Source organism: Balaenoptera musculus, chromosome 3, assembly GCF_009873245.2.
Source record: "Balaenoptera musculus isolate JJ_BM4_2016_0621 chromosome 3, mBalMus1.pri.v3, whole genome shotgun sequence".
Taxonomy (NCBI): domain Eukaryota; kingdom Metazoa; phylum Chordata; class Mammalia; order Artiodactyla; family Balaenopteridae; genus Balaenoptera; species Balaenoptera musculus.
Window position 1 is genome coordinate 143,419,173 of NC_045787.1, and position 144,179 is coordinate 143,563,351.

Consider the following 144,179-nt stretch of genomic DNA (forward strand, 5'->3'; position numbering starts at 1 on the left):
TGGGGGCAGATATGGAACCTAGCACTCTCCAGGGATGTGAAGCCACTGCTTGGCCAATCTCCCTTCTGGAAAGAGATAGGAGGCTGCCACTGCTTCTTTGTGCTGCCTGGGTGGCCTCCAAGAACCAGTAATGTGTGAGGTCATTGTAACTGAGCAGCTCAGGAAATACCTTTGGTGACTGTGGCTTCAGATATCTGAAGTCCAAATTATAACTTGCATTTGCCCAGTGATTCACAGTTCAGTATTTATACCACAGTGATCTCATCGAATCCTTTGTGCTTTCTGCTAGGCTGTGAAGATCATGTCCATTTGATAGATGGAGAAACAGATGAGAAGAGGCAGGTAAATTGCCCAAGGTCACCCAGAGCCAAGACTTGAACCCAGGTCCTACTGACTCCAAGTCCCATTCACCAGTGATTTTCAAACTTCATGCTGTGGAGTCCTCAGGTGCTTGGGGCAGGCAAGGGGAAGTGGCTGAAGACGTGGAGGAGGAGGCCAAGGGGGCGAGGCTCTGTCCTCCTTTCCTCACTTCACTGCAGACCTCACTTGTATCAGGATTCTGTGTCAGACTTGTTTGAAAGACTTGTGTTGCTAAGCAAATGTTTCCAGAGGACCACCCCAAACTGTTCCTTCTTCTCTGGGAATTGAGTGCAGGCTCTTCCTTCCCTAGGACTCCCTTTTCTCTATAGCAGCAAGAAGAAACCTACTCTCTGGTGGAGGATATACTCAACTCCAAGATGGCAGCACAAGGGAGGAGAAAATGTACTGCACAGGGATATAGCAGATCCAGGTCTTAGTCCTAGGTTAGTGTGATTTGGCAAGTTATTTACCTCAGTCTCTCCATCTGTAAAGATGAGGGGATTGGCCTAGATAATTCTGAACATCCATTTTTTTCAAATAACTAGTGAATCTGGGGTATCATGCTTAGTTCATAGGATCTTAAACAGAGGTGAGTCACTTGAAATTGTATGAAAATGTAACTTTTTTGTATGTGCATTTTTTTTCCTGGAAGGTATATCTATAGCTTTCATTACAGTCTCAAAGGGGTCTGTGATACAGAACATCTAGCTTCTCTGGATTTTTTCTTTATTTTTCTTTTTTTGGCAGATATGCTGGGAAATCTTATTTCTCCTTGGGGAGGGGGCTCAAGTTGTAAGAATGGTGTGAGAAAGCTATTTGCCGAAAGGAAACAAGTGTAACATATAAAGATAAGCAGAGCTAAAAGATGGGAGCTAGATGAATGATAAGAGCTGGTGAGCAAGCTAACAATACTGTTTAAGCCCCTGGATCCAGCCATGCCTGATACCCCTACAGTTTTCAGCTAAATGAATGACTGCCCCTCCTCCATTAAGGGATTTTCTATTTCAATCGCCTATAGAATAAATGATTGATGTGCCAATATTACTGGAAGAAGCTCTTACCATTTGAAAAATTAATGAATCTCAACTTAGAAAACGCAAAGCAGGAAGAGAAAGGGACTGGGGTGGCGGTTTTCCTCTTAAGCTTTTTTTTTTAATTTCAGGGAAGAAAAATGCTCCCTGTTTTGTTCCCTATCCTTTATTCTTTTAGCAAACCAGTGGCTTTTAGAGGCAGAAAAGACCTTAGAATCAATCTTGTCATTACATAGATGGGAAACCAAGATCCAGAGGAGATGTGACTTTCTCAAGGTCATAGAGTAAATCGGTAGCAGCGCTGAGACTAGAACGGAAGTTACCTTCTTCAAGGTATGCTCCTCCTCTCTGCGTGACTTTCCTCGGTGCTTCTTTCCCAGGCAGGCTCGCCAGTTAGCCGAGCTTAGGAGGGTTCTTGTGCCCATATGTGTTGCATTGACACATGGATCCTTATCGTGTCCAGAAAATTCTGCAGTCTGGCTCTCTTTTTCAGGTTCCATGGGCACCGGCAAATAATGCAGTGTTTGGTCAAAAGATACTGGAGGAGGTAAGGGACCAGTCCCCTCACAGGTGACAGGCCCACCTAGGGTGCTGGCCTGGTAGCTCCAGCTAGGATCGGGGTCCTGGGGATCAGGGCCAGGCCAGACATTGCCCAGTGTTGCCCACAGCAGGAGGATTTAGATACTGGTAACGGTCAAAAGCGGGCAAGCAGGATTTATGGGACAAGTCCAAGGCGTCACTTTCGGCCACAGGGTCAGATTTGTTTAGCCCTGAAGGGCAGGAATGGCAAAGGCAGAAAGAAACGGGGTCAAGGAGGCACGGCACAACCATTGCCCACAGGGCCGGCGGGAGAGACAGGGGCACACCTGAATGTGAACGAAAAGGCAACTCAAGATCTGCCTGCCACCCCGTTCACAAACTACTCAAAGCCGCACAGGAGAAATGACCTTTAATGTCCGACTTTGCTTCCAACCCCGCCAAAGTGCCACCGTTCAGTGAAGTACAGGAGGGGCTTGCGAGGTACGAAGTCACGAGACAAACAACGCCCTGGCTGCCTCCTGGGCACCCACTCGCTCTGCCCCCGCGCGGGCGGCCCCACACACGCACACACGCAGACCACACGTACACCGCACAGACACACGCACGTGCACCCACGGTTAAATACATGTACAGAGGGACTCGTTTAGATATATACACAGAGAGAGAGAGACGGAAATCCCGGCTGGCGTCGGGTCCCCCAGGCTCTCAGCATGCTCGGCCCAGCTCTCCGCGCTGTACCTGGCACCCATGCCCCTGCCAGAAAAGCAGCTGCCCCTCTCCCCGCCCCCCTCCCCCCGCTTCCCCGTGGGGCCCGTGTCTACTGGGCGCCGACACTCCCCTCCCCCCCTCCGCCCGCCCGCCCCCCACGATGATTGGCTCCCCAGGGAAAGGAAGCGGTGCGCGGGGCCCTAAAACTGCCCAGGCGCCAGGGGCATGTTGCTTTTGAAGCCGGGCTGCCCGTTGGCCACGTCGGCTGCGGCCTCGTGGCCCCCGTGGCTGGCGTCTCCGTCGGTCCCGGGGCTCTCGGGCTCGGCCAGCAGCTTGAAGGTGAAGAGCGGGCCCGAGTCGTGGCGGCCGCGGCGGCCCGGGGGCTCGGGCGCGGGCAGGCTCAGCAGGGCGCCGGGCGCCTTCCACTCCGGGAAGGCGCACAGCTCGACGGGCGGCGGCGCGCCGCGGCCCAGGTAGCCGGGGCTCGGCGAGGCCGAGGGCAGGGTCCGCTGGCTGCCGCTCAGGCAGCTGCCGCTGTCATCCAGCGAGTCCTTGCGCGACTGCGACCGCTCCAGCGAGCCGCCGCGCGTCCACGGCCGGTAGGTGTAGGCGCAGCCGCCCAAGCGGCGGCGACGGCGGCGGCGGCGGCGGCCGCGGCACTGGCACCCGAGGATGCGCACGAAGGCGCGCTTGAACTCCTTGCTGGAGCACGGGTAGATGATGGGGTTGAGGCAGCTGTTGAAGTAGCCCAGCCAGAACACCACCTTGAACACGGCGTCGGGGGGCTTCAGGGTGGAGAACAGGGAGCCTGCATGGGGAAGGGGTGGGGTGGGCACGGGCAGAAAGACAGACAGCAGTTGGTGAGTAGTCAGACCCCTCTCTTCGATGTGATCGGCCCAAACATTGTCAACCTGTGGCATTCCTGCCTCCCGGCCTTTGCCCAGGCCAGTTCCTCTACCTGGAATACTGCCCTTTACATCTCAAAATAAATGACTCCTACATTCTTTTTTTAGGCCAATCTCCATCACTTAACCTTCGCCCATAAAATCTTTTCTGATCTAGCTAAACGGCATTCAAACTCCCGTATCTCTAGATTTCCTAGGGCAGTGCTTACCACTTTCTACTCAAATGATAATAATAATCACCCACAATTGTACAGCTCTTGGGTCTGAGGCACTGTATTGGCGCTTTACCTGTATTATTTTATCCTTCACAAAATGCCATGAAGTATTTCCATGGCAAATATGAGATGTATTAAAGACCTAAAGGTGAAAGGTAAACCTTTATAAGGTAAAAGAAGACAAGGTAAAGGATGATCTTATTGATGGAGAGGTGAAGAAAAACGACTTAACACTTCAAAAAGATAAACTATGGGGCAAGAATGGGAGAAGATTATTTACAATGTCTAAGACAGTCAAGGGATTGATATTTGGAATATATAAGGACTCCTGAAAGTCAACAAGAAAAGGACAGCATTCCTAGTAGATAGTGGGCAAAGAAAAGGAACAGGCAATTTACAAAATAGGAAACCCGAGGGCTAATGAGCATATACTAAGATGCTCAAAATATTAGGCAGTCAAATAAAGTGAAAACCACAGAGTAATAGAATATCTGTTAGGTTGGCAAAAATTAGAAAACTCGATAGTGCCAAGTGCAGACAAGGGTGTGGAGACATGGGAAGTCTCCTGCTGGTGGGGGCACAGGCTGTGAAGACCTTCTGATCCCATTAAGTATACAGATACCTCCTGACCCAGCAATTCTGCTCCAGGGCAGAGCTCTCAAAGAATTTTCACACAGGTCCATCGGGGGCCATGTACGACTATGCTCAGGGTGGTGTTTATGGTGACAGAGAGTTGGAAAACACCTGGGTGCCCCTCACTGGGAGTTATGGAAAGGTGGAGTACATGCATAGCACAGCAATTATGCAGCACTTAGAAGTACTGGATGACATGTCCAAAAAGCAATATGGAAAGATCTTAAATACATTGTTCTTTGTGAAAAAAGTAGGAAACAATGAGATTTATAACATAGTATCTTTTGTTATAAGGTACAAACAACCACACACATTTTCAAAAACATTTTCAAGTTAAAAAATATTATACATATCAAATACAAAATGGGTGCCTAAGGGTGAGGCAGAGGGAAAGGGGAATAAGGGATGGGAATAAAAGGAAATAAATCAATAAAGTAAGAGAGAGGCCTGGCTTAGATCGATGACAATGAGGTGCTATGAATTGGGAAACATGATTAACTCATCCCTGTGAATTTGAGGTCCCAAAGCATTTAATGGCAATATTAAGTTAAAAACAATTCCATTTTAAATGCAAGGCAGTTGAGACTTGGAGAGGTTGAATGACTTGCCCCAGGCCACGCAGCATGTTTGTAATATAGCTGGGATTTAAACTCAATTCTGTTTGAATATGAAACGTGTTTTTTTTTGTTTTTAATGCTATTAATCATACCCTTTGTGGAAAAATGAGAAACTATTAAAAAGCAAAAAGAAAAGAAAAAATATTTTAAAAGCACACATACCCATAATGCAGAGACATCACATTTTGGTACATAAACTTTCAGATTTTTTTCCTGTTGTATATACGTATGTAAATGCTTTAAAAAATGCAAATATACTTTACAGAATGTTTCGTAACTTCAAACCACGTCCCTAAGCCAGCCACTCCACCTGCAGTACAGTGACTTTTGTATTCCTGTCTTATCTCCTCTGTTACACTGTGAGCTTCCTGAGGGCCTGGTCTTTGGGATCACCTTTGAATCCATTTGTTGAAGGAAGAGCATCTGAATGGGAGAAATCTTAGCAAATCACGAAGTCCAACCTCCTCGCTTGGCAGATGGAGACACCGAGACCCAGAAAGTGGCTGAAGATCCCACAGTTGTGGCATAGATGCCACAAGAATCCCTATTTTGGATTGCACTTGAGTTTCCCCCCTGTAGCACTTGCCCTTCTTGATTATTTGAGCTTCGGCTTGTTGTTACAGGGAGCCTCCGACTTCTCTGCTTGGCAATGCAGGGGTGGTGGCTGGGGGGAGATGGCCAGAGTTCCTGGTGCGGAGTTAAACCAGAGAGGGGTTAACTTGGAAAGCAGGTTATCCATACTCCGGGTAAGTGGTAACTATATATATAAGTACGCTGACTCTTCTCAACTGTGGGTTAGCTCTAGGTGGGGGCCAATGAGGGCGCCACCTTGTGGTCTGATTTGCGACAAGGCTTGCACCATTAGGTTTTTGTCCCACTGTCCCAGATTCTCCTTTGGAATAAGACACTGGACAGAAGGCCCCAGTGGAAATGCAAATATGATGTGTGAATACCTAGTACCCATGATGGGGTGAGTTGTTTCTGCCCAGGGGGATGGTCTTGTTTCTGTCACTGAGTCTAAAGGGCATAGTTAAACTGGTCTTGACAAAAATGGGAAACTGGAGAATAAATTTGGGGAAGTGGAGAGAGGGAGGTAACACCTGGAAACCTTGTGAATTACCCTGGACGGTAAATGCTGGTGAGCGTGTACACAGGTAGGCACACCACCCATGAGGACATGTTAAGGCCTGGGATAGAGGCTGGGGAGGCACAGACAGCTGTGGCAAAGGTGGGGAGGATCCAGAGCAGGAAAGCATACTTGCTGAAGACAAACTTGTAACTCTGCTTGCCAATCCTGTTGAAGATGTTAGTAAAATGGTCAATAAATGGCGTAAAGGGGGTGTATCCTGAGGGACCAGCTTTTAAAGGATACACAAATAACAGTAGTGCTAATAGCTAATATCAGAACCGTCAATCACATTGTGTGTGCTCTTGTAGACATCTTACACTAAATCCTTTACACCATTTGCCCATTTAATGATCACAGTAATCCCTAGATGAAGGGACTATAGTTGGTCCTATTTTATGGATCAGGACACCAGCATGTAAGAGTGGTAGCTTTTTACATTTTTATACATTCATTCATTCATTTGTTCATTCATTCATTCCACAAATACGGAGCTCTGCTAAGTGCCAGGCATGAGGACAACCTGTGGGGATACAGACAAACAGGGGTGTGGTCTCTGCCCTGTGGCAGTCCACAGGCTTGTGGGAAGGCTGATGCATTCACAGTTCATTGCCACAGAACACACATGGCTTTATGATAGGGGCATATCATTCTGTACCCCTGTGCCACGTGGCATTTCTTTCTAGGTTCTTCTTCACCTCCATCACAACGGAAGCACCTTGTCAGGGATAAAGACAGGCTGGATCTTTGTCTTTATTTTCTTACAAAGCGCTCTCCAAGGACCATGGGGCTAAGATGTGCTCAGCCAAAGGGAAGGGGGTGATGCTGACTTTTCTCATGGCATTTATTTACAGCCACAATTTGAGTTTGGGCTCCCTGAGTTACTTGTTCCTCTGAGAAGAAGGTCATTCTTTGCCTTCAGCCACTTTAGGCAATGTGGCCTGGTGACTTGAGCTCAGAGTTTGGGGTCACAGAGGCCTGGTTTTGCATCCCTTTTTTGGTGTATTGGCTGTTTGACTTTTGAAAAGTTAATTGGCTCTCTCAGGCTAAATTTTCTTATCCATAAATTGGGGATAACATCTGCTTCATAGGGTTATTCTGAATACATGAAAATATCCATGTAAACATACTTGACACAGGGTCTGGCACCTTGAAAATTCATAAACGGTGGCCATTTTCCAAATATACTTTATATCCTGGCCCATTCATTGCCCTCTTCCAGGAACTCTGCTCTGATTAACCCTACCCGACTCAGACTGAATTCTTCATTCTGTACCCCACAGAACATATACAATCAGATCTTATTCTGTTATTTTATTGTTTGTCTGTTAATTAAGCCATTCCAGGGCTGGCTGAGTCCTTGTTTACCACTGGGCAGTAAATTCCTTCTGGGCAGAAACCATATCTTTATTTCTTTTCTTTTCCTTTCCAGATTTGTATATTTTTATTACGAAAGTGACACAATGGAGAATGAAAAGGGGGAGCACAGAGAATTTTTAGGGGAGTGAAACTACTCGGTATGATGCTGTATTGGTGGATATATGTCATTATACCTTTGTCAAAACCCATAAAATGTACAATACCAAGAGTGATCCCTTATGTAAACTGTGGACTTTGGGTGATTATATGTCAATATGGGTTCATCACAGTACCTTCTGTCAATTTGAATGTGAACCTAAAACTGCTCTAAAAAATAAAGTCTATTAAAAAAAAAACCTCACTGACCCTTAAAAAACTAAAAATAGAGTTACCTTATGATCCAGCCATCCCACTCCTGGGCATATATCCAGAAAATATGAAAACTATAATTCAAAAAGATACATGTACTCCAATGTTCACAGTGGCACTATTTATAATAGCCAAGACATGGAAGCAACTAAGTGTCCATCAACAGATGAATGGATAAAGAAAATGTGATGTGTGTGTGTGTACACACACACACACACACAATGGAATATTACTCAGCCATAAAAAAGAATGAAATAACGCCATTTGCAGCAACATGGATGGACCTAGAGATTATCATACTAAGTGAAGTAAGTTAGAAAGAGAAAGACAAATACCATGTGGTATCACTTATATGTGGAATCTAAAATGTGACGCAAATGAACTTATTTACAAAACAAAAACAGACTCACAGACATAGAAAACAAACTTATGGTTACCAAAGGGGAAGTGGGGGAGGGATAAATTGGGACTAGGGGATTAACAGATGCTTACCACCATATATAAAATATATAAACAATAAGGATTTACTACATAGCACAGGGAAGTATATTCAATATCTTGTAATAAACTATAATGGAATAGAATTGAAAAAAAGAATATATATATATATATATATATATATATATATATCTCCGAATCACTTTGTTGTACACCTGAAACTAACACAATATTGTAAATCAACTATACTTCAACTAAAAAACCCCTCACTTACAAAAGTGACACCTGCTAAATTAAAAAATTACACATTACAAAAAAATCTATATAATATAGAGTGAAAATTCTTTCTTCATTCAAGTAGACAGGACCAGAGCTAACAGTTTTGTTTTTATCCTTTCAGATGGATTTTTTTTAATGGGGTCATACACATACCTTTCCCCAAATTTCTATCTTCACTTAGAATATATAAAAGATATTTCCCCATGTCAGAGCATTACATCCTGCCCTCTGGATATACAGTAGTTCACTAAACTCTTTCTTGATGATAGTCAAGTAGGTGATTTCCAATTTTTGGCTATTACAAACTGCAGTAATGACAAGCCTCATGCATTTCGCTTTTTGCACCTTTGAGTGTTTCTGCAGGCTAACTTTCCTTCACGAGCAATCACTGGGTCAATTCCACATTTAAGTCCTGACAGCTAGCCAAATTGCCTTCTGAAACGGTCGTACCAATTTACCCTCCTCCCATCGACTGTGTATGAATGTGATATTTTCTCTACACCTCCACAACTCTGGGTGTGGTCAGTTTTTAATCCTCATGTGTTTGGAAGCTGAATAATGACCTCACCTACCCTCTTGTTTCATTTGCATTCTACTTTGCTTTGTCCTCCTGCAGACCGCAGCATGACTCTCGCACCCTGAGCAAGCCCTCAGTGACTTCTGACAAGGACTGCCCTTTTCTCATTAGATTCCGATTCCTGGGATAGAATCCTGGTTCTCTCACCAGACACATGACCTTGGGCAAGTTTCATACTAAACCTAAGCTTCAGTTTCCTCAGCAGTAAAATGGAGCTAATAAGAATACCACCTTCCCTGGGTTGTTGTGAGGATTAAACATGGTAAAACATGTAAAGTTCTTACAAGCTTGTTGGGTACCAGGTTCCTGCCACCTAAATCAACTCTGCATTAATGCTTATTAACCAAATAATAATTATTCCTGTAAACCACTCATTGGGCTGGAAATCTAATTATAGGAAACCTCTGTCTGATAACTTGATGTATCATTTTGGGTAAGTTGCTTTCCCTTTCCGGGCCTCAGTTTCCCTCCTTTAAAAAAATGTATTTATTTATTTTACTGAACTAGAGTTGACGGACAACATTATGTTAGTTTCAGGTGCACTACATAATAATTTGACATGGTTTCCCTCCTTTAGTTGAGTGGTTTGATCTGAGTCCTGTCCAGCCTTAACATTCAGAGTCTCCACAAGGCCAGAGCTAGAAGCCCTGCCCATCTCCAGACCCACCACAGAGGGGCAGTGCGGGTCAGGGACGGGACTGCCAGCTGCCTTGGATTCCACACATATGTCGGACCCTTCCCTCCTCCCTCACCTGCCAATAGCACAGGAGCCACCTGGATTAGTGGCCCTGTTTATTACGCCAGCCTGCCCTGGGGGGAGCCAAGAAGCCCTCGTTAATTAGGGAAGGTGCTGAGGCCCTTGGGGCATGAAAGCGGATTGGTGACAGGGATCTTTTTCTCTGGGCACCCAAACAGACCTTTGGGGGCCAATGAAGCTGCCAGGAGAGGGAGCAAATATCAATGGGAAATGTGGGCTCCTGGAAGCCTGCTCTCTCTGCTGGAAGTCAGGGCTATGCCTGCTCTTTGCCAGGGCCACTAACTCGCAGTGCATGTCCCTGAGCTTGGCTCCACTTCTCCTGCTCATGAAACGGTCCCACGCTCCTTGCCCTGCGTCTTAGCATCATGGCTTGGCAGGACTCCGAAACCTTCTTCCTTAACAGAAGGTCAGTCAGGGTGAGTAACTTGCTCAAGGTCACTCAGCTGGTGAATGGCAGAATGACGGCCAGAACCTGTTCAAATGTCCTTCAATTGATCCAACAGAGATTTATCGAGACAATGGAGTTCAGTGGTTAAGGACCTGTTCAGACATCACAGGCAGGTACAGCTGGGTTCAAGTGCTGACCCTGACTTCCCAGATGAGTGAACTTGGGGAAACTACTTGAGCTCTGTTTCCCAGAAAGTGGGGATGGTGATAATTCTTTTCTGCATGGATGAGTTGAGCTTAGGCTTGGTAAGTGCCTGGCATGTTGAAAGCACTCAAAGCTGTACTCAAAGTACAGTTTGACTGCTTCAAACACAACTACTGTTACTATTGCCAACACTGCTATTACTGCCAGTACTACTGCCAAGAAGATGAAGGTGGCGAAGAGGATTAGATCTCCCGTGCAGACCAGGCCTCGGGACTCTTACCCTGCTGCTCTTTCCAATACAGGCCCAGGAATGGGACTCCAGGTAGTTCTGGAACTTGATGAAATTGTATGTGATGTTCATGCATTTTTCTGGGGGAGAATCCACAGCTGTCATCATGGGCTTGGGTCAGCAAACCTGAAAGGGTTAAGCCTCACCCATCTCAAGTCTAGGGCTTCCTAAGCATCAGTCATTCTACCACCCGGACCACCCGTTACTTAATGCTTTTCTTTAAATCGACTCACTTTTGGTATCTAAGCTAAATTTTTTTTTAAAAAAGGAAGCTTTCTATCACCATTTAAAAACCTGCATCGTTTGCTATAAACAGAATGCAGTGGCAGAGAAAAATAAGATGAAAACTAAACAATATTACTACCTCTGGATGTGGGTCTGAGCCTGTTCCCTTTTTCAGAAAGGGAGATTAGCTGGGGTTGAGGGGTGTTGAAGATTTGCTGGCCCTAAACTGAGAGGAATTCATTCTTCTTTGAGGACCTGAAGAATTGGAAAGAGAAGTGAACAGGGAATATTTTCTCACTGGAGAACCCAGCCCCTGGCACATAGTAGTGCTAAATAAATATTTGTTCACCGACTGACTGATTGAATACGTGACTCAGAGTTTTTTGTGCCATCTCTAGCTGTCACTTCAAGCTATCTTGCACATCACGCAGATCTGTAGTCATTTTGAGTAGCATTATGGGTGCAGCCCTGGGAAACCACTTGCGGGAGGCCACATGGCTCCACTCGGTTGCCTCTTGCTAGCCTCTTACTGAGGTTTTTTAAACAGGTCAAATGAGACAACACCTCTGAAAGGGCTTGGAGGGGTTGAAAGCTGCACACCTGGATAGGGCGAGCAGGAGGCAGAACTTGAGAGCAAAGGGATGAAGCAGCAAGCAGATGGTGCAGTGAGCCCACTCACATCACTTGGGCTTTGCATGCCTGAGGGCGACTTAGAGGCATGGTGAAGTGCAAGGATCAAAAGCTAAAGCGGGGACTTCCCTGGTGGGACAGTGGTGAAGAATCTGCCTGCCAATGCAGGGGACACGGGTTCCAGCCCTGGTCCCGGAAGATCCCACATGCCGCGGAGCAACTGAGCCCGTGTGCCACAACTACTGAGCCTGAGCCCTAGAGCCCACGAGCCACAACTACTGAAGCCCGTGCTCTGCAACGAGAAGCCACCGCAATGAGAAGCCCGCGCATCGCAATGAAGAGTAGCCCCCGCTCACCGCAACTAGAGAAAGCCCGCGCACAGCAATGAAGACCCAATGCAGCCAAAAACAAATAAATAAAATAAATAAATTTTTGAAAAAAAGCTAAAGCAGAGCAGGATCAGCACAAGGAGAGGGACTTCTTGGCTGGACCATGGTCCCAATGGGTCATCCTTAAGGTGCTATTTAACAAATCTGAACAGTGAACCTCCCTCCACTCTTCAAAACCACAGGGTTTGTTTGTGGAGTAGTAGCTACTATTTAACAAGCTCATGTCCTGTGTCAGCCACTGGCCAAATGCCTAAACATCTTTACGCCCATTACTCCTTCAACCTCAACCTCTCTGTTCCCAAGGCAGCCCAGCATGACTGTGCCTGGCACGGCTCTAGGGGGCGCCATTCCGCACTGCAGTCTATAGCGTTCCTGATGACTGGGTCCAACCTGCCGCGCCCGCGGCAGGTCACAACTATTACACATGGGGGAATGGAAGGCAAGTTGCTCCAGGTCACAGAGCTAGTGGGGGATAGAGTTTGAATATGAATCCAGGAACAGAATCCTAACAGAAGCTGTCAATCACTTCCAATACAGTTCATGGGGAAACAAAATACACATGTTGGTGTGTATAAAGGACTGGAAAAATATACATGAAAGGAGACGTCAACCATGTTTATCTTTGGGTGGTGAAATTATGCATGAATTTTCCCTCTCTGGGCTTTCTGGTGTTTTCCAACATTTTCTCCATAAACACGAATTACTTTTGTAATTGGGAAAAATCCAATGAATATTATTTTAAAAAATGAAAAATGAATCAAAAGATACTGTGTTTATGGGGTCCTAGTTATATGTCAGTCAACTATCTTATGTTCTATTTCATTTAATCCCCCTGACAGTTCTATGAGCAAAGTGGGATTATCCCTACTTTACAGATGAAGAAATGGAGCCGCAGCTAGAAGGCAGCACTTGCGCAAGGTCCTCCACAGGTAAGAGAGAGAGAGAGAGAGAGAGAAAGGTTGGAAATGAGATTTTTTGTTGTTAAGCCCAGCAGCCTCCTCTGTTAGTTCCTGATGTGCTTGTAGGTTCCCTGATGTGCCTTATCCTCTTACTATAGGGCCCTTTAATATTCCTTCATTAAATACTGGTTGAAGGAATGACCAGTGGGTGGGCTTGGAGACTGCAGCAAGGCATAGAGGGATGTAAAGCATCATTTATCTGGTCCCCCCGGGGCTGGGTGCTTTTTAACATCCCTCTGAGCTCTGACATTCTGTGTCTGTAGGATTATAAATTTGATTTGACTTATTTCACAGTCAGCATCACACAAGCAGACATCTCAAGGGAGTCAGTGGGTGGTGAAACCATTTTGATCAGCTTGTAAATAGAGTGGAGCTCCCTTTCACTGTGCCTGTTATTAGGAGCACTTGGCTACACCTTTAGCCAAGCCAAGTCTCCCCAGTGGAAACAGTCTGGCGCAATAAATATTCAAAAATTGAAAATACTAGTTGCTAATTCTTTCAGCACTGGCTTTGTGAAGGAAGTTTCCTTGGATTTGGAAATTCCCTTCGAGGTTTTTCCATTTTCATTTGCTGCTTAACCCTGGAATGTGATCACAAAATTGTCCAACAAATACAATATCCTTGGGGCCAAAGAGACACCTGTTAAGATTTACAGCAAATACTGAAAACAATAATAATCACCAGAGCTACCATTTATAATGAACCAGGAACCAGTTATTAGGTACTATGTTTATAAACATTCTCTCATACAATCCTTCCAGAAGCCTTGCTATTAATATATCTCATTTTATGGATGAGGAAACTGAGGTTTAAGAGATTAATGAAGTCACATGTCTAGTAAGTGGTAGAGTTAGGATTAAAATCTAACTCTGAAGTCTACTCACTGGTTCTTACTCATTGTTTAATAATAAGAAAAAGAAGCTACTATTCATTTCCTTAAACACCAGGCAATTTCTCCCTCAACTGGGAACAATCTTTCTCTTCACCAAATTGTCACAGTATTTTATCTGAGGCTAAAATACGGCATTTATTACTTTCTATATTGAATTACAGTTGCTTAGGGCTATGCCACATCTCCTCAGATTAGACTGTGAGCTTCTAGAAAAGAGAGTTCATGTCTGATTCTTCTCTTTCTACTCAGGGCCTAGCACAGTGCCTGATATAGGACAGGCACTCTGCCAACGTGTGTTACAAGAATAATATTAGTAATAAAAATGACAAAACCAAAAATATGTTAGCCTCTGGCTACTCAAAGTGAGGTTCATGGGTAAACAGCATCAAAATCACCGCAGTGCTTGTTAGAAATGCAGAATCTCAGTGATCCAGGGAATCAGAATCTGTCTGCTTTTTAACAAGATCCTGAGGTGAGAAGCATTGCCCTCCACATTATAATTTTATTTAAAAAATTGTTTTCCTGGGTATCTTGGGATTCATGATGGGCAAAGGCTGGGTTGAGAACCACCTCACTATGGGATTGACTTCCTTGTCCCAAACCCTCCAGCGGCTCCTATAGTTTATAGGATAAAGTTCAAACTGCTTAGGCTGGAATTTAAGACCCGCTCAACTTGGCTGCAACGTACTGATTCTTCACAACACGAGTTGACTTTTCTGGCTCGTTTCCCTGTATCTACTCTGTCCACTGGTCTGAGATGCCCACTCCTTTCTCCTCCTCCTCTCGCCTGGCTCAAATTCCTCCTTGTCATAACCATAGCCCATGATGCAGAGCTTCCTGTGAAGCGTGAAAGCAGAAGGAAGGAATGAGCAGGCTGTGAAGACCTGCTCAGATCCAGGTAACCGACATACCTTAGCTAATTTCACTCCCACAGTAAGGCGTGAGGGAGGACTGGGTTCTGTAATTCTCAATTTTCAATTTACAGATGAGGAAATAAAGTCTTCAAGTGTATGGAACTCACCCAATGTTACACAGCTATTAAACGGTAGAGCTGGTATTCAAACCCAAATCTGCCTGGTCTCAAAGCTGGGCAGTTTCCACAACAGATGATACAGCCTCTAAACTCTTAGAATAGTTCTGGTTGGGGGAAGGCTAGAATTATTTACTTCTTATTTGTAATGGTGTCTTTCTATATATTTTATATGGTCATTAAAACACAGAAGCCAAGAATTTTGTGGCACTCTACCTCGACGGTTCTTAACCTGAAAATGCTGGTTACGCAAATAATTTAGCATCATATAATTTCAGGGGCTCACAGACTCACTGAATCCCATCCATGGGTACCCAGGAGGTGCACAGTCACCAGATTAAGAGTCTTCTGCTATTCCCTCCACAGAATTCTATCACAACAGCTGTTGAACTTATTTATTTAAGAGTCTGTCTCCCTTGTTTACAAGCTCCTCAAGGCCAGGGTCAATCTTACTTGTCCTGTTTCTCTAGCACCAAACACAGAGCTTGGGTTATAGTGAATGTGTAAAACTATTTGTTGAGCACATAACCTGCTCTTCATGTGCATAGCCCAGTATCTGGTTCATGGTAGGCGCTAGGTAAATTGTTGTGGAGTGATTCTCTTGCTTATAATGTGCTTCCTTCCTCTTCTTTATTTAAATAGTAACCACAGGCCAATGCCCAGTTCAGTTTTCATCTTCTTCCTGAAATCTTTCCTGACTGCTCCAGGCTTCTTCTCCTATATTTCCCATCAAAACAAAGGCCATACCACATGGATTCATATGGAATGTCATTCTTGAGAGATGTGCCACTTGTCTCTTTAGGCAGCATCAAAGCTCTGTGAAGATGGAGTCTGTGCTCTATACTTCTAGCACAGGACTGGGCATGGGGTCCGTGCCATCAATTGCCTGCTGGTTACTTGATGGACCCATTCCAACTTCAAAGAGGGAAGCGACCTCTTGGCTTAGGCCCAGAGTTGGGAGCAGATGGGATGGAGGAGTTTCTGCAGCACTTAAGGGTTTATCTTTGATGCCAAACTGAGTGTGTTCCATGCTTTGACCTCAATAGCAATTTCCGCATAGAACCCTTTTAAAACTGAGTGTTGGGGGGAACCTATGTGAAGGAAGTGATACCACTTTATGAAGGGGCATACAAAGAAGGCATGTACAAATGGAGAGACATAGCTTGCTTTAGTATAGAAAGTCTCTATCCAAGAAAACTTCAGTTCTCCCCAAATGCATCTGTAAATTCAAGATAATCTCATTAAAATACCACCAGGTTTTTTTGGGGGGTGGGTGGTAGAGAGGGGAACCTAAATGATCCCAAACTAAATATATGGAAGAATATAGATTATAGAAGAAAAACCATGAAAAAATAGCCAGGTCAATTAAAATAAATAAAGAGGAATGGTGGGAGTGGTGTGGGGAAGACGGGGAAACTTACCCATACAGAGAGTAAAACCTACCATAAAATCATATCATACCATAAGAGTAATTAAAAAATACCAGGGCAGGAGGTGCAAGAAAATGCAGATAGATCAACGAAATTATACAGTTTATAAACAGAACCAAATATCCATGAGAATTTTATATGCCATCGCAATGTTTGTGGGGAAAAAACAGATTATTCTATAAGTGGTGTTAGGACAACAGTCTCTAGCTATTTAGAAACAAATAAAGCTGGATCTCTACTTTCTTACATTAAAATAAACCCAGATGGATCTAAGATTTTAAATATTAAAAGATTATTAAGATATAAGAAGATGGAAGTGAATATTTTTTATGATTTTGAAATAGGAAAGACCTTTCTAAAGCATGACAGAAGTTCAGGATCTGTAAAGAAAAGTATTGCTGAGTTTGCCTAGGCACTTCTATAAGGTCATAAACTTTGAAAACAAAGTTATCAGAATTGAGAGAAACATTTGTAATTTAAAGGACAGTAAAAGGAATATTTCTAATACACAAAACTCTCTTTCAAATCAAGAAGACAAAGCAACTCAATAGAAAACAAAGCAAATCATATGGATAAGGAAATAACAAGAATAATTACAATGGACAGCCAGTGAACTAATGAAAACCTCATGGAATCCTTTACAAAGCAAATAATGCAAATTAAAAAGCAGCAAAATATTTCAGGTCTATTAGTTCGGCAAAGGTATGAGAAAACAGACATTTGCACGCATTCTGTGTGTGGGTACAGATTTTGGGTGGAAAACTGGTGTTATCTGATACAATTTGAATGAGCATAACTTTAGCTTTTGATGTAAGTACTCAACATCCAGGAATTTATCCTACAGAAGTACTCTTAAAAGGGAGCAAAGATAAAAGTACAGGAAACTGCAGTAATGTTCCCCCCAAATGGGAAATAACCTAAATTCCAGCAATAGGGGATTATGAAATAAACCACGTGGCATTCACGCATTGAAAAACCATACATCTATTAAAATGGTAAGCTAGGTCTACATGGAATGAGGCCCATGCCAGAGTCAAGTAGAAAAAATCAAATTTCAGGAGAGAATGTCTAATATCTGATTTTTATAAAAAACATTTTTCGTGTGTGTGCGCGTGTGTGTGTGTTCATAGAAAAAAATCTGGGTGAATGTGAAAACAAACTGTTCATAATGGTTATCTCTGGAGGATGGCTTTATGGGAAGATTTTCACTTTTTATTTAAAATTCTTTTTGCAATGAACAATCATTGCTTTTGTAATTAGAGGGAAACAGGGAGAGAGGCGGGGGGAAAATGAGAGACAGAGAGAAAGAGATAGAGAGAGTGGTTGAGAACATAGGGGCAAAGACCCAGCCTAGGGCTAGAAGCTGGCCGACCTTTATTCAGGGTCATCACAGTTCTGGGCCTCGTTTCCTCATGTATGAAACGGGGGGGCTGCATTAGCTACCGGGGCTCCCTGCTTCTTGGATTGTCAGCTGTGTTCACTCCATTGCAGAGGTGGAACAGAGACTAGGGGAAAAGTTACAGATACACCTGTGGCCAGAGTGTCTTTGAGCCTATAACAAGAAGGCTGTGCAATACTGGATGCTGCCCTCAGAGCGAGCAGATGAACCTGCTGCTTGGCTGAGAGGCTCGGCACCTTCGGATGAAAGGCTCCAGAGAGAACAGGGACAATTACTGGCTTTGGGGAATCAGGTGGTAAAACGCTGAGACTGGACCACTTAAGCCGTTAGGCACCGTGCAATGCCTTTCATCCCTTGTCTCAGCAGCTGTCCACTGACTCCCCTGCCTTCCTCTTTCTGACTCATCCCTCTGATCTGTCCTTTGGCTGGTGGTAATCCAAACTTTTTCCTATATCCACTGGCTTGCCAGGTTCAGGTTGGGACCCCCGGACAGCTCTGCATCTCCTCTCCACTTGTCAGGCCTGGTCTGGGATGCACTCCTCCTCTGGGGGCCACACCTGGGCGTCATGGCTGCCCTGTCACCTGCAGCCCTTAGAGTGAATGATGCCAACCCGCTGTCCCTAGGGCGTCTTGTCTTCTCACCAGAGCCCTCGCCTGCCTTTCTGTATCCCGAGGGCCAGGCACATCGCTGGTGTCATGAATATTGTATGATGAAATGATTAGTCTTTGCTACTGCATACGTGCCACTGTCCAGATTTTAGCAAAGCAGGGCCTTCTCCTGCTTCTCAGTCCAGGTCCACAGACATTCCATAAAATGACCCTGAAATTGCTGCCCTTTCTCATAGCTCGAAGGCTCCTCATTGCTAGGAAATTTGCAGATGCAAGTGCCCGAGGGACAATTTATTGCTCAACTCAGAGATGGCCTGTAGGACAGAGAGCTGGCTGGGCTTGCTGCAGCCATGGGAGAATGTTTTCTGAGAGCTTCCATGAAGGGACAAGATGTAATTCAGTATTTACTGCCTATGCTGTTTATATGTGTAGCCCAGACATCAGCTGGGGGCCTTTCCACCCCTTGAAAGCTAGGCGAGATGATCGTGAGTGTCCCTTTTCCATAACCCTGGGATGTCCAAAGCCCTCCCTCAAAGTCTCTGGATTCCTGGAGTGGGGCAGGGGGAATAACTTCATTCCCGCCACTCTGCTTCTTGGGCTCCATTTCCCTTGACGCCTGCTCTGCTTATACCACCTGGAAGCAGTGATTCCACAAGATGAAAATTACCCGCACCAAGCGTTTAACGTACTACTCAGTGCTGGGCTCCCTGGCCCCCTCCTTGCCCTCTCTCACCTCAGCTCCTCCCCTCGCAGATTGCTCCAAGAGTTCCAAATTCTTATTGCTTTTTTAGGCAATAATTTCTGTTTTCTCTTCTGGTAGCTTTGGCATCAGCCTTGTTGAGGGCAGCAAGGAAGAGGGGGATGTACGTTGTGATGGGGGGAAAAGGGTTTCACTTTCTACCTTCAGTTCTATTTAAGATTTTTCCTAAAGACAGTTCCTTTCCTCAAATTACTAGATTTTCAGAAAATACAATTTCTTCACCTCTTTCTTGTAAATATACATGAAATATATTCTCAGTTTGATGCAGGTTTTTAGATTATTGCTTGCAGCGGGAGGTCCCAAGCTTTGTTCCACTTTACAGACAGTCTTTATCGAACATCCCTTAGGTACCTGGAACTGGTTGAGAATTTAATCCAGGAGATTAACGTTGACTGGGGAAGCAAGGAGATTTCAACAATTATTTTATTCAGTACCTATAAGCCGGTGAGGTGAATACAATTATTATGCCCATTTTATGGATGAAAAAAACTGTAGCTTAGTGCAATTAAACAAATTGCTCAAGATTACATAGTGGTGGAGATAGGATTCAGTTCCAGGTCTGACCCTGGAGCAACTGATCTTTCTGCACCTCAGTGCTGATTCCCACAGACTGGAGACTTGTTATATCCCTGGAACGTTCTGTGTGAAGGCACCTAGAAGAAAACCAGGAGGTGCTGGTTACATGTTGGGATGGAGAGATAAGTGTGGGTGATAGTTTGGGAAGGAGGAGTTACTTGACTTTGCTACTTTCAGAGAACTTTCCTGCAAAAACGATTTCATCTTTGCACATTTTGAGGAGACAGGAGCTGGAAAGGCAGGGAATTGCATGCCCTTTGTGCAAGAGGGTGCAACGGCAGTGGGGCAATGTGTCTCAGAGAGCTGGTGACCTCAGGCTGTTTAGAGCCTGAGAGAGGAGGCCTGACTTCCTGTGCAGTGTCCTGATCACAAGGAAGGTGGAGAAGTCGTGCTGACTCTCGTGATAGTTAGAAATGGACTCAACCTTATGATGGTGCCCAAGAAAATACAGAAGATGGTGGTGATCTGAATTTAATAACAACAACAATAAGAATAGCAGTTACCGTCTATTGGGAGCTTACAGGAGGCAAGTGCTGTATCAAACTCCTAACATACATTATCTAACTCTGTACTCAAAACATTTCAACGTGGGAGGCACAGTTACTGTCCCCATTTTACAGATGTTGAAATTGAGGCTTAGAAGAGAAGTAATTTGCTCAGAGTCACAGAGATATTAAGTAGTAGAGTTTCTGCTCTCCCATCCTCTGCTATTTGGACCTGGTGAGGAAGGCCATCAAAACACCAAAGACTAAAAGGACATGTAAAAAAATTGAGCAGATTCCACAAGGGAGTACAGGGTGCAGGGGGAAACAGAAGAGCCATGTTTGGGTGTGAATATACTAGTTTTCAGATGACTCATGTTCCCAGCCAAATCCAGGAGGAACTGTAATTATTTAGAATTGAAAAGTCATTGTCTGCCATCTCCTGGCCTTGTGAATGTAAGTCCCAGGCACCCAAGAAGGTGGGAGGAGAATGGATGTTTAACTCACAAATCCTTCCATCATCTGTAGATGGGCAATGCCAAGAACATAAGCGAGAGGACAGGGCATAGGATGGAGAAAAATTAATAAATAGAGATCAAAAGATAGAGTTAAGCCAGACAGTAAAAGGGCAGAACAGCCCCCTTTCCCATCACCACTCCTCCTCATATTTCTGACAAGGATATGGTGGTCTTGTGCAAAATGAGACCCCAAGGTGGCCACGGACGGGCAGCAAGGACAGGGCAGCTCAGGTTCCAGCCTGAGAAGCTGCCTGCATCCTCTGTGTGTGTCTCATGGTGCTCTGGCAGCCCAAGCCTGTCTATCCAGATGGAGCTGAATTCTCCACTGGGTCACCCAAAAGGGCAATTCACTCCAGAGTGCTAATTCCTCTGTCCACCTCCTTCCTTGCAGGCTGGGACCAGATGTTCCACCCCCAATTCTGAAAACGCCACTGAGCCTCAATGGATCATTATTAAACATGGCCCCAAAAGCACATGCTCAGGCCAAGGAAAGTTCCCAGAAAAATCTTCCTGGCAAAGCAGCATCACAGCAGATGGATGGGCAAGGTCCTGGCCCTCATGCTCCCCCCACGTCTTGTCTTCATCCGATGCTTGTGATAGGAGAGGGGTGGGTAGGGTTGGCGGAGGCTTGACTGATCTGGGATGAGGCTTTCCAGACCATAACGGAGCAGGATGCGAGGGGAGATTGTGAAAGACACTAGTGTGTGAAGAAGAGCATTTGGCAGAAGGAGCCTTGTTCTTTGGAGGCTACTGAAGCGCACCAATGGGGGCAGGCCAGTGACGGCCTGTCCATCTGCTCGGAGGTCTTACTGGTTTGGTGGAGGACAGCACGACCTCAGGAGAGAGTTTTGACTGGGGTACCTCCACTCCACAGGGCAAATGGACCATTATAGTGCCTGGGCATTTTATTCCAGCCTCTTCTGATCTGGTTCCTTACACTGCAGGATTGTTAAAAAGAACAGTCTGGTCAAACCAGCATTTGACCTGGTTCATTAGCCCTGTTTTTAGTTTTAGTTTCAGTATTGTTGATATATCGATCCTCTAGCAAGCATAGGAGTTCTTAATGGTGTCTGTGAACTCCTGAGAAATATGGGGTTATTTGATGTGCACGTGTGCATTTTCTGTGTAGCTGCTTCATAGCTTCCATCAGATTCTCAAAGGGGCCCATGTACCAAAAAAAGGATAACAACAATTGGTTTAAAGAAAATCAACGTTTCAGTTGGGAATTGGGTTGCACGCATGCTCTAAAGAGCATGAATAAGCTATCAGAAGTCTGAGCTTCATTTCTCTAACGACAATACAAATTAATAGTGTCCTGTGTTGGCAATGATGCAAGTGAGTGGGCATTCATATCCTGACGGTGGGAATATTGATTGGGACATGCTTTCTGGAGGGCAACTGGGTGATATGACTCAGAGACCTTACAATTTTATGTATTTAGTTATCCTGAAATTACAATTCTAAGAATTTATCTTAGTGATTAAGGGTGCTGCCTCTGCAGTCATTATCTATGTCACTGTGGGCAAATTACTCAACCTCTCTAGGCCTCAGTTTCCTCACCTGTAAAATGGAGGTAATATTACTTATTCATAGGACTCCTGGGAGGGTTAAATTAGATAATACAAATGAGGTACCACCTCACACCGGTCAGAATGGCCATCATTAAAAAGTCTACAAGTAACAAATGCTGGAGAGGGTGTGGAGAAAAGGGAACCCTCCTACACTGTTGGTGGGAATGTAAGTTGGTCCAGCCACTATGAAAAACAGTATGGAGGTTCCTCAGAAAACCAAAAATAAAATTACCATAGGCATATACCCACTCCTGGGTATATACCCGGACAAAACTCTAATTCAAAAAGATACATGCACCCCTATGTTCATACAGCACTATTCACAATAGCCAAAACATGGAAACAACCAAAATGTCCATTGACCGATAAATGGATAAAGAAGATGTGGCATATATATATACAATGGAATACTACTCAGCCATAAAAAAGAATGAAATAATGCCATTTGCAGCAACATGGATGCAACTAGAGATTATCACACTAAGTGAAGTAAGTCAGAAAGAGAAAGACAAATACCATATGATATCACTTACATATGGAATCTAAAACATGGCACAAATGAGCCTATCTACAAAACAGAAACAGACTCACAGACATATAGATCAGACTTGTGGTTGCCAAGGGGGGAGGGGAAGGGAGAGAGGGATGGACTGGGAGTTTGGGGTTGGTAAATGCAAACTATTACGTATAGAATGGATAAACAACAAGGTCCTACTGTATAGCACAGGGAACTATATCCAGTCTCCTGGGATACACCATAATGGAAAAGATTATAAGTAAAGAATGTATATATATATATAACTGAGTCGCTTTGCTGTACAGCAGAGAGTGGTGCAACACTGTAAATCCACTATATTTCAATTAAAAAAAATAAATAAAAAAGATAATACATGTAAAACAGTACAGTGCCTGAGTAATAAATTACTCAATAAATGTTAGTTATTATGATTTAGATACAAGGATTTTATTGCCAATTATTTATCATAACTAAAATTTGAAACAATCCCAATATACCAACATAACTGATGGTTTAATGATCCATATATCTCAACCATTAAAGATTAAATTAGTGAATATGATTCGAAAAGTGTTCATAATATATCAAAAGACAAAGAGTAGGTTACAAAATAGTATGTATGATATCATCCCATAGAAAAATGGCTGAATAAATATGCATCAAATATTTCAGTAGTTATGTGTGAAGGACGGCTTTTTAATACCTTCTTTTTGTTTTTCTGTATCTTCTAAACTTTTCTATAATGAGCATATATAACTTCTTGCAATAAGACAAAACAAACCCAGTAAAAGTTACTTGAATAAAAAAAAGGATGACTGGAGAATGGTTCAAGATGGCGGAGTAGAAGGATGTGCTCTCACTCCCTCTTGCGAGAACACTGGAATCACAAGTAACTGCTGAACAGTCATCGACAGGAACACACTGGAACTCACCAAAAAAGATATCCCACATCCAAAGACAAAGGAGAAAGCCACAATGAGATGGTAGGAGGGGTTCAATCACAAAAAGTCAAATTCCGTAACTAGCTGGTGGGTGACCCCACAAACTGGAGAACACTTACAACCACAGAAGTCCACCCACTGGAGTGAAGGTCTGAGCCACATGTCAGGCTTCCGAACCTGGGGGGTCTGGCAACGGGAGGAGGAATTCCTAGAGAATCAGACTTTGAAGCCTAGCAGGATTCGATTGCAGGACTTCGACAGGACTGGGGGAAACAAAGACTCCACTCTTGGAGGGCACACACAAAGTAGTGTGTGCATCGGGACCCAGGGGAAGGAGCAGTGACCCCATAGAGACTGAACCAGACCTACCTGCTAGTGTTGGGGGGTCTCCTAAGAGGCGGGGATGGCTCTGTCTCATCGTGAGGACAAGGACAACTGGCAGCAGAAGTTTCTGGGAAGTATTCCCTTGGCGTGAGCCCTCCCAGAGTCCGCCGTTAGCCCCACCAAAGAGCCCGGGTAGGCTGCAGTGCTGGGTCGCCTCAGGCCAAACAACCAACAGGGAGGGGACCCAGCCCCAACCACCAGCAGGCAAGCAGATTAAAGTTTTACTGAGCTCTGTCCACCAGAGCAACAGCCAGCTCTACCCACCACCAGTCCCTCCCATTGGGAAACTTCCACAAGCCTCTTAGATAGCCTCATCCACCAGAGGGCAGACAGCAGAAGCAAGAAGAACTACAATCCTGCAGCCCATGGAACAAAAACCACATTCATAGAAAGATATACAAGATGAAAAGGTATGAAGGGCTATGTACCCGATGAAGAAACAAGGTAAAACCCTAGAAAAACAACTAATGGGTGTGAGATAGGCAACCTTCCAGAAAAAGAATTCAGAATGATAGTGAAGATGATCCAGGACCTCAGAAAAAGAATGAAGGCAAAAATCGAGATGCAAGAAATGTTTAACAAAGACCTAGAAGAATTAAAGAACAAACAGAGAAGAACAATACAATAATTGAATGAAAACTACACTAGAAGGAATCAATAGCAGAATAACTGATGCAGAAGAAACGGATAAGTGACCTGGAAGACAGATGGTGGAATTCACTGCTGTGGAACAGAATAAAGAAAAAGAATGAAAAGAAGTGAAGACAGCCTAGAAACCACTGGGACAACATTAAACACAACAACATTCGCATTATAGGGTCCCAGAAGGAGAAGAGAGAGAGAAAGACAGAGAAAATATCTGAAGAGATTATAACCGAAAACTTCCCTAACATGGGAAAGGAAAATAAGCCACCCAGGTCCAGGAAGTGCAGAGACTCCCATACAGGATAAACCCAAAGAGAAACACGCCAAGACACGTAGTAATGAAATTGGCAAAAATTAAAGACAAAGAAAAATTACTGAAAGCAGCAAGGGAGAAACGACAAATAACATACAAGGGAACTCCCGTAAGGTTAACAGCTGATTTCTCAGCAGAAACTCTACAAGTCAAAAGGGAGTGGCATGATATACTTAAAGTAATGAAAGGGCAGAACCTACAACCAAGATTACTCTACCCGTCAAGGATCTCATTCAGATTCGATGGAGAAATCAAAAGCTTTACAGATAAGCAAAAGCTAAGAGAATTCAGCACCACCAAACCAGCTCTACAACAAATGCTAAAGGAACTTCTCTAAGTGGGAAACACAAGAGAAGAAAAGGACCTACAAAAACAACCCGCCCAAAATTAAGGAAATGGTAAAAGGAACATACATATCGATAATTACCTTAAACATGAATGGATTAAATGCTCCAACCAAAAGACACAGGCTTGCTGAATGGATACAAAAACAAGACCCATATATATGCTGTCTACAGACACCCACTTCAGACCTAGGGACACATACAGACTGAAAGTGAGGGGATGGAAAAAGATATTCCATGCAAATGGAAATCAAAAGAAAGCTGGAGTAGCAATACTCATATCAGATAAAATAGACTTTAAAATAAAGAATGTTACAAGAGACAAGGAAGGACACTACATAATGATCAAGGGATCAATCCAAGAAGAAGATATAACAATTATAAATATATATGCACCCAACATAGGAGCACCTCAATACATAAGGCAACTGCTAACAGCTATAAAAGAAGAAATCGACAGTAACACAATAATAGAGGGGGAATTTAACACCTCACTTACACCAATGGATAGATCATCCAAATAGAAAATTAATAAGGAAACACAAGTTTTAAATGACACAATAGAACAGATAGATTTAATTGATATTTATAGTACATTCCATCCAAAAACAGCAGATTACACTTTATTCTCAAGTGCGCACGGAATATTTTCCAGGATAGATCACATCTTGGGTCACAAATCAAGCCTCAGTAAATTTAAGAAAATTGAAATCATATCAAGCATCTTTTCTGACCACAACGCTATGAGATTAGAAATCAAATACAGGGAATAAAACGTAAAAAACAGAAACACATGGAGACTAAACAATATGTTACTAAATAACCAAGAGATCACTGAAGAAATCAAAGAGGAAATCAAAAAATACCTAGAGACAAATGACAATGAAAACATGACAATCCAAAACCTATTGAATGCAGCAAAAGAAGTTCTCAGAGGGAAGTTTATAGCTATACAAGCCTACCTCAAGAAACAAGAAAAATCTCAAATAAACAACCTAACCTTACACCTAAACGAACTAGAGAAAGAAGAACAAACAAAACCCAAAGTTAGCAGGAGGAAAGAAATTGTAAAGATTAGAGCAAAAATAAATGAAATAGAAACAAAGAAAACAATAGCAAAGATCAATAAAACTAAAAGCTGGTTCTTTGAGAAGATAAACAAAATTGATAAACCATTAGCCAGACTCATCAAGAAAAAGAGGGAGAGGACTCAAATCAATAAAATTAGAAATGAAAAAGGAGAAGTTACAACAGACACCGCAGAAATACAAAGCATCCTAAGAGACTACTACAAGCAACTCTATGACAATAAAATGGACAACCTGGAAGAAACAGACAAATTCTCAGAGAGGTATAACTTCCCAAGACTGAACCAAGAAGAAATAGAAAATATGAACAGACCAATCACAAGCAATGAAATGGAAATTGTGATTAAAAATCTTCCAACATACAAAAGTCCAGGACCAGATGGCTTCACAGGTGAACTCTATCAAACATTTAGAGAAGAGCTAACACACATCCTTCTCAAATTCTTCCAAAAAACTGCAGAGGAAGGAACACTGCAAAACTCATTCTATGAGGCCCCCATTACCCTGATACCAAAACCAGACACATATTACTAACAAAAAAAAGAAAAATTACAGACCAAATGTCACTGATGAATATAGATGCAAACTCCTCAACAAAATACTAGCAAACAGAATCCAACAACACATTAAAGGATCAATACACCACTGACAAGTTGGATTTATCCTAGGGATCAAGGATTCTTCAATATACGCAATCAATCAAGTGATACACCATATTAACAAACTGAAGAATAAAAACCATATGATCATCTCAATAGATGCAGAAAAAGCTTTTGACAAAATTCAACACTCATTTATGATAAAAACTCTCCAGAAAGTGGGCATAGAGAGAACCTACCTCAACATAATAAAGGCCATATATGACAAACCCACAGCAAACATCATTCTCAATGGTGAAAAACTGAAAGCATTTCCTCTAAGATCAGGAACAAGACAAGGATGTCCACTCTCACCACTATTATTCAACATAGTTTTGGAAGTCCTAGCCACGGCAATCAGAGAAGAAAAAGAAAGAAAAGGAATACAAATTGGAAAGAAGAAGTAAAACTGTCACTGTTTGCAGATGACATGATACTATACATAGAGAATCCTAAACATGCCACCAGAAAACTACTAGAGTTAATCAATGAATTTGGTAAACTTGCAGGATACAAAATTAAGGCACAGAAATCTCTCGCATTCCTATACACTAATGATGAAAAATCTGAAAGAGAAATTAAGGAAACACTCCCATTTACCACTGCAACAAAAAGAATAAAATACCTAGGAATAAACCTACCTAGGGAGACAAAAGACCTGTATGCAGAAAACTATAAGACACTGATGAAAGAAATTAGAGATGGTACAAACAGATGCAGAGATACACCATGTTCTTGAATTGGAAGAATCAACATTGTGAAAATGACTATACTACCCAAAGCAATCTACAGATTCAATGCAATCCCTATCAAATTACCAATGGCATTTTTTATGGAACTAGAACAAAAAAATCTTAAAATTTGTATGGAGACACAAAAGACCCCGAAGAGCCAAAGCAGTCTGAGGGAAAAAAAATGGAGTTGGAGGAATCAGACTCCCTGACTTCAGACTCTACTACAAAGGTACAGTAATCAAGATAAAATGGTACTGGCACAAAACAGAAACATAGATCATGGAACAAGATAGAAGCCCAGAGATAAACCCATGCACCTATGGTCAACTAATCTATGACAAAGGAGGCAAGGATATACAATGGAGAAAAGACAGTCTCTTTAATAAGTGTGCTGGGAAAACTGGACAGCTACATGTAAAAGAATGAAAATTAGAACACTCCCTAACACAATACACAAAATAAACTCAAATGGATTCGAGACCTAAATGTAAGACTGGATACTATAAACTCTTAGAGGAAAACATAGGCAGAACACTCTTTGACATAAATCACAGCAAGGTCTTTCTTGATCCACCTCCTAGAGTAATGGAAATAAAAACAAAAAATAAACAAATGGGACCTAATGAAACTTAAAAAGCTTTTGCACAGCAAAGGAAACCATAAACAAGTTGAAAAGACACCCTCAGAATGGGAGAAAATATTTGCAAACGAATCAACAGACAAAGGATTAAATCTCCAAAATATATAAACAGCTCATGCAGCTCAATATTAAAGAAACAAACAACCCAATCCAAAATGGGCAGAAGACCTAAATAGACATTTCTCCAAAGAAGACATACAGATGGCCAAGAAGCACATGAAAAGCTGCTCAACATCACTAATTATTAGAGAAATGCAAATCAAAACTACCATGAGGTATCACCTCACACCAGTTAGAATGGGCATCATCAGAAAATCTACAAACAACTAATGCTGGAGAGGGTGTGGAGAAAAGGGAACCCTCTTGCACTGTTGGTGGGAAGGTAAATTGATACAGCCACTATGGAGAACAGTATGGAGGTTCCTTAAAAAACTAAAAATAGAACTACCATATGACCCAGCAATCCCACTACTGGGCATATACCCTGAGAAAACCATAATTCAAAAAGACACATGCATCCCAATGTTCATTGCAAGCACTATTACAATAGTCAGGTCATGGAAGCACCCTAAATGCCCATCGACAGACGAATGGATCAAGAAGATGTGGTACATATATACAATGGAATATTACTCAGCCATAAAAAGGAACGAAATTGGGTCATTTGTAGAGACGTGGATGGATCTAGAGACTGTCATACAGAGTGAAGTAAGTCAGAAAGAGAAAACCAAATATCGTATATTAACGCATATATGTGGAACCTAGAAAAATGGTACAGATGAACCGGTTCGCAGGGCAGAAATTGAGACACAGATGTAGAGAACAAACGTATGGACACTAAGGGGGGAAAGCGGCGGTGGGTGGGAGTGGTGGTGGGATGAATTGGGCGATTGGGATTGACATGTATACACTGATGTGTATAAAATGGATGACTAATAAGAACCTGCTGTATAAAAATTTAATTAAATTAAAAAAAAAAAGGATGACTAATCTTAGTTGAGAAATGCTTTGTGCCTTGATATCATTTCTGCAAAGGTTCCTTCTTCGTGTCAAAATGAGAGCTGTACGTCTTTCTTCTTGAGAAACCGGGAAACCCAAATAAAAGGGTGAGGGTGGATGTGCTTTGTGTAAGGTGAGACCTGGCATGTGCAGAAAGGCAGGGGTCCTTAACCTGAGAAGCTTTCACAAAATAATCTGTGTTGAAATGCAGGAGGGCCCCAGAGACCCAGCTGTCTGGACTTTGAAAACCTGCCCCTGGCTCTGGACTGAAGTCCTACTATGATCAACTCTGGGGAACTTGGTATGGATCGAGGATGAAAGGCACAGCGACTTTCAGCTACGAAAATTGGTCTGCAGTCAGGATCCCAAGTTTCATCTCTGCAAAACCGATGGGCAAGTGTGGCCACGCTTACTAATTAGGCAGCAGCAATGTAATTAATCAAATCAATTCCCTTCATGACGCAAAGCCAAAGAACCCAGGGACAGCTTGAGCTGGGAAGAGCTTCCAGAAAGCCGGAGAACATGAACTACTCTGCCAGAGATGTTAACGTGGTTAATCTAGATTGCTTTGTTAATTGTTGGCTCCCTTCTCAATAATGGATAATGTGGTGACACAGTGTGGCTCCCGTGTCCCTCACGTGGCCAGGCTCTGGGTTGGGTGATTTAAATGGTGCTCGTTTATTTTTTCCCTGCATTTACAGCAAGCATTAAACTTCATCAGGCTTAAAGAGCCTTTGCTTTCTGGAAGGAAGCAAAGTTATAGCCAGGTTCCCCATTTCATTTATGAATAGCTTTACCATTAATTTGAAAGTCCATGCATTAAAAAAAAAAATGTAAATGGGAAACCACTAGAAGAAATGCGGCTTATTGCAGGAACCAAATGTTGAGACCAACATTTTCAATTTCTTAAGTACTGATCAGAGGAAGAAAAACATGAGAGAGGTTGCTTTGGTTGAGTGAAATGAGCTTGGGATAAGAAGACAGATAGAGCTGTTTCCAAGTCTGGTCACTATGAGCCCTGAGAACTTGGGCCAATTATCTCACCTTTCCTAGCCTTGGTTTTCTTAGTTATACAATGAAGAGAATGGTATCCTCAAAGGGTTGTGAAGGTTAAATAAGATCACATACTGAAACACCTTAGCTCAGTGCCAGAGACATAATAAGTGCTCAGTAAATATTAGTTCTCTGCCAGTGTCTTGTCTCCTGAACAAAGCCCGGAAATCATGGCTTTGTTCTATTACAGACTCGTGTATCCCAGTCCTACTGTCTGTGCTGTTAGATTTCCAGACTGTTCTTCTAGACAACAGCAACTTGCAGTCTTTCCAGAATTTGCATACGTGATTTTTAAGAGGGGGACCTAACAGAATCTGGGAGTGGGAATTTATATCAAGTTTGAAAAAAGCACATTCAACATTATATTAGATTTTTTTTTATATGAAAATACTTGTTGTTCTCATACTACCCATCACAGAATACAAAGCTCAAATCTCTTGGCTGGTTGTATAAGAGAATCTCTGATTGCAGAGGGCATGCAACTTTCAGTTTGGAAAAAGGGGTCATGGGTTAAGCAAGATGGAGAAAAGTGATTTACAGAATGTCATTCTGGAAAAACATACTTGGAATGCCAGAGATTGACAGGAAGGGGGTATGAGGGGAGCTTCAGGGTGTGGATAATCTTTTCTTTCTTGTTTTGGGTGCTGCTTACAGGGATGTGTTCACTTTGTGAAAACTGACAGGGCTCTGCCCTTATGATTGGTGCACTTTTCTGTATGTATGTCACACTTCAATAAAAAGTTTAAAGAAAAACAAGTGGCACATAATTCGCACGCATTCAGCATGAGATGGGACAAGGCCTGAAGATGTCTCACGTCAGCTTAGTAAGGAAGGTTGGGTTCTCTGTAAAGCCTAGATCATGTTTTTTTCCTGCAACGGTTTCGCTTTTATAAGTAAGGACAGAGCACAATCCCAAACCTCCATCACCTCTCTCCTGGACCACTTCTATAGCCTCCCAAGCGCCCTCCCTGCCCCCACTCTTGAGCCTCTACAATCCATTCTCCACTTACCACAGAGGGTCTTTAAAAAATGTAAATCAGATTATATTATTTCCTGTAAAAAACCTTCCAATGACTTTTCTACTGCACTCAGAGAAAACTGTAAAACTATCATGACCCAGCAGGCCATACAAAATGTCCATGCTATCTTTCTACCATGACATCCTTTGTCATCTCTCTCCTCTTTCTCTTCACTCCAGCACTCTGGCTGCCACTTTCTTGTCCCCTCTACTACACCACCTCTTTAGTACATACAATTATATATTATTCTCACTTACATATCGAATATTTGTATCCATACCCACCCCCCAAGAATGTCAGCTTCATGAAAGTGGAGGCTTTGCCTGTCTCATTCACTCTTGGAGCCATAGTGCCTAGAAGAGACCATGACATGTAGTAGGTACTTAACATGTGATCTATGGGATCTTTGTAAGCCTCTCAACCTCTGAACTTCAAAGCCTATGTCTGTAAAATAAGGTTAATAATAAGTCTCTCATCTCTAGGGCTGTTGTGGAGATTGCAGGAGATAATGTACGTGAGGAACTTAGCACAGCGCACAGCACATTGTACAAACGGTGGATGTCCTCGCATGGGTGCTAATTGGCAGGGCTTTGTTAATCTTACACCTACTAGAAGCCTCTGATTCATTTATCATGAGCAAGCAATCATCTTTTGTTAGGGACACTTTGACAAAATTGTAAACGTGGCATGTCGAGAAACCAGATTTCGCACATCATTCTGATGTTTCTTTGGCTGTTAGCCATTCCTCTGCATGTTAATCAATTACTGACTGATTAACAGAGATCTTGTGCTACCGATCGTTCTTCAAAAGACAGGGCAGATGAATTTCTATCTAGAAGAATGAGGCAGCCTGTGGGACACTGCGCCAGGGTCAGACATATAAGAAATGGAAACACAGGAGCAGGACACTCAGGCCAGGAGATGTTGGCTGGTGAGAAAGCAGATTGCCAAAGCTCTCCGCTGTAAAAAATGTGATCATTTGTTCCTGGGGCATCCCGAGTACATTGGTATCTTTAGAAGTGTTTTGTTAAAAAAAAAAAAAAAAAGCCTGCTTGAAAGGTTCAGAGGGTTATGAACTTTCATCAAATCTTTAACCGTGGTCATTTTTAAGTCTTTTGTCATTTACAGACAGTTCTGGGTGTACTCTGATGCTTTTGCAAATATGTTCCTATAAAAGGGTTTCATCTTCAAGAAATTCATGGAAAAGACTCTGACAAGTACAGGTTTCTGGTAACTGACTGTACTGCTGAACTGAATGAATAAGCATTTTCAGAACTCTAATGAAAAACTGATGAACTTATACAAGTGCTAACAAAAGATCAAGATGAAAAAAAAATTAATTACATGGGACTGAGTGAACTGATGAGGATGAGTATAATTTTTGTGACTTTCTGTTTGAATTAAAAAAAAAAATCCCACAAGGACTCAGAGGCAAAGAATATACAAATCAATTTTCACTGCAAAGTAAAGGAGCTGTTACAGTGGAGGATTACTGGACTGAATGTCAATATTATGACATAGTATGAGTGTGTTTCATGTTTGGTAATTGCAATCATTGTTGCTTTTGTTGTGGTCATCCATGTACAATGCTTGGTGTCAGTCTATTTATCTCTTGTAAAAATAAAATACAGTGTGTGTGTGTGGGAAAAAAAAAAAAAAGAAAGGTTCAGAGGGAATAGGACCTGTCTGTTTTAAGAAGTTCCCAAAGGTAAAAGTGGTCTCTATAAAAAATAAATAAAATAAAATAATTAGACGGTGATGTAAATAAATGGGCAAATCTTGGGTAAAGACCCTCATTGAATGATATACAGCTACTGATTTGAAAGGAACAGAAAACCCAGAAAAATAAAACTGGGGAGTGAGAGTCAGAGAAAGAGAGAGAGAATGAATGAGAATGAGAGCCAATCACGGTCGTAAGTCAGTCACCCAGTAATAATATACTGATTGGAAGAAAACCATCACAGAATTTTAGCTACAAAATGAGAAAGTATTCCTTTGCACTCTTTTTCATTTTATCTTTTTTCTTGTGATCTGGTGAAGAGAAGATTGAAAAAATTTGGGAAAAAATCAAATGAAAAGCAAATCTCTTCTTCTCTACAAACCCTGAAAAAAAAAATCTGCTAAATAGGTCACATGCAATGTCTTAACCATAGGCAGAGGCATAGGCTACAGGAAGTATAAAAGAATTTCAAGGTTTTACCTAGATAGAGCTGGTTAGTGAGAGGTGATGACAGGTGACACAGAGAGGAAATCATCCAACTAACAAATTTAATCAGGTTGGAGCTCAGGCCCTTCAGGTCTGGGGCTCTCTCAGGAGGGAAACCAGAGGAAGTAGCCCCACGGGAGTATTTTCAGCTCTAGAGGGTTCAGGGATAGGCAAAGTTTAAGAGTAAGTTTGTATTCCTGGGAGAATATAAGAGGTCAATTAACAAAGTATCTGATTATACTTAGGTAGCTTATTTCTTTGAAGCATGCTCTTTGTTATATTTTTCTTTATTCCCACAGGGATGATCTAATTTATGCTTTTATTTTTAATAAAGAGAGCTTTAACAATTGTTAATTACACACACAAATGAATACTTTTTCTTCATAAAAATTCAGAACCTATCTTTTGAACACTGCCCCTAATTCCAGGCCCTTCCTTCACAGGTAGCTACTGTTATCTTTTTGGTGAATAACCTTACAGTTTTGGGTTTTTTTCTTCGTACAGGCATTCGGAGATATTGCAGGTTTGGTTCTAGACCACAGTGATAAAGCGAGTATCACATGCAGTAAAGCGAATCACCCGAATTTTTTGGTTTCCCAGTGCATATAAAAGTTATGCTTACATTATGTACTCTATTAAGTGTGCAATAGCATTATGTCTAAAAAAACAATGTACATACAGTACCTTAATTAAAAATACTTCATTGCTAAAAAATGCTAACCATCATCTGAGCCTTCAGTGAGTCATAATCTTTTTCCTGGGGGAGGGTCTTGCCTCGATGTCCATGGCTGCTGACTGATCTGGGTGGTGGTTGCTAAGGCTGGGGTGCCTGAGGCGATTTCTTAAAATAAGACAACAGTGAAGTGTGCCACATCGATGGACTCTTCCTTTCATGAAGGATTTCTCTGTAGCCTGCAATGCTGTTTGATAGCATTTTACCCACAGTAGAACTTCTTTAAAAACTGAAGTCAGTCCTCTCAAACCCTGCTGCTGCTTTATGAACTAAGTTTACATAATATTCTAAATCCTTTGTTGTCATTTCAACCATCTTCACAGCATCTTCACCAGGAGCAGATCCCATCTCAAGAAACCACTCTCTTTGCTCTTCCATAAGAAGCAACTCCTCATCCATTAAAGTTTTATCATGAGATTGCAGCAATTCAGTTACTTCTTCAGGCTCCACTTCTAATTCTCTTGCCATTTCCACCACATTTGCAGGGACTCCCTCCACTGAAGTCTTGAACCCCTCAAAGTCATCCATCAGGGCTGGAATCAACTTCTTCCAAACTTCTGGGTTTTTTAAAAAATTTTCACATTGAAGTATAGTTGATTTACAATGTTGTGTTAGTTTCTGATGTACAGCAAAGTGATTTGGTTATACATATACATATTTTTATATTCTTTTCCATTATGATTTATAACAGGATATTGAATACAGTTCCCTGTGTGATACAGTAGGGCCTTGTTGTTTATTGTATATATAGTAGTTTGTATCTGCTAATCCCAAACTCCTAATTTATCCCTCCCTCACCCCCTTTCCCCTTTGGTAACCATCTATGTCTGTGAGTCTGTTTCTCTTTCATAGAGAAGTTCATTTGTGCCATATTTTATTTATTTATTTATTTATTTACATCTTTATTGGAGTATAATTGCTTTACAATGGTGTGTTAGTTTCTGCTTTATAACAAAGTGAATCAGCTATACATATACATATATCCCCATATCTCCTCCGTCTTGCGTCTGTCTCCCACCCTCCCTATCCCACCCTTCTAGGTGGTCACAAAGCACCGAGCTGATCTCCTTGTGCTATGTGGCTGCTTCCCACTAGCTATTTTACATTTGGTAGTATATAAAAGTTCATGCCACTCTCTCACTTCGCCCCAGCTTACCCTTCCCCCTCCCCGTGTCCTCAAGTCCATTCTCTACGTCTGTGTCTTTATTCCTGTCCTGCCCCAAGGTTCTACATAACCATTTTTTAAAAATTCCATATATATGTGTTAGCATACAATATTTGTTTTTCTCTTTCTGACTTACTTCACTCTGTATGACAGACTCTAGGCCCATCCACGTCTCTACAAATAACTCTGTGTCATACTTTAGATTCCACATATAAGTGATACCATATGGTATTTGTCTTTCTCTTTCTGACTTATTTCACTTAGTATGATCATCTCTAGGTCCATGCATGTTGCTGCAAATGGCATTATTTCATTCTCTTTTTAATGGCTGAATAGTATTCCATTATGTATATGTACCACATCTTCTTTATCCATTCATCTGTCGATGGACATTTAGGTTGCTTCCATGTCTTGGCTATTATAAATAGTGCTGTTGTGAACATTGGGGTACATATATCTTTTCGAACTATAGTTTTGTCTGGATATATGCCCAGGAGTGGCATTGCTGGATCATATAGCAGCTCTATCTTTAGTTTCTAAAGGAATCTCCATACTGTTTTCCATAGTGGTTGCACCAATTTACATTCTCACCAACAGTGCAAGAGGGTTCCCTTCTCTCCACACCCTCTCCAGCATTTATTGTTTGTAGATTTTTCGATGATGGCCATTCTGACTGGTGTGAGGTGATACTTCATTGTAGTTTTGATTTGCATTTCTCTAATAATTAGCAATGTTGAGCATCTTTTCATGTGCCTATTGACCATCTATATGTCTTTGGAGAAACGTCTATTTAGGTCTTCTGCCCATTTTTCGATTGGGTTGTTTGTTTTTTTGTTGTCGAGTTGTATGAGCTGTTTGTATATTTTGGAAATTAAGCCCTGTTGGTCACATCATTTGCAAATATTTTCTCCCAGTCTGTAGGTTGTCCTTTCTTTCATTTGCTTATGGTTTCCTCTGCTGTGCAAAAGCTTATGTTTGATTAGATCCCATTTGTTTATTTTCGGTTTTATTTCTATTGCCTTGGGAGAGTGACCTAAGAAAACATTGGTATGATTTATATCAGAGAATGTTTTGCCTATGTTCTCTTCTAGGAGTTTTATGGTGTCATGCCTTATATTTAAGTCTTTAAGCCATTTTGAGTTTATTTTTGTGTATGGTGAGAGGGTGTGTTCTAACTTCATTGATTTACATGTGGCTGTCCAGCTTTCCCAACACCACCTGCTGAAAAGACTGTCTTTTCTCCATTGTATAATCTTGCCTCCTTTGTCAAAGATTAATTGGCTATAGGTGTGTGGGTTTATTTCTGAGCTCTCTATTCTGTTCCATTGATTCATATGTCTGTTTTTGTGCCAATACCACCACTGTAACCAAACTTTCTGTTAATGTTGATATTTTGACCTATTCCCATAAATCATTAATGTTCTCAATGGCATCTAGAATGGTGAATCCTTTCCATAAAGTTTTCAATTGATTGTGTCCAGATCCATCAGAGGAATTACTATCTATGCTGGTTACAGCCTTATGAAATGTATTTCTTAAATAGTAAGAGTTGAAATAGAAATTCCTCCTTGATCCATGGGCTGCAGAACGGATGTCGTGTTAGCAGGCATGAAAACAACATTAATCGCATTGTACATCTCCATCAGAGCTCTTGGGTGACCAGGTGCATTGTTGATGAGCAGTAATATTTTGAAAGGAATCTTTTTCCTCAGCAGTAGGTCTCAACAGTGGGCTTAAAATATTCAGTAAACCATGCTGTAAACAGATGTGCTGTTATCCAGGCTTTGTTGTTACATTTATAGAGCACAGGCGGAGTAGATTTTTGCATAATTCTTAAGGGCCCTAGGATTTGTGGAATGAGAAATGAACATTGATTTCAACTTTAAGTCACCAGCTGCGTTAGCCCCTATCAAGAGAGTCAGTCTGTCCTTCAAAACTTTGAAGCCAGGCATTGACTCTCTAGCTATGAAAGTCCTAGGTGAAATCTTCTTCCAACATAAGATTGCTTTATCTACATTGAAAATCTGTTGTTTAGTGTAGCCACCTGCATTAATGATCTTAGCTAGATCTTCTGGATAATTTGCTGCAGCTTCTACATCAGTACTTGCTGCTTCACTGTGTACTTTTATGTTGTGGAGACGGCTTCTTTCCTTAAACCTCATGAACCAACCTCTGCTAGCTTCAAACTTTTCTTGGGCAGCTTCCTCACCTCTCTCAGCCTTCATGGAATTGAAGAGAGTTAGGGCCTTCCTCTAGATTAGGCTTTGGCTTAAAGGCATGTTGTGGCTGGTTTGATCTTCTACCAGAACACTAAAACTTTCTCCACATCAGCAGTAAGACTGTTTCACTTTCTTATCTTTCTTGTGTTAACTGGAGTAGCACTTTTAATTTTCTTCAAGAACTTTTCCTTTACAGTCACAACTTGGCTAACTGTTTGGTATAAGACGCCTAGCTTTTGGCCTATCTTGGGTTTCCACATGCCTTCTTCACTAAGCTTAATCATTTCTAGATTTTGATTTAAAGTGAGAGATGTGTGACTCTTCCTTTCTCTTGAACACTTAAGAGGCTACTGTAGGGCTATTAATTGTCCTAATTTCAATATTCTTGTGTCTCAGGGAATAGGGAGGCCCGAGGAGAAGGAAAGAGACGGGGGAGTGGCCGGTGGGTGGAGCAGTCAGAACACATACAATATTTATTGATTAAGTCTTAATTACACAGGCACGGTTTGTGTCCTCCCCCCCGCCACTGAATTACTAGAGTAACATCAAAGATCATTGATCACAGATCATCATCACGGATATAATAATAATGAAAAAGTTTGAAATATTGTGAGAATTACCAAAATGTGACAAGAAGACATGAAGCGAGCAAGTGCTGTTGGAAACATGGTGCCCATACACTTGCCATAGGGTGGCCACAAACCTTCAGTTTGTAGAAAACACAGTATCTGTGAAGTGCAATGAAGAGAAATGCAACAAGATGCCTGTATTTTCATACATACACTCATAGGAAATAGAATATTTGGGATTTTTTTTAATGTTACATTTTATACTATACGCAACTCTCTGAAACTTGTTTCCCCCCGCAACAATTTGTCTTGAAGATCTTTTTGACCTACATCTAATTCATTCTTTCTAACTGCTGCATTGAAGTTCACTGTATGGATGTGTCAGGGGTTTTTCCTCACTTGCCTATAAATGGACATTTAGGTTTTTTCCCAATTAGAAGAGTATTTTTTTTTTTAAATTACAGCTTCACTGAGACTTATCACACACCATAAAATTCATCCTTTTAAAGTGTACAATTAGTGGTTTCTAGTGTATGCACAGAGTTGTACAACTATCACCACCAGCTAATTCCAGAACATTTTCATCACCCTCAAAAAATACCTAGTACCCATTGGCAGTGACTCCCATCTCCCCCTCTCCTCAGCCTCTGGCAAACACTAATTTACTTTCTCTCTCTGTGGATTTGCCTACTCTGGACATTTCGTATAATGGAATCACAAAGTATGTGACCTGTTTGGTTTCCTTCCCTTGGCATATGCTTTTCAAGGTTCATCCATGTAGCATATATCAGTACTTCATTCTTTTTTTTGTCTAAATAATACTCTATTGTACGTATATATCAAATTTGTTTATCCATTTTTCAGCTGATGGACATTTGAGTTATTTCCAATTTTTGTCTATCATGAATAACGCTGCCGTGAACGTTCACACACAGATTTTTGTGTGAGCATATGTTTTCAATTCTTTTGGGTAGATACCAGAAGTGGGATTGCTGGGTCCTAAGGCTACTCTATGTTTAACTTTTTGAGGACCTGCCAAACTGTTTTCCAAAGTCACTGCATCATTTTACACTGCCACGAATATCTATATCTATATCTATATCTATGTATATTTAAGCAAGAAATAACATATTCATAGGGCAAACTGATGTGTTTATTCTCTTGAGACATCACCAACCATGTTTGGAGCAAGCTGAGAAACACACTAATTTAGTGCTGTCTGGCAGAACCTTCTGCAATGATGTGCTGTCCAGTATGGTAGCCACCAGCCACATATGGCTACTGAACACTTGAAATGTGACTCCTGTGACTTAGGAACTGAATCTTTAATTTTATTTTGTTTTAATGAATAATAAGTTGGATTCGTCTTCTGTGGCCCATGGCTACTATATTGAACAGCAGAGTACTTACTCTTTCCTGTCTGTAAAATCTCATGGTTCCCCAAAAGGTCACCTTAAAGATACTGAGAAAGTGACTTGCTTTCTGGTCTGCACCTCACAGCTCCAAACTAGCTCCTGTCACAGACATCACAGAGAAGAAATTCAGAGACCACAAGGCCTTAAATCAGAACCGCACCACACAGAAATTCAGGAAATTCCCAACTTTTTCAGAGATGTGTTTGGAAAATCAGCCCTTTGTGTATCTCCTTTATGCTTTCAGCTCACTCGATTTCAAGAAGTGTTTAGTTTCTTATTACAAGAGCAATACATATTCAGCATAGAGAAGCATGAGAAGAAAACAAAAACAACTACAGGTAGTTACTGCTAATATCTTGAGGGGTGTGTGTGTGTGTTTGTGCACATACACGGAATTTATTTATAGTTCAGCTTTGGGGACAGGAGCAAAAGTGACAGTGGAACCAATCTTGTTCCTTGTTCACAGTCCCTTCTCATAGTACCTGTGATAAGATTTTATTCACTTACTGTGTTCTCACTGTGTGCCAGACCTGTGCTGGGTGAGACCCAGACTCCTGGGGGAGAAGGACATCAAAAACCCATTCAGCCCAGTGTGACAAGGTTCTGATAGGGGTGAAGCGAGGCCAGGGAAAGCACAGGACAGGAGTAGCCACTGCATGGGGAGCTGTGGAAGACTGCAAAGGTGAAATGACATTTGAGCTGGACATCTGAATTGGAAGAATTCATGACGCAGAGAAGAGGGTGAGGGGCGTTGCAGGCAGAGGGAAGAGCATGTGCAAAGGTTTCAGACATGAGGGAGCCAGGTGTGTTCAGGGAAGGGAGAGTGCTCCTGTGTGGCTGGAGAGGTAATAGTACAGGTCACGGTAGCTTATCTGCTTTATTGTCATTTAATTCTCCTATTCCCCTGATAAGTAAAATGTCATCCCCATTTTATAGGCAGAAAGTGGAAGCTGAGAGAGATGAAATAATTTGCTCAAGGCTGCCTAGCTAGTGAGGGCAGAGCTGGGATTCCTGTTTGTTGAGCACAAAGCTCAGTCTTGAGTGATGAGGGAGGATGGCACCCAATTGTGAGGAGACTTTTCTGCCACACTCAGGGACTCAGAAGTTACCCGCTGGGTAGTTCAGCAGGATGCTGGCGTGACCGGATCTGTGTTTTAGGAAGACATTGTGGCACCAATGCAAAGACAGTGTTGGAGAGAGCTCAACCCACACTGTAAGTAGGTCTTCAGTTTACCTGGGACTGAACCACTCTCAACACACAGACACACACACACAGACACAGACACACACACACACACACACACACACACAGACACACACACACACACACGGCTTCAAAGATAGGAGCCTCTGAGAATCCAGTGCTTTTGTTTCTCTCTCTCTTCCCAAATGAAAATCCATGCTAGCAGCCCAAGTTCTGTGTCTTTTCCAGACCATAGTGGGAGGAGGTTGGGGGAAGAGCACATTGCTCCTCGCTGGAAGACCTTGAATAAATCACTTCTCAGGCCCTCTTCTGTAAAATGAAATTCTTAGAATTTCCATCTTTAAATATCTTTTGCATCTTTTAAACTGTCTGGCTCCTAAGAGCAGTGGGACCTATTAAGGGATTTCACTCTGGCCACACATCATGGTTTTTGGAGAGCTAAGATAGTCTCAGACCAGCTGTCCCCAGATTTAGAGCCTCTTAGCATTTCTTGCATGAGTCTAGAGATCTGGCTTTCTAGGCATCCCTGAAGACATAAGAGAATCTTCTTTTGTTCCCAGGCTAGGCCAATGGCAGCAAATAACCTAATTAGGACTTCACAAGCAGCTTGCCCAGTGAAAGGTAATTTAATTAGAGTCTTATTAGTTGTTATAACTACTTTTTAATGAAGCTTTATTACATTCAACTATGCAGATACCAAGCAATTGTGTTAAATGTTGGCAAACGGCTCATTAGTGTTTGATTTCACTTCCTTTTTTGCATTGTTCCCACCTATCCTGATATTCAGATGCCAGGAGCTCATTTTTCTCTTCAAAGCCAGGTGCAACCTTGAAGGCATACTTCCCTTTCTTATCCCATTTCCCATTTCTCTGGGATTCCCTGTCTATTAGAGTTGAATTGGAACAATATGAAGGATGGGGAGAGGCTTCCCACTGGCCTTCCATATTCCTTAATACTTCCATCATTAATCCCTCCCAAGCTGTACAATTTCAAGGACTTAGGGCCCTTGGTTGAAGTGCAAATGGTATGTTGGAGGCAAACACAGAAAACCATTATTATGAATTAATACCTTAGTGAAGATTAGCTCCTCATATTAGCTAATTGGCCAATAAATGAGACTGCAGTAGAATCAACCCTGGACTGAGTAGTTTTGATATTTGTTAGTGTGTAAAGCATGGGGAAAAAAAAAAACAAAAGAAGAGTTAGTTTTTACTATGCATGAGGCACTGGGCTAGATATTTTCATATTTATTATCCCATTTAATCCTTTTAACAACCTTGATATGAATGTATTATTATAACTGATTTACAGATGAGAAACAGGAGCACAGAGAGGTTGAGTCAGCTTCAAAGTCACACAGCTAGTAAGAGGAAGAGTGGGGATTTGAAGTCCCAGGACATCAGACAAAGGCTAGAAGAGCACTGAAATGTGGGCAGCCTTGGCTTCTAGGGGGCAGTATCAGGTCACTGGGGGTTAAGCATCCCAGGGGATCACCTATGGGCAGGCGAACCCCAGGACAGAGGATTGAGGGGCACTAAAGACTAACTTGGCAAGGCTTACAATTTGGCCCCAGCAGGTTTGATCTATTCATGTTCTGTCTCTCTTCATCATCCATGGGCAGTGCGATGTCATCATTAAGAGGACAGGATTTGGTGGCAGGCTGACCTAGATTCAGATCCTGATTCCAGCCCTTTTCTGTAGGTATGACCCTGGGCAAGCTGTTTAAGGTTTCTCAGTTGGGATTTTCTCATCTGGAAAAAGGAATAATGGTATCTTCCTTATATTTTTGCGAAAGTTAAAGAATATGTGTGAAGCTTCCAGCCCAGGGGAAATGCCAGTAAGGAGTGGCTCCTCCACTTCGGAATAGGTATTGGTGAGCTGTGTGGTTACGCAGGGAGGGCCGTGGGCAACAGGAAATGGACCCACAGGGAAAGTGAGATCTGATCTTATTACGTTATTGCTTCTTAATCTTGAGTGTGCATCTGAATCACCTGGAGAATTTGAGAACCCAGATTGCCTGGCTGCACCCCCAGTTTCTGACTCAGTATGTCTGGGGTGTCATCTCTACCAAGTTCCTGGGTGATGTGGATACTGCTGGGCTGGGGACCACACTTAGAGATTCAGTGCAAAGGCCTTTCATAGTGGGTACTCTCTGTGCGTAACAGTGGCTCTAATCCCTGGGCAGAACGTTTGGAGTCCATCCGAGCCTGGGGTGAATCAGAGAAGCAGAGCTCTGGCCTCCCTCCTCTTCCCTATATTCTACCCCGCTTCTGTAGTTTCTTGAGATTTTGGGATCCAGTCCTTGTGAACAGGGGTCAAAAAGGCTTAATTATGATGCCTTAATTTTTTGCCATGCCAGTCCTTGGGCCTGCTTAGGTTGAAGGGATATTTGTGGTTTACAGAGACAAGGAGGGGTTAGGCTCTGAGTAACAACTTCCAATTAATCTATTAGCCTGAAATTTTATATTTTCAATAAGTTTACCACTTTAACAAGCAGGACAGATAGTCTCAGACAAGCAGAAGCAACAGTGTTTGCTTTCCATCATTCTTTTTACCAAGAAGGGGCAACTCATGGAATACTAGTGAGATAATGCACATGGAAGGGTCTAACATAATATCTTAACAAATAAAAAAATCATTATTGTTTATTGAATAAGTATTTTTAAGCCCTTGTGATAGTGTGCTTTATATTAGGCTTTCTCTACTTTGGCACTATTGAGATCTTGGGACTGATTATTCTTTGCTGTGGGGGGCTTTCCTGTGCATTGTAGGATGTTCGGCTGTATCCTTGGCCTCTCCCACTAGATGCCAGTGGCACACCCCAGTTGTGACAACCAAAAATGTCTCCTGACAATGTCAAATGTCCCCTGTGGGGCAAAATCATCCTTGATTGTGAACCACTGCTTTACATGAATAATCTTATTTCATTCTCACAAAACCCAGTGAAGTAGGTGTTATTTGTCCCATTTTAGAGAAGAATGAGGGAGAGGAGGAAAAGAGAGGTTGAGCAATTTGCCAAAGACCACCAGCTAGTAAAGGAGCAGGTGCAGAATTGGAACTCAGGACTGACATAATCCAAGGCCTCATTTTGGACCACTCCCCTCCTCCTTTCTAAGAGGACACATCTAGGAAGATGTAGAGAAGAGCGTCTGCTTAATCATATGCATCCTGGTGATTGCCTCTGAGAAGGAGAGAGATGAATGGGATGAGGAGTGGGGCCTTTTAGGTGTATGTGCAACATTTTATTTAAGAGGAGAAAGAAGATAGGTAGCAAACTCAGCAACATGTTAACATTGGTTAAATCTGGGTGGACAAGTCATGGGTGTCTCAAATTACTTTTAATCCCCCAACCTTTTAATGAGAAGGAACTGGTCCCATTTTTATTTCCCCCACAGACATAGCCCATTTATAGAATTACTCATAATCCCTATTTATCAACAGATCCTTATTAAATGTATCCTCCAAAGGTGATATTATATTAGAGGCTTCACATACATTAATAGCTGAGGATTTTGAATTATTTACTCATGTCTGGCACCCAGCTGAGTCCTTTTCATCCATTTTCCTATTTATTCCTCACTCCAATCCTATGAGCAGATGATTTCAGTCTCGTTTTACAGATGTGTTAACTGAGGCTTAGCGAGATGAGCTGCAGAGCTAGGACTTCAGACCTGGATTTGCCTGATTTCAATGTCCCTGTTCTTTCTAGTACTCCAAGCTGCCAGCCAAACAGAACCTGTGAAGGGCTAACAAGGATGTTGGAAGGAAGGAAAGGAAAGGAAAGGAAAGGAAAGGAAAGGAAAGGAAAGGAAAGGAAAGGAAAGGAAAGGAAAAGGGAAGGTACCAGCCCTCTTTACTGGATGAGGCGGGGTGGGATGGCAGTGACAGAGACAGGCGGCAGGAAAGGCTTTCCTGAGGTTCTGAGACTCCCTGGCTGGTCTCAGTTCCTGGCTTAGGATCTTCTTGATCTCCCAACTTGGTGGAAGTGGGTCAGAGTTCATCTCTTCCCTGCCTTGTCCTGGATGCTGGTTCCAACACCTCTAGATTTAGTACAGTCTGAAAATAACTCTGCCTCTCCATCCTGACTAGCAGTTCAAGGTCGGGATTAAATTACCACCCTGACTGACCAGGGCTCATTGCCTGCCTCTCAAAAAAGCCTCCTTCCCCAGAAGAATCTGCTCAACACGCCATCTCCTTGCTTCTTAAGCAGTGCTCGATTAAATTTTCCATTCGTGAGGCTGGCATCTTCCGAGCCAATTTGAATTTTGCAACTAAAATGTGGTGCATTTGCCATGCCCTTGTCTAAATATAGACTGTCCACTGAGTTCCCTGGATCAGCACAGGCCCCCATGGTTGGGTGCGGCAAGCTTGGATGCCCAAAGGAATCCTTCCTTATTAACTCATCCTTGAGTGCCTGAAAGTTGATTGTTTTCCTGGGGTGGGGGTGAGTATCTTATTTTGTTATGGTTTTTAGTCAGTACATCAGCCCCAGAGCCTCGAACCACTGATGTGGATCGTGGTGGCCCTGGCAGCCATGTGAAAGATCGAATCCGTTTACACACTGTGGGTGACTGCTTTTTGTTCTCAGATCCTGGGTAACATACACACATTCCAAGGCTGCTGCTTGCTCTGGCTCCCCTGATGGATGGGGTGTTGCATTCCAAGAGGGCAGCTTGCTAGCCCTGAAGTCTGGAAGGCTGACACCAAATTAGTTGGAAGGATTTGAAGCTTTCAAGCCATCTTATCACCTCTGAGGGGAAGCTGACTTGTCACGCAGATGTCTGAAACTTCCCCGGGCAGTGAGGAACTATCAGCATAAAAAGTGGTTTCTTCAGCTATGCTGAAACACGCTTAGTGGGAGTGTAAATTGCTACATCCTTCCCAGAGGGTAATTTGATAATTTGGTCTGAGGCCTTTCACATGAGTCTACCTTTTGATCCTAACCATTCAAAGTGGATTTTATCCTAAGGCAATCCTAAAGGGCAAGTGTACAAAAGATATTAAAGAAAAAAATGCATGTATAAGAAAATTTGTCACAGCTAAAAACTCAAAACAATTGTACATCAAGAGGGGATGGATTATCAAACATACAAAAAGATGCTTAACCTCATTCACAGATATTTCACGTATCAAGTTGGCAAAGATCAAAAAGTTTGATAACAAACTGTTAGGGAATGAGTGGTCACTCTCAAATGTCACTTAAGGAAATGAAAATTGGTACAATCTCTATGCAGGATGATTTGGCAGTATTTATAAAAATTAAAAAAAAATTTACTCAGAATAGTCCACTTTCAGGATTTTAATCGTATAATGTGGGAAATACTGAAGTAGGTACAGGAATATTCACTACAGTGTTGTTTGTAATAATAAAAGATTTGAAACAATCTAAATGTCCTTCTATAGAAGTCTTTTTTGAAGAAAAAGGAATACTATACAGTATCAAAAAGAATGAGGTTGCTCTATTTATAATGAAGTGGAAAATTTCCAAGATGCACTGTTCAGTGAAAAAAGCGAAGTGCAGAATAGCGTGTTATTTCTATTAAAAAGAACATATAAATATATTTTTATATGCATAAAATATCTCTGAAAGGATGTGCAAGAAACTGGTATTAATAGTTGCCTCCAGGGAGGGGAATTCGATAGGTGGGGACCAAGGAACTGAGAGGGACATTCTTTTCATTCTACACTTGGGCCTTGTGAATGTGATACCTTGTGTGTGTCTTATCTATTTACATAAATATGACCACTATTGTCATAAGTGGATTGGTTATATATAATATATTATGGTACCTTCTATTATGGATTGCAATACATCATTTAAAAGATGTGAAATACAAATTAAAAACTGAAATGATTCAGTTTTATTGAAATGGCAAGAAGTCCACACTTGATACTTAGTGATAAAAGCACTAGGTGATATAATTTGTGTATACATACACACACACACACGTGAAATAATGTGAAATATGAAATACAGAGGTGTATAAAAAAGTTAATAATCTACTCCTCCTCACTTCTCTCTACCCCTGGAGGTGACTAATAGCTTTTAAAAATAGGATTCCATAAAACCCTATGACTTGTCTTTTTCACATAAATATCATGACAACCCTCCGACATGATAGATCTAACCTATTTATTTTAACAACTTTACATTTTAATATATTTAAAATTCCTTATTTAGTAAAATTGAACATAATCAGGTTAAACCTAAAATATCAAATATTTCTTGCTCCAGTGATTCCGTTTCTAGGAATTTATCCTGAATATGTGGGCACAGACACATCAACAAGAGTACTCACTGCAGCACTGTTTTTAGTATGGAAAAACCAAAAATAACCTAATGTCAATGAGCTGGGAAATTGTTAAATAAAATAGGATATTCCATAGATGGATTACTATACAGTCATGAAAAGGAAGGCAGTAACTATACATTCTGACAGAGAACTATGCCCAAGGTATGCTGTTGAGTGTAAAACGTAACCTCCACTATAGTGTTTATAAAATGATACCATTTGTAAAAATAAACAGGATGTAAACATACATTCCACACACATACACACTCAAATATTTACACCTACATACATATGTATATGGATGCTTACAGATAAATAGAGTATTTCTGGAACTATACACAATCTGGTAACAGTGTTTGCTCCTGGGAAAAAAGACTGAGAGTGCTGGATAGAGGTGGACCTGGGGTCTGGTGTGGGTAGACTGATTTTTCTTTTTTTTTTTATTCTTCTTGATTTAAATAAAAGCCTATGCACTATTTTTAAATAAAGAAAGTAGATTTAAAAATTGCTACAAGTAATCATGCAAGACAGTTACAAAGCACAATGGCATAGTCCAAGTTCCCTGTGGTCCTACGACTAATTTGAAAGAAAAAAGTATAGAAAACCTCATGTCCTGAAGTACATCTTTATAATGTCATAAGATAGGGTTCTTATTCTGGGGTTAGGGAGTCCCTGAACTTGGATGGGAAAAATTATTATTTTTTTTTAATTTTTTTTAAAGAATTAACCTTTGGCTGAAAGTTAGCATTTTCTTCCACAGGAATGCAGGCAACAAGCCACAGTAGAATTAGCAGGATTTGTCGCCCACAGAAATCAGATTTACGATATTTTATTACGTTTGTTGCAGATATCTTGAAATATTTCCACTTGCCACTACTTCAAATTATAGTAGTTATTTATTTGACTTGCTGCTAGATCTTGTTTAATATGTTAATAATGAAGAACATTGTTTTACTCTACAATAAATTTGTTTTTTCAACATTATAATAGCTATTTCAACATAACTGATTTTCTTTGATATCCTGTGTATCTTATTTTATGTATCTATTGTAAGAAGGGGCTTCACCAGATTGCCAAAGGGGCCCGTGCAACAGAAAAGCCCAAGAACTATTGCTTAAGATAAAGTCTGCGGAGCTGGGGACAAGGAGTCACAAATGACACTACGAGGGTATACCTGGAAGCAGGTACCACTTTCTCTTGATGCCAGGGGGTGATTGATGGCCTGAATATATAAATCAGAGATGTAATTTTTTTTGTTTGTTCCAGTTGGTAGCACCCCCTCCTCCCCCACCAGCTGCCTCTCTGGATCTCTGCCCGGCCCTGTACTGGTGGCGTGAGCCCTGGGGCCCATGCCTGTGAATGACAGTGAGCCCGGCTTGCCCTTGGTCCTATTTTAACCTCCTTCTGGGCCATGGCCAGGGTGCTGAGCTCAGCCTCGAAGCGATGCATGCTAGCTTGGCAGGAAACACTATCTTAAAGAATTTTAAAAAGCGTGCGAAGCCAAGCCCCAAATGCATCCCAGCTTCAGGGGAGCAAGACACTGCGGGCAGATACCCCTGGAAAAAGTTAAATGGGGCTCTGAAAGAAATGGTCCACTTGCATGTGCTAGGACATTCTATTTCTGAACATTTCGGCATGAACTGTTCATTGGTGCGACTTTTACAGCGGACTTTGTGTGCTCACACCAGAGAGGGGCACTTGAGTGCTCAAAGGGGACTCACGTGTGCTGCCCCTGGGTGTGGTCACGAGTGTGCTGTTGACACAATCTAAGAACACAAGCCTGCCAGTGAGGATGGTACACTGGGTTGACCTACGCCCTGTCATGTCAGGAGGGGGGTGATGAATGGGTGAAGATGCCCCTCCCCTGCCATCATTCCAGCCTGACAAGTCCCTAAGACATAGCTCGCTTTTCTTCTCCTCCCCCCAATATTATTTTGGTTCACCTTTCTTTCCGTCTCCTCTTCATTCTGGAGACACTCATCATTCAGGTCATACCATCTGCCTTGTGCTGAAATGGATCCACTCCTTCACTGACTCACTCATTTAAGTATTTAGGGTCAGCCAGCCATGGATTCAGATCCCAGCTCACTGACTCACTTGTGCAAGTAGGGTAAATTAACTGAATGAAGACTTAAAACTTTCCAACCAACCTTTACATTAATTCCCTTTTCCCACAAAAAACACATACGTGAAGTTGTGTCTTTCCTCCTTCAATTAATGTTCACTTCATTCTCTCATTATTAATCTTTCTCTGTACTGCTGAGGCCATGGGTGCCAGACTCTCTCCTCCCCCATCTCAGGCTTCTCAGTGAAACCAAGGCACCACTGGACGTTCCATTGTAAACACTCTTACTCCGGGAGTTAAAATATCGAGGTACTTTTACCATTCAAATTGAGACATTTTGAGAATATGAGAGGGTTACAATAATCATCATAGTGCCCTTGGTAACAGACATAAGTGGAGACTGGCTCAGGCAAAGTGGGATGTCTGGTCACCCCATTATAGAGCAATGCTATATCACCTACAAACAGACCCAGTGTATCTTTGGTGCATTAGCAAAGCTGGGCACCTTCACTTTTTTGGGGAAACACTTTGATATTAAAGAAATCAAAGTAGACTTCATGGGATAAATTAGAATGCTGGCCTTCCTTCCATTCATTTTAGGGCCGTGTGTGTGTATATGTCGTGTGTGTGTGTGTGTGTGAGTGTGTGTGTGTGTGTATGTGAGAGAGAGAGAGCAAGAATTTAGAATTACATTTGGAGGTGGCGGCAGCATTCACTTCTCAATACCTTGGGCCTTTCTGAAGGTCTTAATCAGGCCCTGCTATAAAGTCACCAGAATTGTGTCCTCCTCTCCTACTTCTGTGGGGACCAACTCTGACCATATCCCTCCCAGAGGTGAGAGGCAGGTGACAAGGGCTGAGAAGGTGAGGGAAAATGGGGACTGACTGGCAATAGACAGGTCTCCCCCAGAGGCGGTGGAATGGCAACCTTTTATGAAGAATGAAGATGCTGTCCAATTTTCAAGCTCATAACTTGGGTCCACTCCGGTCTTCATCTATCTAATCCTTCTTCACTGGCCCCATAACCAGACCCATATTGGCCTTTTGGTTTCACAAGAGCAGTCAAGACACTTTCAACGTGCTTGTGGTATTTTCAAGGAATGGGACAAGTCACCTAACCTCTAGGCCTGTTTTCTCATTTATAAGGTGAGCAGAACATTAGTACCTATCTAATGGGCTATTGGGAGGTTCAAATGGTAGATGAAGTCTGGCACATACTGTGTGAATCATAGCTGCAATTGCTATTTTTATTGGGAGTCTAGTAGGTACATGTTTCTGGGCATGGAGGACAGGAAGATGAGTGAAACCTGGACCATTTCCTCCAGAGGTTTGCAGCCCGGTAATACTGCTAAAGATGTGCCAATCAGTCCTGATTCCCGTGAACAAATGTGACAAGCACCATACACAAGGTGTAAAGGCAGCCATCACCGCCAGGGAAAGGGGTGGGGACCAGGAAAGACTTCCTAAGAGAGGTGTCCACAAAACTGGGGGTCTACAGGTGGACAGGATTTGGACGTTCAGAGGGTATGGGAAGAGCATTCCTGCCAGAGGGAACAGTATGAAAAACACACAGGGTAAGGAAAATGTAAGGTGTATTTGGGGAAACAGCAAACAATTTGAGTTAAGGCGCGCTCCCAGCACCCGTGTTAGGCAAAGAGGAAAGACGCGGTCACTGCTTACAAGAAGTTCACACGTTAAGTCCATCAGTCACGAGGCTGCTAGAGAGAGCCACCCCTGCAGTGTTAGGGGTGGACCATGGGCACTTCCTTAACCTCAGGGCTCCTCTCTTCATGGGACCCTCCAAAGCCCTGGGAGGGATCCCAGCGTGTCTCCTCTGGGTAGCGCTATTTTGCAAAGTTTTCATGAGTAAGATCTATTACTTGCAACTGGTTAGGACCACTATCTAATTCCACTCCAACTTCCCTCTGTCATATTTCCCTTCATGTGGGTGTTAGTATAGGGGCTGTGAGCATTTTTGGCAACTAGCTAAGATACATTTCATTTGGGTTCTCTTGAATATACATATATGGTGTGCATATATGTATATTCTTATATACATATATGTGCATTTTTTTTCTGTATAGCTAGGTTATCACTAGTCAGGGTTACTGCAAAGTGGAAAAACAGCTTCTAGAAATACTCTCTTGTCCACGATGCCAGCCTTTGTGACGTCAAGAGGTAGGACCAGAGGCTGATCCAAGGTAGGAGAGAGTCCTATGGTGCTGAGATCACACATATGTGGTGGAGAGGTGAATCAAGTTCTGAAATGTATGCAGCCAGAAATTAGGCTGTGAAAAACTGTTGTAAATTTTATGTGTTTAACCCCAAAGCCCAAATTTGATAAAAGCCTTAAAGGTATATGGCACTACCCGTAGTATGTTGTGAAGCTGAAAAAAATCTAAAGCACCCGTAATAAAAGAAAGAGAAATTTTGACTTAGCTTGCTAGGGGAAAGACCCAATTATTTTTATATTCTTTATGTTCTCACCAGGATACGGTGCCTTTTGGTTGCTGAATAACAGGCAGCCACTTGCCCTTCCTTTCCATCTTCTCAGAATAGACTCTGCTTTCCCTAGGGCCTCTTTGGGCTTCCATAAATCAGGGCTCAGAACCCCACACCTAGTATACCCCCAGTAATGAACCCTTTAGCTTTATCTGATTGCCTAGATGTGAATCCAGGTTCTGTCACTAATCAGCTGGGTGGCCTGAGGCAAATCACCCAATCTCTCTGAACTTCAGTTTCCTCATCTGTAAAATGGAGACAACAATAGTGTCCATTTGGTAAGCCTCTGGGAAGGAGTGAATGAGAGCATGCATAGAAAGCACCCTTAGCCTGGTGTAAGCCAGGCATACGGCAAGACCTAATAAATGGAGCTATTAGTATTACTATTATCAGATGTGGTTAGGGAGCACAGTGACTGTGGAAACATCCTGCAGATGTGGGAGAAAGCAATTTCCCATTGTGGTCTGGTGGCCATCAGTTATTTTTATGAGCCACACATACTCAGGTAAAGGCATCTCCTGCATTAGAGATCTTAATAGGCCCATCTGTGATGGCACTGCAGCTACACACACACCCACTGGCATTTCTGTGGTCTGTTTCACCCCAGAAGGACTGGGTGCTTCCACAAATGGCCCCCATCCTATCATACCTGACAAGCATGACTCCACACACATCATCCTTCCCCCTCACTGCCCCCCTGTCCCCCGCCCTACGCCTTTGACTCTTATGGCAAAGCTGAGGCTAATTTGTTTATCCATCACTGAGAGGATAAATCACCCTCCCCCTTTCTTCCTGCTTTCGCCCACAAATATTTATCGTGCCTAACTATCATGGTGTCTCCCATGATTCTAAGACTTTAGGAGACTCACAGTAAAATTTCAAAAAAAATTTTTGGTGGGGACAGACATAGGGTTACCAACTTTTCACTTTGCCAAGTAGAATACTGCACACACACACACACACACACACACACACACACACACACACACACAATGACTATCACCATCACTTATTACCATCATTCCATTAAAGAAATGTTATTTCAGTTTCCCAAAATAGACAGGACATAGCCTTTAGAATAAAAGAACAGTCATTTATACTGAGTACATTTGGAAAAACACAGAACTTTCCTAACTCTTCTTTCATTTTGTCATGAGCCAGTAAAAATTTTATCACCCATGGGCACCAGACCTCAGACAAATGTCTGGAAGCACTGTAGTAACAACAAGAATAATATAACGTATGTTTATTGAGTGCCAAATATGGAGTCTAATAGATTCTATCATTTACTAGCTGTGTGACCTTGGGCAATTTACCGAACCTCTCTGAACTCTAGACACAGGGTGATGATCCTTGCTCTGCAGAGGGGCTGTGAGAATTACAAGCTATACAGAACATTTAGTGCTGAGCAGTGTTACCTGCTACATTGAAGACCTGCTTCCACAGTGCTCATTCTCCTTCCCTTCTCCAGGGAGGCTCTAGTTTGAAGAGTTCACCTTCCCTCCTAACAATCTTCTGCCTTCCTCTGTATGGACTGGCCCGAGGGACTGGGCAGGACTGGGGATGTTTCTGGCTGCACTGGGGGAAGTTTAACCAAACTTTGGTTCTCCAAGGGGTGTTCATTCCAGGTTCCCAGGCATGGGGAGGACTACTGCTATGCTGGTGGCATAATTGCCTGTGAGAACTGGTTAAAAATTGAGATTCATGGCCCAATCATGAAAGACTCTGATACAAAGGTCTGTGGTGGAGCTCAAGAATCTGTGCTTTTGAAAGCAGTCCCCTGCCAGATGTTTCTAATGAGCATCTGGGTTTGCTGATGGTCACGGCTCCTGGGTTTTGGGTTGGGACATTTTGTCCACTCACCTCATAAGAGTGTCTGGCGTATCATTCCTAGCATGGTATCTTGTGAGCCCTGATGAATGGGGTCTGAGGAGATCCTGGGAGGAATCCTCTTGGCTGTGTTTCACCCAGTAACCTCAGGGCTATTCCAGACACATCTCTTATTCTCCTGTATCATAACCAACCCATCCCCAAGTCCCTGAATCTGTCTACTTCTCTCCACCTCCACTGCTACCAGCGTGGTCTAAATTACCACCAGCACTCACTGGGATTACATCCTCCTAACTGCCCCATCTCTGCTCTGTGCTCCATATAGCTGCCTGAGTCATCTTTTAAACACATAATCAGATTGTATCTCTTGTCGGCTTCAAACCCTTTGGTACTGGCCACGGCAATTTATCATAAAATCTAAAATCCTTAATGTGGCACAAAAGCCCCTGCATGGCCCAACCTGTGCCTGCACCTCCAGCCTCGACTTGCACCTGCCTCCCCTCTGTTCTCCAGGCTCTGGTAGTTCCCTACGAGCTCCTCCCTCAGGACTCTCAGGTGTGCCATTCCTTCTGCCTGGAGCTCTCTTCTTCTACATGCCCCTTTAACTGAATTAACTCCTCCAAACTGTTCAGGGTTCTGCCTAAATGCCACTCAGGGACCCCTGTGATATACCTATCCCTGTTGTATACTTCTAATAGCAGCATACCCCTTTTCTTCAAATCTTTTTTCATGATTTGCATTTATGTTTATTTGCATGTGTATATTTTTCAAATTACCTGTGTTCCTCACTAGAACTAAATTCTATTAGAACGTGAAACACAGCTGCTTTGCTCCACAATCTCCAGCATGACGCCTGGACCTAGTAGGCTTCCAATAAATACATACTTATTCAGTGAATGAATGAATGAATGAATGATTAAAGATGTGCAAACAAGTCCCTGTATGAAGGGCAAGATCCCACTTTTTCTTCCTGGTTGGGGTGACTAAATGCCCAATGTTGAGAGACCCATATCATACACAGTGCGGGAGATATAGAGAAAGCCGAGCCCTGAGCTAGAATGTGGATGACCTTCCCTGATAGTTCATGAGTGAACTTTTTTCAGGGGTGAGTGGGGAATGGAAGAAAGACAGGGTTTTGTAACAGAAGTAGAATAATCAGCTTTTGACAAGGTGGCTCTGGGGCTCCTGGAGAACATTTGCTATGAGAGCAGGTTGGGACCAGAAAGCAAAAAGGTCAGACATCTTTGTGCACTGGACCAGGTAAGTGCCTGTTCTGACAGACACGGATTCAATTCTTGTCTCTACCATTTACTTGCTGTGTGACCTTGGGCAAGAAGTCTAACCTCTCTTAGCTTCAGTATATTTAACTGTCGAGAGGGAGCAATTACTTTCCCCTGTCAGGGTAGCTGTGAGGATTAGTGAGATAATGTCTGTAGAGGGCCTAGCAGAATGTCTGGTACATAGTATGTGCTCCATGATAATAGGATCTCACTAGGCTGTGAGCCTCCTGCAGGCAGGGGCCATGTTTGCTTTGGTTCAACAACCCAGCGATTAGTACAATGCCTAGCACATAGTAGGTGCTTTAGGAAGTCTTCATTAATGATTTTATAAATGACTGAATGTATTTTCCTGCAGTAAGATTTCCCTCTTCTAGGAAGGATTCCCTGTGTGTAAAATTTTCCCTCACTCAAACCAATTGATTTCCCTGTGAGCAACTCAAATCCCTGTGTTCTGAAACCTCAGAACTGGAGGATTAGCGTGTGTGTCTTTGGGGGTGGCTCTGTCCTGAGTCATCTCTGAGACCCCCACCCTCCCTTATGCTCTTGTGGGAGCTGGAAATTCATCAGCCCTAATCTGAATGAGAGGACTGGAGAAACAAATCAATGGAGAGAGGGATTCCGATTTGGTTCCAGTACTACAGAGATTACAACTGTTTCTTTGAAACTGACTTTCATTTATGTGGAGGGGAAAGCAGTTAGTTCAATAATGGCTTCCTGGTGCCTTTCAGCATTTTAAAAGACGGAAGAAGGATTTGGAGCGAGGCAAGGTTCCAGTGTTTTCGAAATAACACACCAAGCCCAGCTACCAGTTGGCTGCCCAGCGCTTCCTGCTACCCACCCGCACCCCCATCTACCACACACCCCCATGCACCCCAGTGCAACGCACATCCCTCAATAGCCCAGCCACTTCTTGAACCCTGACCAGGCGGGTGGGAGTTGGCCTTCACTGTAATGCCAGGCAGCTGAAGATTCCTTGGACACCTTGCACATCGCCCATCAAGTAGAAATGCTACTATATTATATTCCAATTATTTCCTGTCCCTCCATGGCCTGATTCCAGGGGCTGAATAAAGAGGTCCTTGTTTGGTGGATCCATCCCTGCTCCTGAGTAAGTGAGAGCTGGTCCCTGGCCCAACTTGGTCTGAGGCCACAGGGAAAAAGGGTGGGGAGGAGATAGGGAGGGTGTTACAGGTGGGGAGGGCTCCACAGGAGATGGCAGGCCTGTCTCTGTAGGCAGCCCAACCTCGCTCCCAACAATAAAAACAAGGGAGGAAGGAAAACAAATGGGGCCCCTGACCAGGACCCTGTAGGGGGCAAGGCTATTTTCCTTCCTTCCCAGGAGGAATCCCAACCCTTCTCTTCCACGGAGAAGACAAACACAGCGATAGAAATCTCGCCATCCAGGCACCTGGAAGTCTATCGCCAACTGGAAGTTTACTCCTACCTGGGCTTCTCTGTTTGCCAACCACTGTCTTCCCCCAGATCTGCTTTCTCCCCTTCTGAGTGAAAAGCCTTTCATGGAAAATTTAGAATTTGGAACCTGCAGCAGATTCCAAAGGAGTTATTGTTCTACATCATGCTACTTTTATTTGGGTGTTATTTGAACTCAGACGAAGTAGAAGCCCACATTTCCATTTTGCTCAGATGCTCTTTCTATTGATAAATTACTAAGAACATGTTAATTAAGCACCTTCTCTGTTTGAAACTCTTGAGTAACTTTCGAAGTCCATCCCATATTCAAGGCCTGGGGTCCACACTCCTTACCCGCCAAGGGTTGGGTTTCCAGGGGAGAAGCATGTGGATGGACTCAGCTCAGAGACAGCACACGGGGAGAGCTCCGGGAGATAACAGATGGTCAGAAGACTTCAAGTCAAGGAGAAGAGAAACAAGCTCTGATAGCATCAGGGTGGCAAGAACATCTCACTTTCTGTGGCATGGAAGCCAAGGACCTGAGATGTTAGGAAGATAAGGTCTCAGAAAGGCATGGACAGAAAGAGGGGGGAAACAGAAATAGTATAAGTGAGAAGAAACTGAGGGTGTGTCTGAAGAGCAGGACCCAGAGGGAAGCCACATCGTCCTGCACCACCGCGTGGGTGGTGAAGTGCTAACCTTCGCAGTGTTTAAAAACCTTGGTGACCAGGAGGCTGGAGCCTGAAAGGAGCTGAGAGATCCCCTGGCTGGTGCTTCTCAAAGCCTGGTCTGCGGATCTCCTCTTCAGAATCACCCGGTGGGCTGGTTAAACGTGATTCCCGGGATTTCTCTGATTTACTGACTCGGATTCTCTATGCGTTAGGTCTTAGAAGCTGAATTTTTATCTAGTTCCACAAATGATTCTGATCCTTATTGAAGTTTGAGAGGCCTTGATCTAGTCCAACCCTCTTGTTCGCTGGAAGTGAGACCTGAAGCCCAGCTGGTAAAGCAACACACCTAAGTTCACAGAGCTAATTTATGGCAAAGCTCACATACATAACTCTATTGCTCCTGACCCTCAGAGCAGTACTCTTTCCATTTCACCATGCTGGCAGCCTCTTCACTTGTTTCCCCTGCCACCTAAAGTGAAAGCCTGCACCTTTGATCCACTCCTGCATCCTGCAGGGGCTTTGTCTTTCCTGAGGATGCTCTGGTCACAGCCTCTGCCGGCTGAGGATCGGGGGAAGAAGGAAGAAAGGAAAAAGATCTAGTTCCCTTCTGAGCCTTTAATAACAGGTATTGGCAACTGAATGGAGAAGAAAACACAGTTTTAGCTGCAGGGTTATTGGGGTTTGGTTTGTAGTACTAAGAGCTAGCTTACATTGAGTATTTGCTGTGTACCAGACACTGTATTAAGTCCTTTCCATGCACTAGTGCAAACCCCATGGAGCAAATAGTAATTAGCCCTATTTTGCAGATGAAGAAACTGAGGCTCACAGAGAAGTCATTTGCCCAAGGTCACATGGCTAATTATTGGCCAAATCACTCCACGTGCAACCACGATATTTGTATGGTCCAGTGCAGTGTGAACTGTCTTCCACTTTAACTGGACAAGCCTGCAAAAGGACCCTGAGACCTTGGGAAAGAAAAGAAAGCTGGGGGCTTCCCTGGTGGCGCAGTGGTTGAGAGTCTGCCTGCCAATGCAGGGGACACGGGTTCGGGCCCTGGTCCGGGAGGATCCCGCGTGCCGCGGAGCGGCTGGGCCCGTGAGCCACGGCTGCTGAGCCTGCGCATCTGGAGCCTGTGCTCCGCAACGGGAGAGGCCGCGACGGTGAGAGGCCCGCGCACCGCGATGAAGAGTGGCCCCCGCTCGCCGCAACTAGAGAAAGCCCTCGCACAGAAACGAAAACCCAGCACAACGAAAAATAAATTAATTAATTAAAAAAAAAAAAAAAAAAGAAAGCTGGGCAGCGGGATGTGATCACTACTTGGGGTAGAGCTTCAAAACCTCTCCACTTAACATGCTGAAAATATTCTGAAAGGCATTAGCTCGAAAGCTAGCCTTAGAAATGACAATATGGAGAGTAGGTTAAACAGTTTTTCTTTATCATTTTTAAATGGAAACTCCCGACATCAGTTTACCCTCTTTCCATTTGGCTCTTTCTCTTGGAAGCAGTGTGTCTTTAGGATTTTTGTTACTTCGGGGATTTATGTTCGGTTCCAAGTGAGCCCCTGGTGTGACTGTAGGCATTAGTGGTCCATAGCAAGTAGCAGCCGTTGTCTCTTCTGATATCACAGCACATGACTCTGTCATAATTACCTCCCTCCATTCATTTCCTGGAGTGTCCCCCAGGGATAGAAAAAGAAATCAAAGCAGATCACTGCCTCAGAGAAGGGACAAGTGTTTCCTGAGCTGTGTGGACAGCATGTCACAGTACCCTCCTCTAGGTTTACCTCCTACCCAGACCTTGGCTTCATCCTTAGAGGAAGTCAGGTAGCCTTTTGAACAACTCACTTAGTAGGACTCCCAAACAAAATAAGATGGGCACATTTTCATAGGAGAGAATGTGCTCAGTTTCATACTAGCAAGACTTGGTGTCTGGTAGCTGAAGGTGGGGGGCAACTATAATTTAATTCTGGACATTCCATAAATCACCAGAGTTAGGGATATTTTGGGGTGAAAACTGAGAATGTGTGACCCTCTGGCCATCTTCCTTCTCTTTCAAATCTCAAGCTTTAGATAAAGGCTGGTTGGGGCTGTGAGGCTGTAAAATGCTCTTATTAACTCGTAATGGAGTGCGTGGAGGTGATAGCAAGTGGTGAAAAGAGGAGGGGGAGAAGGCAGACTCTGCAAAGCTCTTGAGGAGCGTGGATCTCTGCAGGAGCCCTGGAAATGCTGAATGAAAACTGCCTTTCTGTGTACGAGCTGCTTCCTTGCTTCCCAAATGCCGTGTCTGCGGTAACTACAAACTATTTTGTATGCTGCATTAGTGACGCCGCCTTAGTGGGCACATGATTACTACTGAAATAACGCTGGTGTGATGTTCAAGTCCAGTGTCCTTTTTAATTATTAAACCAAGGCTGCTGAATGAGTCATTGCACATAGCAGATTTGCCTCCCGAGGTTCTATTTCAAGTGACTCGTACCTTAGCGTGTTCCACTAACACCTGAGTTGGTTCTTAGCCACCTACCCCATCTGCAAAGCCTTTGCAGAACAAACAATATTCTCCAACCTCCAAACACACACAGACTGCATAAAAAACTAAAACCCACAAAAAACTTTATAGTAAGCTCATCAGTAAACCCAAGATCTGAAAATGCCCCGTTCCCCTCCGCCAGTCCCCAACTTACCAAGTGGTAGAGCGATGAAGAAGGGTAGCCAACACAAGATGAACATACCGACTACAATGCCCAAGGTCTTGGCTGCTTTCTTTTCCCGGGAGAACTTAAAAAGTTTGACAGCTATGGAACTCCTGGGGTTGTGGCCCTTGGCCTTGGTACTGCTGAGGGTGTCCTCGTGAAAGTTCTTGGAGTGGATCCTCAAGGTCAGCTCCTTGGAGTTGGACATCTCCTTCATGACTCCAGCCTCCAGGTTCTTGGTGGTCCTCTTGGCAACGATGTAGACCCGGCAGTACATGACCAGAATGACCGCCAGAGGGATGTAGAAGGAGCCCAGGGAGGAGAAGAGGGCATAGAAGGGTTCTTCAGTGACCCCACATTCCTTGTCATCATTGGGCGCCGGTTCCTTCCACCCAAGAAGAGGCCCAATGGAGATGACCGTGGACAAGACCCAGACGCTGAGGAGCGCCAAGATGGCCTTCCTCCTGGTGACCAGCGAGGGGTACTGCAGAGAGTAGCGCACCCCGATGTAGCGGTCGATGGAGATGGCGCACAGGCTCAAAATGGAGGCTGTGCAGCACAGGACATCCACGGCGGCCCAGATGTCACAGAAGATACGGCCCAGCACCCAATAGCCGAGCACCTCCAGGGCCGCGGAGAAGGGCAGCACGGTGAAGCTTAGCAGCAGGTCGGCAATGGCCAGGTTGACGATGAAGTAGTTGGTGGGCGTCCTCAGGTGACGGTTGCAGGCCACAGACAAGATGACTAGGATGTTGCCCACGATGGCAAAGAGGATGAAGGCGCCCAGCACCAGGCCCACGGAGATGGCCCTGGTGATGTCCAGCTGGGGCAGTGTGGAGTTGCTCGAGGTCTGGTTGGGGCCAGTGAAGTTGGCATTTTTCAACTCTCCCCAGTGGGCAGGTGCTGATGTGTTGTGGCCGGTGTCCAGATCGGGATTCATTTTAGAGTCCGCCCTCCATAGCCAGAGGGGTGACAGGGCTGGGAAGGGCTGGCGAAGGCACCTCAGCTGCCCTGAAACTTTGCTTCCCCCGTGGTCTTCTTCCCAGAGGCGCCCTCCTGGCGAGAAGTCATCTCCCCCGGGCAGCCCAGCCCGGCAGCACGTCTCCTGCCTGCACCGAGCCACTCGCTCGCCTGTCAGAGGGAGGAGGAGGAGAGAGGGGACGAGGCGGCAGCTCCAAGTTTAACGGTCCACGTCAGGCGCGCCGGGCCGGGCTCGCGGGGAGCGGCGGGGAGGAGCGGGCAGCGGGGCAGGGGGCGCCCGGCTCTGCCCGGCCCGCGGCGGGTCTGCGGACAGCGGCGCCTCCGCCCAGCTAGCGCCGAGGAGGGTCTGCTTTCAATGAGCCGCCTCTGGGCTGACTGCACGGCGGTGACATCAGGCGGGGGAGCCCGGCGCCCTGACTCCGCGCGGCACTAGGGGGCAATGCGGGTCCAGCGAAGGCGCCCGCAGCCCCGACGCCGCCACCCTGCTCAGCCCGGAGGCGGGCCGCGCCCCCGTCTCCCCCAGGGCAGGCCAGTAGGGGGAGGGGAAAAGGTGGGGGGAGCGGGGGCGGGGGTGGGGATAGAGCGACCTGAGCGTGGGGATCCCCCTGTCCCCCACCCCCAGGTAGCCCACTGGGATTCTTTTCCCCCCTATTCACTCCGCAGTTTAAAAAGTGGGCTGGGGGTGCTTGCCTTTAGTGAGGGGGGTCTGGAGTCAGCACTCAGATATAGGGGGCTCTGCAACTTGCGTGGCACCTAAAAGAGGAAGAATTCCAAAGTTAGTCAAATGGGAGGGACTTGAGTCAGATTGAGACCAACTCCCATCCTTCCCTCCCTGTGAAACCTCTCTGGTCTCATAAGAAAACTCGGAAGCTTCTTGTGATTCATTCATTCACTCACTCACTCATTCATTCAACAGATTGTTAACTGGGAACCCCCTGTCGGCCCTGGGTTCTGTTCTAGGCGCTGTGGGTAGAGTAACTGAAGCAAGCAGACAAAGACCCCTGTCCTTGGGGAACTTCCATTCTAGTGGGAGGAGACAAACAAATAAGTAGGCAAATTCTGAGGTGCACCCTATGCTGACAGGTGTAGCAGAGAAAATAAAGCAAGATTGGGGAAATGGAACGCTGTGGGGCGCATGTGGAATTTTATAGGGGTGCTCGGGATTTTCCTGAAGTGATATTTGAGCCAAGACCTGAAAGAAATGAGGAACAAACTGTGGGCTATCTGGGGGTGGGAATGGGGTAAGAGACCTCCAGGCAAATGGGGAGCGGACTTGGGGAATCCAGATTATTTGTTGAATTTTTTTCCCCTTTCCGCCTGGTATCCATGTTGGACATTCAGCTATAGGGACACACTCCCCAAGGTGGGTGAATGGTACTTAGGAAAGAGGGTATGGCCAAGGATGCCGAGGGAGAGCCTTATGTTAGTTAACATTTATCCATATGTCCCAGTCCCAGACAGCGTGCTAAGTACTTGTCGCATCTTCTCACGACCCTAGGAAAGAAGGACTATTCTCATAATCATTTTCATTTAGTGGATGGGACACCAAGGTGCAGTGAAATTTAACTCTGCGTAAATCCACATGGCCATCAAGGAGAGAATTTGAGAGTTGAACCCAACTGTGGGTCTATCCAAAGTTGAGGACTTAGCTGTTATGTCACACTTTCCCCCCAGAAGCAAAGAAGGGGGTGAATTCTCACCCCCAGCTTTATTGAGATATAATTGACATATAACATTATGTAAGTTGATTTGAGACACTTATATATTGCAAAATGATTACCATCATAGTGTTAGCTAACACTGCCAACATGTCACGTAATTACCATTTCTTTTTTTGTGGTGAAAACATTTAAGATCTACTCTCTTGGCAACTTTCAAGTATATGATATAGTATTATTAACTACGAACACCATGCTGCACATTAGATCCCCAGAACTTATTCATCTTATAACTGGAAGTTTTCACCATTTGACCAACATTTCCCCACTCCAGCCCCTCCCCACCCAACCCCTGGTAACCACCACTTAACTAACTCTGTTTCTATGAGGCTTTTTTTTTTTCTTTTAGATTCACATATAGGTGATATCATGGAGTATTTGTCTTTCTCTGTCTGACTTCTTTCACTTAGCATAATGCCCTCAAGTCTTATCTATGTTGCTGCAAATGGTGGGATTTCTTTCTTTGTCTTGGCTGAATAATACTCCATTGTGTGTGTGTATGTATGTGTGTGTGTGTGCGTGCGTGTGTGTGTATATATATATATATATATATATATGCCACATCTTCTTTATCCATCCATCAGCTGATGGACATTTAAGTTGCTTCCATGTCTTGGCTCTTGTGAATAATGCTGCAGAGAACATGGGAGTGCAAATGAAACCCTATTTTCATTTGCTTTGGATATATACCCAGAAGTGGGATTGCTAGATCATATGGTAGTTCTATTTTTAATTTTTTGGGGAACCTCCTTACTGTTTTCCATAGTGACTGTGCCAATTTACATTTGAGGTAGGGGTGGATTGATTGTTATAGATGGAGCTGTCTTCCAAGTGGTCAGTTTTGGGACCTGAGCTACTAGTGCTGGGAGGAAACTCACATTTATTGAGTTTCCACTGATAGCCAAGCATTTACTCATTTTCTTTTATTCTTCACAACAACCTTTAACAGAAGCATACCATTCTCCATTGACAGTTGAGAAAACCATGGTTCAGAGGGAGTTAGTATATTCCTCAGGTTGTATGGCTAGTAGACATGCGGCAGAGCAATGGGTAGCGACAGCTGGAGACTGAAAAGTAAAGCCTGGGGACTTCCCTGGCAATCCAGGGGTTAAGACTCCATGCTCGCTATGCAGGGGGCGTGGGTTCAATCCCTGGTCCGGGAACTAAGATCCCAGATGCTACACAGCAAAAAAAAAAAAAAAAGAAAAAGAAAGTAAAGCCTGATGCCTTCTTTTAGTCTCATCCAGAATCCTGCATCTAGGGCTTCCTACTTCCCGCCCTTGATAATCACTGTAGCCTGGTATTCAGGGGTGGGGAACCAGGAAGCCATTCAGGGTGATTTACATTTAAGTTCTCCATCCTAAAGGTAGGTCCCTAACCTTTATATATATATATATATATATATATATATATATATATATATATATATTAGGAGGTGGTAGGATATCATACACCTATCTAGGGATTTAATCTCTCCCATCAAAATTTACAGACCCTCAAATGCACAAAATACACAATTTCAAGGAGTTCCCTGAGATTAAGGAATCTGTGATAGAGATAGCCCTGAAAACAGACTTTTTCTATTTCAATTAAACTGGCTTAAGTTGTACATGAAGATTTTAAAATAAGAGATTCACTGATTTAGCTCTTCAAGAGCTAGAAGAACTCTTGCTTGCCCATCTTCCCATTTTGGAGGTGGTCTAGGAGGCAGAGAAAGTTGGTAAACTCCCACAGCTAGTCAGGTGCAGAGCTGGTTCTCAAACTCCATTTCCCTGCCCCACCGAGCGGTGCACCTTCCTCTGCCCCGGACAGAAGCCACACACAGTGGCTACTCATGACTTATACAGCAGAGTGTGAGACAGGGACGACTTGGGCAGGCCTCTGCCAGTGGTCCTTATGAAGAGGAGAGATTGTCCTTGGTCGTGGGTGGCTCATGTACTGATCTGTCTGGAGATAGGGCCTGGGCCAGATGATCTTTCGAGGTCTTCTAGTTCCAGGTGGTCAGCTTCCTTTGCTGGATGAAGAGGCCTCTGAAGGCAACCACGCTGCCCCTTCTCCGATGCACTGTCCACAGCGGTGGTGGGAGTGGGGTTTCATACACTCAGCTCCCACCATCCTCATGTATCTTTAAGTCTAGGATGATGGTGCTTCTCTTGAACTGGTTTACTCCCAAGGGGGAGTGGGAGGAGGAACAGAATGCCAGCAGGTTGGCAGAAAGGTGGTGATTAGCACAAAGACAGGGATGTAGGAGGGAAAGAGTGGGGCAGAATGAAGAGCAAGTTTTGAGTCTACATTTTGATTGTGGTGGCCCATTTCCCACTTCCCTGGGCATTAATTTCACCAGCTCTTGAACAGCCAGCCACACACCATTGAATTTACAGAGGCTGTGTCTACATAATCACAGTAACCAGCTGCAGTGTGAAAACTTAGCCTATCTGACATTTTTCTATAGTGGCAAAAGGCCAGGAAAAAAAAGAGCAAGTCTGAGATACAGATGTGGTTTATATTTGTTACAAAAGAGGACAGTTTGTTACCTAAATGAGAACTTATGTCTTGATTCAGGTGTCAGGATGTGGAAGGGATTATTGAGCCAGATCGAGGGGTTCAAAATGCTTGTAGATTTCAGACATGTTGTCATTTAGCAGCATCTTTCACGAAAGCAAAACAAACATCCCATCATAAGGCAAACAGGTATCAGCCTTAACAGGAGCCACGTACCAGGACCCCACCAAGCACCTTGCTCATGGTCCTTTCCCTGATGCTCCTTTCGTCCCTTCACTGGAGATGCCTTTTAACCCCTCTGGCTGATATTTGACCCAGAGAAATGACCATTTGTTTAGGTGTCATGAGGATACAGACGATATTTCATTTTCTTGGTACTCCCTGGGGCAAAGCCAAGCACAGAGCTCTGACTCACTCGAGGCTCAGGGAAGAAGAACCTTTTCATTATCCATCTGATTACATTAGAAACCTCTGATGTTGCAAACTCCCATTTCTGTGAGCCCTCTAGGAGAAGCTGCCACTGAGTTTGACCTGTGGGGAGACCAAGGCTGTGGGAGATTCAGAGATCTGTTTAGAGGACCTGTGGGAGGAGATCTGTCATCTGTGATCATGCAGTTTTGCATGGTATTCCCTCTCTAGCTCTCTCCAGTTTTCAATTCAACCAGCCGCATACAGGAGCATCTACTCTGTGTAAGGGACCATGCTAGGTACTGCGGGCGAATCAAAGGTGAATTAAATCAAGCAAACAATAACCTAGCACTGAGCTAGGTGCCATGGGAGATGATGATGATGGTAAAGTGCCCTTCAGAGAGTACCTACTATGTGGCAGGCACTGTTTTAGGTACTCTATGTGCACTTACTTAAACCTTTACAACAATGCAAGGTAGGAATTATCCCCATTTTACATATGAGGAAACTGAGGTTCAGAGAGGTTCTTTGACATGGCCAAGCCCATTCAATGAGTAAGCAGCACTGGTATTCAAAGCATTATTGTCTGGCTCCAAAGCTTGCATCCTTCTCTCTGCACCAGACTGAGATTAAAAAAAAAAAAAAAAAGGCAGCAGAAGGTTCAATGTTAGCCCTGAAATTACAGTAGAAGGAAATCACAGTAGAAGACAGAATGTGATCAGGTTCCCGAGCGAGGCAGAGGTCAGGGAAGGGACGGCACGGCAGAGCTGTCTGGGTGAGAAGGTTCTGCAGAGGAGCTCCTTGGGTCAGGCTTTCTTGCCTCCCAGGCCAGCACTCAGTCTGCTGAAGATTTGAGAGCCAACTTGGAGTCTAATCCTGCTTCCCTTATTTAATAGCTGCTAATGTGAACTTGGGCAGGATAGTAAAGTGACTAAGAGTCTGAACACTGGCATCAAACAGACCTGGGTTTATGTCCCACCTCCACTAATTTATTAGCTGTGTGTCCTTGGGCAAGTCACTTAACCACTCTGAGCTATGGTTTCCTCATCTGTGAAATGAAGACCATAACAGTGCCTACCTCAGAGGGCTGAGGTGACGATTACATGTGATAATGTGTATAAAGTGCCTAGCACAGAGTAATAGTGAAAATATCAGCACTTAATAATGTGAGTTATTAAGTGCTTACCACAATGCAAGCATTGTGCCCCAAATGCCTTATGTACATTTTCTGATTTAATACTGTTAATAATATTATGAGGCGGATGCTATCACTACTGACATTGTATAGATGAGCAAACTGAGTCTCAGAGTGGTTGCCCAAGGCCACAGGGCTGGCAGGTGGCACAGCCGGAACACAGAGTACCCAGCAAATGAGACTAAAAATGGAAAAAGAATTGGAGGTATGAGGCGTCTGCTTCATGAGGTACACTAGGGTCTCCTGGGACCTGAAGGAGGATTTTTGCCCCTGCTGTAGCCCAGATGGGAGAGAGGAGAAGTACCCTTTCTTCTGAGCGGAGGACACTGGCTGCACTAGAGGCATTTCCTCTAAAGGCAGCAGGTCAGAAGCTCCCAGGAGGGAGGGATTTCAGGTCCCTCTGGGCAAACTTGCTTTTCTCTCTGGTAATTATAATTTGTCAATCTTTGGTGAGCAAGGATTCCCCCAGCCCCGAAATTCTAGATGCACTGCAGGTCTCGGTAAGTGAGAGAGAGCTTGGAGCAACCACGTGCAGTAGACTTGTGAAGATTAACTGCCAAGTCATCCAGGGGCTGACATCACATCACATGTTCGGGGAGAGTCTGGGAGCCCTGAATTGGGGGCTGGGGTGTGAGGGCACCAAAGCGTGGAGTGTGAAAAGCCTACTGAGTCTGGAACCAAGAATGGGTCCCTGCTTCCTTATGCCCTAGCAGCTTCTCCTGTGGGACAAGGTAAACAGGTCACCAACACCAACATGCAGTGCTGCAGAGTTGAGGGCAAAGGGGAGCGTATGCCGTTTTCTTGAAAGACTCTGGCTGTCCCTTTACCATCCATGGGCTTTGCCCATCACTTTGTCCAGAAATCTGTCGTGGGCCCCAAATTTCTCAAGAAATGGTCTTTGGGTTGCAATATGGTTTGAAGGTGGGCACGCAGCTGTGTTTGTACCATGCTCTTCACAAGACAGAGGTAGTTGTTCATGTTGCTGATGGAGATTTTGCTGGGGCTAAAGCTCTTCCAAGCTGCCTTTGTATTGCCAATGCCAGGATTTACTTTCTAAACACACTTGTTGAAACTGTCAAAGGTTAAAGCAAAACATAACAAAACAAAAGTTATGGCAATAGGCTCCGTACAGCTGACTTTTCAAGGCACTGGCCCCTCTGGGCTCCACTGCTACAATCAGGACCCGGACTTCTGAAATATCAGACTCAGAAGGACCCTGCAGATCATCTGGTCCAGGGTCAGCAAACTATAATCCCATGGAACAAACCCAGCCTTGTGCCTGTTTTGTAAATAAAGTTTTATTGGAACACAGCCACGCCCATTCGCTTGGGTATTGTCTTCAGGTACTTTCATGGTACCACGGCAGAGTTGTGGAGCTGCAACAGAGACAGTCTTGTAAAGCCTAAAATATTTGTTCTCTGAACCTTTACAGAATATGTTTGTTGCATGTTCTATAAACATTGTTGCATCAAATGTTTATCTAGTCTAACTCTCTTATTTTACATGTAGGGACACAAAGGCCCAGAAAGGGGAAGGGATTTACCTAAGGCAGAACCAGGGTCCATAGCCTGGAGATTTGACTCTGCTCCCATGGCTCTTTTTTTTTTTTGCCACTGCTGTTATCAATTTCTGCAGCCTGGCATGGAGTCTGAGTTTGAATCCTAGCTTTGGCTGACCAGATGTGTGACCTTGGGCAAGCTACGTAACTCTTTCAGCCTCCATTTTTTCATCTGAGACCTGGACATAATGCTTTCTATTTCTTGAGATAATGTACAACAACATAGGCGGTTGCAAGAATTAAAGGAACTGTAGTCTATAATGCTTAGGCTGGGACCTGGCTCATAAACAACACTCAGCCAAAAGTAGCACTATTATTATACTGATGTTTTCTGTAATTTTATATGTATTAATCTTATTCCCTTCCCCTCCAAATTTCATAAGAAAAAGTGATATCCCTTCCCAGTGGTTCTTTAACTTTTTGGGTCCTAGACCTTATTAAGAATCTACTGAAAGCTGTGGAAATTTTGCTTTACTCCACACGTTTTCTGAATTCCTTATAAGGGCTTCTTCAGTGCCAAGTTCTTGGCAGGGCCCCTTGATCAATTGATCTCCACCCTGTTACTTCTTATTTTTGTTTGCTGAGCCTCTCTCCTGCTAACTCTATCTTGGTGTAACCTCTTCCACTCTTGGGCAACAGAACTAATCTAGTGTTTTACCATTCATCACGGAGCAGAACTTGCACTGAATGAAGTAAATGGATGCTGGCCTTTCTTGTCCTCCCAGAGTTCAAGGTCTAAGATGAATAACGGGAATGTGCGTCTGAGGATGCAGAGAGAATTGTGCCTGACACTGAACAGTGATGTGAGTTAAATAAGGAAACACATAAATACATGACATAGGTCTCATGTTTCTCCAATCTTCCTCTTCCTCTTTTGGGTTCTTTGAACCAATTACTTGTGGTGGCCACCAAGTTCAGAAAGGTCTAAAGGAAGTGGTGGGAACCTTTTTCCTTGGGGGCATCTAAAAATTGTATCTGGACAAAGTGTTAGAGTCCAGCTTTGGAGAGGACAGACTGGGCCCCTGGGGAGCAAGGCAAGGAATGATGTCATAGAGTGATGTCTGCCTTCTCTGGCAGGCGTGACAGGGTAGGACCCTGGGATGGGGGTGGGCATGCTTGGGAAATGTGTGTGACATCACTTCAGGCCCCGGGGCATGGCAAAGGAGGGAGGAGTGTGAGAAAGAGGCAGTTTTCTTTGCCCATCTCTATTGTGTCCTGAGGGATGTTGGGACAGGAAATGCCCAGCGTTTCTCTACTGTTTACTGGACGCCAGACTGACGAATTTGGAAGGTTGCCTTGGGAGTTGTGAAAAGATGAAGGGAGAAGGAGGAGGAGCCTTGGTTTTCTACCTCTGTGGGACTGCCCTGGTAAGTGCTTGGGGGTAAGGTATGTGGAAGATTTTGTGGAAACTTCTAGATAGGAGCACCTGGGATAATCGCAGTTAGATGCATGGTGTGAATTACAAATTCTTGGAAGGGCTTCCAAGTATCTCCCCAATCCTTTGGAGTGCTATCCATTTAGATGTAAGCCTTGCCCTCTTCCGAATCACCTATGTTAATTAACTATGAGTGCAGTTATGCAGCAAGCATGTGTCAAGCTAATTCACAGGCATCATCTCATTTAACCCTCCAAACAGCACTTTTGTGGAAGACACTATTGGCTCCAATTTACAGGTGAGGAAACAGGATAAGAGTGATTAATTAACTTGCTCAAGATTATTCAGAGATGGGATTAGAACAGAAGTGGTTTGACTCAAAGTTGATACTTTTCACCTCTCAGATAACCCAAGTTTGGCTGCAGGCTGACCTCACTGATAAAATGACAGAAATTTCTGGGCACCTCAGCAGGCCAGAGACATGGGTCAGAAAGGCAGAAGTTGATTTGGTCTGTGTACTAATCGCACAATGCAAACACGGGCCTGTCTCTGGGCTGGATCTGAGGATTGCATCTCTCCTCCTAACCCCTCCCTGGGAACCTCAAATGAGATCTAGGGCTTGTATCAGGCTTGAGCCTTAATTCTTCCAAGAAGAAGGGGAAGAGACCTGATCTAACAATTGCCTTTAAGGACTGCAAAGGTTATTGACCGCATGATGGCAATCAACTGTTGTCTATCTCAGAGAGAGAGAGAGAGAGAGCAGATATAGCCTCCAAATACAGCATGAGAGATATCAGTTAGACCTAAGGAAATAGCTTATTAAGCATCAGATCAAATTCTAGTTGCTGCTACTTCCTAGCTTTGTGAGTTTGTGACTTTACTTCATTTATTTAAGCTTCTGTCTGTTTATTTGTAAAATGGGGATTTAGTATTTTCTCCATCAAGTTATTATGAGGATTAAATGAAACTTTGCCTGGCACCTAGAAAGCTCTCAGTAAGTATTAGTTATTGTTGATGTTTTGCATAGTCTTAACATACAACATATTTCTCAGTAACTGGAGTATTCAGGTACAGATTTTCCTAGTTGATCTCTCAATGATACTTTCAACCCTTTACTTGCCAGTTGATATAACTGATTTCTTTCTTTTTTTTTTTTCCTTATAAATACCACTGAACAAACAGTGGCTAGAAAAATAACAAAAATATAAAGAACACTAACTAACATTTGTTGAGAGCTTACTGTGTGCTAGGCTGGTGTTATGTGCTTTACATGCACTAGCTCATTTTAATACAAGAATTCTATCACGTAGGCAGAAATAATATACCTGGCCTTTGAGAAGCAACCTGTGAGATTGGCTCTACCACACCTAGAGACCCCAGGACCTGCTGGAAATATTTCTTCACACAGAGAACTCAAAGTGAGGTTGGAGACCAAGCCAGTATGGCTACTGGTAGCCTTGGGCAGTAGGCCCTGTGAGTTTGCTGTGCAGAGGGAAAGGGAAATGGCTTGGTCCAGCAGGCAAGGCAGCCGGATCTCAGTCTGTAATTCTTGGTCCCTGGTACAATTAGTGTCAACAGGAATTTTCCCTGTGTAGCAAGACAAAGAGGCTCACAGACTATAAACCATCATATCAGAGGCTGACCATTTGTGCCCTAGAAAGGCACGGAAGGAAGGGGGACCCATGTGAACCTCCACTGGCCCCCAATACTGCAGAGAACCAGATCCATGAGGAGGGAAAGAAGAAAAGGAGGGAAAAGGGCAGGGAACAGACTTCATTGAATATATATTATATATTTTCAAGTAAATCCCAGGGGTGGAGTGGAAAGTGAAGGGAAAAAAAAAAATTCAGCCTGGAGCTATTTTCTCTCAAGCCAAGCTGTCCCTAAAACAGTTGGACCAGCTCCAGGTATAAAAGCTCAGACCTTTGTTGTCACCTGAAAACTTTAGAATGTTTCTTTGCTCAGTCTGGAGGACTGCCCACCTCACCGCTTCTTGGTGCTGCTCCTTTGGGAACCTAGAAATTTAGAAAGAAATAGGGAGCCATTTAGCAGGCAAAAGTTTGCCTACACAGCCTGTGATGCTCAAACTTTACTGAGCATAACAGTCACCTAGAGTGAGCCTTAAAAATGGAGATTCTTGGGTCCTAGCCCCAGATATTTTGATCCAGTAGGTCTGAAGTGAGGTCCAGGAATTAATATTTTTCACAAGCAACCCAACTGATTCTACTGCAGAAGACCAGCAGATCATATTTTGAGAAACATCACTTTAGTCTATCATCCCCATTTTACAGATCATCAAATGGAGGCCCAGAAAGTACAAATGACTTAGTTAAATGTCTCACAGAGAGGGTTCTTGGAGGGTCTACGTCTTAAACTTAGATTTTCTGATTACCAGTATTGCTAGTCTTACCTCGGCTGGACCCATTAAAAGTGACTTTGACCTCCATTTGCTGTGGCTTATTCCTTGCCAGGGGCCTATGGTTCTTCACATCTCAAGTCAGGGGTCAATTCCTCAGGGAGACTGTTTTGCCCCTCCTCACCCCAGTCTAGGTGAGGTTCCTTTCTTCTCTGCTCTCAGAAAACCACATCCCTCTCCTTCATGGCATTCCCCCTGGTTTCTGTTTACTCACTCCTCCACGTGATTATTGGATCAATATATGCCTCTCTTCCTAGACTTCATACTCAATGAGAGCAGGCACAGTGTTTCTTTTTGCTCATCCGAGGAGCTAGCACACGGTCTGATGGATTGTATGTGCTCAATAAATATTTATTAGATGAGCAATAGAATGAATGAGTGAATGAAAAGGACAGGTTGATTTCAGCCTTAACTGAACGTCAAAATAAAGAAAAATTTGTGAAACTTTTGTCTTTCGATGGGCTTTCTCTGTTTAGACTTTTTTTTTTTTTTTTAAATATTTTTAGATTTATTGATCTATTGATTGATTGCTATGTTGGGTCTTCGTTTTCTGTGTGAGGGCTTCCTCTACTTGTGGCAAGCGGGGGCCACTCTTCATCGCGGTGCGCGGGCCTCTCACTATCGCGGCCGCTCTTGTTGCAGAGCACAGGCTCCAGACGCGCAGGCTCAGTAATTGTGGCTCACGGGCCTAGTTGCTCCGCGGCATGTGGGATCCTCCCAGGCCAGGGCTCGAACCCGTGTCCCCTGCATTAGCAGGCAGATTCTCAACCACTGCGCCACCAGGGAAGCCCCAAGACTTTTTTTTTTTTTTTTTTTTTGGTTCTTCTTTTTGACCCACCTTTTTGATCCCAACATCTAATCCCATCCCTAAAACCAGAGCTTCTTGCAGGCAAAATTGTGTAGAAGGAGGTTTGCTTTCTTTCATCATCTGTCTGTTTATTTCTTTAATCTTTCTATCTTTCCAGTGAATTCTGTGTTGGAAATCCATTCTCCTCTATGCAACCCTCCCTTACTTTCAATTCTAGCCCTTGCCTAAGATCCCAATGCTCTCTGACAGGTGTGAGGTGGTATCTTACTGTGGTTCTGATTTTCATTTCCCTGATGATGAGTGATGCTGAGCATCTTTTCATGTGTCTGTTGGCCATTTGATATCTTCTTTGGAAAAATATCTATTCAGGTCCTCTGCCCATTTTTATTTTATTTATTTTATTTTTTTAACATCTTTTTTGGAGTATAATTGCTGTATAATGGTGTGTTAGTTTCTGCTGTATAACACAGTGAATCAGCTATACATAAACGTATATCCCCCTATCTCCTCCCTCTCGCGTCTCCCTCCGACCCTCCCTATCCCATCCCTCTAGGTGGTCACAAAGCACCGAGCTGATCTCCCTGTGCTCTGCAGCTGCTTCCCACTAGCTATCTATTTTACATTTGGTAGTGGATATATGTCCATGACACTCTCTCACCCTTTCACATCTCACCCCTCCCCCTCCCCATATCCTCAAGTCCATTCTCTAGTAGGTCTGTGTCTTTATTCCCGTCTTGCCAGTAGGTTCTTCATGGCCTTTTTTTTTTTTTTCTTAGATTCCATATATATGTGTTAGCATACTGTATTTGTTTTTCTCTTTCTGACTTACTTCACTCTGTATGACAGACTCTAGGTCCATCCACCTCACTACAAATAACTCAATTTCGTTTCTTTTTATGGCTGAGTAATATTCCATTGTATATACGTACCACATTTTCTTTATCCATTCATCTGTGGCTGGACACTTAGGTTGCTTCCATGTCCTGGCTACTGTAAATAGAGCTGCAATGAACATTGTGGTACATGACTCCTTTTGAATTATGGTTTTCTCAGGGTATATGCCCAGTAGTGGGATTGCTGGGTCGTACGGTAGTTCTATTTTTAGTTTTTTTAGGAACCTCCATACTGTTCTCCATAGTGGCTGTATCAATTTACATTCCCACCAACAGTGCAAGAGGGTTCCCTTTTCTCCACACCCTCTCCAGCATTTATCGTTTGTAGATTTTTTGATGATGGCCATTCTGACAGGTGTGAGGTGATACCTCATTGTAGTTTTATTAATTAATTAATTAATTTATTTTTGGCTGTGTTGCGTCTTTGTTTCTGTGTGAGGGCTTTCTCTAGTTGTGGCAAGCGGGGGCCACTCTTCATCGCGGTGCACGGGCTTCTCACTATAGTGGCCTCTCTTGTTGCGGAGCAAAGGTTCCAGACGCGCAGGCTCAGTAGTTGTGGCTCCCGGGCCTAGTTGCTACGCCGCATGTGGGATCTTCCCAGACCAGGGCTCGAACCCGTGTCCCCTGCATTAGCAGGCAGATTCTCAACCACTGCGCCACCAGGGAAGCCCCTGTGCAAAAGCTTTTTAAGTTTCATTGGGTCCCATTTGTTTATTTTTGTTTTTATTTCCATTTCTCTAGGAGGTGGGTCAAAAAGGATCTTGCTGTGATTTATGTCATAGAGTGTTCTGCCTATGTTTTCCTCTAAGAGTTTTATACCGTCTGGCCTTACATTTAGGTCTTTAATCCATTTTGAGTTTATTTTTGTGTATGGTCTTAGGGAGTGTTCTAATTTCATTCTTTTACATATAGCTGCCCAGTTTTACCATCACCACTTACTGAAGAGGCTGTCTCTTCTCCATCGTATATTTTTGTCTCCTTTATCAAAAATAAGGTGACCATATGTGCGTGGGTTTATCTCTGGGCTTTCTATCCTGTTCCATTGATCTATATTTCTGTATTGTGCCAGTACCATACTTTCTTGATTACTGTAGCTTTGTAGTAGAGTCAGAAGTCAGGGAGCCTGATTCCTCCAGCTCCGTTTTTCTTTCTCAAGATTGCTTTGGCTATTTGGGGGCTTTTGTGTGTCCATATAGATTGTGAAACTTTTTGTTCTAGTTCTGTGAAAATTGCCATTGGTAGTTTGATAGGGATTGCATTGAATCTGTAGATTGCTTTGGGTGGTATAGTCATTTTCACAATGTTGATTCTTCCAATCCAAGAACATAGTATATCTCTCTCTTTGTGTCATTTTTGATTTCTTTCATCAGTGTCTTATAGTTTTCTGAGTACAGGTCTTTTGTTTCCTTAGGTAGGTTTATTCCTAGGTATTTTTTCCTTTTTTGTTGAGATGGTAAATGGGAGTGTTTCCTTAATTTCTCTTTCAGATTTTTCATCATTAGTGTATAGGAATGCAAGATATTTCTGTGCATTAATTTTGTATCCTGCTACTTTACCAAATTCATTGATTAGCTCTAGTAGTTTTCTAGTGGCATCTTTAGGATTCTCTATGTATAGTATCATGTTATCGGCAAACAGTGATGGTTTACTTCTTCTTTTCTCATTTGGATTCCTTTTATTTCTTTTTCTTCTCCGATTGCTGTGGATAAAACTTCCAAAGCTATGCTGAATAATAGTGGTGAGAGTGGGCAACCTTGTCTTGTTCCTGATCTTAGTGGAAATGGTTTCCTTTTTCCACCACTGAGAACGATGTTGGCTGTGGATTTGTCATATATGGCCTTTATTATATTGAGGTAAGTTCCCTCTATGCCTACTTTCTGGAGGGTTTTTATCATAAATGGGTGTTGAATTTTGTCGAAAGCTTTTTCTGCATCGATTGAGATGATCATATGGTTTTTCTCCTTCAATTTGTTAATACGGTTTATCACACTGATTGATATGTGTATATTGAAGAATCCTTGCATTCCTGGCATGAACCCCACGTGATCATGGTGTATGATCCTTTTAATGTGTTGTTGGATTCTGTTTGCTAGTATTTTGTTGAGGATTTTTGCATCTATGTTCATCAGTGATATTGCCCTGTAGTTTTCTTTTTTGTGTGACATCTTTGTCTGATTTTGGTATCAGGGTGATGGTGGCCTCGTAGAATGAGTTTGGGAGTGTTCCTCCCTCTGCTATATTTTGGAAGAGTTTGAGAAGGATAGGTGTTAGCTCCTCTCTAAATGTTTGATAGAATTTGCCTGTGAAGTCATCTGGTCCTGGGCTTTTGTTTGTTGGAAAATTTTTAATCCCAGTCTCAATTTCAGTGTTTGTGATTGGTCTGTTTATATTTTGTTTCCTCCTGATTCCATCTTGGAAGGTTGTGCTTTTCTCAGAATTTGTCCATTTCTTCCAGGTTGTCCATTTTATTGGAATATAGTTGCTTGTTGTAATCTCTCATGATCCTTTGTATTTCCGCAGTGTCAGTTGTTACTTCTCCTTTTTCATTTCTAATTTTATTGATTTGAGTCCTCTCCCTCTTTTTCTTGATGAGTCTGGCTAAAGGTTTATCAATTTTGTTTATCTTCTCAAAGAATCAGCTTTTAGTTTTATTGATCTTTGCTATTGTTTCCTTCATTTCTTTTTCATTTATTTCTGATCTGATCTTTATGACTTCTTTCCTTCTGCTAACTTTGGGGTTTTTTGTTCTTCTTTCTCTAATTGCTTTAGGTATAAGGTTCGGTTGTTTATTTGAGACGTTTCTTGTTTCTTGAGGTAGGCTTGTATAGCTATAAACTTCCCTCTTAGAACTGCTTTTGCTGCATCCCATAGGTTTTGGGTCGTCGTGTTTTCATTTTCATTTGTTTCTAAGTATTTTTTGATTTCCTCAGTGATCTGTTGGTTATTTGTAGTGTACTGTTTAGCCTCCATGTGTTTGTATTTTTTACAGGTTTTTTCCTGTAATTGATATCTAGTCTCATAGCGTTATGGGAGGAAAAGTTATTTGATACGATTTCCATTTTCTTAAATTTACCAAGGCTTGATTTGTGACCCAAGATATGATGTCTCCTGTAGAATGTTCCATGAGCACTTGAGAAGAAAGTGTATTCTGTTGTTTTTGGATGGAATGTCCTATAAATATCAATTAAGTCCATTTTGTTTAATGTGTCATTTAAAGCTTGTGTTTCCTTATTTATTTGCATTTTGGTTGATGTGTCCATTGGTGAAAATGGGGTGTTAAAGTCCCCTACTATGATTGTGTTACTGTCGATTTCCCCTTTTATGGCTGTTAGCATGTGCCTTATGTATTGAGGTGCTCCTATGTTGGGTGCATAAATATTTACAATTGCTATATCTTCTTCTTGTATTGATCCCTTGATCATTATGTAGTGTTCTTCTTTGTCTCTTGTAACAGTCTTTATTTTAAAATCTATTTTGTCTGATATGAGAATTGCTACTCCAGCTTTCTTCTGATTTCCATTTGCATGGAATATCTTTTTCCATCCCCTCACTTTCAGTCTCTATATGTCCCTAGGTCTGAAGTGGGTCTCTTGTAGACAGCCTATATACGGGTCTTGTTTTTTTTAATCCATTCTGCCAGTCTACGTCTTTTGGTTGGAGCATTTAATCCATGTACCTTTAAGGTAGTTATCGATATGTATGTTCCTATTACCATTTTCTTAATTGTTTTGGGTTTGTTATTGTAGGCCTTTTCCTTCTCTTGTGTTTCCTGCCTAGAGAAGTTCCTTTAGCATTTGTTGTAAAGCTGGTTTGGTGGTGCTGAATTGTCTTAGCTTTTGCTTGTCTGAAAAGGTTTTAATTTCTCTGTCGAATCTGAATGAGATCCTTGCTGGGTAGAGTAATCTTGGTTGTAGGTTTTTCCCTTTCATCACTTTAAATATGTTCTGCCACTCTCTTCTGGCTTGCAGAGTTTCTGCTGAAAGATCAGCTGTTAACCTTATGGGGATCCCCTTGTATGTTATTTGTTGTTTCTCCTTGCTGCTTTTAATATTTTTTCTTTGTATTTAATTTTTGATAGTTTGCTTAACATGTGTCTTGCCATGTTTCTCCTTGGATTCATCCTCTATGGGACTCTTTGTGCTTCCTGGACTTGATTGACTATTTCCTTTCCCATATTAGGGAATTTTTCAACTATATTCTTTTCAAATATTTTCTCAGTCCCTTTCTTTTTCTCTTCTTCTTCTGGGACCCTTATAATTTGAATGTTGGTGCGTTTAACGTTGTCCCAGATGTGTCTGAGACTGTCCTCAATTCTTTTCATTCTTTTTTCTTTATTCTGCTCTGTGGTAATTATTTCCACTATATTATCTTCCAGGTCACTTATCCGTTCTTCTGCTTCAGTTATTCTGCTATTGATTCCTTCTAGAGAATTTTTAATTTCATTTATTGTGTTGTTCATTGTTCATTGTTTGTTTGCTCTTTAGTTCTTCTAGGTCCTTGTTAAACATTTCTTGTATTTCTCCATTCTATTTCCAAGATTGTGGATCATCTTTACTATCATTACTCTGAATTCTTTTTCAGGTAGACTGACTATTTCCTCTTCATTTGTTTGGTCTGGTGGGTTTTTGCCTTACTCCTTCATCTGCTGTGTGTTTCTCTGTCTTCTCATTTTGCTTAACTTACTGTGTTTGGGGTCTCCTTTTCACAGGCTGCAGGTTTATAGTTCCCATTGTTTTTGGTGTCTGCCCCCAATGGCTAAGGTTGGTTCAGTGGGTTGTGTAGGCTTCCTGGTGGAGGGGACTGGTGCCTGTGTTCTGGTGGATGAGTCTGGATCTTGTCTTTCTGGTGGGCAGGGCCACATCCAGTGGTGTGTTTTGGGGTGTCTGTGACCTCATTATGATTTTAGGCAGCCTCTCTGCTAATGGGTGGGGTTGTGTTCCTGTCCTGCTAGTTGTTTGGCATAGGGTGTCCAGCACTGTAGCTAGCTGGTTGTGGAGTGGAGCTGGGTCTTAGTGTTGAGATGGAGATCTCTGGGAGAGCTTTCGCTGTTTGATATTGTGTGGAGCCGGGAGGTGTCTGGTGGACCAGTGTCCTGAACTCGGCTCTCCCACCTCAGAGGCACACGCCTAACACCCGCCCAGAGCACCAAGACCCTGTCAGCCACACAGCTCAGATGAAAAGGGAGAAGAAAGAAAGAAAGAAAGAAAGAAAGAAAGGGAGGAAGGAAGAAAGAATAAAATTATTAAAATAAAAAGTAAAATAAATTATTAAAAATAAGATAAAAAAATTAAAAATTAAAGAAAGAAGGGAAGAAAGAAGAGAGCAACCAAACCAAAAAACAAATCCACCAATGATAACAAGCTGTAAAAACTATACTAAAAACAAACAAACAAACAAAAAACGGACAGACAGAACCCTAGGACAAATGGTAAAAGCAAAGCTATACAGACAAAATCACACAAAGAAGCATACACATAAACACTCACAAGAAGAGAAAAAGGAAAAAATATATATGTCTTTTGGGAAGTCTGAGGTCTTCTGCCAGTGTTCAGTAGGTGTTCTGTAGGAATTGTTCCACATGCAGATGTATTTCTGATGTATTTGTGGGGAGGATGGTGATCTCCACGTCTTACTCCTCTGCCATGTTGAAGGTCTCTCCCTCTGCCCATTTTTAAATTGGGTTGTTTGTCTTTTTGATATTGAGTTGTATTAGTTCTTTGTATATTTTGTATATTAACCTCTTACTGGATAGATTGTTTGCAAATGTCTTTTCCCATTCAGTAGGCTGCCTTTTTGTTTCACTGATAGTTTTCTTTGATGTGCAAAAGCTTTTTAGTTTGATATAGTCCCATGTGTTTATTTTTGCTTTTGTTTCCCATCAAAAAGACAACAAATAGCAAGTGTTGGCAAGGATGTGGAGAAAAGGGAACCCTTTTGCACTGTTGGTGGAAATGTAAATTGGTGCAGCGATCACAGAAAACAGTATGGGGCTTCCTCAAAAATTAAAAATAGAACTGCCATATAATCCAGCAGTTGCACTTCTGGGTGTTTTCCCGATGGAAACAAAAATACTAATTAGAAAAGATACATGCGCTCCAATGTTCATTGCAGCATTATTTACAATAGCCAAGATATGGAAGCAACTAAGTGCCCATAAGTAGATGAATGGATAAAGATGTGATGTATGTATACACACACACACAGCACACCACTCACCCACCCACCCACCCACACAGGAATATTGCTCAGCTATAAAAAAAAATGAAATCTTGTCATTTGTGACAACATGGATGGATCTAGAGAGTATTATGCTAAGTGAAATGTCAGATAGAGAAATATACCGCGTGATCTCATTTATATGTGGAATCTAAAAAACAAACAAAGCAAAAGGAAAACAGACTCATAGGTACAGAGAACAAACAGAGTGGGGAGGGGTGATGGGGTGGACAAAATAGGCAAAGGGGATTAAGAGGTACAAATCTCCAGTTATAAAATAAACAAGTCACAGGGATGTAATATACAGCATAAGGAATATGGTCAATAATATTGTAATAACTCTGTATGCGGACAGATGGTTACTAGCCTTATTGCAGTGATCATTTCATAATGTATGCAAATGTCAAATCATTATGTAGCATACTTGAAACTAATGTAATATTGTACAGCAACTGTATTTCAATAAAAATAAAGCTCCCAGTGCTCTCATATTGCTTCCAGTCACCCCTAATCCTGACCTTTCTAACCTTCTGTTCCTGGTCAAAGTCTACCTGTCCAACGTCCTATGTCCTGAAGGCCCTGTGCATACCAGGACAACTCTGTAAAGTGACGGCTTCCGGCCAACAGTGGATAATGACCTAAACTGTTGCTCCTTCTCCTCCCTTTTAATTTGATCATCATTCTCTTAACCAAGGAGGTGGTCAAAACTTTGATATTAGGAATCATCCTCTATGGAGCCCAAGAAGCAGTGATGATAGGAGGAGGTTTCTAATGATCAGCAAATATTTATTGAGCCCTGTGTTAGGGTCTGAGGGACATACAAAGACGAATAAAGAGCATTTCTTCTTCTCAAGGATCTTTATGGGAAGACAAGCATTCAATAACAGTGCAGGAGTCTAGTATCTAGTTGTTTGTCAAACAAACGATGGTAACCACATTATGAGTTTAAATTAGACTGTGTGTATGATACACTTTGTATTAGGCCTGACACACAGTAGGCCCAGTCAGTAATGTTAATTCTTCTTCCCTCTTAGGGAGGGGAGATTTTTCAGGGCTGGAGTAGGTTAGCTGGCCTCCACTTAGGAGGGGTGTTCTCTTAGCAGCTCTGGGAACACATTCAACTTGTGAAGAAACTTTTTCAACTCCATAAATGTACCCATTTTTATTCAGAACTGATTTCTATTAAGAAACAATTACAGGGGCTTCCCTGGTGGCGCAGTGGTTAAGAATCTGCCTGCCAATGCAGGTGACACAGGTTCGAGCCCCGGCCCGGGAAGATCCCACATGCCGTGGAGCAACTAAGTCCGTGTGCCACAACTACTGAGCTTGCGCTCTAGAGCCCGTGAGCCACAACTACTGAGCCCACATGCCACAACTACTGAAGTCCGCGCTCCTAGAGCCCATGCTCTGCAACAAGAGAAGCCACCGCAATGAGAAGCCCGCACACCGCAACGAAGAGTAGCCCCCGCTCGCGCAGCAACTAGAGAAAACCTGCGCGCAGCAACGAAGACCCAACGCAGCCAAAAATTAAAAAAAAAAAAAAAAAAAAAGAGTGGTGACCTCCCAAAACAACACTGCAAGGGCTGAGTCACTTTAAAAAAAAAAAAAAAAGCAACAATTACAGAAAAAGAATATATATATATATACATATACATACATATATATGTATAACTGAATCACTTTGCTGTATACCTGAAACTAACACAACATTGTAAATCAACTATACTTCAGTTAAAAAAAAAGGAATTACAGTTGACCCTTAAACAATGGGAGTGGGGAGAGGGGGCAAAGGAGGGGTTTAGGGGTCGAGAGGGGAGGGTTTACGGTCAGCCCTGGCCCTCTGTATCTGTGGTTCCAACTGGAAGTTGTGTAGTTCTGTACATAGTACAGATTTATTGAAAAAAATCTGCATGTAAGTGGACCCACACAGTTCAAAGCCATGTTTTTCAGGGTCAACTGTGTTCTCTTCACATTCAAGCAGGTCTCCTAGGACCCGGCTGATCCACACCTTTTTACTTGATGTGTGTACACAGAAGAGAGAGAATCAGAGCTGGAAGGGACTACAGAGGTTGTATGGCTCTTCCCTCATCTCACAGATGCTGGAACTGAGGCCAGACAAGTGACATGATTGTGGTCACTCAGAGCCAGAACCAGGACTGAGCCCTCAAATATCCAGCCCCAAACTCTTAAAAATAAAAAATAAATATACTTAACATAACTGTATATTATTTGCATTATTCAACCACTAAGCAAATGAAAATAGCTTTTAAAAAATTATCAAAGTATGTGCTTATGGTAAAGCTATGGAAAGGTATAGAAAACAAAAGGGAAACATAAATCAACTATACTCCAATAAAACTTTAAAAAAAAGTATTCTCTATATGTAAAAAAAAAAAAAACAAAAGGGAAATCAACTTTTTATTCCACTATCCAGAGACAGCATCTCTATAAACATTTTTGGCAAATGTTTTTCAGACTCCACACACACACACACACACACACACACACACACACACACACACACACACACACACACACACACACACACACACCATGCTGTGCTTGGGCCCCTAGCCTCCATTCTACATCCCTCTGCACCCACAGCTGTCTGCTGAGCTCCCCACCGCTCAGACCCAGGCTGACCCTCCCCTGTGGCTCTAGGGGTGGACAATCCGACCCAATCAGAGCCAGTGAGGGCCCAGGGACTCTTTCTTCATGGGATTTGAGGATGAGACTACGTAAGGTTTGGAGCAAGGTCTGGGAGTATTCCAGGGAGGGCCTACCTGTGTGGGTCTGGAGCTGAATGGAGCTGAGTGATACTGTCTGTCCTTCCCACACTCTCCCATAGTACTTACTAGAATAATCTCTGTGCATTAGAGTAGCTAGCTGGCTGTTACCAGTGTATTCGATTCTTAAAGGACTTTGAGCAAGTCACTTTACCTCTCTGACCCAGTTTCCTCATCTCTAAAGTGGGATAGTACTTGGGAGATTATCGTGAGAATAATCTACTACTACTGCTATCAGTACCGATAATAATAATTAAATTTACAACTGCCTCTGTTAATTGTTTGGTGGGATCAGGACTTAAGCCAAGCAGTTTAATATATTGTTTCATTTACTTTTCACATCCACAGAGAGTGGAAGGGGGATCTGCTTATGATTGCTTGTGTAAATGGTGAAGGAATGAAGTGCAGGACCAGATTCCAGCTGCTCTGGTTCCTGTCACAGTCATTTTGCTAACTGATCCCTTCTGTCTCTCTGAGTGTCTGGTAGGAGGATCACGGTGTATTTCAGAGCCTCTTGACTGGGGGCCACCCTTGCCTTCTACAGGGGCCAGGACACTGGTTCCAAACTAGAGAGTGCGAAGTGCTTGCTGGGCTGTCACCTGGAGGCTGGGGCACTGGCCAGAGTCCTCTCTGTCTGCAGTGCCCCCTCCCTGGCTGGGCCCCAGTGTTCCCTAGGTAACCACAGGGACGCGGCACAGATTTATGGCCCCGCTGCTCCTGAGCAAGTACCTTACACGTTCTGTCTGAGAGTGATGGTGTCTGGCTCCCAGATGACTCATCAGGAGGAGAACAGACACAAGTGGGTGGCACAGAAGGAACGAAAACCCACTTCTTACATCCCCAAAGCAAGAACACCAAGAGAATTGCTCCATCACACAGACTGTTAAAAAGGCAGATGTCAAGGCTCCCATTTTATATAGATGGGGACACTGAGGCCCTATTCCATCTGCTCCTTCATGGATGACATGAACATTTGTTGAGCTTTGTGCCAGGCTGGGTTAGATCACGTGGGGAACACAAACATGGAAAAACACAGACTCTGCCATCAACAGTGCTATTGACTAAGCAAGGGGATAAGACATGGAATAGGGAACCATCACCAGGGAGGGACGTTAAAGTGTGGGAGGGCTCTGAGAGTTAGCTGTCAATCATTTGTACTTAAGTAGGTTCAACTTCACTTCACTTCACTTCATTCTTTTAGCATCTACTAGGTGCTGAGGACAGCGGAGATGAACAAGAAACCCCTCAAGAAACTTTTAGAAAAGTGTTGGGATTTTCCTCAAGGTAACATCTGGTTGATTTTAAGAAAGTTAAATGATACAGAATTGAAATTACATTTTACAGCAGGTCCATTAGTTCACGCTGGTATTTAGCAAGTTTTATTTATTTGTAAAGTATTGTTCTTACTGGGATTCTATTTGGCCTATTTGGCTGGTGCTTGAGGCAGGAGGGGATGCACCTGCTGATAAGTCCCCTCACTTTTCCCCCTGAGGAAGGTGAGCACGCTGCTCTGAGACAGAGGGAGAAAAATAAGATCTTGCTGGGTCCTTGCAGAGAGTGAACTATTTTTGTTCTCCGCTCCTTGGGAGCTTGTTGAAGTAACACATGTATTTTACATAGTGAATATTTCTACATTAATGTGCATATTTAAAAATAATACCAATACTTCCATATGTAGGTGTTCCCCTTCAAAGCGGTCACTTCAGGAGGCAATAAGTTTGTTTCAATAATCCAATTAAAACTAATTTTTCTCCTCTTTCAATATTGTTTTCAAACCAGTGCACATCTTGTGATCATCATGGTGGAGTTAAACATTCATTATTTGAGAGCAGATTTTTAGAAGCAACCGATAGTCTTATGAAGGCATCTAGCACTGGTCCGTGGCCTCTCTGTCCTAGATTCCTTTCACGACTTCCCCTGTGCTGTTCTATATGTCTGGGGGCTAAGCCCCCACTCCAGGCTGTAGTTCCCAGGCTCCCTTGTCATCTGGCTTCTAGCTGGGTTTGGTCAGTGGTGGGCATGGTGGGAAGGAGAGAAACAGGAGAAGTCAGGACATTTCCCTCTCTTCTTCTTTCTCAAGAGTTGTTCCATGACTCCTCCTCCACCAGACAGGTTCAATAATATCTATCTCAGTCTCTACCTCTACCTCTACCTCCATCTCTATCTATACCTATATATATCTCAATGGCTTGCTATATACCAGCATGAACTTTCTATAAAATATAATACAAAAGAGATTTCACGCACTCACAATAGCAAACAAATATGTAATACTCAGGAATAACTTTAGCAACAAATGTACAAGACCCAAATGGAGAAAGTGACAAAACTTTAGTGAGGAGCATGAAAGAGGACGTGAACAAATGGAAAGATGTACTGTGCTTCTGGAAGTATTGTAAAGATGTCAATGCCCCACAGTTTAATCTAGTTACTTAAGGTAATTTCATCCAAAATATCAGTGGGATTTGGAAGGAACTTAACAAAATGACTCCAAAGTACTTCTGGAAGAATAAATGCTTAAGAATAGCCAAAATATTTTTCAAAAAAGGAGAGCTATGTGGAGGGAATTTCCCTACTAGATTAAAATGCTGGATAATGACACTGGCAGAGGGTAGGCTGGCAGACCACTGGAATAGAAGAGATCATCTGAAAAAAGATCCAACTATGCATGAAATTTAAAATGTGATAAAGGTGACATTTCTGTTCTTCACAAATGGTGTCAATTTTGGATATTTGGAATAAAATAAAGTTAGAGCCTTACTTCTCACCTTACATAAAATACAAATTCCACACAAGTTAGAGATTTAAATGTGACCATCTAAATCATAAAAACACTAAAAGAAAGCATAGGTGCATAGTTTTAGCTTCTTAGGGTTAGAGAATTCTTTTTAGCAATGGCATTTAACATCAGAAACCATAAAAGAAAGAGTATAAACACACCATTGTAAAGCAATTATACTCCAATAAAGATGTTAAAAAAAAAAAGAAAGAGTATGACTATAAAGGAAAATGTAAAACTTATGTGGCAAAATCTCCCACATGATGAAGTTAAAACACAAAGGATAGGGACTTCCCTGGCAGTCCAGCGGTTAAGACTCTGTGCTTCCACTGCAGGGGGTGCGGGTTCGATCCCTGGTCGGGTAACTAAGATCCCACATCCTGCATACCACGTGATGCAGCCACAAAAAAACAAAACAAAACAAAAACCACACCACAAAGGATATATTCAAAACACACATTCAACTTATTTGAATAATAGATAACTAGTATTAGATATTTAAGAAATCCTTTTGATCAATCACAAAAAGTTGAATAACATCCAAATAAAAATGTGAAAAGGACATGAATGGACAAATCTTAAATAAAATACATGGATGATCAATAATCATATACAAACTTGTATGTTAATAAAAGAAAGGCAAATTGCATAACAATGATATCTGGTTTTTACCTACTGGGCAGATAGAACAGAATAAAACTGAGTCTAAAAAGTCTGAAAAGGGTGAGGAAAAATTGATTGTTTCATACAGCGACGGTGGGTATACAAATTGGCACATTGCTAAAGGGCATTTGACAATATGTCAAAGGACTTGAAAATATGAAAGTTCTTTAACATAGCAATCCTACTTGTTGGAATTTACCTTAATAAAACAAGCAAACAAATGCATAAAGATCTGTCATCACAGTTTTGATATAAAAGCAAAGTCACACACACACACACACACACACACACACAAATGCTTGTAACCTGACTGGAAGCAGCCTAAATGTTTGCCACAAGGGAACTGGTTAAGACATTACTGTACATCCACACAGAGAATGCCATGCAGCCATTTAATGACGATGTAAAGTCATGATGTTGTATATATTTAAAGACATTCTTCTCATAAAATATTGAAAGTGAAAAAAACCAGGATGCCAAACTATATAAATAGCTCAAATCTACTTTTATAATATATAAATGCTTTAAAAAGAGGTAATAAGCATATAGACAAATACATTAGCTGAGATTATATCTGAGTAGGTGGAGAGATTATAGATGATTTCATAATTTTCCATATTTTCTGAAGGTATTCTTTTCTTTTTTAAATAATAGACATGTAATCAACTGTCTCCCTCTCCCCCCAAAAATTATTTTGAAAGGGCAAAGTCAATTGGAGCCAAATATGTTAAATTATGTAGGAATCAAGATGGAAGGCTTTTTTCCTTAGAGATCCACTAAAGCTTACTTACCCATTTTCCCACAAACATTTTGACCCATTTTGTTCCTTCCGCTAGAAATAGTCTTTTCAAGCTGCCTTCCTCCTAATACTCCCAGCCCTTTCCACCTATGAGAGTCCTACCAGCCTCTGAGGGTTAGCTAAGTCCCTGTGGACCTCCTCGGCCCTATTGCAGCTGGATCTGCTTGCTCCTTCCTCAGCGCTTCCACAGCACTGTGGACACGGCTCCGGCACAGTCCACACCTGCCCCCAGGTGTCACGGTTTCTGGGGATTGTCCTATTCCCCTCCCTTCACAGGAGAATCAAGATGCAGTTTTGCAGGCTGGGATGAGGGTGGGGAAGCCCCAACAGAGAACAAAAGACATCAAGTTGAAAGGGAGCTCAATGCTCACAACCATGAAGGTCCAAATTCAGGAATGAGAGCGTGACCAAACCTGGCTGGGTGGACTTAAATTGGAACCAGAGACGTGAGACCTATCAGATGACCATGTGCTGGTAAGGACACTTGGTTCTAGAAAACTAGCTCCAAGTAACTTAAGCAAAAACAGGACTTTATTGTGTTAGTGGGGTATAATAAGCAATTCAAAACCTGGCATGTATCTGGGCTTCAGTAGCAACTGGACCCACGTGTTCAAGACCCTTTGGATAACTCCTCACATACCATATTTCACCTTTGTTTCTTTCCACAGGATGAAACCCTCTTTCTGTGATCCACAAGATGAGAAAAAAGCCCACAAAAAGCTCTAATTTTTACATCTCAGCATGTGGGCAGCCACAAAAAGCCTGGTTCCTTTATATCAGTCTTGCTCCAAAACTCCCACAAAAGGGCTCAGGTAAATCTGAGGATCAGGGTCTTACAGCTGGACCAATCGGCTGTCACTAGGCAATGGCTTCTATCATTGGCTTTGGTAGGTGACTAGCCCCGGACCATCAACACTGGCCAGGGAAGGGGGGTCACATTCTTCTGGGATGGTATCCATGGTGACCATACAGATGAGAGAGGGACAGTTCTTAGCAAGAAGGTGCCTCATAGGTACTCACTTCAGAGCACATAAAGATCCAGAATGGGATGGAGGAAAGAAGAGCCTGAGGGTTTGCCTAGAAAACCACTTAACATTTGAAAATTATTTTTATGAGCCAGTCAGAGTGTAATGTTTGGATAGATTGGACACCTGCCTTATTTTTTCCTTCTAAATTATAAATGCTTTGAGGTTCTGGACTTTGCTGTTGTTGTTGTTGCCATCTCTCAGTGTTTGTTATAGCCCCTTCCACCTAATGAGTGGGCAGTAAAGGATTGTTGTAATTTTGATCTAGGGTGTTCTTACTGGGGGTTTTGCAAACTGGATCTGTAGACCTTCAGAAAAGAGGACTGGATGTATTTGTGATATAAAAAAAAAGCCATCGCCTGACTCCCTAGGTGACTGCTTGGCTGACAGCACTCATCTGGAAGTGGACGTCTTAGTAAGCATAGTAATACACTTGTTGCATTTTCCCAGGCCCACTGTGCACGTATGATGTGTGTGGGAGAAGCGCTCGAATGGAATCTGGAATGCTCATCATGACATGAGCATCTCAGAGCATCATGAAGACCTCCCATTTCTGTTGGGCTCTTGTCAGTGATACCAAGACCAGTATTGGCCAGAGTTAGAGGGTGTAAAATTCACTCTTTACATTCATGAATTCATACATTTTCAGTTAGGATACTTTAAAAGTTCCATGACTGCTTAAGCAAAAGGAATTTGTTGGTTCATGTCAGAGAATGTCTCGCTTCAGGAGAAGCTTGGTACAGGGCTCATACAGTCCAACCAGAATACAATTTCTCTATTTTTTGATTTTGTGGTTTGGTAACGCTGTTTTAAGACAGCATTTCCCTTCATGCTCAACCAACTTACTGCCAACACTTCCTGAGGCTACATCCTTCTATTCATATCTAGTAGGAAAGATAAAGCCCACTTCAAATCCCTGGACTTGAGTCTCATTGGCTCTGTTTGGATTGAACTCTGAACCAGTCACTGTGGCTGGGGGTTAGAAGGTGGATGAGATGCCTTGCTTGGTTTAGCTTAGTTATATGCTCATGACTAGCATAAAGCTTAAAAGCTAAGAGTGGGGAAGGCAGCTCCCCTTACCCCCAAATTGGGCTATGACATCACAGAGGGGGAGGAGACCAACAAAGGTGAACAACAAAGTTTACCACATACACAGTTGGTAGGGATTTTGGAGATCCTGTGGTCTAACAGCTTATTTCATAAGTTATAAAACTGATGCCCAGAAAAGTCAGAGATTGCCCCAGGACACACAACAAATTAAAAGCAGGGCCAAGGGCTCTTTACTTCCCATTTGGAGCTCTTCGCACTAAAGCACCTACTCTTTAAGGACCCATCTCTACAGCTCAGGTCATCATCTTCTACCTCAGTTCTCATTTCCATGAGGGATCATAGCAGCAGGGCTGCTGAGTACATTAGTGCAGGTTATGGACTGCACAATTCCAGGGGGTTCCATTTATATCAAAATCTATATGAATGACACTCATTAGAGTTGTGAAGAGCATGTGTATGGGCATAGTAGGAGTCCTTCAGTAGGGATGGCAAATACTTATCACATGTAGTGACACTTCTCCTTGTAGTACTCATGACAGGCACTACCTGTCAATCATGTTACTCCTTCCCACTAAACTCAGGTTTAATCTCAGAATCTTTCTCAACCCAACCCTCTTCGTTACCACCAGTGTTCAACTGTAGCTGACACTTGAGCTAAAATCTATTTGCCTTCCTGTACTAAAGTGAGTAGCTCACATCTGTCCTCTGAATGACTCCCCTCCCAAGTCTCTACCTTAGCTTCTATTCATTGATACTAGCATCAGATAGTGAGAAAACTCCCAAGCAAAAGAAGCAGTCAATACTGTCAGGATAACTTCATAGAATGTTTTAAGGATTAAATGAGATAATACAAGTAAAGTCCTTAGACAGTGACTAGCCTCTTGCAAAGGTCAATAATTAGTAATTCAAAATTATAATAAAATATTTAAAAATCACCTTGTTGGAATCTATAAACATATGTTTAATGTGCTTACAGCCCCTCATGTCTGTATTCTTGATTTAGCCCCTAGGTTACAAACATAAGTCAGAGGTATAATTTGCTGAGTATGATTGAGAATTAGATGCTTATCAGAGTTTCAGTTGTCTCACACACACACACACACACACACACACACACACACACACTCTTTCTGGGGATCAGGTTCTGTGATCCAGTGGCTTCTAAAATCTAGAAATCTAGGGGGCATAATTCTTTCTGTTCTTATGCCTTATGACTATCTCAGGAGTCAGTCTCCTCTCTCTCTCTCTTCCCTTGCTTTCTGTGTTCGCAGGAAATCAGTGAACTTGTGGGGTTGTGGTGGTGACAGGGGTCGAGAGGGGCCATCCTTCAGTGGTTCTTATGGGTGATGCAAAAGCAGCCAAACACACTTGGTAGGACCACAGACATCAGCATAACTTGTTTCTTCCTTTCTTCCTTCCTTCCTTTTTCTTCCTTCCTTTCCTTCCTTCTTTTTCTTTCTTTCTTTCTTTTCTTTCTTCCTTCCTTCCTTTCTCTTTTCTTTTCTTCCTTCCTTTCTCTTTTTTCTTTCTTTCTTCCTTCCTTCTTTCCTTTCTTTCTTCCTTCCTTTTCTTTTTACATCTTTATTGGCATATAATTGCTTTACAATGTTGTGTTAGTTTCTGCTGTATAACAAAGTAATCAGCTATATGTATACATATATCCCCATATCCCCTCCCTCTTGTGTCTCCATCCCACCTTCCCAATCCCACCCCTCTAGGTGGTCACAAAGCACCGAGCTGATCTCCCTGTGCTATGCAGCTGCTTCCCACTAGCTATCTGTTTTACATTTGGTGGTGTATATATGTAAATGCTACACTCTCACTTGTCGCAGCTTACCCTTCCCCCTCCCCGTGTCCTCAAGTCCATTCTCTACATCTGCATCTTTATTCCTGTCCTGCCCCTAGGTTCATTAGAACCATTTTTTTTTTTTAGATTCCATATATAGGTGTTAGCACACAGTATTTGTTTTTCTCTTTCTGACTTACTTCACTCTGTATGACAGACTCTAGGTCCATCCACCTCACTACAAACAACTCAATTTCGTTTCTTTTTATGGCTGAGTAATATTCCATTGTATATATGTACCACATTTTCTTTATCCATTCATCTGTCGATGGATACTTAGATTGCTTCCATGTCCTGGCTATCGTAAATAGTGCTGCAATGAACATTGTGGTACATGACTCTTTTTGAATTATATGTTTCTTTCTTTAAAAAAAAATTTAAAAAATATAGTTGATTTACAATATTTCAGGTATACAACATAGTGATTCAGTATTTTAATAGATTATACTCCATTTAAAGTTATTATGAAATTATGACTATTTCCCTGTGTTGTATAATATATCCTTGTTGTTTATTTAGTTTATACATAGTAGTTTATGTCTCTTAATCCCCTACCCCTATCTTGCCCCTTCCCCTCCCTCTCCCCACTGGAACCACTAGTTTGTTCTCTGTATCTGTGAGTCGGTTTCTGTTTTGTTATATTCATTCGTTTTATTTTTTAGATTTCACATATAAGTGATAACATATACCAAACATAGTATTTGTCTTTGTCTTATTTCACTAAGCATAATACCCTCTAGATCCATCCAAATTGTTGCAAATGACAGAATTTCATTCTTTTTTCTGTCTGAGTAATATTTCATTGTATATGTGTATATCTATCTATCTATCTATCTAATCTATATCTGTATATATCTCATTTTCTTTATCTATTCATCTGTTGATAGACACTTAGGTTGCTTCCATATCTTGATTACTGTAAATAACGCTGCTATGAACATTGAGATGCATGTATCTTTTCAAATCAGTGTTTTCATTTTCTTTGGATATATACCCAGGAATGGAACTGCTGGTTCATATGGTAGCTCTATTTTTAGTTTTTTTGGGGAAATGCCATACCATTTTCCATAGTGGCTGCACTAATTTATAATTTACATTCCCACCAACAGTGTACAAGAGTTCCCCTTTTTTCCACATCCTTGCCAACATTTGTTATTAGATTTTCTGATGATAGCCATTTTGACAGGTGTGAGGTGCTATATCATTGTGGTTTTGATTTGCATTTCTCTGATAATTAACGATGCTGAGCATTTTTTCATGTGCCTGTTGGCCATCTGTATGTCTTCTTTGGAAAAATGTCTATTCAGGTCTTCTGCCCATTTTAAAAAATTGGGTTGTTTGATTTTTTGATATTGAGTTGTGTGAGCTATTTATATATATATGTTTTTTGGGTATTAACCCTTTACTGGTCATATAATTTGCAAGCATTTTCTCCCATTCAATAGGTTTTCTTTTTGTTTTGTCAATGGTTTCCTTCACTGTAAAAAAGCTTTTAAGTTTAATTAGATCCCATTTGTTTATTTTTGCTTTTCTTTCTTTTGCCTTAGGAGACTAATCCAAAAAAATATTGTTATGATTTATGTCAAAGAGTGTTCTGCCTATGTTCTCTTCTAGGAGTTTTATGATTTCAGGACTTACATTTAGATCTTTTACCCATACTGAGAGGTTTTTTGTTTTGTTTTATTTTTGCTTTTTTTTTGTATATGGTGTGAGAAAATGTTCTAATTTCATTCTTTTACATGTAGCTGTCCAGTTTTCCCAGCACCACTTATTGAATAGACTGTATTTTCTCCATTGTATATTCTTGCCTCCCTTGTTGTAGATTAAATGACCATAACTGCATGGGTTTACTTCTGGGATCTCTATTTTGTTCTATTGATCTATGTGTCTGTTTTTGTATCAGTTCCATGATGTTTTGATTGCTGTACCTTTGCAGTATAGTCTGAAGTCAGGGAGCGTGATACCTCCAACTTTGTTCTTTTTTCTCAAGATTTCTTTGGCAATTCAAGGTCTTTTGTGGTTCTATATAAATGTTAGGGTTATTAGTTCTAGTTCTGTAAAAAATGTCATGGGTATTTTGATAGGGATTACATTAAATCTGTAGATTGCTTTAGGTAATATGGCCATTTTAACAATACTAATTCTTCCAATCCAAGAGCATGGGATATCTTTTCATTTCTTTACGTCATTTGCAATTTCCTTCATCAATGTTTTATAGTTTTCAGAGTATGGGTCTTTCTAGGTATTTTATTCTTTTTGATGCAATTGTAAAGAGGTTACTTTTTAATTTCTCTTTCAGACAGTTTATTAATTCTAATAGTTTTTTGGTGGAGATTTTAGGGTGTTCTATACATAGTATCATGTCATCTGCAAATAGTGATAGTTTTACTTCTCCCCTTCCAATTTGGAACCAGCACAACTGGTTACTTTAAATGGAATCATAGGCAGAACCAGCGGAGATACCACAGAACAGCCTTGCCCAGGACTTCTCTCACTGTGGTTTGTCATCCTGGCCAGGCAGAGGGAGGAGAGAGGGAGGGTGAGAGAGGGAGCAGGGAGGGGTGATGAGTGTTATTAGCTTAATGCCATTACGATTGGAGCTGTGCCAGCCGCTGGGCTCTCAGCCATGCTTATTTTTTCAGGCGTCAGTGCTCCTTGTCCTTATCCTGCTACTGGGACTTCTATAAGTGCACAAGGAAGAGGTGGCCAAACTCCTTGGATATCCATGTAGATCAGAGTGACAGAGAAGGTCCCAGCAGGAGGGGACTCTGAAGATCATGTGACCCAGAGGATTTGTTTTATAAGACGAAGGCAAAGGGAGTCCAGAAGGAAAATCCTGATTCAAATGTTCATCAACAGGGACAGGCCTAGGTTCTTTTGAAGACCTAGATGGGACAACTTTGTGGACCGTTGCCTGTTGGCACTTGACCTTGAAGAGAAGTGGGCAAGGATTTCAGGAGCCTTGGAAGATCATTAGAGGAAATATTTTTGGAGGCAGAGAAATTTTAAAAAATCACTCTGCTTAAAAGATTGGTTTAAGATAGCAGAGTAGAAGGATGTGTGCTCACTCCCTCTTGCGAGAGCACCGGAATCACAACAAACTGCTGAACAATTATCGACAGGAGGACACTAGAACTCACCAAAAAGGATACTCCACATCCAAAGACAAAGGAGAAGCTGCAGTGAGACTGTAGGAGGGGCGCAATCACAATAAAATCAAATCCCAAAACTGCTGTGTGGGTGACTCACAAACTGGAGAACACTTATACCACAGAAGTCTACCCACGGGATTGAAGGTTCTGAGCTCCACGTCAGGCTTCCCAACCAGGGGGTCCGGCAACAGGAGGAGGAATTCCTAGAGAATCAGACTTTGAAGGCTAGCAGGATTCGACTGCAGGACTTCGACAGGACTGGGGGAAACAAAGACTCTTGGAGGGCATGCACAAAGTAGTGTGTGCATCGGGACCCAGGGGAAGAGGCAGTGACCCCACAGGAGACTGAACCAGACCTACCTGCTAGTGTTGGAGGGGCTCCTGCAGAGGCAGGGGATGGCTGTGGCTCACCGCAAGGACAAGGACACTGGCAGCAGAAGTTTTGGGAAGTACTCCTTGGCATGAGCCCTCCCAGAGTCCGCCATTAGCCCCACCAAAGAGCCAGGTAGGCTCCAGTGCTGGGTCGCCTCAGGCCAAACAACAAACAGGGAGGCAACCCAGCCCCAACCATCAGCAGACAAACAGATTAAAGTTTTACTGAGCTCTGCCCAACAGAGCAACACCTAGCTCTACCCACCACCAGTCCCTTCCATCAGGAAGCTTGCACAAGCCTCTTAGATAGCCTCATCACCAGAGGGCAGAGAGCAGAAGCAAAAACAACTACAATTCTGCAGCCTGTGGAAGGAAAACCACATTCACAGAAAGATAGACAAAATGAAAAGGCAGAGGACTTTGTACCAGATGAAGGAACAAGATAAAACCCCAGAAAAACAACTAAATGAAGTGGAGATAGGCAACCTTCCAGAAAAAGAATTCAGAATAATGATAGTGAAGATGATCCAGGAACTTGGAAAAAGAATGGAGTAAAAGATCGAGAAGATGCAAGAAATTTTTAACAAAGACCTAGAAGAATTAAAGAACAAACACTTAGAAGACTCAAAGAACAAACAAACAGAGATGAACAATACAATACCTGAAATGAAAAATACACTAGAAGGAATCAATAGCAGAATAACTGAGGCAGAAGAACGAATAAGTGCCCTGGAAGACAGAATGGTGTAATTCACTGCCACAGAACAGAATAAAGAAAAAAGAATGAAAAGAAATGAAGACAGCCTAAGAGACCTCTGGGAGAACATTAAATGCAACAACATTCACATTATAGGGGTCCCAGAAGGAGAAGAGAGAGAGAAAGGACCCGAGAAAATATTTGAAGAGATTATGGTTGAAAACTTCCCTAACATGGGAAAGGAAATGGCCACCCAAGTCCAGGAAGCGTATAGAGTCCTAGGCAGGATAAACCCAAGGAGAAACAGGCTGAGACACATAGTAGTCAAACTGACAAAAATTAAAGACAGAAAAATTATTGAAAGCAACAAGGGAAAAATGACAAATAACATACAAGGGAACTCCCATAAGGTTAACAGCTGATTTCTCAGCAGAAACTCTACAAGCTACAAGGGAGTGGCACAATATATTTAAAGTGATGAAAGGGAAGAACCTACAACCAAGATTACTCTACCTGGCAAGGATCTCATTCAGATTCGATAGAGAAATCAAAAGCTTTACAAACAAGCAAAACCTAAGAGAATTCAGCACCACCAAACCAGCTCTACAACAAATGCTAAAGGAACTTCTCTAAGTGGGAGACAAAGGGAAGAAAAGGACCTACAAGAACAAAACCCATAACAATTAAGAAAATGGTAACAGGAACATACATATTGATAATTACCTTAAACGTGAATGGATTAAATGCTCCAGCCAAAAGACACAGGCTCACTGATTGGATACAAAAACAGGACCCATCTATATGCTGTCTACAAGAGACACACTTCAGACCTAGGGACACATAGAGACTGAAAGTGAGGGGATGGAAAAAAGATATTCCACGCAAATGGAAATCAAAAGAAAGCTGGAGTAGCAATACTCATATCAAATAAAATAAACTTTGAAATAAAGAATGTTACAAGAGACAAGGAAGGACACTACATAATGATCAAGGGATCAATCCAAGAAGGAGATATAACAATTATAAATATATATGCACCCAACATATGAGCACCTAAATACATAATGCAAGTGCTAACAGCTATTAAAGAGGAAATCGACAGTAACACAATAATAGGGGATTTTAACACCTTGCTTACACCAATGGACAGATCATCCAGACAGAAAATTAATAAGGAAACACAAGCTTTAAATGATACAATAGACCAGATAGATTTAACTGATATTTATAGGACATTCCATCCAAAACCAGCAGATTACACTTTCTTCTCAAGTGCACATGGAACATTCTCCAGGATAGATCACATCTTGGGTCACAAATCAAGCCGTGGTAAATTTAAGAAAATTGAAATCGGGGCTTCCCTGGTGGCGCAGTGGTTGAGAATCTGCCTGCTAATGCAGGGGACACGGGTTCGAGCCCTGGTCTGGGAGGATCCCACATGCCACGGAGCGGCTGGGCCCGTGAGCCACAACTGCTGAGCCTGCGCGTCTGGAGCCTGTGCCCCGCAACGGGAGGGGCCGCGATAGTGAAAGGCCCGCGCACCGCGATGAAGAGCGGTCCCCGCACCGCGATGAAGAGTGGCCCCCGCTTGCCTCAACTAGAGAAGGCCCTCGCATGAACCGAAGACCCAACACAGCCAAAAATAAGATAAAATAAATAAATAAAGTAGCTATAAAAAAGAAAAGTGCTTTAAAAAAAAAAAAAAAAAAAAAAAGAAAATTGAAATCATATCAAGCATCTTTTCAAACCACAAAACTATGAGATTAGAAATCAGGTACAGGGGAAAAAAGTAAAAACACAAACACATTTAGTCTAAACAATACGCTACTAAATAACTAAGAGATCACTGAAGAAATCAGAGGAAATCAAAAAATACCTAGAGACAAATGACAATGAAAACACAACAATCCAAAACCTATGGGATGCAGCAAAAGCAGTTCAAAGAGGGAAGTTTATAGCAATACAATCCTACCTCAAGAAACAAGAAAAACCTCAAATAAACAATCTAACCTTACACTTAAAGGAACTAGAGAAAGAAGAACAAACAAAACCCAAAGTTAGCAGAAGGAAAGAAATCATAAAGATCAGAGCAGAAATAAATGAAAGAGAAACAAAGAAAAAATTAGCCAAGATCACTAAAACTAAAAGCTGGTTCTTTGAGAAGATAAACAAAATTGATAAACCATTAGCCAGACTCATCAAGAAAAAGAGGGAGAGGACTCAAATCAATAAATTAGAAATGAAAAACAAGTTACGATGGACACCACAGAAATACAAATCATCCTAAGAGACAACTACAAGCAACTCTATGCCAATAAAATGGACAACCTGGAAGATACGGGCAAATTACTAGAAAGGTATAATCTTCCAAGACTGAACCAGGAAGAAATAGAAAATATGAACAGCCCAATAACTAGTAATGAAATTTAAACTGTGATTAAAAATCTTCCAGCAAACAAAAGTCCAGGACCAGATGGCTTCACAGATGAGTTCTATCAAACATTTAGAGAAGAGCTAATATCCATCCTTCTCAAACTCTGCCAAAAAATTGCAGAGGAAGAAACACTCTCAAACTCATTCTACTAGGTTACCATAACCTTGATACCAAAACCAGACAGAGATATTACAAAAAAAGAAAATTACAGGCCAGTATCACTGATGAACATGGATGCAAAAATCCTCAACAAAATACTAGCAAACAGAATCCAGCACCACATTAAAAGGATCATACACTATGACCAAGGGGGGTTTATCCCAGGAATGCAAGGATTCTTCAGTATACATATATCAATCAATGTGATACACCATATTAAAAAACTGAAGTATAAAAACCATATGATCATCTCAATAGACGCAGAAAAAGATTTCAACAAAATTCAACACCCATTTATGATAAAAACTCTCCAGAAAGTGGGCACAGAGGGAACTACCTCAACATAGTAAAGGCCATATATGACAAACCCACAGCAAACATCATTCTCAATGGTGAAAAACTGAAAGCATTTCCTCTAACATCAGGAAGAAGACAAGGATGTTCACTCTCACCACTATTATTCAACATAATTTTGGAAGTCCTAGCGACAGCAATTAGAAAAGAAAAAGAAATAAAAGGAATCCAATTGGAAAAGAAGAAGTAAACTGTCACTGTTTGCAGATGACATGATACTATATAGAGAGAATCCTAAAAGATGCCACCAGAAAACTACTAGAGCTAATCAATGAATTTGGTAAAGTTGCAGGATACAAAATTAATGCACAGAAACCTCTTGCATTCCTATACACTAACAATGAAAGATCAGAGAGAGAAATTAAAGAAACAATCCCATTCACCACTGCAACAAAAATAATAAAATACCTAGGAATAAACCTACCTAAGGAGGTAAAAGACCTGTACTCACAAAACTGTAAGGCACTGTTGAAAGAAATCAAAGATGACACAAACAGATGGAGAGATATACCATGTTCTTGGACTGGAAGAATCAACATTGTGAAAATGAGTATACTACCCAAAGCAATCTACAGATTCAATGCAATCCCTATCAAATTACCAGTGGCATTTTTTACAGAACTAGGACAAAAAAACTTAAAATTTGTATGGAGACACAAAAGACCCTGAAGAGCCAAAGCAGTCTTGAGGAAAAATAACGGAGCTGGAGGAATCAGGCTCCCAGACTTCAGACTATACTACAAAGCTCCAGTAATCAAGACAATATGGTACTGGCACAAAAACAGAAATATAGATCAATGGAACAGGATAGAAAGCCCAGAGATAAACCCATGCATCTAAGGTCAACTATTCTATGAAGAAGGAGGCAAGGATATACAATGGAGAAAAGACAGTCTCTTCAATAAGTGGTGCTGGGAAAACTCGACAGCTACATGTAAAAGAATGAAATTAGAACACTCCCTAACACCATACACAAAAAATAAACTCAAAATGGATTAAAGACCTAAATGTAGGACGAGACACTATAAATTCTTGGAGGAAACACAGGAAGAACACGCTTGACATATATCACAGCAAGATCTTTTGATCCACCTCCTAGAGTAACGGAAATAAAAACAAAATAAACAAATGGGACCTAATGAAACTTAAAAGCTTTTGCACAGCAAAGGAAACTGTAAACAAGATGAAAAGACAACCCTTAGAAGGGAGAAAATATTTGCAAATGATCAACGGACAAAGGATTAATCTCCAAATATATAAACAGCTCATGCAGCTCAATATTAAAAAAACAAACCCAATAAAAAAAAGGACAGAACACCTAAAAAGTCAGTTCTCCAAGAAGACATACAGATGGCCATGAAAAGCTGCTCAACATCACTAATTATTACAGAAATGCAATCAAAACTACAATGAGGTATCACCTCACACCAGTTAGAGTGGGCATCATCAGAAAATCTACAAAACACAAATGCTGAGAGGGTGTGGAGAAAAGGGAACCCTCTACACTGTTGGTGGGAATGTAAATTGATACAGCCACTATGGAGAACAGTATGGAGGTTCTTTAAAAACTAAAAATAGAACTACCATATGACCCAGCAATCCCACTACTGGGCATACTCAGAGAAAACCATAATTCCAAAAGACATATGCACCCCAATGTTCACTGCAGTACTATTTACAATAGGCAGGTATGGAAGCAACCTAAATGCGCATTGATAGATGAATGGATAAAGAAGATGTGGTACATATATAGAACGATACTACTCAGCCATAAAAGGAATGAAATTGGGTCATTTGTAGAGACATGGATGATCTGGAGACTGTCATACACAGTGAAGTAGGCAGAAAGAGAAAAACAAATATCAGATATTAACGCATATGTGGAACCTAGAAAAATGGTACAGATGAAACAGTTTCCAAGCAGAAATAGAGACACAGATGTAGAGAAAACGTATGGACACCAAGGGGGAGAGTGGCAAGGGTGGTGGTGGTGGTGGGATGAATTGGGAGATTGGGATTGACATATACACTAATATGTAAAAAGTAGATATCTAATAAAAAAGTGAGGTAAAAAGTTTTGCTAAAAATGTCCAATGAGAAGGAATAGTCCACAGTCTTTTTCTTATTTAATTGCATCTAACTTTTTAATGTGGTTGGAAAACTACCTTTCTAAATTCTTTTCTGACTGAATAAAAGTTCCCTTAACTGACGTCCACCCTAAACACTCCATGACAATAACAAAAAACAACGCGCTCATGTCCATAGTTTAAAAAAATAATAAAATGATCACCCCTTTGCTAGTTCTTTTTTTTTTTACCATCTTTATTGGAGTATAATTGCTTTACAATGTTGTGTTACTTTCTGCTTTATAACAAAGTGAATCGGCTATACATATACATATATCCCTATATCTCCTCCCACTTGTGGCACCCTCCCTATCCCAGCCCTCTAGGTGGTCACAAAGCACCGAGCTGATCCCTGTGCTATGCGGCTGCTTCCCCCTAGTTAGCTATTTTACATTTGGAAGTGTATATATGTCCATGCCACTCTCTCACTTCGTCCCAGCTTACCCTTCCTCCTCCCCATGTCCTCAAGTCCATTCTCTACACCTGTGTTTTTATTCCTGTCCTGTCCCTAGGTTTTTCAGAACCATTTATTTATTTTAGATTCTATATATATGTGTTAGCATAGGGTATTTGTTTTTCTCTTTCTGACTTACTTCACTACTCACATGTATGACAGACTCTAGGTCCATCACCTCACTACAAATAACTCAATTTCGTTTCTTTTATGGCTGAGTAATATTCCATTGTATATATGTGCCACATCTTCTTTATCCATTCATCTGTCGATGGACACTTAGGTTGCTCCATGTCCTGGCTATTGAAATAGAGCTGCAATGAACATTGGTGGTACATGACTCTTTTTGAATTATGGTTTTCTCAGGGTAAATATCCAGTAGTGGCATTGCTGGGTCATATGGTAGTTCTATTTTTAGTTTTTTAAGGAACCTCCATACTGTTCTCCATAGTGGCTGCATCAATTTACATTCCCACCAACAATGCAAGAAGGTTCCCTTTTCTCCACACCCTCTCCAGCATTTGTTGTTTGTAGATTTTCTGATGATGCCCACTCTAACTGGTGTGAGGTGATACCTCATTGTAGTTTTGATTTGCATTTCTGTAATAATTAGTGATGTTGAGCAGCTTTTCATGTGCTTCTTGGCCGTCTGTATGTCTTCTTTGGAGAATGTCTATTTAAGTCTTCTGCCCATTTTTTGATTGGGTTGTTTGCTTTGTTGATATTGAGCTGCATGAGTTTGCTTGTATATTTTGGAGATTAATCCTTTGTCAGTAGCTTCATTTGCAAATATTTTTCTCCCATTCTGAGGGTTTCTTTTCATCTTGTTTATAGTTTCCTTTGGTTGGGCAAAAGCTTTTAAGTTTCATTAGGTCCCATTTGTTTATTTTTTTTTTATTTCCATTACTCTAGGGGCAGATCAAAAAGATCTTGCTGTGATTTATGTGACAGAATGTTCTGCCTATCTTCTCCTCTAAGAATTTATAGTGTCTGGCCTTACATTTAGGTCTTTAATCCATACTGAGTTTATTTTTGTGTATGGTCTTACGGAGTGTTCTAATTTCATTCTTTTACATGTAGCTGTCCAGTTTTCCAGCACCAGTTACTGAAGAGGCTGTCTTTTCTCCATTGTATAGTCTTGCCTTCTTATCAAAGATAAGGTGACCATATGTGCATGGGTTTATCTCTGGGCTTTCTATCCTGTTCCTTGATCTATAGTTTCTGTTTGTGCCAGTACCATACTTCTTGATGATTGTAGCTTTGCAGTATAGTCAGAAGTCAGGGAGCCTGATTCCTCCAGCTCCGTTTTTCTTTCTCAGGATTGCTTTGGGCTATTTAGGGTTTTTTTTGTTTCCATGCAAATTGTGAAATTTTTTTCTAGTTCTGTGAAAAATGCCATTGGTAGTTTGATAGGGATTGCACTGAATCTGTAGATTGCTTTGGGTAGTATAGTCATTTTCACAATGTTGATTCTTCCAGTCCAAGAACATGGTATACCTCTCCATCTGTTTGTACCATCTCTAATTTCTTTCATCAGTGTCTTATAGTTTTCTGCATACAGGTCTTTTGTCTCCTTAGGTAGGTTTGTTCCTAGGTATTTTATTCTTTTTGTTGCAGTGGTAAATGGGAGTATTTCCTCAATTTCTGTTTCAGATTTTTCATCATTAGTGTATAGGAATGCAAGAGATTTCTGTGCATTAATTTTGTATCCTGTTACTTTACCAAATTCATTGATTAGCTCTAGTAGCTTTCTGGTAGCATCTTTAGGATTCTCTATGTATAGTATCATGTCATCTGCAATCAGTGACAGTTTTACTTCTTCTTTCCAATTTGGATTCCTTTTATTTCTTTTTTTTCTTTGATTGCTGTGGCTAAACCTTCCAAAACTATACTGAATAATAGTGGTGAGACAGGACAACCTTGTCTTGTTCCTGATCTTAGTGGAAATGGTTTCAGGTTTTCACCATTGAGAAAGATGTTGGCTGTGGGTTTGTCATATATGGCCTTTATTATGTTGAAGTAAGTTCCCTCTATGCCTACTTTCTGGAGAGTTTTTATCATAAATGGGTGTTGAATTTTGTTGAAAACTTTTTCTGCATCTACTGAGATGATCATATGGTTTTTTTCCTTCAATTTGTTAATATGGTGTATCACATTGATTGATATGTGTATACTGAAGAATCCTTGAATTCCTGGGATAAACCCCCCTTGATCATGGTGTATGATCCTTTTAATGTGCTGCTGGATTGTTTTTGCTAGTATTTTGTTGAGGATTTTCACATCCATGTTCATCAGTGATATTAGTCTGTAGTTTTCTTTTTTGTGACATCTTTGTCTGGTTTTGGTATCAGGGTGATGGTGGCCCAATAGAATGAATTTGGGAGTGTTCCTCCCTCTGCTATATTTTGGAAGAATTTGAGAAGGATAGGTGTTAGCTCTTCTCTAAATGTTTGATAGAATCCACCTGTGAAGCCATCTGGTCCTGGGCTTTTGTTTGTTGGAAGATTTTTAATCACAGTTTCAATTTCAGTGCTTGTGATTGGTCTGTTTATATTTTCTATTTCTTCCTGTCAGTCTCGGAAGGCTGTGCTTTTCTAAGAATTTGTTCCATTTTTTCCAGGTTGTCCATTTTATTGGCATATAATTGCTTGTAGTAATCTCTCATGATCCTTTGTATTTCTGCAGTGTCAGTTGTAACTTCTCCTTTTTCATTTCTAGTTCTGCTGATCTGAGTCTTCTCCCTTTTTTTCTTGATGAGTCTGGCTAATGGTTTATCAATTTTGTTTATCTTCTCAAAGAACGAGCTTTTAGTTTTATTGATCCTAGGTATCGTTTCCTTCATTTCTTTTTCATTTATTTCTGATCTGATCTTTATGATTTCTTTTCTTCTGCTAACTTTAGGGTTTTTTTGTTCTTTCTCTAATTGCTTTAGGTGTAAGATTAGGTTGTTTATTTGAGATGTTTTTTGTTTCTTGAGGTAGGATTGTATAAACTTCCCTCTTAAAACTGCTTTTGTTGCATCCCATAGGTTTTGGGCCATTGAGTTTTCATTGTAATTTGTTTCTCGGTATTTTTTAATTTCCTCTTTGTTTTCTTCAGTGATCTCTTGGGTATTTAGTAGCCTATTGCTTAGCCTCCATGTGTTTGTATTTTTTACAGATTTTTTCCTGTAATTGATAGTCTCATAGCGTATGGAGGAAAAGTTATTGATACGATTTCCATTTTCTTAAATTTACCAAGGCTTGATTTGTGACCCAAGATATGACGTCTCCTGGAGAATGTTCCATGAGCACTTAAGAAGAAAGTGTATTCTGTTGTTTTTGGATGGAATGTCCTATAAATATCAATTAAGTCCATCTTGTTTAATGTACCATTTAAAGCTTGTTTCCTTATTTATCTGCATTTTGTTTGATGTGTCCATTGGTGAAAATGGGGTGTTAAAGTCCCCTACTATGGTTGTATTACTGTTGATTTCCCCTTTTATGGATGTTAGCATGTGCCTTATGTATTGAGGTGCTCCTATGTTGGGTGCATAAATATTTACAATTGTTATATCTTCTTCTTGTATTGATCCCTTGATCATTATGTAGTGTCCTTCTTTGTCTCTTGTAACAGTCTTTATTTTTAAATCTATTTTGTCTGATATGAGAATTGCTACTCCAGCTTTCTTCTGATTTCCATTTGCATGGAATATCTTTTTCCATCCCCTCACTTTCAGTCTCTGTATGTCCCTAGGTCTGAAGTGGGTCTCTTGTAGACAGCCTATATACGGGTCTTGTTTTTTTTAATCCATTCTGCCAGTCTACGTCTTTTGGTTGGAGCATTTAATCCATGTACCTTTAAGGTAGTTATCGATATGTATGTTCCTATTACCATTTTCTTAATTGTTTTGGGTTTGTTATTGTAGGCCTTTTCCTTCTCTTGTGTTTCCTGCCTAGAGAAGTTCCTTTAGCATTTGTTGTAAAGCTGGTTTGGTGCTGCTGAATTGTCTTAGCTTTTGCTTGTCTGAAAAGGTTTTAATTTCTCTGTCGAATCTGAATGAGATCCTTGCTGGGTAGAGTACTCTTGGTTGTAGATTTTTCCCTTTTATCACTTGAAATATGTCCTGCCACTCCCTTCTGGCTTGCAGAGTTTCTGCTGAAAGATCAGCTGTTAACCTTATGGGGATTCCCTTGTATGTTATTTGTTGCTTTTCCCTTGCTGCTTTTCATATCTTTTCTTTGTATTTAATTTTTGATACTTTGATTAATATGTGTCTTGGCGTGTTTCTCCTTGGATTTAGCCTGTATGGGACTCTCTGCACTTCCTGGACTTGATTGACTATTTCCCTTCCCATATTAGGGAAGTTTTCAACTATAATCTCTTCAAATATTTTTCTCAGTCTGTTTCTTTTTCTCTTCTTCTTCTGGGACCCCTATTATTCGAATGTTGGTGCGTTTAATGTTGTCCCAGAAGTCTCTGAGACTGTCCTCAATTCCTTTCATTCTTTTTTCTTTATTCTGGTCTATGGTAGTTACTTCCACTATATTATCTTCTGGGTCACTTATCCGTTCTTCTGCCTCAGTTATTCTGCTATTGATTCCTTCTAGAGAATTTTTAGTTTCATTTATTGTGTTGTTCATCACTGTTTGTTTGCTGTTTAGTTCTTCCAGGTCCTTGTTAAACGTTTCTTCTATTTTCTCCATTCTAGTTCCAAGATTTTGGATCATCTTTACTATCATTACTCTGAATTCTTTTTCAGGTAGACTGCTTATTTCCTCTTCATTTGTTTGGTCTGTTGGGTTTTTACCCTGCTCCTTCATCTGCTGTGTATTTCTCTGTCTTCTCATTTTGCTTAACTTGCTGTGTTTGGGGTCTACTTTTCTCAGGATGCAGATTCGTAGTTCCCATTGTTTTTGGTGTGTGCCCTGAGTGGGTAAGGTTGGTTCAGTGGGTTGTGTAGGCTTCCTGGTGGAGGGGACTGGTGCCTGTTTTCTGGTGGATGAGGCTGGATCTTGTCTTTCTGGTGGGCAGGACCGCGTCTGGTGGTGTGTTTTGGGGTGTCTGTGAACTTATTATGATTTTAGGCAGCCTCTCTGCTGATGGGTGGGTTTGCGTTCCTGTCCTGCTAGTTGTTTGGCATGGGGTGTCCAGCACTGGAGCTTGCTGGTCATTGAGTGGAGCTGGGTCTTAGCATTGAGACAGAGATCTCTGGGAGAGCTCTCGCCAACTGATGTTACATGGGGCCAGAAGGTCTCTGCTGGTCCAGTGTCCTGAACTCAGCTCTCCCACCTCCAAGACTCAGGCCTGACACCTGGCCGGAGCACCAAGACCATGTCAGACACATGGCTCAGAAGAAAAGGGAGTCAAAAAAGAGGAAGAAAGAAAAAAAATAAAATAAAGTTATTAAAATAAAACATTTAAAAAGTATATTATTAAATTAAAAAAGTAAAAAAAAAAGAAGAGAGCAACCAAACCAATAAACAAATCCACCAATGATAACAAGTGCTAAAAACTAAACTAAGATAAGCATATAAATCAGAAACTAGTCAGTTGCATACAGCAAACGCCAAGTCTACAGTTGCTCCCAAAGTCCACCGTCTCAGTTTTGGGGTGATTAATTGTCTATTCAGTTATTCCACAGATGCAGAATACATCAAGTTGACTGTGGAGATTTAATCCGCTGCTGCTGAGGCTGCACGGAGAAATTTCCCTTTCTCTTCTTTGTTCGCACAGCTCCTGGGGTTCAGCTTTGGATTTGGCCCCGCCTCTGCATGTAGGTTGCCCTCTGGTGTCTGTTTTTCGCCCAGACAGGAGGGAGTTAAAGGAGCGGCTGATTATGGGGGGTCCGGCTCACTCAGGCTGGGGGGAGGGAGGGGTACGGAATATGGGGCGAGCCTGTGGTGGCAGAGGCCGGCGTGACATTGCAACAGCTTGAGGTGCACCATGTGTTCTCCTGGGGAAGTTGTCCCTGGATCATGGGACCCTGGCAGTGGTGGGCTGCACAGGCTCTTGGGAGGGGAGGTGTGGGTAGTGACCTGTGCTTGCACACAGGCTTCCTGGTGGCAGCAGCAGCAGCCTTAGCATTTCATGCCCGTCTCTGGGGTCCATGCTGATAGCCGCGGCTCGTGCCCATCTCTGGAGCTCATTTAGGCGATACTCTGAATTCCCTCTCCTCGCACACTCCGAAACAATGGTCTCTTGCCTCTTAGACAGGTCCAGACAGGTCCCGGCTAGCTGTGGTGCACTAGCCCCCTCAGGCTGTGTTCACGTAGCCAACCCCAGTCCTCTCCCTGGGATCTGACCTCCGAAGCCCAAGCCTCAGCTCCCAGCCCCCACCTGTCCTGGCAGGTGAGCAGACAAGCCTCTCGGGCTGGTGAGTGCTGGTCGGCACCGATCCTCTGTGCGGGAATCTCTGCTTTGCCCTCTGCATCCCTGTTGCTGCTCTCTCCTCCGTGGCTCCGAAGCTTCCTCCCTGCCCACCCCCTGTCCCTGCCAGTGAAGGGGCTTCCTAGTGTGTGGAAACTTTTCCTCCTTCACAGCTCCCTCCCAGAGGTGCAGGTCCCATCCCCATTCTTTTCTCTCTGTTTTTCCTTTTTTCTTGGGCCCTACCCAGGTACTTGGGGAGTTTCTTGCCTTTTGGGAAGTCAGGTCTTCTGCCAGTGTTCAGTAGGTATTCTGTAGGAGTTGTTCCACATGTAGATGTATTTCTGATGTATTTGTGGGGAGGAAGGTGATCTCTGCATCTTATTCCTCCACCATCTTGAAGGTCCTCTTGCTAGTTCATTTCTTTACAAAACATAGCAGCGGAACTAAAGACAAGTGTCAAATCACACAGAGGTCTTCCCATTGCAAACTATACAATCTTAGGTAAAGTAGCATCTTTAAGTGTGAGTTGCCTCATCCATAAAATGGTGATAAAAATGTGAAGATTACTTGAAACAATTAGTGTAAAGAATCTAACATTCAGGGCTTCCCTGGTGGTGCAGTGGTTGAGAATCTGCCTGCCAATGCAGGGGACACGGGTTTGAGGCCTGGTCTGGGAAGATCCCACATGCTGCGGAGCAACTGGGCCCGTGAGCCACAACTACTGAGCCTGCGTGTCTGGAGCCTGTGCTCTGCAACAAGAGAGGCTGTGATAGTGAGAGGCCCACGCACCGCGATGAAGAGTGGCCCCCACTTGCCGCAACTAGAGAAAGCCCTTGCACAGAAACGAAGACCCAACACAGTCATAAATAAATAAATAAATAAAGAAAGAAAGAAAGAAAATAAAGAAGAAAAAAAAGAAAGAAAAAAAGAAAAAGAAAGAAAAAAAAAAGAAAGAGGATGCATTTCAAATTGTCTAAAAAAAAAATTATAAAAAAAAAAAGAATCTAACATTCAATTAGATGGGTACTGGGGAGATATGTATTCCCAACTCCTGATGCTCCATTAGCTAGAGTAAGTGCTCACCCTGGCTTCTCTCCCCTAACCTCAGGAGCCCCTCTCTAGAGGAAGAAGGAAAACCTACACATTGACTTATTGGCAAGTTTAAGAAGAAGGAAGCGACTTTCAAGGCCTGTCTGTGATAGGCGTTCATTTAAGATCTGCTTACCTGAGCAGACGCTAACATTCTGATCTGCTCAGTACCTCTGTGCAGTAAGGGACACACCCCTGAAAATGTCTACCTCGACCATGCCTGCTAGAAAAGCCCACCTGACTCAAGAGTAAAGAATGGGCAAGTCCACTTTGCCATAGACTCAAAGCCACGTTCTCTAATCCTGTGGTAATCAGCAGTAAAGCTGAAATTTCAATTCTCTAAAAAAAAAAAAAAAATCACTCATCTCAAATGACTACTTGCTTCATCCATGGGTGGGGCTGGTCAAGACACAGCCAAATCAGCAACTGGGAGAGGTAGAGGAGTCCAGGAAAATAGCCCCTGGAGTCCAAAACACTGCACTTCCATCCCAGCTCTGCCACCTCCTTGCTGTGTGACTTTGGGTCAGTTGCCTGATTGTCTTAGCCTTGATTGCCTCTTCAACAGCATGGAGATTAAATAAAGCCATTGTCAACGGGCCTCAAAGGGCTGTTGGGGGAAAAAAATGAAAGGAAAGAAATTCAGGCCATTTCCAAATTTCCCATATTATGTAAATAATTATTTGGGACCTGGACAGAATTTGGTTACATGGAGCTTTTTTTTTTACTACAAAAGGGAATTCTTGGATTCTTATGTGCTGGGCACTGAGTTAGACACTTCCCCTGCTATCACTGAATATGTACAATGATCCTGCATCTTTCTGTCTTATTGACTTGGAGGAGTAAAATGCTTGATCTGCCCTGTGCTAGGCAAATCTCTGTCTTTGAGAATTTTTTCCAGGGGCTTGCTAAATACATCTGAGATTCCAGTGGAGTGTGCCTGATGAGGGTGTTTCCTGAGATGATCACACCGTGAAACAAGAACGGATTTGACAGAGAACCCAGTGTGCTCTTCTACATGCAGTTGCTTTCACATTATATTAAATTTCCAAGCCCTGTGAAATAAGGGACTCATGGGCCCCTATCCTTCCTCTCCACCCTTCTACACCCACATTCACTGAACAATAGAGATCGTCAGATATTCCCTCCCGTCCCCGAGCACACACCTTCCATCTGAGTCAGGAGGAACACTTGAGAATTCCAGGAACACATTTAATCACTTAAATTTGGTCGGTGCCATCAACCTCTGGGGAATTGATACCAATGCTGGGAATTACAGCAAATGTTCTTGTGGAAGCACATTGCCAAAAAGATGTCTCTTTTCAGGCTCAGGTTTGGTTTCAAATCCAAGGCTTTTAACATTTTAAGTTTATCTGAATTGATCTTGAGTAACTGAATTAAAAAGTATTCTCTCTTCTTTCTTTGCCTATTGGTAGCTTGTTTGTTTATTTAAACAGAAGAACATCCCATTTAAAATTCATTTTCTTTTGAGTTCAAGGTAACAGAATTAGAAACTCTTAGTTCTACTTAATCTGTAAGTAACAGGAGTGTTATTTAATGATTCCACAAGTCTTTATTGAGCTCTTTCTATATGCCAAGCACTGTGCTAGGTATTGGGATACCAGTTTCGTGGGTGGATACCCAGCCATTCTTTCGTCTATCCATTCATTCATTCAACAAGTATTTATTGAGCACCGCCTGGAGGTGTCAGGCACTGCACTATGTGAAGGGGACACAGAGCTGAATGAGACAGAAATGATCCCTGCTTTCATAGATCTTACAGTCTTCAGGGAGCCCTAAGACATGGGCTGTGCCTTCTAGGAGCTCTTGGCTTGGTAGGCGAGGAAGAACTTTAGTAGAGCTGTGTAGCAGAGCGCTCTGGAAAGCCTAAGGGAGAATGGGAGCGGTACTGGGGAAGGCTGCGGCTGGAAATACTGAGTGCAAGCTTTGGAGGTCTGAGAGCCGAGTTTGAGGTCCAGCTCTGCCTCTGGTTGCTCTGTGACCTTGGCCTCCGCTTGCCTTAGTGTCCTCTTTTGTGAAATGAGGGTAGTAGTGTCATCTACCCCAGGATTATGAAGCTTCAACAAGGCGCTAGCACAGTGCCTGGAGGCTACTCCTCTTCTTTGATCCCCAGAGTCCATTCTGGACACATTCCTAGGAAGGTGAAGATTCCATTGGGTCTAAGATGTGGAGTGAGCTGGGGAAATGGGTCCAGTTGGTCTTTGCTGCCATCCTGGTCTAGAAAGGCAGTGCCTGGCAAGAGGAAGACTGTTGGGCTCAGGCTGAGTTCCGCTTGTTGGCCTACAGGTCAGCATTTCTCAAAGTGTGGTCTACATAGATAACGTTTAGGTAGCGTTGAGGCAAACATTTTTATGTGTATTACGAAGATACTATCTTTCCACTTATGGTAGTTCTATAATGCTTCCTTTAAAGATAAATTTATGTAAGTTACAAAAACTGATTTGATTTAAAGGAGAACCTTAAGGACTAGCAGTGTGGTATGTGAATGTGGTAAAACCACGAGTGGTATTTGTTTGTGGAGATTTGGGAAATGCTGGCGTAGAATGAGGTTCTGAATGGTACCAGTTCTCCAGCTCCTTACTGTAAAATGGGAGAGAGACAGCATTACCTCCCAGGGAGTAGAGGGATGACATGAGACAATGTGTATGAGGGTCCTGCGCGGTGCTTCAGATAAGAACCCATCTTACGTGAAGTCGCTCTCTCCCTGCCTCACTCAGGATTATATGATCCTTTTTGATTATCTTCATTGCCTGTATCACTATCTAAAATTATCTTGTTTACAGTCCTCCTCTGTAATTCTGAAATTCCAAATGCCCTCAAGGTAGAACATTAAAAAAAATAGTTTGGGCACGCATCAGTTTGTTTTTGATATAAATCTGCAGTTTTTGTAGCAAAATATGACCTGAACTGATGTGAAACTATCTTTTTTTCTTAATTTATCCCTCTTAGTGTAAACATGGATATGTGCAGCTACAGAACTGTTAATGTGTTTGACTATGAAGAGCTGGCCCAGACTCTAAGGGGTATAATGTATTACATGGAATTTGAACAGCATGACCTCTCTAAAATGTGAAAAATTCTCTATCCCCAAAACACATCTGTGGTGAATGTTTCAGATAAGGTATTGTGGCTCTCTAGCTGTTTGTTTCCCCAACCTGAACATATACCCCAAGGGGGCAGGGACCTCATTTGTTTTATTCAATACTGTATCCCCAGGCCTAGACCAGAGACTGGCACATAGTAAGCTCTTGGTACATGTGAGTGGAGCTACTGAGTGCACGTCTCCCTGTGGGCCTGGCTCTAGTGAGGGGGTTTCTGGCAGTTCAACAAGGACCGCTTTTGGCTGGCTGGCCCCTTGCGGTGGTAGGTAGCTGCCTGTTTTGGACATGTGAGGGGCAAGCCTGAGACCCCTGAAACCAGGTCTGTCTCAGAGCTTGGCTCTAAGAGTGATTAGGTTTACTTAGGATGGTCCAGACTGGACAGGGCCATTCAGGGAGGCCTTTCCAATTTAGTCCCTGATGGCATCTTAAACTCCTAGAACCTGGTGGCAGATTCAATGTCTGTGAGGCTACTTGAACCATGGCAGAAGGCTGCGAGTCCTTACTCTGTTTCCTGATGCACCAGCATAGCCCCACATCTCTGGACTGGTATTTCCAAAAGTCTTTTGATGATATTTGCACTCCTGACTGCCTCTCTGCCCAGCTTTCTCAGACAGCACCAGTTCCTGTATTCCTTTTGGCACTACAGAGCTTCTTGCATGTAGCAGGGGCCTGGGAAATGTTTACTGAATGACTGAATGGATGAACGAATTGAAGAAATAGTGAATTGCATCTTTCTTGATATTTGACCTTCTCCCTTTTTCCTAGCTTGGTGCAATCCCCCAGTCATTACCTCTGAGGTGCTGGCATGCATATTTTGTTCCCCACTTTGTTTCGCAGTATATTCAACTCTCATTCTTGGTTTCCAGGCTCTGACTGCCACCTGGAGACCCTCCTGCTAGGCTGCATCCTCATCCTCATCTTCATCTTCATTAAGCATTGAGTGAATGATCACTTCTTGTGGGCCAGGGACTATACTTAAGCTCATTATCTTGTTTAATTATTTTATCCCCTCTTTACAGAGAGGTGAAGTAACTCACCCAAGGTCACATAGCTAACAAGTGGCAGAGCTGGAATTCCAACCTAGGCCTGGCCAGTCATTCTGACATTCTCTCTACCTATGCTGGGCCTGTGAGAACCTCTCCATTTTCCTCCTTTGAGTTGTCTCCACAAATCACCAAGGTATTCTAAACTCTTAGTTCAGCCTGCTAAGCCCTGCAGCCCAAGATGAACCCTTGGATGCCTGGCACTAACCCCTCAGGTCATGGAAGATACACCCATTACCAGCATGCGGTTCTATGGCTTTGTGGTTAATGTGTCAGGCTGTGGAATCCCAGAGAAGCAGTTTTAGTCCCAGCTCTAACAGACATACCTCAAAGAATATAAACTCTAGGGGATCATGATAGGTACTCAATAACATGTGTTTGATTAATTTGATTAATCAATCAAATTCAATAACACCTGTGAAGAGCATGGCTCAGTGATTGGCACAAACTAAGCATCTTCAAAGGATGGCTATTATTTTTATTTACTATGAGAAGCCCATTTCAAATTTGAGCATTGATAACTAAAGCTTTTTGACAAGTGCAAGTGACTCCTATTCTACAGTCATGGTAGAAACCTAAAGCGATTCTCCTCCATCAAAATCAGGGACTAGAATCTCTACGCTGTTGAGCAGTCTAGAGTTTTTACCCAGTTCCGGCTTCCCTGACATGACTTTGCCCTCGTCTCACACAGAGTCAGTCCTGGCCTACAGCAAAGGACTGAGGAAGCAAGGCTGCAGGAGGGTATTGTGAAAATTCTCAGCAATGAATCCCTGATGCTTTACCTAAGGGCTAAAAGCCCAGTCAATTTATTTGTTGCCTTTCCATCTCCAAATCATCCAGCTCCTGCAGGATCCTTACTTGGGAACATTAACTCAAGTTTAGGGCCTTCTCTTCCTGTTGTGTAAGCCACCTTCCTACCCCACCTTGTTGGGTTTCCTCTCCCACCTCAACAAGCTTGCTGATGTGGAATTCATTTTATGCTGAGGTGTCAGCCCTTGAGGGGCTGGGTCTTCATGAATATAATTCAAGGTGGCAGAAGTTGAGTGGGGAAAGTGTAGTGTGAGCAATTTTCGAGCCACATTTGTACTTAACTCTGTGTAGTTTTATTTATTTTTTTCATCAGAAAAATCACCTTGGAGTTATTGATTAAATGAGCTGTGCAAGCAAAAGCACAGTGTGAACCATAATGCGGTGTACAGCTCCGAGGAGTCAGTGAAATCAGTATCTTTGGGTTCGTGTGTGTAGCAGAGAGCTCTATTGAGAAGACATTTGCATTTATTTGCTTTTCTTCAGAAGAAGGATCCAGAAGAGCACCTGGGACACACTGAGTGCAGTCCCCTTCCTAGAAGGTAGGTGGACTCACTGAGGACGGGTATACTTAGAAGGTCAGGTACAGAGTGAGTTGCTACATGATCAAAGGAGAATGAGTCCAAAGAGGCCTTTTAAACCTGAGAATAACTGAAGGTGACTGGGGCAGAAAATATTTTCAAGAAAACTTCATCAATATATCTCCCATTCCACGGGCTTGTCTTACAATGTGACAATGATATTCCTCCACTGAGACGTGGAGGTCTTTGTGTCCTCCCCTTGAAATGGGGTGGATCTTTGTAACTGGCTTGACCAACAGAATGTGGTGGAAGTGATGCCACATGACTTCTGAGGTTAGAAGGCAATATTGCTTCCACCTGTTTCTTGGAACGCAGCTGCCATGTTGTAAGGAAGCCCAAGCCATGGAGAAGCCATGTGTGGGAGGTGTTTCAGTTGGTCACCCCAGCTAGGTCCGCAGCCAGCAGCAACTGTCAGATATCTGAATGAATGAGCCCTCAGATGAGTATAACCTCCAGCATTTGAATTTTCTAGCTGAGACCCTCAAACATTGCGGAGCAGAGATAAGCCATTCCTATTGTGCCCTGACTGAATGCCTGACCTCCAGAAACCATGGGAAGTAATAAATACTACTAGCATTTTAAGCCACTAAGTTTTGAGGTGATTTATTATGCAGCAATAGATGACTAATTTAATAGATGATGATTTAGAGTAAGAGAGATCCTTGGAAATTGCTGACTGATATTGCAAGGAGGCTGGAGGTTCTGAAATTGCAAGCGGGTAGAGGCTAATAATTTCTGACAGAACTTGGCTTGGGAGAGGGAAGGAGATGCAACAAAGTCAAGAGCTTCCTGGGTGCAGTGAACCTTTGTGGGAGAGATATGAAGATGATCCAGTCTCTGCCACTGGGTTTTGAACTTAACCCTCAAGGCAAGTGAGTCTTCTCCATGGTCATGGCTGGGGATAGCTTGATTCCATACCTATGGATGCTGGAGGCTGGTAGCACATCCCAGCCTCTCAGGATGTCTAGAGGGTTCTAGGCCAAAGTCTACTTATTTGCCATTGCCTACTTCTCTTGGATACTGTAGGAGATGAAGCTCCCTAAAACTCATGGGCAATCATAAGGGCTAGACTGAAGATATAAGATCTCTGGTCACAAAACAAGGAAGGAGTTTATGCTAGTAGAGGTTCTTTATTGTGAGCAACAGACAATTATTCTAGATGATTTAAGCAGAAAGTGAAATTATTAGAAAGATTTGGATAGTTTTCAAAATCCCTGGGAGGCTAGAGATTAAGGGCCAGGTCACATGTCAGACCAGTTTGGTAAGGACACAATTGCCACAGCACTTGGAACCTGGATGTGGCTACTTCTCCATCAGGATGGAACCTCCCTGCTTCTACCTCTTTGGGTCACTAGCTCCTGATTCCAAGTCTAGGAACAGATGTATCTGATTGGTGGAGCCTTGGTCATGTGCCACCTCCTAGCTGCAAGTAAGCTGGGAAATCCAGGATCTAGAGCTTCATCTTTGTACAATGGGAGATTCCCCCCAGATAGGAAGAGACTTCAGTTACTGGACAGAAAAAGAATTGCAAATGTCCACTACTGGGTTGCTACTGTGGGCATATCACTGTGTCAATGTGTGTTTGTAGGGGAGAGGGAGCAAGACCCTGGGGAAATTTCTGGGAAGAATATTACATTTAGAAAATATGGTGTGCTGGTTATTTCCTGCTTATTCTCAGCACCATTCTTGCCTTTACACACGCTGCTCTGCATTACAGGGCCTGGACCCCTGCAAACCACAGATCCCAGACCCCCTTTGCAGGTTCAGCCAAGGGGAAGCACTGGTAGAAAGTTGGATGGTGGGAGGAAGTGAGACGGTGTGTTCTTTGTGTGATCTTTGGGAGTGACTGCATCTCTGCCAATTCCAACCTCAGTCACAACAGCTCAGTACCGGCCTGGGAGAGCCCTCCCTGTTGGTCCTCCTTCATGGTTCCATCACCCTTTCTGGCACCCCCAGTGGCGCAGTCATAAGTGCATTCCTGCACTTGGATAATAACATGTTCTCATCTTTGTCCCAACATAGAGCTGCTTTCTGCTTTTTCCTAGTCTCCAGCTTACCTCAACTTTTCCTTTTTGTTCTTTTAGCATTTCCAACACTTTGTAAGTACTTTGCTGGATTAAATCCTCTGATTTGAAATATTAATCTGCTTGCTGTTTCCTGACTGGACTCTGACTGCTACACTTGGTAATTTGGTGAGAACAATAGGACTTACATTTATAACATTGTTCTCAATTTCAAAGAGGTTTAATGTTTGGAATACTCCCATTTCTTCCCTTTTCCACCTGCTAAACTCATATGTAGCATTCAAAACTTTGTCCAGGCATTCATTCTCCAGAAGCCTTCCTGATATTACCCCTGCACTCTGCCCCTCTAAGCCCTAAAGTGCCAAATATAGTATCACACGCTCACAGGGAGGTATATGACAGCAGTGTTTGTTGATGTTCACAGTGACAGTCATGAAGATTAAAAGTGTGTGTTTGCAAGAGAATGCTTCAGTAGCTTTTCTTAGGCAACTGTGCTGATCTCTGAGTCTGGAATTCTAGTCAGATTCCATTAGTAGCTAGCTGTGCAACCTTGGAAGTCAGATGACTTTTCTGGGCTGTAGTCTCCTCTTCTGAAAAATGAGTGGGTTCAATCAGGAGGGTGATGTCCAAACTTTAAAAAATTTTTGAGTAACATCACATGGAAACCCAGCAGGGAAACCAGAAATAGATGATCTGGTTGAAGTCAGGGGTGGGCATTCTAGAGTTTCATAAACTCCAGTCTTCCCCTAGCCTCAAACCCTTGGCAGTACCTTCATCATTCCACCAAGGATCCATGGAGCACAGTAATAACTCTGCACTAGATCATCTCTTCTATGTATTTCAGTTTTACACATACAGGCACAAAAGGAGGGGATCCAATTAAATATGATGCCCACACATTGCTCAAATGATAGTCTGTACATACCTTACTTCAACCAATAGACTTAGAAACCTGGGTGCAAATCTTCCCTGCTACCTTGTCAGATAAGACATGTATATTTTCGCCAACTGGATAACTACATCATATTCAATGGCAGATAAAATGAAATCCTGGGGAGATATTTGAATAAAGCATAGTCCAAGTCTTCACACCATGAACCTGATAAGATCATTATAATAGCTTTGAATACTGAGGCTTAGTTACCCTGTAACCAACATTTTCTCTTGAAAGTAACCATATCTGTGTTGGTTCACCTTTTCCAACTCTGTATGTAGCCTGACTAATTGGCTCTACTGAGTTGACGTGGGTGTTCACCATTAACACAGCTTGATACAATAGGAAATCATCTCTGTAGTCAGTCACAGAAGATCCAGTTTTTTGGGTAAAGTTCAAGTGCACCAAATTGTGCTTTCCTTAAGGAGGGAAGAAACATGGGAGCATGGGGCAAAATAGAAGCAGAGAGTCTCAAGTATGGGACCTGTCTGGAGTTGTTATTAAGAAGAAATTTTGACCATGAGAATTAACACATGTTCTCTATCCACTCAATTTTTCATCATTATTGTCATGTTATTGCAGCCAGTATCATTATCTTCAAAGGCGCTGAGCATTTACTATGTTCCAGGGTAATGCTCATCAGGTCTAATCCCCACAATCATCCTACCCTTATTTTTTACAGAAGAGGAAACTGAGGCTCAGGGATGTTCCATTACTCACTTTTTTGCATTCACTAGTTAACAAGTAACTGAACTGGGAGTCAAATCCATATGGGCTTAATTATGAGACCATGCTCAAAACCACGACATCCTATTGCTTTCCCACGTCTAGAACCCCACAATGCAAGGGTGGGCTCCTCATTTTTCTTTGTCCTATTAGCATGATGATATCAGTCTGTCATGCCATTGTCAGTCTGTCTTTTCACTCATGGACAATCAAAGGCCTGTGAGGTCCCTATGGGGGAGCTCCTGGTGACCCATCCTCAGCTTAAAGCAGCTTCAGGTGTCTGCCTTCTTTCCATGTCTGGGACTTCTGGCCACTATTGAGCTGTCACCTGGCTTGGGAGACGCGCTGAATCAAGACTGAAACCAATTAGCATGGGAAACCTGCCAACTCATCCTCCAAGTCCCCAGCAGAAAGCCTAATTTCCCTGGTGGTGAGAACTTCCCACTGGCAATGATGTAACCCCTGTCATGGCAGGGGTTTCCAGGATAATCATGTCTCTCTTCAATGGCTGCAAAAAGTCAATTAATGAACTGAAAAGGCACAAATGAAAAAGGAGGTGGAAGGGCATAGAGAACCAGGTAATATGGCTAATGATTAAAGAGAAAGGCTAGTCATTCAAGCCAGAGTATGGGTCTCGTGAGAAGCGATGCCTTGGTTAAAGGAGAGACCACACTGGCTCCTGATCTCTGAAATCATCACCATCCTTACGGGCATTGAAAGAGCACTGGACCTTGGTTTCAACCCTTGGATGATAATGACTTATGGTGTTTTTGGAACAAATCTTTTCCTTTTCTGTTATAGAGCATGGAGGCTAAAATTGTAGGTCCTGGAGTCAAAGTGCTTAAATATTGAATCTAGTCTCCACCACTTACCAACTGATTCTGACAAATTATTTAATATCCCTAAGACTTAATTTCCTCAATTGTAGAATCAGATAACAATGATATTCATCTCACAGGGCTGCCACAAGGCAAATAAGGGAAAATTATTTCCCTTTAGCTTATAGGGTACCAAGCACAGTGGCTGGCACATGGTAAGCATTCTCTAACTTGGGATGTTTTGGCTGCAAGTAATTGAAACTCCATCTCAGAATGGCTTAAAAAGGGAAGTGTAATAGCTCATGTGACTGAAAGTTTAGGGAGAGGATGTCTTCAGGATTAGTTAAATTCGTTCCTCAGTGACTTCATCAAGAACCTGGCTCTTTCCATATTTCTATTTGTGATCCTGAGTGCTAGCTCCACTCTTAGGCTGGTATCAGGATGGGTGCCTTACTTCCAGGCACCACATCTTCATATGTCAATGTCCTGGGGAAGAAAAAGGATGTCTCTCCTATGACTCTCTATTTGAAGCAAAGTAACTTTTTTTTTTTTTTAAATCCCACCAGCAAACTTCTGCGTATAGCTTATTGTCCAGAATTGGGACACATGCCTGTTCTGACCAATTACTTGTAAGACACATTTAACCAATGGAACTTACCCTGGCTCTGAGGGGTACAGTCAGCTTCACCTGAGGCTACACGGAGGGAGGCTGGGTGTCCAAAGAAAACTGAAGTTCTGTTGGGAAAGAAGAAGGGAGATATGGATGCTGGCTAGGCATCTGAATAAAACCTCTACAATCCATAAGTTTTACTATTATTATTCTTATTATTACTCTTTTTATCATCAGTTTTTGCTTTGGACTGCTTGCTCTCCCAGTCTCTCTTCCTGTTCTGAGAGTCATGAGTCTGATCTTACTCAGCATTCTCAGGGTCTGCTGGGCTAAGTTTGGTCCCTGCCTCTTCTAATGAGAGGGCAACTGAAATGTACCATTTCTATTTCCAACTTTCATTCCCTTCTCGGAAATACCTCAAGCCAAACACTCCAGGTGTGCAGAGTTACTCAGAACAAGCCAAAGGAAATTGATTTCAAGATCCCAGCAACTGTCACTCACAACAGTGAGTTGTGTAACTGAGCTGATGATACAGTTGACTAAGTGCCAAAGTGTCTGCCTTCTTCTACTTCAGGAACATACCTGGGAATCCCTCCTCTACCCAAGATGGCAAGCCCACCTCAAATAGTGTTTTGGATTGAAGGGCAGTACATCTGGACATTTCTAGCTCCTCTGTGTGTTGCGGTCACATATTGTATGGCTAACATTTTTTTTTTTTTTTTTTTTAGAAGGATCAGTGCAAATGGTTGATAAAAACCATTCCCATTTTGAAGGAACAACTCAAAACATAATGGCATGCCATTTGGGGGTTGGGAAAATATTCTTCAGTTACATGGGACAACCAATTTTTTTTTAGTTTCCTCACCATGAAACATAGCTTAGTCACATGCATAACTGAATTGATTTTTTCTTTTGAATTTATCCTTGGCTTTTGGTCACAATGAAGGTTGCTTGCAGAGCAGATGGCACAGACCATTTTTTCTGTCTGTTGCAAATGGTCTGTTCAATCAACCATCAGCAACCCCTCAGCCGCTGGTCAGTCGGCCTGAGTCAACCAGAGAGTGATGTGTTTGGTTCCGAGGGTAGAAAGGGTCTATCGCCTCATAGCTTAGATAACATTTTTCCTCCAAGGGTCAGGTCAGACTCTTCTGTCTGACGTCATAACTCCCAGGCAAATGGCAGAAGTTCAGCATTATGGTAGTATTCTCAATGATCAGCCAGGAAGTCTCCAGAATCCGGCAGAATGAATTATGGTTCATTGAGTAAGATGTTTATCACCCTCTTCTTAGAAATAAATTCCCTTTGTTTTCATCAGAGAATCATGAACACTCAGAGCTAGAAGTGACTTTGGAGGTTATGTGTTTAAATGTTTTTGCAGCAAAGTCCATGGGGTGGACCTAATTTGTGTCTGCTGCCGGGACTCTGATGTAGGGATTCAGTCTGTATGAAGTCCCCATAGACCTTCTAGGAGAGCCAGTGAGGAAATATGTTGGAGCTGACTGTTTGCTCTAGGCTAAAATTCATGAACCAAGATGGGGAACAAAGGTTGCCCCTTAACTCTTGAACCAACTCTAAGTTTGAGTCCAGTTCTTAGATGGTCTGTCAAAGAAGGGGGATAATTCTGCATGCTACACTTTTTTGCATCTTGCCCTCTATCCTGGTCCCAAAGAAACCATTCCCAGATTCCCAAAAGAGAGGGCACAGTAAGAAACTGTATTTGTGAGTCAAAGGAATCATAACACCAGGCTGCAAGATACTGAGAGAGCATGGAAACTCTACTTAGGGGTATGACAAGAGTTTGGTGTTATGATTCTTAGAGTGGTAGAAGCATGACAAAAGCCAGGTCAGACTGGGAGAGGGGAGAAGGAGCAAGGGCCACTTGTGGGCTAGGTAGCCTGTGACTGCTTGACCCATGCCACCCAAGACTTGGCTCAAGGGAAGCAGTAAATATGGTGACCTGGAGAGCCTGGAACCAGCAGTTGTACAAAGGAACCTCAGTGGACACTAAGGAGGTGGTCATGTGAACTGAGTTCATCCGTTTCCCTCTCCCATGACCTTGCAATCTCGGGAAAATTGGTTGACTTTCATTCATTCCAGCCATGGTGCCTTGACACTGTCAGTTTGGAGGACTCCTCAATACTCTCTCTCAATCTCTCTTTTAGGCTAGTTAGAGTAGGGCTCTGTTGATTGCAATTAAATTACCCTAACTGTTACAGGGTCCCTTTATGAATTAGCTAATTGCAAAATAGACAGACACCTAAGAAGTGAGTTTGGCCTTTTAGGGGCTTGAGCCCTAAGCTACCACTTCATCACTGTCCTGCTGCTTGAACACTGCCAAGCACAGCTGTATACCTGGGCTATCGGGCAATGGAAACGTGTCAGTAGTGAATGCCTCACACTTCGCTGCAGGAGGAAAACACAGATGGTTAGCTATCATGATACTTCTCCATGTCAAAAATCATTGCTTTCTTTCTTTTTCTTTTTTTTTTTTTTAAATTTATTTTTATTTATTTATGGCTGTGTTGGGTCTTCGTTTCTGTGCGGGGGCTTTCTCTAGTTGTGGCAAGCGGGGGCCACTCTTCATCACGGTGCACGGGCCTCTCACTATTGCGGCCTCTCTTGTTGCGGAGCACAGGCTCCAGACGCGCAGGCTCAGTAGTTGTGGCTCACGGGCCTAGTTGCTCCGCGGCATGTGGGATCTTCCCAGACCAGGGCTCGAACCCGTGTCCTCTGCATTGGCAGGCAGATTCTCAACCACTGCACCACCAGGGAAGCCCCCTGCTTTCTTTCTTGTCTCAATATGACCTGTGCTGTGCCAACACAACCACACCTGTGCTGTGCCAACAGAGAGAGGGCTCTGGGAGTCAGCACAGCTGGAGCCAGCTCAGCTCAGACTCTAGCTAGCTGTGCGACCCTGAGCAAGTCATTCCCCTCTCTGCAGTCAGTTTACTCACCTATAAAAGAGTGAGATAACACACAGCAACCTAGCATAGAATATTAAGAAGAGCAGAATTTCTCTGGTTGCTGGAAAAATGCTGGTGGTCCAGGTGGTGGTGGTGGGTGGAAATCTGCCTGCCAATTGTTCCTGTTTTACCTCCTTTTTTGGCTCTTGAGGAACCCTAGAGGTCCGAGAGACACAGTTTGATGACCACATGGCTAGATGATCACTAAGGGACTTTCCAGTCTATGAGTCAGTCAATTTTAATTTCCTTTACAAAACAGCCATATTTCCCTTTTCTCTAGCCCTTACCTAACCATAACCCTCACTACTCCATGTACACATACCTTCTCTATGAATACAGGGAAGAAGAAAATGGGCTGTTTATGTGGTTAGCACTTGCTGATTGGATCTTCTATGTTACCAGAGATGGCCAAGATCACTGACAGGATCTAAGGCGCCACTAATAACTCCAGTAGAACATTCCCCTGCAGGTGGGAAGCTTGAGCCCTCTCCAGAGCACCTATGGCCACTGGTCAGGCTTTTCAGGGCCTCATGGCACTGAAGTAGAATTACAGAAGCACAAGAAGTTCTGAAAGGCCCCAGTCCCTAGAGCTCATGTTTGGACATCCTAAGGATAAAGTGCTTCTCTGAGAGCACCATAAGTCATTCAGACAAATTTATAATACTCATACTTAAAGGTGTACAAGAGATGCCAGCATTTCTAGTCACCCATACTCCTTTACCAAAGAATCTTCCCTTCCTTCTGAACAAACCCTTTGAACCCTTGCTAAAGAGGTGCTGAAGGATGCATGTTTGTACTAGATGATCCCTCCTTCCTGCCTACTAGCTATTGTCGATTGGTCTAGGAGTAGCTACCTGACTCAAGTATGACCAATCGGTTCCTCTCTACCGGGACACAGAGCCCCTGTTACTTAATGCTGATGGACATGGAGCTGTATGGGACGACGGTTATGGGACAGCCACCATGTTGGGCCATGAGCAATAGTGGAAACCAGCATGTCAAGAAGTGTACATAGTAGACACATGAAGTGAAGATAGAGATCAGAGAACAGAAGGAAGTGGGGGTAGTGGTGGTGGTGGGGCTTTCTGATATTGTTCTCATTCTACAAGTCCCTTTAATTCCTCCACATTTAGCTTACTTTAGAATCCCTTGGATGCTTCCTTTAAACCTGAATTTTCACTTGAACTAGCTACAATAGGCTCTTTTCCTGGCAACCAGGAAATCCTTAATTAAGACAAAAGACTTAAGGAAACAAGTCATGGCACCATCTACCGTGAAAGGGCTTGTTTACCTCTCTCTCTTTTTTAAGAATGAATTTATTGGATTCTTCAATATACGCAAATCAATCAATGTGGTACACCATATTAACAAATTGAAGAATAAAAACCATATGATCATCTCAATAGATGCAGAAAAAGCTTTTGACAAAATTCAACACTCATTTATGATAAAAACTCTCCAGAAAGTGGGCACAGAGGGAACCTACCTCAACATAATAAAGGCCATATACGACAAACCCACAGCAAACATCATTCTCAAGGGTGAAAAACTGAAAGCATTTCCTCTAAGATCAGGAACAAGACAAGGATGTCCACTCTCACCACTATTATTCAATATAGTTTTGGAAGTCCTAGCCATGGCAGTCAGAGAAGAAAAAGAAATAAAAGGAATCCAAATTGGAAAAGAAGAAGTAAAACTGTCACTGTTTGCAGATGACATGATACTATACATAGAGAATCCTAAAGATGCTGCCAGAAAACTACTAGAGCTAATCAATGAATTTGGTAAAGTTGCAGGATACAAAATTAATGCACAGAAATCTCTCGCATTCCTATACACTAATGATGAAAAATCTGAAAGAGAAATTAAGGAAACACTACCATTTACCACTGCAACAAAAAGAATAAAATACCTAGGAATAAACCTACCTAGGGAGACAAAAAACCTGTATGCAGAAAACTATAAGACATAAGACACTGATGTAAGAAATTAAAGATGATACCAACAGATGGAGAGATATACCATGTTCTTGGATTGGAAGAATCAATATTGTGAAAATGACTATACTACCCAAAGCAATCTACAGATTCAATGCAATCCCTATCAAATTACCAATGGCAGTTTTTACAGAACTAGAACAAAAAAATCTTAAAATTTGTATGGGGACACAAAAGACCCCAAATAGCCAAAGCGGTCTTGAGGGAAAAACGGAGCTGGAGGAATCAGACTCCCTGACTTCAGACTATACTACAAAGCTACAGTGATCAAGACAATATGGTACTGGCACAAAAACAGAAATATAGATCAATGGAACAGGACAGAAAGCCCAGAGATAAACCCAGGCACCTATGGTCAACTAATCTATGGCAAAGGAGGCAAGGATATACAATGGAGAAAAGACAGTCTCTTCAATAAGTGGTGCTGGGAAAACTGGACAGCTACATGTAAAAGAATGAAATTAGAACACTCCCTAATACCATACACAAAAATAAACTCAAAATGGATTAGAGACCTAAATGTAAGACCAGACACTATAAAACTCTTAGAGGAAAACATAGGCAGAACACTCTTTGACATAAATCACAGCAAGATCTTTTTTGATCCACCTCCTAGAGTAATGGAAATAAAAACAAAAATAAACAAATGGGACCTAATGAAACTTCAAAGCTTTTGCACAGCAAAGGAAACTACACACAAGACGAAAAGACAATCCTCAAAATGGGAGAAAATATTTGCAAATGAATCAACAAAGAATTAATCTCCAAAATATACAAACAGCTCATGCAGCTCAATATTAAAGAAACAAACAACCCAATCCAAAAATGGGCAGAAGACCTAAATACACATTTCTCCAAAGAAGATATACAGATGGCCAAGAGCATATGAAAGCTGCTCAACATCACTAATTGTTAGAGAAATGCAAATCAAAACTACCATGAGGTATCACCTCACACCAGTTAGAATGGGCATCATCAGGAAATCAACAAACAACAAATGCTGGAGAGGGTGTGGAGAAAAGGGAACCCTCTTGCACTGTTGGTGGGAATGTAAATTGATGCAGCCACTATGGAGAACAGTATGGAGGTTCCTTAAAAACTAAAATAGAACTACCATATGACCCAGCAATCCCACTACTGGGCATATACCCTGAGAAAACCATAATTCAAAAAGGCACATGCATCCCAACGTTCACTGCAGCACTATTTACAATAGCTAGGACATGGACGCAACCTAAATGCCCATCGACAGATGAATGGATAAAGAAGATGTGGTACATATACAATGGAATATTACTCAGCCATAAAAAGGAACGAAACTGGGTCATTTGTAGAGACGTGGATGGATCTAGAGACTGTCATACAGAGTGAAGTAAGTCAGAAAGAGAAAAACAAATATCGTATACTAACGCATATATGTGGAACCTAGAAAAATGGTAGATGAACCGGTTTGCAGGGCAGAAACTGAGACACAGATGTAGAGAACAAACGTATGGACACCAAGGGGGGAAAGCAGCGGGGGGTGGTGGTGGTGGTGGTGGGATGAACTGGGAGATTAGGATTGACATGTATACACTAATATGTATAAAACGGATAACGAATAAGAACCTGCTGTATAAAAAAATAAATAAAAGAAAATTCAAAAAAAAAGAAAGAATAAAGCTGCTATAATCATCAAAAAAAAAAAAAAAGAATTTATTTATTTATTTATTTATTTTGGCCGCAGCATGCGGGATCCTAGTTCCCCAACCAGGGATTTAACCTGCACCCCCTATACTGGAAGCATGGAGTCTTAACCACTGGACCGCAAGGGAAGTCCCTTGTTTATCTCTTTATTCACTCAGCTGATATTTACCTAACCAAAATGTGCCAGCACTGTAGATACCAGCATGAAGGATACAGTGATGAACAACATTTAGGGATTCGAAATTATTTCAAGTGTGGAATGGTTGAAGGGTTTAGTTTGGTGAGGAAACAGCATGACGGCTGTCATCCTTTATTTGAAGGGAAGTGACAGGAAAAGGAATTAGACTTTGTTAGCCCCAGAAGGCATAAGAGTTGACGAGCAGAAATGAGAAGGCGGTAGATTGGGACTCAACATAGGAGAGAACTTTCCAGCAGTTTGGCACTATCTATAGATAGAACAGTTTGCCTTGAAAGTTCAGTTTCTCTTATCAAGGGGCCAAATGACCAGTTTTCAGGGATTTTTGTAGGGTTGATGCAAACATTATATGAAGGTTTAGATGAGATGACCTCTAAGATTCTGCCCCAAAGCTCTAGGTTCTAATTTTACCTTGGCCCTTTATGGTCTTCGTGATTTCAGGTAAGTTATTTAACTTCTCTGAGGCTGTTTTCTCATCTGTGAGATGTTGTGAGAAATAAACGATGCAGCACTTAGTAAAGACCTGGTACAGAGAAGGAACTCAGTAATTGAGTGTTTTCTTGATTCTTCTCTGCTGCAGGTGAGGCTTTTCTTTTCTTGAAATGCTGCTTTCTCAACTGCCACTGCCAATTCAGGGATTTGATTTGCTTTAAGCAGCTGTAGTCCTTGAAGATGAAATAGCTTGTGTCTTATTCTCCTTGCTTAGCATAGGGCTGTGCACAAAGAAGGGCCTTAATAAATACTAGTAGATGCGATCTAATATGGAGTCTTAGCTAACAATCTTTATGGCAAAATTTATGTAAGAATGCATGTCCCCTCTGTCCTTTAAAATTAAATATCGAGTCACAAATAGATGCAGTATACACACAGAATTCCATGCACAGATATGCATGCATGCACCCAGACTGCACCTAAGTAAATGCACATGGCATGCAGACAAGCATGGCCATGCACACCCACTCGCGCAGACAGGCACAGACTTTCACTTCCCCCTCCCTGTAATCAAGAAGATGGAAGAAGAATCTGCCTGTGGGATGAGTCACAGAGGCGATGGGGATAAAGGGCAGGATTCAGCATCCCTGGGGAATCTTTATTTATAGCCCTGGCTGCTGGAGAGGGGGCTGAAATCATTCCTAAGGAGCTTCAGTGATGGAGAGTGATAAGATAACCAAGAGATGTCATTCCCACCATCGTGCTCTCTTAGAAGCAGGCGCCTGTTGCTGCCGGAGCCCAGAGAAGTGCTGTGTCACTCCAGGGTTGCGGTCCACAGGGAGGAGTTGAGCTGACTGTGTGCTAGCTGGTCCATCGGCAGCCACTGGGCCCCTTTCCCTGGTGCACAGACAATCTCTGTGCTAATCTGGGCAAATCCTCCCAGCTCCAAACAAACAGAAACCTCTCTGGGCCTGCAGAGGCCACTGATCACAGAGGACGCAGTTTAATCCACTGACCCAGTGGTCCTGCCTCTGTCAACAGTGTGGTTTCTGTAATGAGCAGAGCAAGCTCATGCGGCAAATGCAACAGCAGACTCAACCTGCCCTCCCAAGGGCCAGGGCAGGATAGGGAGAGGCAGCTGGCTCTTTGCCAGGCTTTGAGGGACACTGGAAAGTCCAGTGGGAGGGGTGGGCAGTGAGTTCTTTGAATGCAGACTCTGTCTCATCTCCTGTTGCACCTGAGGCACCCAGCACACTGCCTGACATACAGGCAGTACCTAGAAGATCTTAGTTGACAGCTGGATACATGCATGATCTCTTTAATTTCCTGGTATATGAGGATGCCAGTTAGGGTTCTTAGGTAAGATGCATGCTAGAGAGGAAAGAACATTTTCTAGGGAGTCAGGAAGACCAGGGCTCCAATCCTGCCTCTTCTGCTAGAAGACCTTGGGCAGGTCACCTAATCTCTTCAAGCCTCAGTTTGCTCACCTGTAAAATGGTAACTCACTGATACCTACTATGTTTTGGGGGCTATGCTAAGGATAAGAGATGGTACAAGTAAGTTACTTAATTATATACTACCTGAGAGGGATGGATATGAAGGTACTATCAGCCAATAACACTTCAGTTGAATTAATTGGTCACATTAATTAATTGGTCCTGGAAGGGAACAGGGACCCCAAGGCTGTCTGGGACTGTTTGTTCTATTGGCCCCTTACTTCTAAGCCCTTCTGCATGGCCTGGAGCCCTGCTCTGAGTGTGGGTTCTCCTTTTAGCTCTCATGGTTCTCAGCTGGCTTAGGTGTGAGCCTGGACCGTTGTTCCTAGCTGAGGCGGGCGATCCCTTGGACTGGATACCTGTTGTCCAGTGCAGGCCCTGTGTTCTTTCCTCACATGCTCCTCGTCTTGGCCCCTGACCGTCACATTGCCTTCTGGCCCTGAATGTGGCATAGGCAAGAGCTGCTGCTCATCTTTGACATCTTGATTTAAGTGGCTCCTTTTGGGCTTGCTGGTCCTGACCTCCCTGACATGTCAGGGTTGGCTGAGACTGGCCTGGTGTTTGGTCTTGCCAGTTTCCACCTCTGATTCTCAGGCCTAGTTCAGCCCTGGAGTCCTGACGGGACCAAGCTGAAGAGCCCTGAACCTGTTCTTCTAGGATACAGAGAACCAAACCTAGCATGAGCCTTGAAGTTTTTCCCGGGGGAAAGTCAGAGGGCAGGGGAAGAGCAGGAAGTGAGTCTGGGGAGAGAAGGAAGAATTAGGAAGTGGAGGGCAGTCACAGTAATGGTAGAGAGCCCATCCTTATCCTTGAGATGAAGAGTAGTCAATCCAGCCATCATTAAAACACCACTGAAAGAATAACAGAGCGGTTACTAAAAGTCCATGCTTTTGAACCTGAGAGACCTGAGCTTGAGACCTGGCTCTGTCGCTTGCTAGATTGGGCAAGTTGCACCATCTTTCTGAGTTTTGGGTTTCTCACTTGTAAAACAGGGTCAGCAATGTACTTGTCTCCCAGGGCTGTTGAGAGCATTAAATGAGGCGCTGGATGTAAAGTGCTCAGCACGGTGCCTGGCATGCAGCAGGGAGTCAATAAAATGGTGGCTAGGTTGACAGACTTGTTCTTTGACCCCTGCACTGGTAGCTCTTCGGGGTCACTGGGAGGATCTGACGAGATCGTGGATTTGAACATGTTTAGGAGGCTGGAGAGCATGATGTCAATATAGAGTATTGAAATAATTATTTTAGTTCTCAGCTTTTGAAATTTGCTAACTGATGTGCTGTTGGACATGGATTGGGCACCTGGCAAACAGAGGGCATGAAGGACTTCCTCGACGAGGCTCCTATATGACATTGTAATCTGGTGCAGTGGGATGGAAAGGGCTTTGACGGGGTCCTCCTATTCTTACAGGACCTTCTGGGACCATCAGTGTTGCTCAGTCCTTCCAGCTTAGCACAGCGGTTTATAAGTGGGGAGAGCACATAGGACCAGGAGCTAAAGCTTTATTTGCTAACCATTTCCCAGAGCCTGTGACTCTGAGGCTGCCTGGGACTGAGTAAGCCAAGGAAGAAGTGACACGGGACCAGGCCACAAACACTGATTTACGACCTGAGGCTCCAATTCCAGAAGCCATATCATCAGTTCCTTTGGGAAAGAATTTTAACCAGATGAAATGCCCTTCCAGCTGCAGGACTGAGTCCCAGGCCTGCTCCCAAGGGCAATGCCTTTTTATGTACCCTCAGGGGGAAAAAAACCTGGAGAGCAAATTCTGGCATGCGGTCAGGATGGGAATCGACCCTTCCACTGGCCAGATGAATACCTGAAACAAAAGTGCCAGGCCCCTAATTGTGGAAAGGGGTGGTAGAGTTTATAGCAAGATGATCTTACTGTCAGGTGGGCAAAATGGAGCTCATAAGAAGGGGCAAATAGTCCTTTACTTTGTATTCCAGCCTTATCTTACCACCCGTATAGACACCACAGGGGCTGATTCTGCTCAGCCATATTTTAGGTCTTCCCCAGCATCCCAGGTGACATGGAGCCATTTTAGTAGAATCTTGGGATGTCCTGTGTGGCCACACCTTTCACAGGTGGTAGGTTTTACAAACAACTACATTCTCCCCTTCTTCCTTTTTAGTAGAACTGGGTGGGCAGCAATGTGCACAGTGGACCCCTCTGTTAGATGCAGGGATGAATCATGTTTGGTCTCACTCAAACATGATGATCCCATTCTCATTTGCTAACAATTGGCTTAGGGGTGGTCATGTGGTCCAGCTCCAGGCAATGGGGCCTGTGGCAAAGTCTTCTGGAATCTTCTGGAAAGATTTTTCTCTTTGATAAGAGAGAGACAAGAGAGGAGAAACTCTGGTCTCTCTTTTCTTTCTTTTCTATGTCATTGGGTGCGGATGTGGTGCTTGGAGCTGTGGTAGCCATCTTGTCACCATGAGGCAAAAGCAAAGAACACTTCAGAGAAGCTGACCCAGAGCCATGAAATTGTTGATTCACTGATCTAAGCCTGATCTAACTGCCAATTTGCCAATTTCTGTTAAAGCATTAGAAGTCCTTACTGTTTAAGCAAGTTTTACTCAGATATTTTGTTACATATATCCCAAAGCACTTTAACTAATACATCATGGATACATATTGTATAAATAGTACCTCTTCTCATTTGACATTTTCTCTTTCCTCTCTCTTCCCTGCCTTAACCCAAGAGACTCAGACTTGGATGCCTGTAGGGGCCAGGGCATGGATATAGAAAGGTGAAACAGGCCCTGTGTAAGAGAAGCAAATTGGAGAGTGAGGGCTTCTTGTAAAGGGGCTGGTGTTGGTTAACCAGCTCTAGCTGGTAGTGGCCAATGCTAGCATGGCAATGCTAGCATGATGTGGTCAGATGGTTTTACTTTTCAAGAGAAATTGGAAAACCATAGTTTTATGTAGAATCTCACAATTTTATATGTGCATTTAAATTTTAAAGAAAGATACTGCATGGACTAAATGGACACATCTGAGAACTATGTATAGTCTAGAGGTCACACATTTGTGAGCTGGCTTTAGCCCCAGAGTTCTGTCTCTTCCTTGGCTTGATCCCAAGTGTGGGCTGTCAGTTACTTCTTTCAAATTTTGCTGTTGGGTAGGGCTATGTTTGTGGGCTTGGGTGATATAGAGATGGGAGATAGAGGGATGGGGGAAGGGAGGGCAAAGGCCATAACTGTTGCCTGCCATCAAGGCAGGACATCTGCAAGACCACAAACCTTTACCCTGCAGGATAAACTTTCTCTTTTTATACTGCACGTGATTTTACTAAAAGGGTCACTGTCACTTTCTCCACTAAGTCCCATTAACAGAGGCCCCCTTCTCTTATCCATGCATCACTATGGTTCAGGCTCTAAGAATGGGAGTGAGGAGAATCTATCATACCAAACAGCCATGAGGCTAGGAAGTTGGATGCAACCTCCTAGGAAGTCGCCATCCTATATGACTTCATTAGTGCTGTGGACACAAATTTTATCTGGGAGCAAGCCTCCTCAGTCCCATTTAGCCCAATAAGTGCCAGTGCTTTTCAGCAAAAGAAAAAAAAAATCCCATGGAAAATCCAAAGACATTGTCTGTAGAAAGAGGCTTGCATTGAAGTATCATTCCTCTTCCATGCTAAGAACATTTTGGGGGGCGGGGGGTAAGTTCAAACACATCCCCCTAGAGAAGGCTCTGGACATTTTAGACTCTTGCTAAACTAGCCTGGGGACTCTGCTCCCCCAGGGCAAGTCCAGAGTCCTTGGGTCCCTGCATGCCCCAGGAAGGTGGCTTAATTTAAATCTACAGGTTATAAAACTGAAAGTCTTCATGTTTTCCTCTAGGTCATCAAATTAAAAAGTTTCCAGGGCACCTCTGTTGAAAGGCATCAGAGAAGAGCTAACACGGACTTCATGGAGTGCACTGTACACAGCCCAGTGATGCCCTTCGATGACAGGAGACGATGAGTCACCACCAGCTTCAGGGATTGAGAAGAAATGTCAATGAAGCCATGAATAATAGGTGCTGTACTGACACCTAAGAAGGTTAAGGGCAGGAATTAGTTGGCAGGGAAGAAAACAGTATGTGGGGGAGGCCCGCTACAGTCCTACAGAGCTTCTGTAGCTCATTGCCCTCTGATTGGATAGTCAAGAAAAAAGAGAATTTCTTTCATTTTATGGATTAAAGACCTAAATGTAAGGCCAGACACTATAAAACTCTTAGAGGAAAACATAGGCAGAACACTCTATGACATAAATCACAGAAAGATCCTTTTTGACCCACCTCCTAGAGAAATGGAAATAAAAACAAAAATAAACAAATGGGATCTAATGAAATTTAAAAGCTTTTGCACAGCAAAGGAAACCATAAACAAGACGAAAAGACAACCCTCAGAATGGGAGAAAATATTTGCAAACGAAGCAACTGACAAAGGATTAATCTCCAAAATTTACAAGCAGCTCATGCAGCTCAATATCAAAAAAACAAACAGCCCAATCCAAAAATGGGCAGAAGACCTAAAGAGACATTTCTCCAAAGAAGATATACAGATTGCCAACAAACACATGAAAGGATGCTCCACATCACTAATCATTAGAGAAATGCAAATCAAAACTACAATGAGGTATCACTTCACACCAGTCAGAATGGCCATCATCAAAAAATCTACCAACGATAAATGCAGGAGAGGGTGTGGAGAAAAGGGAACCCTCTTGCACTGTTGGTGGGAATGTAAATTGATACAGCCACTATGGTGAACAGTATGGAGGTTCCTTAAAAAACTAAAAATAGGACTACCATATGACCCAGCAATCTCACTATTGGGCATATACCCTGAGAAAACCGTAATTCAAAAAGAGTCATGTACCACAATGTTCACTGCAGCTCTATTTACAATAGCCAGTACATGGAAGAAACCTAAGTGTCCATCGACAGATGAATGGATAAAGAAGATGTGGCACATATATACAATGGAATATTACTCAGCCATAAGAAGAAACGAAATTGAGTTATTTGTAGTGAGGTGGATGGACCCAGAGTCTGTCATACAGAGTGAAGTAAGTCAGAAAGAGAAAAACAAATACCGTATGCTAACACATATATATGGAATCTAAAAAAAACAAAAACAAAAAATGGTTCTGAAGAACCTAGGGGCAGGACAGGAATAAAGATGCAGACGTAGAGAATGGACTTGAGGACACGGGGAGGGAGATGGGTAAACTCGGACGAAGTGAGAGAGTGGCATGGACATATATACACTACCAAATGTAAAATAGATAGCTAGTGGGAAGCAGCCGCATAAGACAGGGAGATCATCTCGGTGCTTTGTGACCGCCTAGAGGGGTGGGATAGGGAGGGTGGGAGGGAGACGCAAGAGGGAGGAGATATGGGGATATATGTATATGTATAGCTGATTCACTTTGTTATAAAGCAGAAACTAACACACCATTGTAAAGCGATTATACTCCAATAAAGGTGTTAAAAAAAAAAGAATTTCTTTCATTTTAAAGGAAAAACATGGGTGTGCTGGAGAGAGGAGTCCTTCTTCAAGGGCAAAGAGGCAGGCTTGATGTCTTCTAGAATCCCCTTCATCATGGCTGAGAGGGGTGGCAGTCAGAAATCAGTGAATTTAAGCACTTCTCCAAGTGTTCTGGGTGCTTCAGAAGGAATATTCTGCAGAAAGGCAGAGCCCAACCTTGAATACTTCCAGGTAGCCCTTAACACGCAGAAGTGTTAAGGAACGTTAGGATGGGTTTCAGTCCCTGCCTTCAAGACAGTAAGGGGTTCAGAAGACATTTCCTACCCTCTGCATAAGAAACAAGAGGTGAGGTTAAAGAGCTGGGGGCTGTGTTTACACGGTTCTGATCAAATGCTTTCCTGGTGATTCATTCTGGGTGGACCAGCAAAGGATGAACATCAAGAAAATGACCAAATTCCTCACCATCTGAGAGCATCTCCAGTTGCTTGTCAGTCTAAATTAATCAGAACAATTTCAGTGAGTGCAGCTTTAGAAGCCGGCAGAAAGTCTAAGAGGAAAGTAGGTGACACCACCCCTATTGCTTCCACTATAATGGATACTGCTGCACCATCGACTAGTATGTGTAGATTGAGGGGTTATGGGCAAAGGTGAGAACATTAATCACAACAGAGCCCATCACAGTTTGGGTTCTCTAGAAGCAGGTATTGAGACAGGGTTTGTTGTTAGGAACCAACACCTGTGGAAAGGAGAAGACTCAGGACTGGGCAGTGGGAGAAGTGGAACTGTGATGTACATTTGTGTTGTTCGGCCGCAGTGGGTCCAAAAGACCCAGCCTTTATCAGTTATTGGACATGGGCTGCCAGGGAAGGGCAGAGACTTGGGCAAGGTGGCTCTCTGAAGCTGAGACAGCTCTGCTTGAGCTGATAGCATTCACAGTAGCAGGCATGGCAAGTCCTTGCTTGAAGGGAGATCTGAGTGGTACATCTGTGTCCTTCACGAAATACAAATCTCAAACCCAGAGAAGCTCCTCTTGCAGATGTGATAGCCCTGAAACAGCCTCTCAGAACCCCAAGCTACCTCTTGACCAAGGCAGTTGGAAAAAGCAATTGAAATGTCCATGATGGCAGGGAAAGTAGAACACGGCAAGAACTCAGGTTTTGAATTCAGACAGACCTGGACTCATACACTTTTAGTAATACTTACTAGCTGTGTGACTCTGGGCAGTTAATAACCTTTGCTGAGCTCCATGACCTGCTCTGTAAAATGGGGATAATCATATGTGCTGGTCCTGGGCCTATGTGTCCTCAGATCCATGCCTTTCCCTCCCTCCTCTATTATGTGTCACAGGGAGCTGATTTCTGCAATCTGTTGTTCCCAGGCTCCTCTGTCAGCTGGCTTCTAGCTGGGTTTGGACAATGGTGGGAGATCTGGGGGCAAGAAGAAGGGGCTAGCCAGGGCATTTCTCCCACTCCCATCAGCTTCAGGTGGTGTCTCCTGCAGCAGCTGCGTCTCCCCAGAGGGAGCTTGTATCAACACTATCACACTTTCGGGGTGATGCGCATAGGTTTTAATAATGTTGATGAGGCAGTGCCTTAATAAAGATTATTTTAGTTAATTAACCATCAATCATGTAGAGGATGGGATATGGCAGGGGAATTTTGATTAGGACATGGAAATGCAGACACTGAAGTATGTTGAGGCTTCTTGAACTGCAGGGATCCCAATGAGTAATTAAAGTAAGGAGAGGAGGGTTGCAGGGTGTCAGATACTGGCAGTGAGGCAGAGGAGGGGACCCTACCGTACAGGTGTTTAAACAGTTGTTGAAGTCAGTGTTGCTAGCATCACAACTCTACAAAGAACTAAACCCTCAAAGACATTTGAAATCGGCATACAAAGCCTGTCAAAATGGAGCGTCAATCCACTTTTTTTTTTAACATCTTTATTGGAGTATAATTGCTTTACAATGGTGCGTTAGTTTCTGCTTTAGGACAAAGTGAATCAGCTATACATATACATATATCCCCACATCTCCTCCCTCTTGCGTCTCCCTCCCACCCTCCCTATCCCACCCCTCTAGGTGGTCACAACACACCAAGCTGACCTCCCTGTGCTATGCGGCTGCTTCCCACTAGCTATCTATTTTACATTTGGTAGTGTATATATGTCCATGCCACTCTCTCACTTCGTCCCAGCTTACCCTTCCCCCTCCCTGTGTCCTCAAGTCCATTCTCTACATTTGTGTCATTATTCCTGTCCTGCCCCTAGTTTCTTCATAATCATTTTTTGTGGAGAAAAGGGAACCCTCTTGCACTGTTGGTGGGAATGTAAATTGATACAGCCACTATGGAGTACAGTATGGAGGTTCCTTAAAAAACTAAAAATAGAACTACCATACGACCCAGCAATCCCACTACTGGGCATATACCCTGAGAAAACCATAATTCAAAAAGAGTCATGTAACAAAATGTTCATTGCAGCTCTACTTACAATAGCCAGGACATGGAAGCAACCTAAGTGTCCATCGACAGATGAATGGATAAAGAAGATGTGGCACATATATACAATGGAATATTACTCAGCCATAAGAAGAAATGAAATTGAACTATTTGCAGTGAGGTGGATGGACCTAGAGTCTGTCACACAGAGTGAAGTAAGTCAGAAAGAGAAAAACAAATACCGTATTCTAACACATATATATGGAATCAATCCACTTTTATTACTCTCTTTCTTGAACCTTGTAGTGGGTTGAGTGGTGGCCCCCAAAGATATGTCCAAGTTCTAGCCCCAGGTACCTATTCATGTAATCTCATCTGGAAATGAAGTCTTTGAAGATGCTAATTAAGGATCTCAAGGTGAGATTATCCTAGATTTAGAGTGAACCCTAAATCCAATGTCTTTTTTTTTTTAATAAATAAATTTATTTATTTATTTTATTTTTTTTGGCTGCGTTGGGTCTTTGTTGCTGCGTATGGGCTTTCTCTAGTTGCGGCAAGTGGGGGTTACCATTCATTGTGGTGAGCGGGCTTCTCATTGCCGTGGCTTCTCTTGTTGCGAAGCATGGGCTCTAGGCATGCGGGCTTCAGTAGTCGTGGCTCGTGGGCTCTAGAGTGAAGGCTCAGTAGTTGTGGCGCACAGGCTTAGTTGCTCCGTGGCATGTGGGATCTTCCTGGACGAGGGCTCGAAAACGTGTCCCCTACATTGGCAGGCAGATTCTTAACCACTGCGCCACCAGGGAAGTCCCTCCAATGCCTTTTTAAGAAAAGGGAGAGAGAAGACTGAGACACAGAGACACAGGGAAGATGGCCACATGAAGACAGAGGCAGAGATGGGAGCTATGCTGCCACAAGCCAAGGAATGCCAGAGCTACCAGAGGCTGGAAGAGGCAAAGAAGGAAATCTCCCCTAGAGTCTCCAGAGGAAGTATGGTCCTGTTGACAACTTGATTTCAGACTTCTGCCTTCCAGAACTGTGAGAGAATAAATTCCTGTTGTTCCAAGCCACTCAGTTTGTGGTAGTTTGCTATGGCAGCCCTAGGAAACTAATACAGACCCCAACTTTCAGCTATATTGTGTAAGTAAGCTGTTTCCTGAAAGCACAACTCTTTGCTGACCTCAGGTCTTTGATTATGTTACATTGGACACACATCATTTCTATATAACGCATGCAAATCTAAGTATTTGGCAAAAAATAAGAGATAGGCTAATTGATAGATCGATAGAGAGAGGCAGAAAGTAAGAGTGAACTAATAGTTAAGCTACTGGGGCAGCTCTGCCCCTTTCCACACGGTAAGTGGTGAGTGCCACCCTGGAGGATGCAGGAGATGTGGCAATGACTGCTTCTCTGCTCTCCCGTGGACCCCACACTATGTGTGACCTCGGCATTTAAGAATTCATATTTTTCACCCAACATGTGTGTATGTATGTACGTATGTATGCATGTATGGATGGATGGATGGATAGACTGATCATCAGTTTATAGACCCAGAGAAAAATCATATGGGAACTAATAGGCAAAGCAAAGAGAGCTTGCTTACACTGACTAATGTGAGGCTTGATATACAAATTGGGACTCAGACGGATAAGTAACTTTATACCCTAGCATATAGCTGGTTTGCTTTCTTTGCTGACTTAAAATAAGGCCAGGCATTAGGGCACCCCTTTAAACTACTGGTGCTGGGATATGTCTCTATTACAATAGCTTCTCAAAGAACTCTTCCCTGCACCTCCCAGTCTAAACGAGTTCCCGTCTCTTCTGTCAAATGCTATCATAGCATCCTCTTTTTCCCCTTCATAGCAATTGTCATAGTTTGAAACTATGTATTTTTTGACTTTTTGTCTAATATCTTTTATACCCTACTGGATGACTTTACACTCAAGAAAGGTAGGATTCATGTCTGTTTTCTTAACCGTGGTGATTTAATGTCTAGCTCAATGCCTGACATATACTACTACTGCTACCAATGTTTGCTATTAATTGACTGTGTATTATGTGTCAGACACTGTTCAAAAGTGCTTTACACAAATTATCTCTTTTCATCTTTACAGCAACTCTATGAGCAGGAACTATTAGTATTCCCATCTTATAGATGAGGAAACTGAGATACAGAGAAGCTAACTTGCCCAAAGTCTCATAGCTAGGAAGTAGCAGAGTTGAGATTTAAATCCAGCCACGATGGTCCTAAAGTCAGGACCAGTCACTAAGTATCTGTTGGATAAATGAATGAACCATGATAAATATGACTGTGTATGGTGCAACTTTGGGACTCAGAACTGGGAGGACATGTATACATCTTCTGGGCTAACCTCTTAGACCCTGTGGAAATGTCTCCTACAGCTACACTGAGAATTAGTTCTCCAGATCCTTCAGAAGCACATCTGGTAATGGGGACTCGCTAACTTTTCTAATTGGGCAACTCTCACTATTGGGATGCTCTTCCTTACACGAAGCTGAAATTCACCTCCATGGAACTTCTACCTGTGGATACTTGTTCTGCCCTCAGTAGTTTAAAAGAATTTTAGTCCCTCCCACATAGCTCTAATAGGAATTTCTAATTAGGTGACAGCTTCTGACCCAGCAATAGCTCCAGCTTCTGGCCAAACCATAGTGTATTGGTATCTCTATTAAACTGTGGTGTCCACGTCTGGATACAAGGCTTCCCAGGCATGCTAAGTGCAGGGTGGGATTATTCATCTTTGTATTCCTGGGGATTAATGAGCTGCTTGTTGAATTGAAATAGAGTGATTTCATAATGGTAATAAAAATCCCTTTATTTTATAGTTGAAAAGTTACACAACACTTCTGCACGCTTGATTTCAGTTGATTTTCTATACAATATGACATTTGATCTCCATTACCTTTTTGATCAGAGGTTTAAGGATATTAGCGTTATAAGCAGTGTGAGAGGTACTCTGAGGTCCAGAGAGAATGAGTGGCTTGCTTAAGGTAAAACTAGTAATAAAATTAAGATTCCTTCTAAAATTGTACTTTCTGGAAGCTGTGTCCTCCAGCCTTATGATCTCCCATAAATCTGGTGGATTTCCCCAGCTCTGGTTCTTTTCAATATGTCAACTGCGCTCAAAATTGTATTGGCAATTAGCCTCCTGTCATTGGAGGTGTACAAACTGATAATCAGATGACTTTTGGGCAGGGATATTGTACCTACAGCAACAGTTGAGACATTTAATGAATATTGGTCTAAATGACCTTTCAGGTAATGTAATGTCCAGTCTTATACTTCTATGCCACCCACAGATGGCATAGGAGTCAGACAGAATTTTAGCCATAAAACTTTGAAGAGTTCTACCAACCAAATCATTTCTGAATATAGTAGCATTGCTTCTTATTCCCAGTTGGAGCCAAGATCATCATCCTTCAAGACTGAAACACTACCAGAAACATACAGCTTTTTAACACTGATTACCAACTCCTTGTGGGAACTTCCCAAGACCATTTGTCCAAATCCTACTCATTTTTCATGCCTCCTTCATCTACTTCCATCTACTCTGACTAGTCTTTCTCAATCCTTTGAACTAGAATGAAACTTTCCCTCCCACATACCACCTTAGCACTTTGTATCACTCCTGTAAAACTTATTCAAGTCTGCCTTATATTATGTATGTTTTCCTGTTTCATTCAGGAATCAGTATTGATTTATATTTTTGCCCTCCTTTTATTATTATTGTTAGCCATATGCCAAGCCGAGCACTTTACATGTTTTGCCTTTTCTTTCTTTATTTCATTTACTCTTTGCAATGACCCTATGAGGTAAATGTTTATAACACCATCATTTTACAGATGAGGAAACTGAAGTTTGGACACTGTCATTTTCCTAAGATTACGTAGTAAGTTTACGCCAGAGATTAGCTTATGAGTTCTTGGAGGACAGAGCCATGATTCTTTATTCTCCCCGGTCTCCAGCATAGTGTTTTGTACACAGTAGGTGTTTAATGATTTTTCTTTCTGTTGCTTATTGCACAGACCCAGAAAACATCATACCACACTCAGGGTAGGGAAAGCATGTGGTGCAAGAGAATCAAAGCCAGGTGGATAGGCAGGGCATTGGATTGAGGTGAAAGCAAACCTTAGGTTTGCATTGAGAAACTATATTACAATAGGAACTCTCTGCCACCTTTCAACATGTGGCCACAGGAAATACTGAAAAAAAGGGCAGTGGTCTACAGTTTTGATTTTAGTCTTGGGTGGAATGAAAGGCAGGAAATTCTTATTATCTTAGCAGTTGGTCTGAGAATTCTTTCTAAGGAGAGATTCACCTTGCTAACCCTTGATAAATCCTCCTACAGTAGAAACTGGGACTCTGGATATATAGTATACTGTGCCTGAGCAAAGAGGAAGGACATATTTGTTGCTCTGGAAAGGGAGTGGGAAATATGAGAGAGGGAGAAAGGGGGGGTGGTAGAATCAGCAAGATGGTGAATCAGCTGTGCTGGGTCGTGCATGACGTAACTACCCTCCATAACTGTCTGATGTTCAGTCAGTTCTTAGAAGCTTAGCAAATGGTTTGTATAGATTTCTCTTGGAAAATGGGGAAAAGACTGTGCCTTGGGACATGGGAGTAGAATGGCGACAGTGAATTCAGTTATAAGATTCTCAGCATTAGGAAAAAGCCAAGATCTTGAGGATGGTTTAAGACTTTCCCATGCTGTGGAACTGGGTGTTTAAGGCAATATCACTGAGATCTCAAAAGTTTTTTGGGGCAAGTGTCTGTCATTTGGTAACATAGCCACAAGTGGTCACATGACTAATTTGAATTCAACTGGACAAACAGTAAATAGACGGTTTTTGAGGACTAACCCAAAGCCAGGCACTGTGCCAGACTGGACATCTTCTCTGGACTAACTGGGAGAAACTGTAAACTTGACCTCTGGGAATGCTTCCCTCAGTTGTTCTGCTGGTCACGCATTGGTTCCTAAGGTAATTAACCCAGATTATTCTTCTAAGAGGCAGGACCTCAGTCTGGGAGCTTTCTTTCCCTCACTTTTTCCCATCAAAATGTGTCAATTTACAAAAAGCTATAGGACTTCTTTGAGAGTGTTCTGAACTTAGACTTGGGAGACCTAGGAGGAAATCTCTCTCCAGAACTTTCCAGCTGCTTGACTTAGGGCAAAGCATTTCACTTTTGGGAGCTGTATTCATTTTAACTTGTCTCCCTATAATGATTTTTACCTGTCTGTCACACAATATACTGTGAGTGGCTCAAAGGCAAGCAGTGTTATCTTGTCTCTATTCTTAGCACCCTAGAATAATGCTTGACAGTCAGTAATGTTTGTTGTAGAAATGAATTAATGGGGGGACTTCCCTGGTGGTCCAGTGGTTAAGACTCCATGCTCCCAATGCAAGGGGCCCAGGTTCGATCCCTGGTCAGGGAACTAGATCCCACATGCCGCAACTAAGACCCGGTACAGCCAAATAAATAAATGAATTAAAAAAAAATAAGAAATGAATTAATGAATGAGCACATACCTGTCCTTGCTACTTCTGTGAAGCTTGAATGAGTTAATGAATATGAAAGAGGTTAAAAAAACCCCATAATTTGCTTGTTTATTAGACATCTCATCACAGCTAGCTGCCACATTTGAAATTATAAAACTAAGCCAGTTGACTTAAGGCATTAATATTTGAGAGTCAGCTTTATGGGTTACCTCTGCTGGGGGCTACTTGTGTCTTTGTATGTGGGTTTTGGGGAAGAGTATATTTTACAAAGGGAATTTAATTAACTCCTAGTAATTTTCGAAAGCCATAATGGGCATACTGAAAAAGATTTTTTGGACTAAGAGGGGGCTTTCTTGGTTTCTTCAAGCAGGAAGTAAAATCTGCCAGCTTCAATTGTCCCCACAAATGCCGCTACTACAGCATCTGTTCTAAGACTCCTGGAAAAATGCAGTACAGTTGTGACAGGCTATATCTTTAACTCAGTCTCCATTTAAAATGAAGCACAGGAAGCCCGAAACAAATGACCAAGCCACATAGCGACTGCGAGAATTAGTGATCATTGTGAGTTAAACGAACCATAGAAATTACGTTTTTCTTTGGGTTTCATGCAAAAACTTCTCCCATTTCATTTTAAGTTGCATGCTTTGCACAAGTGATTTTTTTTTTTTTTTCCGGAGCACCATGAATGATTTATGACGTTCTGACGCCGCATCCCACAAGATTACATAAGGAACAGAGAAAAACAAGAGATTGAGCCAAACTTAAAAAAAAACAAAAACAAACATTTAAAAAAAGTAGATTTCATCTTGGCTTCAGTCAGGTAACAGTGTTCTACTCACTGAAAGTGCCCGCTCATTCCAAAGCGCACCCCATTTATGCGAGGATCCCCTCAACTTCCTCTCACTGTGGCCAGCACACTACTGTCAACTTTATGTTTGGCCCCCAGCGATGTCCTGGAATGTCCAACTGCCCCGATTCCTCCCCTTCTTCCCCAAAGTGAACTTGGCAGTTGGATTGTATAAACGGCCTCATTAGTTCGGTTGATGATTCGACAAAAACACTGATGGGAGTAATATCTACCAGGCTTGTCATTTCCTTAATCATGAGCTAATAGAATTTTAGAGTTGGCAGGGGCCTGGGACCATCTATTTCTACCTGTTGTGTGACAGATAAAGAAACTGATGACAAGAGAGCTGAAGTGACTTGCCTGAAGCCACACAGCGAGATTAGCTCAAGCAGGGTGTAACTCAACTTCAGGGTAGTGTAGTCTGTGTATATTTACCCAAAAACTTTTGTCTCCTTATTTAAGTTGTAACATTGGGTATTATTTTCAAACTACAGGGAATTTAGAATTCCTGTTGCTGACGTGTTTATGAAGCCAGAGCCAGTCTAGGGAAGGTGGCAAGTGCTAGCAAAGCAAGGTCCTGTGTTGAGGGTTCCAGTACTGGGTAGCAGGCTGGGTGGGGTGAGGTGGCTCACCGGAGTGGTCAGAAGTGGCCAGGTCATGGGGATGAGAGCTTGTCTGAAACCTGAGGTCTGGTCAGTGGGCCTCTATGCAGTATCTGGTTTGAAGGGTAGGTATAAGATGACAACCTGAAGGTGCGACCAATGTGAGGAGTCGAGGTGTGACAGAGGGCAAGACAGTTGAGATGAGTGGTCAGGGCGTGGGCTGTGATTGAGTAGTGGGGCCACCAGTGGTGGGACAGGGTCCAATCACGGGCTTAAGGGAGCAGGACTGAATCATGCCATTTCAAATTTAAAGGCAAGGACTGAAAACTCACTACCTTTACCTATGAGAAAAACAAGTAAGTTATAGAACAGTGTGCAGACTATGACTCCACATATACATAAATCTGTCTAGACCAGTGGAATGGAGGGTACGATGTATTTTCCTGGTTAAGAGCACCACGGATTTAGGAGTCAAAAGTCTTAAATCTGCTTTTTGGCTCTGCCTGTTACCAGCTGTGTGATTCTGGGCAAGTCACTTAACCCCTCTATGCCTTAGATTTCCCAGCAATAGAATAAAACCTACTTTATCAATTTGCTGTCCTAAGATAATGTATATAAGACACTTAGCACAGTGTCTGGCACATGGTAAAGGTATAAAAAATGGTCCCTATGTATTTTTTTAGACTTGTTCTTTGGAATAAGGTAAACCTGGATTTGAAACCTAGCTCTGTCACTTGTTAGCTGTGTGCCCTTGGGCAGGTCATAAACTCTCTGAACCTCAGTTTCCAAACTGTAAAACAGGGATGATAAATGCCACATTGTGGGGATGTTGTGAGAATTACGTGAGGTAACATCGGGGGCTCAGCCCAATGGAGTCAAAGAAAAGTAGTACTAGGGGAATGGAAGCAGGAGGATGAAGTTAAAATGTTGGGTGACAGAGTCAGAGAAGTGAAAGGAAGAATGCTCACAAAAATGTTGACGGTGATTTTTATTTTCTTCTCTGTTAGTGTGTGTGCTGTTTGAAAAAAAAATTGTTTACAGTTAGACTGTTTTATTGAAAAGAAAAGAATGGCTAGTAAATAGCAAACTTCAAATCAACAAAAATAAAAGCTACTGCTTGCTTTACAATGCTCTAGTGCTAATGATAAGTAGATAAAGCCAAAGAAAGACAAGCTTAGTCTGCAAAAGAGAAAGACTGATGTCTAGAGATTTCTCTCTTAGGTGGAAATCACTGTAGCTGTTTTGGATCAAAATAACCTCTTTTTTTCCAAATCACCTTATCAAGTTAAGTATTTTGGGGGTGTAGACATGATCATAGACAGTAGCAGAGGTATCCTGATTTTTAGTCAATTGGTGTACTGCATTGCGGAATTTTAGAACTGGAAATAATTTCAACCTTGCCATGAGGCAAGTTCTTGATGACTTTCTCCCTGCCTTAGGTCATGGGGAGGGGTCTAAGAACCCTCCAAGGAGGTGCTGCTGCAGTGGTATTCTCAATTGCTGCCAAATGCCACATATTCTCCATCACTCCTTTTAATTTTGAACTCTGAACTGCATCACCCGCCATCCAGTAACTTCACCTTCCATCAAGGATGCAGTCTGTTTAGAACTAATAAATGAATTCAATTTTGCAGGATGGAAAATTAATGTACAGAAATTATTAGAGAATAGTGTATTGCATTTCTATACACTAATAATGAAGTATCTGGAAGATAAATTTTTAAAAACCCCATTTACAATTGCATCAAAAAGAACAAAACACCTAGGAATAAATCTAACCAAAGAGGTAAAAGATTTATACTCTGAAAACTGTAAGACATTTATGAAAGAA

General features: G+C 42.5%; 1 protein-coding gene and 1 non-coding gene across 2 annotated transcripts; one reads left to right on the top strand and one right to left on the bottom strand.

Moving 5' to 3' along the window:
* Nucleotides 1-2,783: 2,783 nt before the first annotated feature.
* ADRA1B (adrenoceptor alpha 1B) lies at nucleotides 2,784-61,181 on the bottom strand. Its single transcript, XM_036847476.1, has 2 exons — nucleotides 59,822-61,181; nucleotides 2,784-3,447 (listed from the first exon to the last, which is right to left on the bottom strand). The coding sequence occupies exons 1-2, from the start codon at nucleotides 60,768-60,770 to the stop codon at nucleotides 2,840-2,842; spliced, it is 1,557 nt and encodes a 518-aa protein (XP_036703371.1). The 5' UTR covers nucleotides 60,771-61,181; the 3' UTR covers nucleotides 2,784-2,839.
* Nucleotides 61,182-140,762: 79,581 nt separating this feature from the next.
* Nucleotides 140,763-140,835, top strand: TRNAW-CCA. Its single transcript has one exon. It is a non-coding gene; the product is annotated as a tRNA-Trp (tRNA).
* The last annotated feature ends 3,344 nt before the right edge of the window (nucleotides 140,836-144,179 follow it).

Bases quoted from the DNA above. Each gene is read 5' to 3' on its own strand.
- ADRA1B (XM_036847476.1), bottom strand. From the start codon at position 60,770: ATGAATCCCGATCTGGACACCGGCCACAACACATCAGCACCTGCCCAC. The intron at 3,448-59,821 runs GTAAGTTGGGGA...TTCCCCATGCAG, and splicing joins CTTCATCGCTCTACCACTTG to GCTCCCTGTTCTCCACCCTG.